This window comes from Lycium ferocissimum, unplaced genomic scaffold (assembly GCF_029784015.1).
Source record: "Lycium ferocissimum isolate CSIRO_LF1 unplaced genomic scaffold, AGI_CSIRO_Lferr_CH_V1 ctg594, whole genome shotgun sequence".
Classification (NCBI taxonomy): domain Eukaryota; kingdom Viridiplantae; phylum Streptophyta; class Magnoliopsida; order Solanales; family Solanaceae; genus Lycium; species Lycium ferocissimum.
Window position 1 is genome coordinate 164,462 of NW_026726172.1, and position 144,179 is coordinate 308,640.

At 33.6% G+C, this 144,179-nt stretch overlaps 11 protein-coding genes, 3 long non-coding RNA genes, 1 other non-coding gene and 1 pseudogene across 17 annotated transcripts in view; 8 read left to right on the top strand and 8 right to left on the bottom strand.

Moving 5' to 3' along the window:
* LOC132045072 (jasmonate-induced oxygenase 1-like) overlaps positions 1 to 1,051 on the top strand; it is a 2,426-nt gene extending 1,375 nt beyond the window's left edge. Inside the window, exons 2-3 of the mRNA XM_059435589.1 lie at positions 1 to 313; positions 592 to 1,051. The exon at positions 1 to 313 is cut by the window's left edge and continues 9 nt beyond it. Of these exons, the coding sequence (XP_059291572.1) occupies positions 1 to 313; positions 592 to 861 (583 nt within the window). The 3' untranslated portion in view covers positions 862 to 1,051. The remainder of the gene's footprint in view (positions 314 to 591) is intronic.
* Positions 1,052 to 22,676: 21,625 nt separating this feature from the next.
* Positions 22,677 to 29,321, bottom strand: LOC132045066 (cytochrome P450 CYP72A219-like). Its single transcript, XM_059435585.1, has 5 exons — positions 28,998 to 29,321; positions 28,071 to 28,291; positions 26,066 to 26,310; positions 25,103 to 25,487; positions 22,677 to 23,267 (listed from the first exon to the last, which is right to left on the bottom strand). The coding sequence occupies exons 1-5, from the start codon at positions 29,287 to 29,289 to the stop codon at positions 22,830 to 22,832; spliced, it is 1,581 nt and encodes a 526-aa protein (XP_059291568.1). The 5' UTR covers positions 29,290 to 29,321; the 3' UTR covers positions 22,677 to 22,829.
* A 1,499-nt stretch (positions 29,322 to 30,820) lies between these two features.
* On the bottom strand, positions 30,821 to 40,973 carry LOC132045074 (probable sugar phosphate/phosphate translocator At1g06470). 3 transcript variants are annotated; one of them, XM_059435594.1, is made up of 12 exons: positions 39,849 to 40,973; positions 38,832 to 39,001; positions 38,102 to 38,187; positions 37,690 to 37,739; positions 36,988 to 37,055; positions 35,511 to 35,611; positions 35,371 to 35,383; positions 34,058 to 34,242; positions 33,802 to 33,888; positions 32,572 to 32,666; positions 31,856 to 32,010; positions 30,821 to 31,383 (listed from the first exon to the last, which is right to left on the bottom strand). In XM_059435594.1, exons 1-11 carry the CDS (start codon positions 40,403 to 40,405, stop codon positions 31,893 to 31,895), a joined length of 1,530 nt encoding a protein of 509 aa, XP_059291577.1. In that variant the 5' UTR covers positions 40,406 to 40,973; the 3' UTR covers positions 30,821 to 31,383; positions 31,856 to 31,892. The 3 variants fall into 3 exon arrangements, with proteins under 3 accessions (XP_059291577.1, XP_059291575.1, XP_059291576.1); XM_059435592.1 differs by having other exon boundaries at positions 30,823 to 31,415; positions 39,849 to 40,972; XM_059435593.1 differs by lacking the exon at positions 30,821 to 31,383 and having other exon boundaries at positions 31,421 to 32,010.
* LOC132045080 (U6 spliceosomal RNA) lies at positions 31,562 to 31,662 on the top strand. The gene has a single exon (XR_009412345.1). It is a non-coding gene; the product is annotated as a U6 spliceosomal RNA (small nuclear RNA).
* Positions 40,974 to 55,709: 14,736 nt separating the features above from the next.
* LOC132045079 (citrate synthase, glyoxysomal-like) lies at positions 55,710 to 65,602 on the bottom strand. The gene is made up of 13 exons (XM_059435598.1): positions 65,360 to 65,602; positions 63,624 to 63,804; positions 62,006 to 62,091; positions 61,055 to 61,159; positions 59,234 to 59,296; positions 58,963 to 59,072; positions 58,574 to 58,693; positions 58,428 to 58,503; positions 58,221 to 58,294; positions 58,006 to 58,126; positions 56,591 to 56,688; positions 56,391 to 56,514; positions 55,710 to 56,017 (listed from the first exon to the last, which is right to left on the bottom strand). The coding sequence occupies exons 1-13, from the start codon at positions 65,600 to 65,602 to the stop codon at positions 55,886 to 55,888; spliced, it is 1,533 nt and encodes a 510-aa protein (XP_059291581.1). The 3' UTR covers positions 55,710 to 55,885.
* A 4,171-nt stretch (positions 65,603 to 69,773) lies between these two features.
* On the top strand, positions 69,774 to 72,168 carry LOC132045062 (uncharacterized). The gene is made up of 3 exons (XR_009412343.1): positions 69,774 to 70,051; positions 70,869 to 71,401; positions 71,474 to 72,168. It is a non-coding gene; the product is annotated as an uncharacterized LOC132045062 (long non-coding RNA).
* A 1,441-nt stretch (positions 72,169 to 73,609) lies between these two features.
* On the bottom strand, positions 73,610 to 76,344 carry LOC132045060 (protodermal factor 1-like). Its single transcript, XM_059435579.1, has 4 exons — positions 76,088 to 76,344; positions 75,185 to 75,625; positions 74,532 to 75,018; positions 73,610 to 74,188 (listed from the first exon to the last, which is right to left on the bottom strand). Exons 1-4 carry the CDS (start codon positions 76,248 to 76,250, stop codon positions 73,858 to 73,860), a joined length of 1,422 nt encoding a protein of 473 aa, XP_059291562.1. The 5' UTR covers positions 76,251 to 76,344; the 3' UTR covers positions 73,610 to 73,857.
* On the top strand, positions 74,593 to 75,261 carry LOC132045061 (uncharacterized). Its single transcript, XR_009412342.1, has 3 exons — positions 74,593 to 74,685; positions 74,728 to 75,082; positions 75,125 to 75,261. It is a non-coding gene; the product is annotated as an uncharacterized LOC132045061 (long non-coding RNA).
* Positions 76,345 to 83,538: 7,194 nt separating the features above from the next.
* On the bottom strand, positions 83,539 to 87,873 carry LOC132045063 (phosphatidylglycerophosphate phosphatase 1, chloroplastic/mitochondrial-like). The gene is made up of 6 exons (XM_059435581.1): positions 87,294 to 87,873; positions 86,553 to 86,924; positions 85,700 to 85,777; positions 85,148 to 85,221; positions 84,956 to 85,063; positions 83,539 to 83,945 (listed from the first exon to the last, which is right to left on the bottom strand). Exons 1-6 carry the CDS (start codon positions 87,580 to 87,582, stop codon positions 83,832 to 83,834), a joined length of 1,035 nt encoding a protein of 344 aa, XP_059291564.1. The 5' UTR covers positions 87,583 to 87,873; the 3' UTR covers positions 83,539 to 83,831.
* A 3,620-nt stretch (positions 87,874 to 91,493) lies between these two features.
* LOC132045075 (xyloglucan endotransglucosylase protein 1-like) lies at positions 91,494 to 93,024 on the bottom strand. Its single transcript, XM_059435595.1, has 3 exons — positions 92,695 to 93,024; positions 92,399 to 92,592; positions 91,494 to 92,132 (listed from the first exon to the last, which is right to left on the bottom strand). Exons 1-3 carry the CDS (start codon positions 92,965 to 92,967, stop codon positions 91,739 to 91,741), a joined length of 861 nt encoding a protein of 286 aa, XP_059291578.1. The 5' UTR covers positions 92,968 to 93,024; the 3' UTR covers positions 91,494 to 91,738.
* A 5,123-nt stretch (positions 93,025 to 98,147) lies between these two features.
* On the bottom strand, positions 98,148 to 99,601 carry LOC132045073 (xyloglucan endotransglucosylase protein 1-like). Its single transcript, XM_059435591.1, has 3 exons — positions 99,262 to 99,601; positions 98,979 to 99,172; positions 98,148 to 98,708 (listed from the first exon to the last, which is right to left on the bottom strand). The coding sequence occupies exons 1-3, from the start codon at positions 99,532 to 99,534 to the stop codon at positions 98,315 to 98,317; spliced, it is 861 nt and encodes a 286-aa protein (XP_059291574.1). The 5' UTR covers positions 99,535 to 99,601; the 3' UTR covers positions 98,148 to 98,314.
* An 8,997-nt stretch (positions 99,602 to 108,598) lies between these two features.
* On the top strand, positions 108,599 to 110,033 carry LOC132045056 (xyloglucan endotransglucosylase protein 1-like; annotated as a pseudogene).
* A 5,337-nt stretch (positions 110,034 to 115,370) lies between these two features.
* On the top strand, positions 115,371 to 117,198 carry LOC132045069 (xyloglucan endotransglucosylase protein 1-like). The gene is made up of 3 exons (XM_059435587.1): positions 115,371 to 115,697; positions 115,802 to 115,995; positions 116,553 to 117,198. Exons 1-3 carry the CDS (start codon positions 115,425 to 115,427, stop codon positions 116,953 to 116,955), a joined length of 870 nt encoding a protein of 289 aa, XP_059291570.1. The 5' UTR covers positions 115,371 to 115,424; the 3' UTR covers positions 116,956 to 117,198.
* Positions 117,199 to 117,394: 196 nt separating this feature from the next.
* Positions 117,395 to 119,771, bottom strand: LOC132045070 (uncharacterized). Its single transcript, XR_009412344.1, has 2 exons — positions 119,421 to 119,771; positions 117,395 to 117,712 (listed from the first exon to the last, which is right to left on the bottom strand). It is a non-coding gene; the product is annotated as an uncharacterized LOC132045070 (long non-coding RNA).
* Positions 119,772 to 126,380: 6,609 nt separating this feature from the next.
* Positions 126,381 to 129,006, top strand: LOC132045067 (pentatricopeptide repeat-containing protein At2g42920, chloroplastic). The gene has a single exon (XM_059435586.1). It carries the CDS (start codon positions 126,468 to 126,470, stop codon positions 128,046 to 128,048), a length of 1,581 nt encoding a protein of 526 aa, XP_059291569.1. The 5' UTR covers positions 126,381 to 126,467; the 3' UTR covers positions 128,049 to 129,006.
* An 11,612-nt stretch (positions 129,007 to 140,618) lies between these two features.
* Positions 140,619 to 142,084, top strand: LOC132045077 (uncharacterized). Its single transcript, XM_059435597.1, has 2 exons — positions 140,619 to 140,839; positions 141,256 to 142,084. The coding sequence occupies exon 2, from the start codon at positions 141,264 to 141,266 to the stop codon at positions 141,864 to 141,866; it is 603 nt and encodes a 200-aa protein (XP_059291580.1). The 5' UTR covers positions 140,619 to 140,839; positions 141,256 to 141,263; the 3' UTR covers positions 141,867 to 142,084.
* The last annotated feature ends 2,095 nt before the right edge of the window (positions 142,085 to 144,179 follow it).

Consider the following 144,179-nt stretch of genomic DNA (forward strand, 5'->3'; position numbering starts at 1 on the left):
GGGAGATTTATTCAATCAATTCGCGAAGATCGGAGCAATTTTAGAGAGCATCCTTAGTGAATCATTGGGGCTGCCTCCAAGCACTCTCCAGGAATTTAACAATGACAGAAATTCAGATGTGTTGACAGCTCTGTATTATTTACCAGCAACAGAGAAGGAAAAAATGGGAATAAATTCACATAGAGATGTTGGATGTATAACATTTGTGTTACAGGATGAAGTTGGAGGGCTTGAAGTTCAAAGAGATGATAAATGGATCCCAGTAACACCAAAAGAGGGTGCACTTGTTGTCAACGTCGGTATTATTCTTCAGGTAAAAAAAAGAAAAAAAATTGTTTATCTTTTTGGCAGTGTTATATAAGTAAATAAATATTTACATTACTGAAGTGTGGTGGGGTGGATGCAATCTTTCAGCTCTTAACTAGATGTTTCGAGTTCGAAATATGAAATTGAGAAATCCGGGCTTCCCCTTAAATGAGCTTTACGAGGCACAAGTCTGAACTAGTCGGACCATTAAGTTCAGAATATCAAATGGTTAAACAATAAAAATATCTTTTTCGTATGACGTTTATTTTTTATTTTTTGTTGAAGGTACTGACAAATGACAAGTACAAAAGTCCAAATCATAGGGTGGTGAGACCAACTGGAACATCAAGAAATTCATTTTCATTCTTCTATAATGTATCAGGGGATAAATGGGTTGAACCCCTTCCCCATTTCACTAAGAAAATTGCTGAGAAACCCAAGTATAAGGGATTCATTTATAGCGATTATTTGCAAAAGCGCAAGGAAAATAAGCTTAAACGTGCTTCTGGACTTGAAGACGATCTCGGCCTATCTCATTTTTCACTCACTGTGTAGAGAATCAGTAAATGAATCTCTTATCAATCATCGTTCTCTTCATTTTTCTATGATTTTAAACTTTCTAAATTTGTGCACATTTTTCTAGTCTCCGTTAATGAACTTTATCTCGTGCAGAAACATTTGCAACTTTGCTCGAATGTATTTTCATTTTCCTATGATGGACCATGCAAACATCATTTAAAGGCAATTCCTTTTTCTATTTTTGTTTTCTTTACTTTTCTACTATATTAGAAGAGTGGGTTTGGTCCTCAACCACCCACTCTTCTAATATAGTTATTAATTAAAATAATTTTTAAAAAGAATAATTTAAAGTGGGGTCCACGTGAAGAAGTAGGAAACAATTACAAAAAAAAGGACATTTAAATAATGATAATAAGTTCAGAAAATGATAAAGATACGCTTAGAGAAAATTTAAAGAAGAGAAATTCAGAAAAAAAAAAAATAACGATTTAAATTGAACACAAAAACCGCCAAAGAAGTCATAAAACCAAAAGATTTAGAACTTATACCTTTGGGTAAGGATAAAAATGCACTAATTTTAGGCATATGCGTCTCACACAAATAATGAGGAATAACATCAAGAAGACGAAATATAAACGGTCAAGAAACGTATACACATATTTTCTTAAAATGATGAAGTTGGTCTACATTTAAAAATTTAAGACTAAAACAGATGCTAACACATGATAGCGTTTTTCAGTGTTGTTTAGTAGAAAGAGATGATGGCATGAAACTCGGTAGGAGAAGGTATATTTCAAATCTTTCAATTGGAGAACCAAACCAGGAAAGTCATATATGGGTGAATCGCACTAAGTAAAATAATTTATTGATATTTTCAATTAATTAGATTATAATACTTTCTATAATAAAAATTCCATAATTATATTACTACAAGGTACTCTCTTTGTCCTAATTTATGTGACATAGTTTGACTAGGCACGAAGTTTAAAAAAGAAATGAAAGATCTTTGAAACTTGTGGTGTAAAACAAGTTATAGATATTTATGTGGATTTAAATCATTTTATTAAAGGTAAAAGGGGAAGTTTCAAGTTAAATGATTTCTAAACATAAAAATATATCATTCTTTTTTAGACAGTCTAAAAAGAAAAGTGTGATACTATTTTTGTGTTGGCCCGTGCTAGCACGGGCTTTCATTATCTAATTTTTATCTAAGGCAAAAGCATTTTTCGTTCTTTTATTATCCAAAACAATATATGCAAACTAATACTCCAAGTAAACACGAATAAAAAAAATAAAAAAAAAAAAAAACCTCCAGGTCAAGAAAGTTATGGGTTTAAGTCACCAAGGAGCAAAAAGGGGAGCTTCTAAGGGAGCCTGGGGAAAGAACGCGTGTGACCCCCTCAAACCAAAATAATTACTTTCGTACCCCAGAAAAAATTAAAACTATTTACCCCAGATGCCCCCAAGTTATGATACCAACATGCTATATAAATATACTGAGTTGGTATCATCGAAGACTGCTTCAATCCTTTTCTTAGTCCTCCATGATACCATCATGATATATAAATATATTGAGATAGTATTATGAATGATCATGTTCAATCATTCAAAAAGACACACTTTTCTCGAAAAGAACAGCCGTGATACCATCATCTTATATACATATATTGTGATGGTATATAAGATGATGGTATCATGGAGGACTACTCATTCCTTCAATGAGACACTCCTCGGGATCATGGTACCATCGTGATATATAAATATACTGAGATGGTATCATGGAGAACTGCTTCAGTCCTTCTTGTAGTGCTCTATGATACCATCATGATATATAAATATACTGCGATGATATCATGGAGTAAAAGGTTTGAACGAGGGGGCACGTCGGGTAATTAGTTTGGGCTGGGCTGGGAAAAAACGAAAATAATTTGGGAGGGGGCATGGGCGGGTAATTAGTTTAGGTTGGACGGGCAATTAGTGATGTTTTCCCTAAAAAAAAATGAACTAAGAAGCAAGACGTAATAAAATGTTGGGCCAAAATCGTTCAACCTTTTTATGGACAGATTTCAAGTTGATCAACATCAACAACCCAAGAGGGGGGAGAAAAGTCCAGGTCCACGACATCCATTTCTTGGATGAACGAGACTGGTAGAATCAACATATATATATATATATATATAAGGTGGGCTCCATACTAAGAACACCAAGCAATATAAAAAAAGGGCAAAAAAGTGGGCCCCACCATCTCCAAACTCATGTAAAAAAAAGAAAGATGGACCCCATATTTAAAAAAAAAAGCAATATAAAAAATCAAAAATAAAAAGTGGATCTCATATTTAAAATAAAATAAAAAAACGTGCTCTCTATATTAAAAAATCATAACCCCATTAAGTCAATAATGGTGGATTTATTGCCACATGCGCATCAACCCATTAGTGGGAGCAAATGAAATTATTGTACAGCAAAAAACATGGACCCCATATTATTGCTTTTCTTCAAAAGGTTAAGTAGCCAAACCATACAATTTCCTTTCTTTTCTTATATTAGCCTGAGATCTAATTTAGATATTTGACTATTGTATTTGCTATTCCGCCATGTCATTTATTTGTTATGTTTACTAAAATAAATATACTTAAAATATTTATGTTTTAAAATAAGATAGAATTTAATTAATTTTTCATTTTTATTTATTCTTACTCTAATAAATATGAAAAGAGATTAATGTCATAAAAGAAAAAATAATATTAAATAATGAATAAGGTAAATTAGTCAAATTATAATTCTAATTAACGTTTTCTTAAAAAGCAAAAGACAACATGACAAGTAAAATGAGCTAAACCAAGAATATTTACCAAAAATTAAAAATAGTAGTTAACACCAAGCAATATATTAAAAAAAAAAAAAAAGGCAAAAAAGTGGGCCCACCATCTCCAAACTTATGTAAAATAAGAAAAAAGATGGACACCATATTAAAAAAAAAAAAAGCAATGTCAAAAACAAAAACAAAAAAAGTGCACCCTATGTTAAAAAATCATACCCCCATTAAGTCAATAATGGTGATTCATTGTCACATGCGTATCAACCCATTAGTGGGAGAAAATGAAATTATTGTACAACAAAAAACATGGACCCCATATTATTACTTTTCTTCAAAAGGTTAAGTAGTCAAACCATACAATTTTTTATTTTTTTTTATATTAGCCTGAGATCTAATCTAGATATTTAACTGTTGTATTTGCTATTCTGCCATGTCATTTATTTGTTATGTTTACTAAAATAAATATACTTAAAATATTTATGTTTTAAAGTAAGATAGAATTTAATTACTTTTTCATTTTTATTTATTCTTACTCTAATAGATATGAAAAGAGATTAATGTCGTAAAAGAAAAATAATATTAAATGGAGATCAAATAATGAATAAGATAAATTAGTCAAATTATAATTCTAATTAACGTTTCCTTAAAAAAACGTACAAAAGACAATATGACAAGTAAAATGATCTAAACCAAGAATATTTACCAAAAATTAAAAAATAGTAGTTCTTCGTTTAAATAGAAAATCAAATTTCTACTTTGTTTCGTTTTAAACATGTAAAATTAATTTAATAATTTGAATTAGAATTATCCAAATCAAAATTTTGATAAAAAAATAATAATTATTGTTTAGATCCAATCTACATACATTAATAATAGAATATTTTACACCTTTAAAGGCAAAAAAAAAAAAAAAAGTGAACCCTACCATCTCCAAACTCAAATTAAAAAAAAGTGGACCCCATATTAAAAAAAACAATGTCAAAAAAAAAAAACGTGCACCCCATATTAAAAATCATAATCTCATTAAGTCAATAATAGTGGATTCATTGTCACATGTGTATCAACCCATTCGTGAGAGCAAATAAAATTATTATACAGCAAAAAACATGGACTCCATAGTATTTCTTTTCTTCAAAAGGTTAAGTAGTCAAATTATACAATTTCTTTTCTTTTCTTATATTAGCTTGAAATCTAATCTAGAAATTTAACTATTGTATTTGCTATTCCGCATATCGTTTATTTGTTATATTTACTAAAATAAATATACTTAAAATATTTATATTTTAAAATAAGATAGAATTTAATTACCTTTTCTTTTTTATTCTTACTCTAATAAATGTGAAAAGAGATTAATGTCGTAAAAGAAAAAATAATATTAAATGGAGATCAAATAATGAATAAGGTAAATTAGTCAAATTATAATTCTAATTGACATTTCCTTAAAAAATCGTGCAAAAGACAACATGACAAGTAAAATGAGCTAAACCAAGAATATTTACCAAAAATTAAAAAATAGTAGTTCTTCGTTTAAATAGAAAATTAAATTTCTACTTTGTTTTGTTAAACATGTAAAATTAATTTAATAATTTGAATTAGAATTATCCAAATCAAAATTTGATTAAAAAAAAAAATTATTGTTTACGTCCAATCTATATATATTAACAATATAATATCTTACACCTTTAAATTAATCGAATTAAAATTGAAAGTATCAACTGATGCTTAAATACTGCTATTGTTTATCTCAAAGAGGGAAAAATAGTTTCCTTTTAAACAAGTCTTCTCTTTTAAAAAGTTATTAATAAATTTTTGCAAACTTTGTATTCGTAGCAAACACTAATATAATAAAGTTTTGGATACGGAGCACAAACTACAATGTTCTATTAATCGTGTTTTGAACATAGTATATATGTGTGTGTGTGTGTGTGCGCGCGCGCGCGCGCGCATAAAAATAGTACAAACTTATGTATGTTTATTAGCAATATATATATATATATATATATATATATATATATATATATATTATCACTACCCAAACACAACTACATACACTATAATCCAAAGTATTGGGCCCATGCACAGCATGGGCCGTCTAGTATATATATACATACATATATATTTTGAATCCCCTTGCAAAAAATTATGGTTCCACTACTCAATATAGTATTCACTGTCCAAAGAAAGAATGACTAAGGATCTTATGCTAAGATGGTTAGTTATATGTGAAAGTCATCAATCGGGCTTCATTCAGCTAGATATAGGACAATGTTGCAAAACCGGTTTGTAGCCCAAACTCTAGCCCATTGAATTTCAGGCCTAAACATTGCAGGCCCATTTATGTCACTATTAGTTTTGACAGGCCCGTTATTTCTATTCGGTTTTTCTGTAGAAATACCACTCATGTGGCAAAAAGTGCACTCTTTGGCTCATTGTCCTGAAACTTAGCTTGTAAAATTTGAAATTTCAAGATAGTGGCTATTCATTAATTATAGGGGATGAAACATGAATATTTATGAATTTTTTTACAGATTGAAAAGTTAAAACGATTTTCAAACAACAGCTAAAAATTGAAGAGTGCAAACCTCTTTAACCCTCAACATTCTTTTTGAGAATGACATAAGTATTGATTACTACCGTCAAGTTTTACATTACTATTTGTCTGAATCATGGAAACCAGAGAAAGATTTACAAGATTGACCAAGGTGTTGGTCAATGAAGATGTGTTGTTTAGGTACCTCATTTTCTTTTCCTGTTGAATCCTTATCGTCCAATCCACCAACGTTCATAGGTCATTGTTTCAATTGTTACTACGAATTAGGTCAAAAAATACAATCCTTTAATTTTCTATCAACCTCGCCCGGCAAGGATAAGGTTCAATTGAAAAAAGTGTGCATCTAGCACAAGCATAAAGTCAAAACTTTGACTCCAGGTATGAAGACTGAAAAATGATTATAACCGGAAAGAAAATCCGCATTCGGTGTTTTCACCAATCCAATAAATACATAATACATATCTTCACATACACTTTTATCATTAAACTATAGTTAATTTATTACGTTACCAATGTAAATTAGTATAATTTGATGCAATTAAACACAATGTGGGTAAGTTTTTACCCGATTTTGCTTTATATATAACCTTCTTTGGACAGCAATGAGAGGTTGTATCATTCCCGAAAAAAATATTACCATTTTATACAATTTTAAATGTCTCATTTTACCTTCATGAGTGTGAAGTTACTGAGAATCAGTAACTGATTGAAGTTAATATGAATGAACTTGAAGAAGAAGAAGAAAGCAGTAGGGAAATTTCTGATATATTTTCATTACTTTCAAATGTACATGATCGTGTGCTATATATACAATTGATCTAGCTTCATAATGTAGTGACAGCTAAGACTAACAAACTAAGTAACTAACCGCCTCATCATAATTACAATTAGAAGACTAATTAACTTCCTACTCAACTAACTAATCGAGCCTAATGACTAATGCCACTGCTGTTGGTATATCAGTGGTGTATACCACGGCATATCAAGGCACATCAACACACTTGCTGAGTTCCTTCACACCTCTCCTCAAGCTAGGTGCTATGAAGATGTTCTTCATACCGAGCTTGGACATAAGTTGGACTTATGCCTTACTCTGCCTAAGGCAAAAAAATAAAAATAAAAATATTTTGCTGGAATTTTACAAACCTCTGCCTTAAGACCTAACGTTGGGCCTAATTTTGAGTAAAAGTTTCCTTAAGGCCAACTTCTGCCTCAAGGCATAAGTTGGGGTGACTTATGCCTTAAAGGCATAAGTTGGAACCCAACTTAAGGCATAAGTTAGGTGCGAATCCCAACTTCTTCCCTAGACATCCCAATTTATGCATTGCGATTTTTTTTTTTTTAACTGAGCCTGGATTCGAACCCAGGACCTCTGGGTGTCAAGCGAAGGGCAAATATTAAAGACCACCCCAAAAGAAGGACAATCCGCGCAAAAATATGTTAAATTTTTTATTTTCATTTGAAACCGTGCACCGGTCTCTTCAGGCAGATCCAAATACACCCCAAAATAGCTTTTCCTAAAGAAATCCTCCAACCCCTGCTTTTTAAGAATTAGCCTAAACATATCAAAGTTCTTACCCATGCCTGATTTGACCGTAAGATCAACTGTCAAATCATTATTTTCATTCAACGGCATCCTCACGACATACTTGTCAATACTGAAAACCTTGACAACCTCAGCAATGGAAGGTCTGTTATGATCTATGTCCAATCTACTAGAAGATTCTGCAATTAAATTGGCATTCACACTATTTCTCTTCTTTGTTCTTAATTCAGCTATGAACGTCGACAAGTGAACTGTATTTTCGGAAGCAACATCCTTTTCATCATCTTCATCCAATCCATCTACTCCATCGCCAGTTTCTTGACTTCTAATTCTTCTTCACTTTGTTCATTTGTATCTCTCGCTTCTTGGCTCGTACTTCCTCTCTTTACGAGGATTGATTGTCGGTTGTTGTCTCTTTCCTCTATATTTGCTGATCCAACTATAGATTTTGCTAAATCAGCAAGATTCTCTAATGATGATTGCACTCTAGCTTTTTTATTATCTCTATGACCCTCAGTTGATTTCTCAACTTTTCTTTTGACTGGAGACATTTTATCTACACACAGGAGAAAAAAAAACTTCAACTGATTAGTGCATCATTCAAAGTAAACAGATAATAAGAAGTGCAGCATTTGATCAAACAAAATACAACAAGTAACAGAACTACCCAAAGAATCGAAGAATTTGTTGCAACAAATGATGTAACTGTTGCAACAAGTGAATAGGTTGTTGCAACAGATTCTTCAGTTGTTGAATAAGTGATTAAGATGCTATATATCTTCTACAAATAGAACCAAAAAACTGAAGCTAAGTCCAACAGATTTGTAGTTGTTGCAACATATTGTATATTTGTTGCAACAAGTGTATAACTTGTTGCAACAACTATAAATCTATTGGACATCTTCTACAAACAGAACCAAAAAACTGAAGCTAAATCCAACAGATTTGTAGTTGTTGCAACATATTGTATACTTGTTGCAACAAGTGTATAACTTGTTGCAACAACTATAAATCTGTTAGACATCTTCTACAAACAGAACCAAAAAACTGAAGCTAAATCCAACAGATTTGTAGTTGTTGCAACATATTGTATACTTGTTGTAACAAGTGTATAACTTGTTGCAACAACTATAAATCTGTTGGACATCTTCTACAAACGAACCAAAAAAGCTCAAGGTAAGTCAACAGATTTGTAGTTGTTGCAACATATTGTATACTTGTTGCAACAAGTGTATAACTTGTTGTAACAACTAAAAATCTGTTGGATATCTTCTACAAACAGAACCAAAAAACTGATATGTCCAACAGATTTGTAGTTGTTGCCACATATTGTATACTTGTTGCAACAAGTGTATAACTTGTTGCAACAATTAAAAATCTGTTAGGTATCTTCTACAAACAAAACCAAAAAACTAAAGCTATGTCCAATAGATTTGTAGTTGTTGCAACATATTATCTACTTGTTGGCACAAGTGTAGAAATTGTTGCAACAACTAAAAATCTGTTGGATATAGCTTCTATAAACAAAACCAGATAAATACTAGGACAAGAACAAAAAAAACATCTATTGGATATCTACTCCTAAACCCTGAACCATACCAGGATAACAACAGAAAAAATCATTTATTTCACTACAAACACACAACAACAACAACAATAACAACAACAACAACAACAACAACAACAACAACAACAGCAATAACAGCAATAACAACAACAAGATGGATTTTATCCAAGCTTTTCTTAAACACTTAACCAAACCAAAACAACAAGCATCTACTTCCAAGACAACAGCTAAATCGTCTACTACAGATACACAATCATACAAGTTAAACAAAATACACCAAATGTATGTGCAATAATTGTTTATCCTTTCTTTTACTAAACCATACCATAACAGGACAACACCAACACCAACATCAACATCAACATCAACACCAACACCAACACCAACACCAACACCAACACCAACACCAACACCAACACTAACACCAACACCAACAACAGTATTTCACTACAAAATACAATAAATAGAGGTTTTTAAAGCAAGCAGCCTCAGCAAATGTCTGCAACTGTCAAACAAGTCTTTGAAGTTGCCGCAAAGAACTACTAAATCCGTTCGAAAAAAGTCAACAAGATTACAAGCCATTTTTTCGAAATCTTAAGGAGAACAAGAACAAAAACATCACAAAAAACCATAATTTGAGAACAATGTACGCTATTTACAAACGCAAAAACCCTAACAAGTCAAACAAATACCCCAAATAAGGGTTTCTCGAACAAGGAACAACAAAATAAACAACATTGAAGACAAACCCATGTTCTTCTTCTTCTTCTTCTTCTTCTTCTTCTTCTTCTTCTTCTTCTTCTTCTTCTTCTTCTTACTTTTTCTACAACTAAAATCATCAATTTCTACCAAATAACTTTTGGAACAAGTGAAACAAAAACTTTACCTTGATATTAAAGAAGAAGCAGCAGCAGCGGCACCTATAGACGAGGGTGAAGAAGAAGATGATAAGAAAAGAGGAGAGATGAGAGACGTCCAAGTGAAGGAGATTAACCTGTTTGCTTGGGAGTTTTGATTTTGAAATATGGAAAAAGTGCGAGGGAGTTGTGGGGAGGGAACGGTTTGGGATGTTTTGAATAATGGGTGGGTGTTTTAGTATAATGGGTTGGTGTTTTGGGTTTTTTTGTAGTTTGTAAAAGATTAAGAAGGTTTAAAAATTACATTTTGGACCCCAATCTTCTTAATCTCAAATTTAATTGGGTTTTGATGTGGGGTGGGCCCCACACGTCACCTTTAGTAATTTGGAGACTTTTTAGTCACCTTCAGTTAATTCTCCGAGATATCTTGGGTTCCCTCTGGAGACTTTTTAGTCACCTTCAGTTAATTCTCCGAGATATCTTGGGTTCCCTCTTTCACCTAAGTGGAGCAAATTGGATTGTCACCAGTTGTGCCTGAAAATTACAGGAAAGATCAAAGCTGTCTCTGTGAGGCACCTATCTTATGCTGGCAAACTTCACGTTATTAACTTTGCTCTGTTTTCCTTACATAACTTTTGGGGTGCTGCTTTCATCTTGGCCCAAAGTGTATTGAAGGATGTAGATAAAAAGTGTAGGGATTTCTTATGGGGGTGTAGTGAAGAAACTAAGAAGGTGGCATTGGTGGCTTGGGATAGAGTGTGTACTCCCGAGAAAAATGGAGGACTTAATATAAGAAGTTGTAGGAAATGGAATTTAGCATCTGTTGGCAAACTGATTTGGCTTCTAGTCACTAATAAAGAGAGCTTATGAGTAAAATGGGTACATGGGTTTATATGAACCTGGGTGAGGATTTTTGAGGTCATGAAGCAACCAATGATGCAAGCTGGTACTGTAGATAGTTAAATAAAGTGAAATTGGGGATGCAACAAATGGTATAGTAATGGGAGGTATATGCTAACTGTTAGTGGCAAGTATTCTGTCACCAAGAGCTACGTTACCATGATTGAAATGGGGACTACCTTGGATGATCATGATCTGGTGTGGAGCAAAATGTTGCAGCCTAGGCATAGGTTCATCCTATGGCTAGCTAATTAGAGGAAGTTGTTGACTAAGGATAGGATGCTGGGTATGGGAATTGAATGTGCTACAGCTGAGTGTGTTCTCTGTGATCAGGAAGTAATAGAGGATGCTCAGCATTTGTTTCCATGAGCTCAAGCAGTCGGGAGAGAACTCAATCAATGGGTGAGATTGCAGATACCTCTAGTTGAATCAAAAATGCATCTTGAGATATATCAAGCAACATCACTGGAGTAAGATGAAGAAGGAAACACTGGCTGCTGTCCATGGGGCTATGATTTATTATACTTGGCAGGCTCGGAATTGGAGAATATTTAGAGATCTTACTGTAAATACAAGTTTTGTAGTGAAGGAGATACATTTTAAAGTGAAGGAAAGGATAGGCAAGTTTATAGGATCAAAATAGGCTAGTAAATGTATAGCTTTCCTTGAGGCTCTTTACAGTTAGAATTGTTTGAGGCTTGATACTTTTGATCAAGTGCTCCTTTGCTTGTTTTTGAGTTGCTAGGCGGTTGTGGTAATAATATTGTACAGTTTATTACCAAAAAAAAAAAAAACTGTCAAAAATTGAAGCCCAAAACCGACTAAATATATATATATATATATATATATATATATATATATATATATATATATATATATATATATATATATATATCCTTTGGCTTTGTTATGAAAACCGATGAAAACACGACGGACTAGGGGTCGTTGCTTTTTGACTCGTCAGTGTTGAGAAACCAACGGACCCGATGAAGTGTTTTTTAATTTTTTTTCGCCTGTTTGGAATAAAAAAAAAAATGACGGACTTCGAAATATTTTTTATTAAACATTATATATTAATAAAAAAATATTTTAGAAAATATAAAAATTGAGTCCGTCGGTTTTAAAAACATATTTATCAACATTTCATATTGATAAATGATAAATATAAAAAACCGACGCATTAGAACAGATTCACGTTGAATAAGACTTTAAGTTACCTTTTTTAATTTCTTTTTGCTTTTGCCTTTTCTTTTCATTGTGTCCGTATTTTTTAAAACTAGTTCAAGCATGTCCGTGCTAAGCTTAAATTCAGTTATGGTACAATTTTTTCACATTTTTCTATTGCATAATTAATTTGTGACAGTAGCAAGTTAATCATATATTGTCGATAAGTTCTTAGAAGAATCAAAGTATTTTAGTCACATAATCTTTAAAAAATAATTTTTTCTATTAAGAAGCAAGTTTGAAAGGGAATTAGCAAATAGTAAAGAGTCATACACGTGATTCGATAGTCTACAAACTAAAATGATTTATAGCATGTAAATACTTATAACTCGGCGAAGATTATAAATTGGGAACATTTGATATTTTATGAATTGTGCGCATATAATTTGAACAAGTTAATGTTGTTAGATACTACATAGCTCATCAACTATAAACCAACTCAATTTCCCATATCATGCAAAATTATGTATCGGAGGAAACTCGAACTTAATATCATATTATTAGTTTCTAATATTAATATTATTTTTTATGTAAAAACATATTCGACGCTTATTACCCCAATCATCGCAAATGGAATAAAAATTATGATGTGATATCGTGATGACACTTTTAAATTTACTTCCTTTTCACTTGGTTGTCTTAGTTTGACTTGGTACAAAAGTTTATTTAAAAAAAAATTAAATTTTGTGATCTTAAACTAGAACTATTTAATCTTATGGTCTTAAACATGTCATATTAAAAGAAAAGAAAGGTCATATGAGATGTTGAAATTTACAAGGAGTTGCTAAATTAGGAAAGAGATATCTTTTTAAATCGGGCTAAAAAGAAAAGTAAGACAAATAAATTAAAACATAGAAAATAATGATTTTCAAAAGGTATTAAGATTTAAATAAATATACAATTACGATTTAATTAAACTAATAAAAAAAACTCATAAAAATTATCATGTGATATTTGTTAGCAAAAGCTCAAGAAATAAGCATCATATGTTAGATATCTCCACCTGCCAAGTAGGTGATAAAACTTCAGTGCATGATGATCAAAAGTTGGACAACACAAAAAGACTTAATTAAAATGACATATTTGACCCTATGAGGATGACCAAAAGTCCATATCAGCGTCTATATATAGTAGTAACTAGATGATGAAAGCCCGTGCTAGCACGGGCCCAACACAAAAAATAGTACCATATTTTTTTCATTTTTTTGCACGGAGTGCCCTTCTTTTGGGCTGGTCTTTATATTTTGCCCCTCATTTATGTCTTCTTTAATTTTTTTACCCGCACCGTTTAATGAAAGTTTTTTGACGAAATTACCCTTACCCCATTAAAACTCTTTCTATTTCGTCATTTGCTCTTTTCTTTTCTTTTTTTTTTGCTTCTTTCTCCTTTTTTTGTATCTATCTCATCCGTTCTAAAACTTAGGTACGAATTTGGATCTTTTGCTCGTTTCAATATTTGTTTTTATGTTAAATTGTTGTTTGTTGAATTGATATCTTTGTCTTCGTCATTTTTTATATTTAATTGATCCTTTTTTATTTAAAATTATAGTGTTTTGTTATAGTGTCTCTACGATTTTTTCAACTTTAGTTTCGTTCCCCATGTATATATATTTTGATTTTTTGAATATCGTATTATGAATGTCGTAATATATTTTAGCTGATTTTGATATGCGTTTTGGTTTTCTCTTTGTTGAATCTTTGAAGTTTTGCCTGTGAACAGCTTTTTATGTTGTTACTGCTGTTTTTGTTTAATAATCGATTTTTGAAGAATGTTTTTGTCGAGGCAACATATGCCGGGTCCCGTAAGAGTTTATGATTTTTGAATCAAGTTAGTTATCTCGGCTCCGGCATAAAGTTATGCTTGTTCGACATAACTTCATGAATTAAGTTAATTTATGTGTGTCTTGATTTTTTGGTATTGTCTTGTTAATAATTTTGATTTTTATGCAATCTTATGTGTTATTGGTGTTGTTTTGTTAATAATATTTTGTTTTGGTTATGAAAATGAAAGTTTGCCTCTCACATACTTTGTAATTTTGTAAAGTGAACTTCGCCCCTCCCGCAGACTTGTCTAATTCTTAACACTTGTGTATTTTTTTATTTTCTTTATGAAAATGAAAGTTGCCTCTAACAAAGATACTTTGTTCTTTTGTAAAGTGAACTTCCGCCTCCTCCGCATACTTTTCTAGTTCTTAACACTTGCGTAAATTTTTGTTTTGCTCATAAAAATGAAAGTTTGCCTCTAACAAAGATACTTTGTTCTTTTCTAATGTAAACTCGCCTCCTCCAAGATACTTGTCTAATTCTTAACACTTGTGTATTTTTTATTTATTTTACTTATGAAAATGAAAGTTGCCTCTAAAGATACTTTGTTCTTTTGTAAAGTAAACTTCGCCTCCTCCGGCATATTTTTCTAGTTCTTAACACTTGCGTAAATTTTTGTTTTGCTCATAAAAATGAAAGTTTGCCTCTAACAAAGATACTTTGTTCTTTTCTAATGTAAACTTCGCTCCTCCAAGATACTTGTCTAATTCTTAACACTTGTGTATTTTTTTATTTTACTTATGAAAATGAAAGTTGCCTCTAACAAAGATACTTTGTTCTTTTGTAAAGTAAACTTCTCCCCTCCTCCGGCATATTTTTCTAGTTCTTAACACTTGCATAAATTTTTGTTTTGCTCATAAAAATGAAAGTTTGCCTCTAACAAAGATACTTTGTTCTTTTCTAATGTAAACACGCTCCTCCGCATACTTGTCTAAATCTTAACACTTGTGTATTTTTTTTTATTTTACTTATGAAAATGAAAGTTGCCTTTAATAGCATACTTTGTTCTTTTGTAAAGTAAACTTCTCGCCTCCTCCCGCATACTTTTCTAGTTCTTAACACTTGCGTAAATTTTTGTTTTGCTCATAAAAATGAAAGTTTGCCTCTAACAAGCAATTTTTGTTCTTTTCTAATGTAAACTTCTCGCTCTCCTCGGCATACTTGTCTAATTCTTAACACTTGTGTATTTTTTTTATTTTACTTATGAAAATGAAAGTTGCCTCTAACAAAGATACTTTGTTCTTTTGTAAAGTAAACTTCTCGCTCCTCCGGCATATTTTTCTAGTTCTTAACACTTGCATAAATTTTTGTTTTGCTCATAAAAATGAAAGTTTGCCTCTAACAAAGATACTTTGTTCTTTTCTAATGTAAACTTCGCTCCTCCAAGCATACTTGTCTAAATCTTAACACTTGTGTATTTTTTTTTTATTTTACTTATGAAAATGAAAGTTGCCTTTAATAGCATACTTTGTTCTTTTGTAAAGTAAACTTCTCGCCTCCTCCGGCATACTTTTCTAGTTCTTAACACTTGCGTAAATTTTTGTTTTGCTCATAAAAATGAAAGTTTGCCTCAATGACTTTGTTCTTTTCTAATGTAAACTTCGCCTCCTCCGCATACTTGTCTAATTCTTAACACTTGTGTATTTTTTTTATTTTACTTATGAAAATGAAAGTTGCCTCTTAACAAAGATACTTTGTTTCCGTTGTAAAGTAAACTTCTCTCCTCCCGGCATACTTTTCTAGTTCTTAACACTTGCGTAAATTTTTGTTTTGCTCATAAAAATGAAAGTTTGCCTCTAACAAAGATACTTTGTTCTTTTCTAATGTAAACTTCGCTCCTCCGCATACTTGTCTAATTCTTAACACTTGCGTATTTTTTTTATTTTACTTATGAAAATGAAAGTTGCCTCTAACAAAGATACTTTGTTCTTTTGTAAAGTAAACTTTTGCCTCCTCCGCATACTTGTTTAACTTTGCCTCGATTATTTTTTGTTAACCGAAGTTACTATAATTTCAAGTCTAAGTCATTGAGCATTGTATACTAATCAAATGGAATGTATAAACTAATCAAAATCGTAACAAAGCAATAAATTTGATCAATTCTATGTTGTTGAGTAAAATTATGATTCGCAATGTGAATCTCAACCGCATATCGCTTGTTTAGTTCATAGAAGATGATTTGTTGTTATTTTCAAATATTAACAAATCTAAACTTAATAAAGCATCAAATTAAGTTGAATTACATTCAATTGAAACGCTATATCTTATGTATTTTATCTTTTTCGATGTTGTAGCAAAGAAATCAACGGAGATTTCTCCGGTGAAATGTTGGAACGATGGAACGATTGAAAGGTTTGTTGTTGAAATGATGGATAGGTTTAATTGGATGTTTGGGGTTCGTTGTATATGTAGACTTTCGCATTTTTATATGTTAAGCTGGAAAGTAGTAAAGTCTTTTTCTTATTATCTTTTAGCTTAAAAGGCAAATATTAAAGACCACGCATTACGGGGGCAAAAATTAAAGACCAACGCATTTGAAGGGCATTCGCGCTAATCGCTTCCTTTTTTTTTTAGTCTGTCTAAAAGAGAATGATATATTTTTATGTTTAGAAATTATTTAACTTCAAACTTTCCCTTTTACCTTTAATGAAATGATTTAAATCCACACAAATATCTATAACTTATTTGAGACCACAAGTTCCAAAGGTGTTTTTCCTTTCTTTTTTAAACTTCGTGCCTAGTCAAACTATGTCATATAAGTTAGGACAGAGAGAGTACCTTTTAGTAATATAATTATGAAATTTTTATTATAAAAAGTATTATAATTCAATTAACTGAAAATATTAATAAATTATTTTATTTAGTCCGCTTCTCTCATATATGACTTTTCTGGTTTGGTTCTCCAATTGAAAGATTTGAAATACGTCTTTTCCTACCGAGTTTCATGCCATCATCCATTTCTACTCAACAACACTGAAAAGCGTTTTCATGTGTCAGCATCTCGCCGTAGTCTATATTTTTAAATAGACTAACTTCATCATTTTAAGAAAATATATGTATATGCTTTGACCGTTTATATTTCGCCTTTCGATGTTATTCCTCATTATTTGTAAGACGTACGTGTCTAAACTTATACCCAAAGGTATAAGTTTTAAATCTTTTGTTTTATGACTTCTTTAGTTTATGTGTTCAATTTAAATTATTATTTTTTCCCGAATTTCTCTTCTTTAAATTTTCTCTAAGCGTACCTTTACCATTTTCTGAACTTATTATCATTATTTAAATGTCCTTTTTTTTTTGTTGCAATTTTCTCCTACTTATTCACGTGGACCTCACCTTATTATTTTTTTTTTTTTTGGCAATTGTCTTCTACATCTTCACGTGGGCCCCACTTTTTTTTTTTTTTTTTTTTTGCAATTGTCTCCTAATTTTTCACGTAGACCCCACCTTAATTTTCTCCTAATTTTTCACGTGGACCCCACCTTAATTTTCTCCTACTTCTTCACGTGGACCCCACCGTATTTTTTTTTGTGGCAATTGTCTTCTACATCTTCACGTGGGCCCCACCTTTTTTTTGCAATTGTCTCCTAATTCTTCACGTGGACCCCACCTTAATTTTTTTAATCTCTACTAATATAGAAGAGTGGGCCCCACCTTAAATTTTTTTTTTTTAATTTCTACTATCATAGAAGAGTGAGCCCCACCTTAATTATTTATATGAGACGTATGTGTGTAAACTTATATCCGAAGGTATAAGTTTTAAATGTTTTGGTTTTATGACTTCTTTAGCGGTTTTTGTGTTCAAATTTAAATCGTTATTTTTTTTCCTGAATTTCTCTTCTTTAAATTTTCTCAAAGTGTACCTTTACCATTTTCTGAACTTATTATCATTATTTAAATGTCTTTTTTTTGTTGCAATTGTCTCGTATTTCTTCACGTGAAACCCACCTTATTTTTATTTATTTTTTTGCAATTGTCTCCTAATTCGTCACGTGAGCCCCCACCTAATTTTTCCCCCACCTTATTTTTTTTTTCTACTATTATAAAAGAGTGGACCCTTCATTTTTTATTTTTTTTAAATTTCTACTATATAGATACATGAGTTTCTATATAGGAAGTGGGTCCCTTGGGGTGGACGACGATCCTATATAGAAACTCATTGTTTTTTAATTTTCTACTATTATAGAAGAGTGAGTCCCACTTTAATTTTATTTTATTTTATAATTTACTATACTATTATAGAGGACCGTTTATATTTCGTCTTCTTGATGTTATTCCTCATTATTTGTATGAGATGTATGTGTGTAAACTTATACCCGAAGGTATAAGTTTTAAATGTTTTGGTTTTATGACTTCTTTAGAGGTTTTTGTGTTCAAATTTAAATCGTTATTTTTTTTTCCTGAATTTCTCTTCTTTAAATTTTCTCAAAGTGTACCTTTACCATTTTCTGAACTATTATCATTATTTAAATGTCCTATTTTTTTTTTGTTGCAATTGGCTCGTACTTCTTCACGTGGAACTCACCTTATTATTTTTTTTTTGCAATTGTCTCTTAATTCGTCACGTGAGCCCCACCTTATTTTTTTTTTACTATTATAGAAGAGTGGGCCCTTCATTTTTTTTATTATAGAAGAGTGGGCCCTTAATTATTATTTTTTTAAAAATTTCTACTATATAGATACATGAGTTTCTATATAGGAAGTGGATCCCTTGGGGTGGACGACGATCCTATATAGAAACTCATGTTTCTATATAGTAGAAAAGTAACGTAACCCTTATAGGGCTTACTCCAAAAATTATCATTTTCTTTTGCGTGTGAAGTCGACTCAGTTTCATTGATTGATGATGGGTCCCAAGAGCAAACCTCGTTCTTCATTGAAAAATGAGTTCTAAAATTCATTACGACTGTTATGTGATATGTGACCTCGTGTGTAACCCAAACAATCACCAACTCATTAATGTCATTCGTTAATAGTTGAATTTAAAAATATCACTGCCCATCCGTTGTTATTATTTTGGATCATATAACTAACAGAACTCTATTACTATCATGTTTTGGCACATTGCATTATCTAAATCCTTCATTTTACGAGTGGCATATATGATTCTTCGTTAAGTTCAATGGCATATTTGAACTTTTTCCCAATTCCTATATAAATCTCCATCTTTACTAATTTTATGTAGGGAAAAGGGTATGCCCCTCTATTTTGAAAAAAAAATAATTAAAAATATCCTCCGAACTTATTTTGGGTCAAAAATACCCCTCTCATCCTTAAAGTTTTCAAATATACCCCTGTCTTAAAGAAAATTATCTCCTAAAATAACCCGAAATCATTTTTTAAACCCGCTCCATAATTTATGTAACAAGCTTATAAGGACAAGTTTGTCCTTTATACTAATAATTAACATTATTATTTTACGTAAAACTCTACTCTTCTATTCAATTGGATTATAAATCTAATTTTATTTTATATTATTCACAATTTTCACGTACTTTATGGCTCTTTAAATTTAAAAAACACATAAAATTTGTTTAAGAAAAAAAAGAGATGGGTTTAAAAGAGAGTACACTAATGAGGGGTAGATGGGTATGAAAAATACATAGGAGTGTGACATATTGAGCCTTCTCGCAACCACCATTAACATCCCAAATTTCACTCATATGTAACTTTCCATAACCATCTACATATCATTAATGTACTCTCTTTTAAATCTGTCTCTTTTTTTCTTCTTAAATAAATTCTATGTGTTTTTAAATTTTTTTGAAAAAGTCATAAAGTACGTAAAAATTGTGAATGATGTAGAATAAAGTTAGATTCATAAGCCTATTAACTAAGAGAGTATAGTTTTTCCATGTAAATTAATAATGTTATTAGTATAAGGGACAAACTCGTCATTATAAGTTTGTTACATAAAATTAGAAAAGATGGAGATTTATATAGGAATTGGAAAAATGCTTAATTATGCCACTGAACTTAACGAAGGCTCATATATGTCACTCGTAAAAGAAGGGTTTAGATAGTGTCACGTGGCAAAATTTGATAGTAGGTGGTTATGTTAGTGAGTAATGACGTATATGACGGTGACATTTTTTACCCCAATTATTAGCGAGTGACATGAATGAACCTTTTCTGATAGTTCGATGACATATTTGAGCACTTTATATTAATACCAACAATTAGGGGTGTTCATGGTTCGGTTTGGGTCGGTTATTGGTTAAAACCATAACCAAACCAATTTAGTCGGTTTTTAAATGTCTAAAATCATAACCAAACCAAGTAAAATAATAACCACCGGCTTGGTTAGTCGGTTTGGTTCGGTTTTTCAATTTATGACTAGCCGTGATAATTAAAATATTCTCTCTACATTCTTCAAATTTCTTATGAAGCTCTTTTTCCTCACTTTACCAATGCGAACTTTACGATATTGAGGGAAAGACATGTCGATGGCAATGTAAAAATGAAAAGAGATAGTAGGATTTTTACTTTTTACCCTTATGCTTACGACTTATTAGAGTTGGGCTTGATTGTGGACTTGGACATATTCTTTTAAGACGTGGGCCTTAAAAATAATAGACCAAAATTAAATTAATAATTAAAAGGTATAAAATATCTTTAATTATTTATGAAAAGTTAATATTATACATATAAATAATTATAAATTTTATGTATATAATTATCCGGTTATTTATTCGATTATTTTTTACTATAACCATAACCAAACCAAATATTATCGGTTCAAATTTAAAACCAAAACCAAACCAAACCAAACCAAATGTCGGTTTTTTTATTCGGTTTGATTAAATTTTCTGGTTTGGTTTTGGTTTTAACCAAAACTGGAACAGCCCTACCAACAATAATAAGCTTTAATAAGTTTTCCAAGGATAAACGATAACCAATTTGGAGTATAGATTCGACTTCATCATCAAATTTCAATTACCGGTGAATTCTACTTTTCTAATCTTCTTTCTCCTTTTTCAACCAGTAAATCGTGTTTGTTGATTTTTCGAAGGCCGTTCACATTTGGTATGACTAGTACAGCATAGAAAATTCCATTGAACTGGAATATTACTATTCTAGAATTTTATAGAAAAATTAAAAATGATCTAAAATATTAAAATTATGCAAGAGAATTTTAAATGAAAAATATAGAAGGAATGTAAACAAGGCGTTTCTAGAAAATTAGTTTTTCAGACACTATGCATATGGTTAAATAGAAATTCTATTCTTGGGATACAACTTATTCAAGAAATCAAAGTTGCATTTTCTGATATCTTATACTACAAGAACTCAACCTAATAGAAAGAATTAGTAAAAGAAAAACTGACAACGTAATTTTTGAAGAAAGATGAATTGGTCGAGTGGTTAAAAGAACGACTCTTGCTTTTTAAAGACAACTCATGTTAGATTAATTTCCAAAGAGAAATTTGAGTAAGTAACGGACTCCTCTTGAAAAGACACCAACTTGTATGTATGTTCAGATGGGACTGGAGGGGCTCGGAGGTGCTTCGACACCACTGAAACTCATTTTGCAATTGAAGAATTTCTGGTCAATGTCTTGTTTTTCTTAAAGGTCGTCGAATTGGGTTTTGATTACCCTGTTAGTTCTCTGTCTCGTCATTTCCGACATGTAGGAACTGGTCTTGTCAAATTCCAACTTGTATTGTAGCACGTTTGAGGATGAACGTCTTTCTAAGTGGTGGATAATGAACGTCTTTCTAAGTGGTGGATAATGCGATGACCGATCGTTTTTAGTTTCAGAAGCCCGAATCATGTTTTGAAACTGTTGGTAGCTCGAAATAGCTATATTTGAGACTTGTCAAAATTTGATTAGATTCCGAGGTGGTTATATTTTTACAGCTCCAATGTAGACCATTTCTTTGTCATTCTATTTTTCAGATTACCATATCACACTTGGGAGCCGTTTGGACATGATTTGAAGTCATGAGATGTAATCATGTTTGGACATGCAATTTAGATTTCTTAAGTTGTATTTTTTTTTATAGACATAAAAACCCCACAAGTTGTGAAAACTATAAAAACTAACCCAATTCTTAGACAATCTTACCAAATGAGCAAGTCATAGTTCATAACAAAATTAATACGGTACTAAAAGGCCTTTCTAAAAAATACAACATCAATTGATCAAACTTTAGTTCAATAAAAAAAAAATTAACATGAATAGTAATGTAACTACTCTTTAATATAATCCTCCCACATGGTATAAACATAAATAATGGTTGGTAGAAGTTAATGAGGTTGGTAAATGGTTGTTGGGAGTAATTGTTAAAAATATCTACCAACTTATGGGTCTTTCTTTACAAAATATAAACTTATGGGTTAAGTTTTACATCTGAATTTTTTGAAATCTTAAATCATGCTTTTTTGGATGATTTGAGATTTTATCTCATGAGATGAAATCGCATGTCCAAACCCTGATTTCATCTCATGACTTGAAATTATGACATGAAATCGCATGTCCAAACGCCTACTTGATATGAATGGTATAAAATCCGACTAGGATTTAAATTAAACAGTTAAAAACGATGACAAGAGAAGCCCTATAGGAAAGATACAAGGTTTATTCATGACGAAAAAAAAGCCATTCAATTATAGACAGCAATGTTCTTAGATAGCATATTATTCTCACAGGAGTCACCAAAACTACAGGGCCTCAGCTCATTTTGACCCATTCAAGTTCAGTCCAACCCGTCCATTTAACACTCCTGGTACAACCTATACAATTTCAGGGGAGCACCATACTTTGGTTTTAAAGTTATCATAGAGTGCGGAGCATGTGTATAAGATGGAGATAACTCAAAATAGAAGCGTTGTAGAACCATAGCTATTGCCATTTTTGCTTCCAAAATCGCGAAATTTTGTCCAATGCATATTCGGGGTCCGGCACCAAATGGAAAATATGTCATTTGGCCCTTCGTTGCTTTCAACACCCCTTCACTAAATCTCTCTGGATTGAACTCCTTTGCGTCTTCGCCCCAAATTTCCTTGTCATGATGCAATAAGATTGTCGGTATAAAGAGCAATGCTCCCTTGGGTAAGTCAAGTTCTCCTAATTTAGTTTCTTCATTTGTCCTTCGAGTACGAGTTGATATGGGTGGATATAGTCTTAATGACTCGTACAAAATCATCGTCACCTGAGAGAATATATTGCAGAATATTGTGATCAGAAGTTAGGAATGGCAAAATTAGTTCATGAAAATATAATCCGTCCAATCTGCCCAAGTTTGGGTGTGTCAAATGACCAGTCTATTTAAGTATGAAACTACCTAAAGGGCTATAGTTTAGGGATTTTTAATGTATTTTCCCTTATAGAACTGATTCAATAAAGCCACTTTTATTTGTTTTATAACAACAAAATCACTCATATTTTAGGGAAAAGGACACAAATGGCCGCTGGGCCATAAATAATCTCATGCGCTGGCCCATCTATTCTCAAATCCAAAAATTAGCCCATAAACTATTCCCATCTGGTAGCCAAATCCGTAGCAAGCCTTTTGAAGTCGCCACAAAAGATTAAAAAAAGTCGCCACTAAAGGCTGGGTGGTCCAACAGCCCCATCGCTTTTTTTTTTTTTTTTTTAAAGTCAGACTTTTTGTGGCGACTTTTAGGGCTGCTACAGAAAAACCAGGCTTTTTAGTGGCAATTTAAAAAGTCGCCACTAAAGGTTAAATATCCCAAAACATGTATAATATGTGTATATTTAATAAGAAATATCCCAAAAAACTTTGAGGCGATTTTTGTATAAAAATATGTATCAATACCTATCTATAATGTATAGAAACAGTATAAAATATGAATCACTAAGGTATGTATCATTTTTGTATATAATATGTATCATTTGTGTATATAATGTGTATTATAAAATAGAAAATTGTATCATTTTTTGTATATAATATGTATCATTTTTGTATAGAAAGTATATATAATTCCAGCATGTGTATATAAACTATATCAGTCTTTTATAGAAAGTGCATCATACGTATAAAAAATGTATCATAGAAACCGTATCATTGTGGTATATAATATGTATCACTATTGTATATGTTAAAAATAAATATCATATCATTATTGTATAATATGTGTATAATAAATGTATAATTAACGTATAATTTATGTATAATAAATGTAAGATTAATTCCAGCATATGTATATAAAATGTATAATTCTTGTATATAAAGTGTATATATAATTCCAACATATGTATATATGCTGTAGCAGCCCTTTAGTGGCGACTTAGTCGCCACAAAAAGTCTTTTTTTTTTTTTTTTTTTTTTAAGCGCCTGGGCTGTTGGGCCGGTCAGCCTTAGCATTATTTTGGGCCGAACGGACACCTAGTGGAATTAAGCCCAAACAGTGGTTAAATGTGGGATTAGTTTTGCTGAGTGGACACACAGTGTCCTTTTCCCCATATTTTATTCATTAGCCTACAAAATAACTCCTGCATGAAAAACATTAGTTATATACTCCGTCTGAAGCTAATAGATGTTGCGAATGTAGGCATAAGGTACATACTAGTTTAAACATAAAAATGTACCACTAGTTTTTAGTATTGCCATTTTCAATTTATCTTACTAACAACTGAAATGGTCTTGTGTTCGTGGAAGGGTAGCTAAAATAATGCATCTAAACAATTAAAACATTCTGGTATAACTTTGTCATTTACATTTTCTTGGTCTTTAGCACTAGTTAACTTTAAATATCGTAACATGGTTAAGACAATAAATTCTAAAGGTACTTTTTGGTATCTGCCAAATAACTTTCAATCTTTCTTTCTTAAATTTCTTCTCTGATCAAATAGCGTGATATAAATTGAACCAAAGTACAAACTATTTAATAAGCAGGAGGGTAACTTGCAAAGGTACTTTTAGTACGTGTGAACGTCTATCTTTCCCTCTTAAACTTTGTTTCTAGTCAAACACGTATCATATAAAATGAAACAGACGGAGTAACAAGCAGGAAGGTAACTTACAATTTTCAGGCGATATAATTCATCAAAAGTTGGTTTATTTTTTCCAAATGCTTGAAAAACTTCCTCCCTAGCACGTTCTTGCCACTCTGGATTTCTCCCTAACAAAATCATTGTCCACACAAGCAACACTGCTGTGGTCTCTTGACCAGCAAAATAGAATAATTTGCACTCTTCAATTACTTCAGGAATACTCATTCCAAATTTTTTGTTACCATGTTCTTCAACTTCTTTAGAATTTGACTCCAATAATGTACCCAATAGGTCATCATTGAGGGGCTTTCCAGCTTCTTTTGCTTTTAGTCTATTGTCAATTAGTCGTGTAATTGTTTCTCGAACTTCCTTTTCACATTCTTTCATTCTTTTATTCATTTTAGTTGGCAAATATCTGCAAATTAAAGGAAAAGTTAGTGAAAAAGGTAATCATTGGAGTACTTTGGCTTAGAAAAATAGATGATTCAGAGTGATTCCAAGAAGCCTATATAGTTACAGGAGACGGCTGTGACAAACATTTTAGATGTTAAGATATAATCAAGAAAAATGTAATCACTGGAGACATAAGTATACTAATAAAATGTAATCATGACCGTTAATCATTATCGAAAAGAACTTTCACTGTTCGGCCCAGGCAAAGGATCCGGGCACAACATGAGAATGTGTATGGAGACAAAAGTATACTAATAAAAGTGTTTTCTTAAACAGTTTCAGCAGTTGGATTATGGTTATACATACTCAAGGGTGAAGCTAAGGGGGCACAAGAGGTTTTATCCGAACTCATTCATAGAAAAATTACACTATATATCAGGTTAAAAATTACTTTTTATGTATAGATATAATATACATTAAATCCTATTAGCTTTTTCGTATGTATATTTATTATAGTTTAAGTCCCTCGGTGAAAATCCTGACTCTATCGGTGATCACAAAATTCAATAGTGACAACAGCAAACTTAAACTTAAATTTACCTGGATCCCGGGAAATAAACTGAATTGAAGAAATTCATCAAATACTCAGCTTGTTCTTCTTGAAGTTCAAATATTCTTCTTCCTTCTTCGTAGCTACTACCAAAGGCAGTGCGAGAAATCACATCACTAGTCATTCTTTGAATATGAGGCCAAACATCCAATTCATTTGATCCTTTTACTGGGATAATCTCCTCCCATTTGTTTAGCATTTCACTACAGCTCAAGTAAAAAGCTGGCAGCATATGCTATGGAAAAAAAGAGAAATTAGTATACTTCAAATTAATAATAACAATTATTCAATGATTATAAATTCTATTAACTAGTATTTCAAAATAATTTCCTTTACAATTTATTAATTACTCCCTCTGTCCCAAAAAGATTGTCCTCATTTCCTTTTTAAACTTTTGTCTCCAAAAAAGATTGTCCCTTTCTATATTTAGAAATAATTTAACTTTATGAGATGATTTAAAGCTACACAAATATCTAAGATTTGTTTTGGACCACACATTTCAAAAGTCTTCCTTTATTTCTTAAACTTTGTGCCAAGTCAAAAGAGGATAATCTTTTTGGGAAGGAGGGAGTACTTATTAATTATTTAGGGGAAAAGGGCCAAATATACCCCTGAACTTTGCGAAAATGTCTAGATATACCCTCCGTTTAAAGTTTGGCTCATATACGCCCCTGCCGTCCAACTTTTAGCACATATATACCCTTGTGGCTGTTATTTTGCTTCCAGTTATTTTGCTTCAATGAACTGGGACCGTAACTCGACTGGAAATACCTTGAGTTTAACCAGAGAAGAAAATGGATGACTTTTTTTTTATTAATTTTGACGGTGTCAATGGAGGTTTCAGGTCGTGATGGAGAATAGGCGTCAATGGTGGTACATTTATAGGCCGAAACATTTTGCGGTGATGTGGTGAAGGAGCGGAAACTTGTGATTCACCCGGCGATGTCGGGTTATTTGTGGATGGGGTATTGGAAGAAGGAGCGGGGTTTTGGGGGGGGGTGGGATGGTGTTTATATCATAAATGGGAGGGTTTAAAAATTTAAATGCCATGTGGAAAATAAAATGCCAATGTGGCAATTTCGGATTTTAAAAAATATAAATATTAAGGGTTGGGAAAATCCAGCAATGCAACTAACGGCCACAAAGGCATATATATGTCTTTAAAAAGTTGGACGGCGGGTGCGTATATCTTATTAAACTTTAAAAAGAGGGTATATCTAGACATTTTCACAAAGTTCAAGGGTATATTTGGCCTTTTTCCCATTATTTAGTTAAACCTTAGCTTTTTATGAGTTGCAACAAGAATTAGATATATGAATTTATATTAATTAACAGAGAGATAAAATGTTTAGAATTAGAAATTCATGCAACATTTGGAGTAGAAAGTTTCTAAGAAAATGGATTGAAAAAAATTATTTATATGCTATAAAAAGATTAATACTTAGGTTTTGTTTGATTACAAGAATAAGGGATAACAGTTATTCTAGTATAAAATGTGGATTATTTTATTTCGCGTCTGGTTGATCTTGTATTAACAATCCCGAGATTACTTATACCACAATGATGCATGGTATTATTTTTATGCCACATTCAATATGAGATAATAATTACGGGATTACTAATCCCAAGATAAAATAATAAGATGACAAATATGCCCCTCTCTAGAGCTCTTCCCTCGACTTTGTTCAAGATAAAATGATAACATGACAAATATGTCCTTCTCTAAACCTCTTCTTCCCTCAACGTTGTTGAAGAAAGCCAAGGTAAAATTAAAAATAAAATTTAAACCAAGTCTATCTATTGTAAAGACAAACACATGTTTTATACATATTGCACATCATATATTTTATACATGGTCTTATATAAATCAAACATCCACTAATAAAAATATAGTTACATTATTATTAATTTAGTATAACTTGTTTACGAACCAAATGACCCTCATAGAATAAGCAAGGAAAATAAGCTAAAGTGATACAATGCAGGATTTAATACCTTTAACTTCTCCATATGAAAGGCAGGATTTAATATCTTTCTGTGCTTTGTCCATTTTTGCTCCTCAAGGGATACAATGCCTCGAGTCAACAGCCTGGTCAACGGATTTGGGCTATGAGGCTTCTGATAAATATAATTTTTAGAAAATATCTCCTTTATTAATTCTGGTTCTGTTATTAATATTTTCGGATCTGGTCCTTGCCAAAGAAAACATCTTTTACCTGCATAATTCAGAATCTTTGAGTCAATTAAAACTTACACCTTGTTCTCGAATGGTTTCAATAAAATGGATTTGTTTCAAACTATTTAAAGTCTTAGAGAACTACTAAAGTTATTTATAAACCTTTTCCAAATATATTCGTACTATTTCAATTTCTGACGTGTTAATAAAGTAAAACTTTTGAGGAAAATAAAGATTAATTTTGATAAATACTTTTATTTTTAAGGTTACAAAATAGTGATTTCTCTGTCCCACTTTATATGACATTTTTTGCTTTTCGAGAGTCGGTCAAAAAAATATTTGACCGTGATTTATTCGTATGCACTTTACATAGTTTAAATTGTTAATTATTGTGATCTTATAGTACCTTTTAAGTAGTTTCTATATATGTAAATTATTTTACAAAGAACTTAAAGATTGTATGTTCGAATTCATAGTCAAAATAAAGAAGTTTGACTCTCGAAATTCAAACTGTGTCACATAAATTGGGACAGTGAGATCAGAGTATCGATTTTACGAGGTATACAAGCACCTTACATAAAAGATAGGTAATCTAAACGGTAAGTAATACATAAAATTCAACTATGTCGTTTGAAAAGTGTGTCGCATAAGTTGAGACAAGTAACTCGGTACTCCATCTCTCTCTATGAACAAAGGTACTCATGAAATTAAGTACTGCAAAAGCAACAATATATCTGGATGCTTACCATATTTTTTTATGACTTCAAGATAGTAAGGAATGATTCTTGGGGCTACATCATCTGATAGATTGATGAGCTTGGAATTGGCATCCTTGAGACTTTTAGACACTTCTTTAATGTCTCCATAAAATATCCTGTAAGAATTTCCCTTGAGGCCTTGTTTTCTGAGGCACTTCTCCAGTTTCTTTGGGCTAATCCATATCCACTTCAATACTTTCCATGCTTTATATACCAAGATGATGACAAAAAGTGCTGCAATTATGCTTTGAGCAGTTCCCATTGCAGTAGAAATATTCATCGTTTTCTTAACTACTCCTAAAGGTCTAATAGATTTATAATATAACAAAAAAAAAAAAAAAAAAAAAAAAAAAAGATGTAGCCGTCTTGATGGACTGACGTCCAGAATTGAGCAGAATAAAATATGGGACAATGTGACTTTTCTTAATATTTTATTTTTGTCCTTTGTATAGATTCTTAAATGGTACTGATGTAATCTCTTACGCACATTTCATGTACAATCATGCCGTGTGAGAAATATTTTAAGGCTTACATTTGTTAAATATATGTTCCGTCCGGTTTTATGCGATGATGCTTAACCGGATATAAAGTTTAATAATAATAATTAAAAAAAAAAAAAAACTTTTCTCATATCTCAAAATATTGGTCGAACTTGTGATAGATTTTAAATACAGAATGACATTTTTGTGACTATAAGAGTATGTTGGTAAAGGTAAGTTGAAGAATTTTCAAATATAAAAATATATCAAACAAATCAAAATTAAAAAGAGTAAGATAGAGAGATCACTGCCAAATAAAAATGCATCCATGCGGTATCTACATCAAAACATAAAATTTGCCATGGTTAAGTCAATGGTTTAATGATAAGGGTATACGTGAAGATATGTATCATTTATTTATTGGTTTAGTTCTCTAAACGCCGAATGCGGATAATTTTTTTTACTATATATTAGTAGAATTGTGTTTTCAGTAATCATGTATTTTAGTTCTTTCTTACTTTGAGGAATTGATCATGTGACACACACATGTTGGTATGTATATACAAAAACAAGTAACATCACATAGAACTAGTGTCGCAATCTTTTTAGCGTTGCTCATATTTCTAAAAAAAACTTATCTGTTGACTATGTCATTCCATATGTCACTATGCACCAAATTTTTAATATTCCAATATACTTTTCAAATTTGCCAGATCTTCTGACTTTTCACTTTGGATCCTGATTAGTTTGTCATTTTATGTGTTTTCACAAACATAAATATCTTTATAGTTACATAAATATCTTTATAATAAACTATAGTTTTGAGTTTCTGTTAACATGGAAAATTTAAAGATGGCCTCCTCTAGAGCCCTACTATATGCCCCCAATGTGTCAGTGTCACGACCCAAATTTATAAGCCGCGGCGGGCACCTTAACTACCACCCATTAGGCGAACCGTTTCCAATTATCATCTTAGCACAAGCTCATTATCCAAAATAATAACACAATAGATGTCTTAAATACGGCATAGAGTTTATATAAAACTATAATCCACAATAATATAATCAAAGGAACATCTAAATTGTACTCAGAGTACAAAGGATCAAGGAATGTAATCCAAAAATTGGCCAAAACGAATTTATATTGTCACATTTGCAATTGGTATGTAATACACTACCTTAAACTGCCTTAGGAATCACTTCTTATTGATGACATAAGAGAACCCACTCACATTGGCTTCTTTAAGTTCAATTTTACTAAGTTGATATGCTATTAGAGATTGATTTATACAAAGTTCAATTTACAATCCAAAATTAAACTTAAGTTAGCATTGACATATGAACCCTCAGCATTCAGTACACTCATTTTAGCTAAGACTATTTTTACTTTGACAATCAACCTGCAACAACCCTCCTCCTTTCTAAACGTTTAGAACCAATCATGCTTTGTCAGTTGTCACATAGGCGGAATTAAAGAATTCAATCAATATGGTTGTACTATTTGACCATAAAACCTCTAAAATCCAATTTTGGAGAAAATTAAAAAAACCAACTATCTGTTAAGACTCATCTCTTGATGTCTATTAACACCTTCATTACAAGAATTAAATGTAGAATGCAGAAAAATCAGATGAATATTGTAGAGAAAGTATCTGTTTAACAAAAAATGAGGCTCTCCAGATTATGATAACACTGATTAACCTTATAACCTGCTCTGATTGAAGAACAAAAGTTTCCGTCTTTCACCATCAATCGCATCATCACTTTCCAGCATGAGAGTTCAGTCCAAAAAATGACGCGTCTGTGGATGCTACCACTTTAGTCCTATTTGAGGCCTTCATAATACAAATATGCCACCTGCTCCTCTTTTTGTAAAGATACTGATAGCCTCCATTTCTATATTTAGTGATTTCAAGAGTTCACCAGACCTATAAAGAAGAAAGTAGTTCACTAAATGCAAAGTTGAGGTATGAGGATTCAATATGTTTCTCACCGTCGATCTCTCTTTTTCTTCGTATATTGGAAAATAAATAGATGTTTTTAATATCTTCTATTAACAACATATCATTAAGTCGTCCCTTCGGGACATCTGATAAAATTGGAACGATAAGAGAAGATTAGCATGGCCCCTGCGTAAGGATGACACGCACAGATCGAGAAATGGTCCAAATTTTTTTTAACATGTCTTAAGTCTACTAGGAGAAAAAAACTCAATTTCCCGTCTTCCCAGATTAACAAATCTTCCTCAGGTCTATGATGATATTCATTTGCTCGAAAATCTACAGATTTGCTCGAAAATCTACAGATTTGCTCCTCCTCCCTATGCTTATGCAGAAGGCCGTAAGAGCAATGGTAGTTAGAAGCTTACTATGTTCGTAAACGCAGATAAATTCCACACGGAAACTTCAAGGACCATGATCTTGATCTTCCATTTCTTCAAGTATAACATACTTAGCAGCTGCATTTCCTAATGGTGATCCAATTTCATCTTCACATGCGCTACCTTTCTGTAATTTATCGTACCTGAGGAACGAAAGTAGAAAACATTTTTAATACATACCATTAAACCATCCCAGCAGTTTAAAATTCTACCATAGCTTCATATGACTACCAAAGTCCTATTTGCGACTTAAAATGGGGCGATATCAACAATTTTAATCGAACTGAGCTTAATTAAACATATTTTCAATGTGCTTTCTTTTAAAGATGACCTCACGACAAATATCAATTTTAGAAGCTAGCACAAACACCGGATACATTCTATTGAGATGAGCTTGTACAAGAAAAACAAATAACACCCAAATAATATGCACAAGTGAAGATATAGTCCTTTTGATTACAGATTAAAGTGGTAGAATTGTCAACGGCCTTCTTAAAGTTCATTAAGGTTGAAACTGGCAGAAATGCAAGTCACTTTCACTGGCAGACAAAAAGGGTACTCTATACGGAGTTTACAACAAAATACACATAATCTGTTTGATAGTTTAAGAAAGGACTAGAAATTAATCTAATTTTGACATCAGCACAGAACCAGTAATCATGAAAATAACTTCTTCCTAAAACATAAAGGATTCAGTCACTTACTTGTACCAGTTAAACAAACTGACACCAAACATTATCGTCATGAGACCGAACCCTTTCATCCAGGTAAAGTCGTCGTGAAAATAAAATACAGCAACCTGAACAGGCAGCAAACATAATTACAAGCTATTTCAGAAATTGTAGAAACCATATAAATTTTACAAATGTCAAAATCTATTCAAGATTGAAGCAACCCACGTCCTATCTCAGTCTATAGTGTTCGAATAGTACAATCTACTTGAGGCAAGGAAGCTTCACTAAATGAGGTCAACCAGTAGTAAACAGGGCTCAAAATGTGTAGAATTGCATTGAAATCACTTTCATTGCTATGTATACATGATTCACTTGATGGCTGTGATCACAGTGAGGTCCCACTTATAGTCTGTACACCTCCAAAAGATTCTTTAATCAGTATTAACACCTTCAAATTCACTTAAAAGGACAGTCAATAGGCAAAGGCGGAGCTAGAATTTTGAGTTTATAGGTTCTGAATTCTAAAAAGGTAGCTTATTGGATTCCAAATACATTGTTTATTTAAATAATTTTTCAACACAAATACAAGATTTTATGCAAAGTTACTGGATTCTGTCGAACCCGTAGCTTCCACTCTAGCTCTGCCTGGTCAATAAGACAAGCTTAGTCTGTTAGTGGTCTCATTTGTGTGTTGCAAGCAACAGATGCTAAACTTCCTCTCTTGTTGGGATAATCTCAATATAGCTAAGCTTGAAATTTATAATATTTCCTTTTCTAACATATGATATCCATACTCCAAACGAGCATTGTTGATATGGCTAAGCTTGAAATTTATAATATTTCCTTTTCTAACATATGATATCCATACTCCAAACAAGCATTGTTGTAGATCACTATCCATCCTACCCCCAGGCCCCAAGGGCCAGCAGTCAGTGCTACAGAAGAAGTTCAGGATTGCAATTATAAATTACAACCTGCAATTCTTTCTGGCTATAGAAATTCTAACAAAACTATTGCGATTGGCAGTCAGTTCTGAGGTAAACAAGTATTCATCATCTCAATTCTGATATAATAACATCTCAAAATATAGTGCAAGAACCATTGGTCAAGCAATAAAGAGATCCTTCTATAACAAAAATATCAGCATTCTAGAATAATACGGAAGTTCCACCATCAGTACGTTACTTGTATTCTTATTTTTCTAAGGTTATTCAGTTACATTAATTCTACTCTGAAAATGACATGGGTTATAGTTCATACCAAGATTGTGACCGCCTCCTTTACAACTCCCGCTATTGTCACAGTTACTGCACTTGTGATAGACACAAGAATATATTCCGTCAACACCTGCAGTAAACCAACATTTCCAAGTTCTTTAAGAATTGACAATCGCTTCTAAATGAACTAGCTTATTAGAAGGCTTCGTTTTCTCCAGGAAAAGAAAAGGGGACAAACAAAACAACCAGTACGAGACGGGAATTCAACAAATGACACTAGTGCTTAGACACATACGTACCATAAAAAACGCCAAAGTTCCACCAAAAAGCATCAGCAAACAACTTCGAGCTATATGCCACGAGCTATCAAAGTAATTGGTGTGTCCGAATTTGTGCCATGGATCAAAAATAAGGGACAGAAAAGCAGTTGAAATAGCCATTACTGGAGTAACATAGCTCATTAGGGTGAGTGGATTTTTTAAACCTGGAATAACCAAAGCATGCATGTCATAGACAATTTATTCAGAAACTGTGTAGCGAATACTGAATTAACGACTTTCGATACATTAAGTTCAATGGATCTCCATTTCATAAGCAAATATGATTTCATCAGAAAAAACAGCTAATGGATTAAATCAACTAATTTAGGGAATTGTGTAGTATGGCATTTAAGAGATTAGATAAAATGAAAACCTAGAGCACAAATTGTCCTTTTCTAGAATTCACCTTAATGTGGATGATAAGATCAAGTGATTGTTATATACAGGGGCGGATCTACAAGTCTGCCGATGGGTTCGGCAGAACCCAGTAGCTTTGGTCCAGGATCTGTTTTGTGTTTAAAAATCCACTTAATATGTATAAACAGTTTATCCAGAACCCGGTAAGTTGCTTCTTCTAGAATCCAGTAAATAAACTCAAAATCCTAACTCTGCCTGTGGTTGTATACATTCCACAGAAAGATGTAGATGCGGCATCAACAGACCTCTTACATGAGTTGGGAATTCATCTGAAGATCTATTGGTGGGAGATCTATAGGAGTGGGCATATTGGAGTTTGTAATACTTACTTGACTGGAAACTGGTTTTGTACTTCCCTCCAGATGCAAAGGCACATCAGGTTATTCATTATGTAGACATCTATTATATATTTGTTGGTTTTATAGAAAAGAAAACTGATTCACTAGATTTTCCAAATTTAGATTGAGTAACACTAGGACTAATAAAAAGCATATCAAACAAGATGACCAATATTCAATCTTTGACAAGCTAATACAAACTGGATCGAACAACATTGTTTTTCCAATTAGATTAGCAAAACAAGATCAGATTTGGAAGGGGGCTTGGAGCAATGGTAAAGTTGTCTCTGTGTGACCTACAGGTCACAGGTTCGAGCCGTGGAATCAGCTGCCTACATCACACACCCTTGAGGTGTGACCCTTCCCTGGATCTTGTGTGAATGCGGGAAGCTTCGTGCACCGGACTGCCCTTTTAAAACAAGATCAAAATTTGATGTAATCTAAGTAGTGGTGCAGTCGCTGCCACTCATATTGATGATGATGATAACAACATTCTTAGAATGTCTGAAATTTACAAGGGTTGTTGATAGTCCTTACCATAGGCTTCTTTCTTTATGCCAGTTTTATGTAGCAAGACCAGTTGGACATGGGAGAACAAACACAAAAATACACAAAGTCAGCGCACATACTATTGAGATATCACTGATAACAATGCAACGAGTGTCCCAAAATCCTACCTGCAGAAGAATCTGAGTCATACTCCAGCGAAACCCAGACATAACTGCAGCAAGCATAACAAACACAAATCCCCAAAACTCAAATTCTGTCTCCTTTGCAACTGCATTATCAAACGATAAAGGTCAGACTTGTCTACCAAACAGATTTAATTTAACAGACAACACAAATATGGCGATAGAGTTAGCAAAAACATCCATTAAGAAGATTACCTAAAGTCGATCCAAATTGTCAATGATAGTTGTGAAAAGAACAACACAACTGAACTCAGCCTTATGCAATCAGTTGAGGTCAGCTACAACTACTCTTTTATCTAGATGTAGATATAACTTTTAGAGCCCCATATTGGATGAGATTGTCGGCTGTTATCTCCTTATATAGTTTTGGGCAATCATCATCTCATGAGCTAACTTTTGCTATTGTGTTTGACCCAAGGTCCATTTAATCAGACATGGTTTGACCGATTTCTATTCTTGCTTTACCCAATGTGGACCCCACGTTATGTTGTCCAGGCTCCAAATGTCTAGGCCTGGACTTGCAGGGCGCAAGGAGTTGTTAGAGTCGCACATTCGTTGAGAAAATGGGCTATTGTCTCCTTATATGGTCTTGGGAATCATCACCATGTGAGCTATCTTTTGGTTGATTTAGACCCGAAGGTCCATTATCTTAACAATATCTATGCAATGCTCATAGTTAAAACCATAACTTACTACACCTCTAAAAATAACCTCGTTTGATCACATTTGCCATGGTTTTGTCAACTCTTTGTATTAATGACTATAGTATTGTTCCTTTCATTAGGCTGCAAAAGTGAGGCATTCGAAAAAGAATGAGAATTGTTTAATCCATTTCTTCCTCATTATCTTCTTTTAGTTGGTACTCTAATCACTTCCCTCATCAGTTTCCGTTCATTTATTTAAATTTCTTAGTCCTTTCTTCTTAAACCAAGTATCCATCTTAACTTTCTCATGCCAGCTACTATTTTTATATCAACATGCTTTCGACTACCCTTCTGTACCATGGAAAGAAAGAAAAAGAAAAAAATGAGTCTAGGCAAACAGATAATAAGCATGATTAATAGTTTTCTTTAGTCTCAAAAGCCCCAGGATACTCTTCTTAAGACAAAGCAACAATTTACACCAAAAATGTGATCATTATTGACTTAAAGCCTGAAAGTGTCTTTTCAACAACACAGTTCACGGGAGAAACAAAGTATCTTTTAACCCGTCTTAATCGTATCTAAACAGAAAAGGCTATTCAATCTCTAAGAAGATAAAGAATCAAAATGGCCATCACAAAAATAGAAACGAGAAATATTGTACTGAAAAGTAAACATTTTTACCAGTGCACAAGTGAAGGTTATTTATGTGATTTAAGAATCACAGATGAAGATGAAAATTGTGAATACTTTTGCATATAAGAGACTACATAATACAAAAAACACCCAGACAACTAAATGCAAGTAAGTGTGCAAAATACCTGTTAATAGTATCCCAACAGAAATGACCAAAATTATCACCAGCAGCTTTACACTTGGAGACTCCAACCTTTAACAAAATAGTTGAGGTTAAAAGCAAGGGGCATCGGGTAAAATATATGCAAATCAGATAAGATCCCAGTCAAATATATCATATTCATCAAAGATAGACACTTTCAGGATTTTAGTCCATAATGATCACATTTTATTCAGTCGAATGTGAAAAGTGGGGAATAAGGACAGGTAAGCAAAGAGGAAAGAATTATTTCGTTATGAAGTAAAACAACAAAGGAGATAATTGGTATATTGAGTTTCGATTTTTCTTCATTCTTCTAATTTCTTGCATCCATGATAATTGAGACAAGTAATATCTACCCAAAAACAAAAAATTTATATGAATATGATCCGTAAGGAAATGAGTGGTAAATGGAAAGCGATTAAATTTTCCTCATTTCAACATTTCAAATCACCACAGGATATTGTTCCTCTGTCAGTTTGAGACCTGTGAAAGAATTGATAACTCATTGTACCTATACGACAAAAGGTTTAGCAAAATAATGCAGAGTCTTCATATGCCAAAAAACCAATAATTGTGCGCATTGAGGAATAATATTGTTGGATATACATCTATCAGACAATTTAAAAAATCAATCAATAAAAGAAGCACCATAAAACAAAAGGAGATCAGTGATTAAAAGTAGTACCTGAAAGCAAATGCGAAGAATAGGAGAAAGATGGGAGATGCAGATTTACACTGTAATGACATAGATTGCCATTAGGAGCCTAGAATTTGTATCAGAGGGAAGGAAAAGAGAAAACAAAGTAAGAAAATGTATTATTATAATCGGTAATAGACGATCATTATTCCAATCGGTAGTAGACGATTATTTCACCGGCCCTTGATGCCTTTGACAATCACAATTAATTTAGTGGCAGAGTGCTGTAACTGTCAGTAGTGATTATTAAAATTTCAAGGTACGTACAATGAATGTTATGTTGTGAGTTTCACTAGCATGCTTTCTGAGAGCTCAATTTTTTGAAGATATTTGCAGTTCATCAGTATTGACAGAAAATGTCTGATAAAAGCAAATTAATTAAGGAGAAAGAGTTACTCACCATAGTGGCAAATGTGACAGAGATGAAAACAAGGGATGCATTGCTAAGGTTGACATCCATTGCCGTTGTGAGAGCTGTCGGTACAACTGCATAAGGCAAAGGCCATCTATAGTATTAGTTGTTAGAGAGTGACCAAGGTTAGAAATAAAAGACATAAGAGACTATATGTCTTGAACTCATGGAGAATGAAAACTGAGCTTCAAGTAGATGTGCTAACTTGAACAAACATAAAGATTCTAGTACATGCAGAAACTGTCTCATATTGTTCACAGAAATCACTTCATTAGAAACCATTGTCGATATATCAGTTATCAGCTAATAAGTGTAACATATGGCTAACCAAGTCACAAGCTGCGGCAAGCCAATTAGCGTTTAGCATATGAAATTGTAAACTCATAAGAGGCACACACTAGACACAAAGAGAAGCATAGAAGGATCAATCGAGCCCATTAATAACTCCTACTCTCGTCTTTGTTACGTTTTGTAAATAATCCTACTGCAAAAGTGGATAAACAAATTACACATATATCCTGCTCTATAATATCCATACGCCTTTCAAAATACTATCAACTTTCTACTCTACTCTGCTCTCCTCTTTTTCCTCTCTTCCAAACTTGTTTTACAGGTTTTCAATGTCGGAAAAGTCATTGCCCATAATATGAGACACTTCTTCAACAAATCATGCAGTAATATACTTGAAAGAAAAAGTCATTAATAGTCATAAATGTACCTTTCAAAGAATAGTCTCTCCAAGACATCATTACTGTAGGTTGAAATCTTTGAGACCAGAACCCAGTAATGGCCTTGGACAAAACTGCTTGCATGGTAAAGTGGACAGTGTTCATAAGTAAAGGAGCAGGGAACTTCCCGAGATGATCCCCGAGAAGAGTTTTATTGTACCTATTCCACATGTCAATACATGAGAAGAACAAAGACATACTTAAAGCTTCAACAAACAACAACAATTACGTCCAGTCTCAAACAAGCTGGGATCGGCTATATGAATCCTCATTGATCATGTTCTCCATTTCGATTCATCTCAGGCCAACATTTTACAACATAAAAAAAATTGAAAAGCACTAGAAGTTCTCTATATTTCCTACTGGCATAAGAATCTCTACTATATAGGGCTAAAAGACTCCTAGAAAGCCCTTTGACCTAATGTAAACATATAAACATGACTAAAGTATTTCGGAAGCTTCAATACACAAATGCAACAACAACTACTACTACGCCTCAATCTTAAACAAGTTTGGTCGGCTATATGAATCCTCACTGACCATGTTCCCCGTTTAAATTCACCTCAGGCTAACATTCTACAAAATTAATATTAAAAGTGAAAAGTACAAAAAGTTGATATTTCCTATCGGCATCAGAATCTCTAATAGGCTAAAAGACTCCAAGAAAGCATGGGGCCTAAAGTAAACGTATAATCAAGACTAAAATACTTCTGAAGCTCCAATAAACAATAACTACGGCTCAGTCTCAAACAAGCTGAGATCCGCTATATGAATCCTCATTGATCATGTTCCCCATTTAAATTCATCTCAGGCCAACACTTCACAAAATAAAAATGAAACGTACTAGAAGTTCTCTATATTTCCCACTGGCTTAAGAATCTCTAATATATAGGGCTAAACAACTCCTAGAAAGCATAGGACCTAAAGTAAACTTACAACCATGACTACAAAAATTTCAATACACATCAACGAAAAAAGACAAGAATGCAACGAAATGCAATACTTACAATGTCAAGAACAAGCTGACACTGTACCATACAAGGATGAAGAATAATGTCTTCAACACATCAACTTCAGAAATAGCACCATTCTTTGAAACTGCCTGTGGTGAGTCATGGTAGTCCAAGAAAGCTGAACGACCATCATCATCGTCGCTATCATCCTTCTCATCATCATCGACAGATCCTCGATGACTCGATGAACCATTCTCCACGTCAAATGGAACATACCTATCTTCTCCACTAGCAAAATCACCACCACCGCCCCTCATCATCCTGTGCTTAAAGTTACTACTATGTTGGTTTGTCTCTGTGCCTATAGATACATTTATTTCTTTCCCCTTTGGCAATTCGAAATCGAAATCATCTGCATTAAGATTATGTCTATTGACTATTTGAGATGAATGAAGGGTGCCATTTTCATCAAACCAACCAGAAAAAGAAGGGTCCCTATGACAACTTGAACCTGAATCTTTGGAGGTCCATAATAAGTTGTCACTTTTAGTACTACCCTCCTCTATATTATCTTTACTTAAATCACTTTCTACCATCTCATTTGTTTGCATATAGAGTCATATAGGCAGGGCTAGAATTCTTGAAATATCACATGAAAGTTTTAAAATTCTAATAGCCTAAGGGATTTGAATTCTTGAAATTTGTAAAATTGTATAAAAGGGGTTGTGTTAAATAATTTGAGACTTATCAAAATGGAAAAATTGGAATTGTTTTAAATATAGAGTGAAATGAAGGGAGAACTTCACATTGAATTTTAAAGAAGAAATCATTCTGGGCTTAGAGATTCACAGAATCCCACAGAAGTTTAATCGATCCCAAAAAATATATATATATATATAAATAAAAATAAAAATAAAAGATCAATAGGGATCAAACATCATGCATGTCAAAGAATGCAATTAAAACAAAGGATTAAGAATAAAGATGAAAGATGAAAGATGAAGACATGCAAAGCTGATCAGAATCAGAAAGTGAAGCTTGTGATTTGATCCGTTAATTTCCGTTAGGTGGGCCCGTCGTGGGGGCGGGGGGGGGGGGTGGGGGTAGTCTTCTCTTGGAAATTCTTCTTTTTAATTTGCATTAATGGTGTTCTTGTAATGAACTAATTAGAAATTATATGGAGTCATATGATGGGAAATATGTTCCATATTAGAGTAATTTGCATAAATGTGTGCACTTTTTTTATAATTTGCACCTATCCTCTATTTTCAAGTGAGTTAAAAAAAACGGAAAAGGTTCAAAAAGGTCCTTAACCAATCAGAAATGGCTCAAAAGTGTCTTCCTTTCACCTATTGAATAAAAAAGCCCTTAATATTTTTTTTAGGTTCAAAATTTCCCTCTCAGTTAATAGAAATATGACATGAAAATTAATTAAACAAGTGGCTTTTTTATTGGTCCACATAAAGTTCGACCCAACTAAAACTGACCCGACCAAACCCAACACCAAACCCGTTTCTAGTAAATCAAACCCAGCTTTTGTATCTTTTACACATCTCGTATATTTTCTTGTTCCTCTCAGAAGAAGCGAAGCAGAACGCAGACAAACAAAAAAAATGTAGTATTATAAAAGAATAGAAGGGGAGAAAGGGGATCATAGTAACATAGTTAGTTGACTACCTGAACTTTCACCTTGTTGGTAGGGTTCGCTTTTTTCACCTTGTAATCCCCTCTCCAATTGTCCCTTCCCCTCCTCCCTATATAATAATAAAAAAAAGAGTTTTTAAACAAAAACAAAAAAAGATAGAAAAAAAAAGAGAAAAAATAGGGATTTTCCACCAAATTCATCAAGGTAATGACTCTAATCTTTTATATAAGTTTATCACGTGATTATGAATAAATTTTCATGGTGAAAATATAGAGAAATTATGAGGCATTAAGAAAGTTTAGCCCTAGAGTTCTTCAACTAAAATCATTGATTTGAAAGGGCAAATGTTTTCAAAATTTGATTTTGATTAATGTTACACGATTGACTCGCTGAGAAGAACCCTCTAGTGTTCATTGTTTCGGAATTCTGACCCGTTGACTAGAGTTTATTTTTTTGGGTCAACCCTTTGACTGCAAATTTGACTTGTGTTAAAAATTTAAGAAAACATCCACCTAAGAATTTTTTATCATTTAAACCCATTTTTGTGTAGTTTGAGGTGATCAGGAGACGTGTGAAAAAAATTTGAATTTACTGGAAAGGGTGCTTGAGTTGTGAGTTCGAGGAAAGTGAGACTTTAAAGCTTTGGTGCTTGCTTTTCAAACCTGTTTTAAAAATATATTTTGTCTGTCTGGTCCATGTGCTGAGACAGGCGTGTGCTTGGCAGAATCGATGTTCTTTGAGGCCAGCCGCATATATTTTATTTTCAAGTACGCTAAAACTCTCTTTATAAATTGATTCGTGGTGAGATACAATTGTGAACCATTAGGATAAGACATTATGTATGCTTCTTGATTTCACTGGGGATTGTGTATGCTTCTCATGGCATTGTGTATGCTTCTTGACATCATTGGGGCATTGTGTATGCTTCTGTAACACTCCGTAAATTCTGATTAGGAGTGAATATGTTAAATGAGTGTTACCGTGACATTTTAGTTATATGAAGTCCCATCGGGATGAGTTTGGGTGGAATTAGTTGTTTTGGAATCAAGACGGATAGTGAGGTGCAAAAGATTTAATAGAAAAGACTAAATTTTCAATAAGTCTGTCTTCCAGCCTGATTTATTAAAAATTCGTTTAGAATTTGAGAAAACTCAAAACATGAAGGTTGTAGCCCTTTGAAATGCCCGTTGATATATGGTGGAAGTCAAATGAACGTCTGTACAAAAAGTTATGACTATTTTACTGAAGGGTAGCATAGCAGTCCGTTGGACACGCATCTGCAACGCAGAACACGAAATGCGACTCAGATGGCATTCTGCGACGCATTTCCCAATGCATCTGGGCTAAATTTTTCCATCCTAAAGTTTCCAACATTCTGTTTCGATGTGTGTTTAGCATCTGCGACCGCAGAATGCGATCTGCCGCACAAACACCAAAGCAGACGTGCCCGAGACTCATTAAAAGTCGCGTTTTCCAAATTTTTATTCCATTTTTCAGTTCTTTTCAGTTTTCCAAGCCCTAGCACGACTTTTATCTCTTCTCCTCATCTTCCCACATCAAGGTAAGTCTCTCCCATGTATTCCCAAGTAAATCTCAACACTTATCTATGGCTTCTTAACAAGATTCTACGCTACAATCATAGAGTTTTCAAGAAAATCCTTATCAAGATTTCAAGTTCAGACTTTTGGGTTTCTTCTTCAAAAGTTCAGACCCTTTTCTCAAGTTTTGGAGAGATTAAGGTATGTGAGGCTACCTCTCTATGTGTGGGAATGTTATTGATCTTCCCCATGCCTCGTTCTTCATGATTACTACGAATTACATCAGAAATATGAATTTTGCCCTAGTTCATGAAAAGGTCAGAACTTCTATCTTTTGAGAATATAGTTTCATAATTCGTTCATGATTGTCATTCCTAATGTTGTGAACTCAGTACGTAATCAGTATAGACTCATACTTGCTATCCCATGAGTCTCAATAATGAAAACTCAGAATGTTTATGAACAATTAATGCTTTAAACTTCATAATCAGTTCATGAATACATGTCTCAGCATAGTCATGTTTAGTATTCCAGTGTTATGCATTACACTATGATTCTCAGTTCCTTAATAATAATTGTTGAATATTGAACACTTGTATCTTTGCCCGAGGGCATAGTCTTATGTATACGTATACTTGGCTGAGGCCATCGATTGACACACTTACTTAGACAAGGCCACAGATTTGTGCACTTATATTGGGCCGAGGCCCCAGCTATTATTAACTCAGTTAAAACAGGTGATTTCATGTTTATAACATGGAGTACCAATTACTTTACTGCTGTTTTTCAGTTCAGCTATCAGTATGTTCAGTTTCAGTTCCAGTGTATTATCTGTTTATTGATTTGGGCTGCCATGTCCCGGGCACCCCATAGCTGTTTACTCTTTCAACTAGTTTTACATACCAGTACAATTTAAATGTACTGACGTCCCTTTTGCTCGGGACCTGCATTTCAAGATGCAAGTAACGAATTACAGGACGACGGATCTGCTCGCTAGCAGTCTCGTATCAGCTGTTGGTGAGCCCCAGTTCTTTTAGGGTGTTATCTTATTTATAATCTTTTAAGAATTTTAGACAGCCATGTATGCCAGGGGTCTTGTCTCGGTAAACAATCAGTATTTCATTTTTCTTTAGAGGCTTCATAGACTAGAGTTGCAGACAGTCAGTATTTAGCAGGCTTTTGTGTTAGCCATGTTTGGCTACATTCTTATACTTCAGACTTATTCCGCATTTAGGATTTATCAGTTAAACATTTCAGTATCTCAGTTTCTTCATATGTTATATTCCGCATCAGTGTATACCTCATGTTGATTCAGCCAACTAGTTGGTTCGCTTGGTCACATGTAGTCAGGCACCGAGTGCCGTGTTACGCCCTTGGCCATGGTTCGAGGCGTGACAAAGCTTGGTATCAGAGCACTAGGTTCGAGTGTCCTAGGGAGTCTATGAAGCCATGTCTAGGGGGGTCAATTTTACGTGTGTGTGCGCGCCACACATGTAAACAGTTAACCACCAAGACATTCAGGATTATCTCATTTTTTTCATACTCTAGATCGTGTAGTTAGAGCAGTACTTTCAGGAATTCTTCTAACTTCTGCAAATTACATATTTCAAAAAATTCTTGCAAAAAGGAAGTACACCAAGAGAACTTCAGCCACCAGCCAAAGGGCCAATATTGATGATACCTCAGAAGTGAACCCTCAGACTCAGAGAGCTGCATCGGGTTCAGCACCCCCACCTACTGAAAGGCCTGCGGAGGTCCGTACTCTAGTTTCGCCGCCCAATTCCACTGACATGGATGTTAGAAGAGCTATCCAGTAGCTCACCCAAATTGTTATTGCACAAGCACAACGTCAGGGACCGGCTCTAAAGGGTGGTGCTTATAGGGGATCGTCCAGTTCAAGGACCCAGGAGTTTCTACATATGAAGTCTCAGGTGTTCACAGGGTCCAACAAAGCAAAGGATCCTCAAAATTTTCTTGATAGGGTTCACAAGATCTTTCGTGTTATGCATATTATTGAGGTAGAGACAGTAGAGTTGGCAGCTTATCAGTTGCAGGATGTAGCTCATATTTGGTATGAGTCGTGGGAACAGTCCCGAGGGGAAAGTGTGTCTTCTGCGACTTGGGATGAATTTGCAGATGCTTTTATTGACCATTTCCACCCGCAAGAGGTCAGAGAGGCAAATGCCTTTGAATTTGAGAGGCTCGGGTAGAATAACATGAGTGTCAACGATTGCTACCTCAAGTTTGTTTCGTTGGCTAAGTATGCTCCGCATATGGTCGCCAATATGAGGGACAAAGTTAGGCGGTTTGTGTTGGGTCTTATACCCAAATTGTATGGTGATGCTAATATTGCTACTCAGAATAGAGACATGACTATTACTAAGATAGTTGCTTTTGTGCAAGGTAATGGGGATAGAATGAAGGAAGAAGAGGCGTTGTAGAAAGAGAAAGACAGGGAATTTAATAAAAGAGCTAAGTCTACAGGAAATTTCAATCAGGGCGGATCTCAGGGAGGTGGAAGTAGTCGGTTCTTCAAGAATAGGTCATCAGGACCTGCTCCCTCTACAGCCAGTGCCCCAGTCCAGAGGTCCAAGTTTAATCAGAAGAACCAAAATTTTAGAGCAGCAGGATCGCTGTCACAGGCCAGTGTGGGCTACCAATGTCCTACACACCCTACTTGCAACAAGTGTGGAAGGAGGCACCCAGGGGCGTGTCGTTCGAGCACGGATGGTTGCTATGGGTCCGGTCAGCAGGGCCACTTTCTTAGGGATTGTCCATCAACAAGGCAAAATACTGGAGGTGATGTATCTAGGTCCACAAATTCAGCAACTCCTAGCAATTCTCAAGCCCAAGCAGGGTGTGGCGCAGCAAGGTCAGGTAATACGGGCGAAGGTCAGAACCGCTTGTATGCTCTAGCCGGTCTTCAGGATACAGAGGCTCGTGCAGATGTTGTCACAGGTATGCTAACAGTTTTCGTCTTTGATGCTTACGCTCTCATAGATCCCGTATCCACCCTATCTTATGTAACCCCATTCATTGCTAAGAGATTAGGGATAGAACCAGAAAAGTTGCATCTACCATTTGAAGTGTCCATCCTAGTTGGAAAGTCAACTATAGCTAGACGTGTGTTATAGGGGTTGTCCAGTTAGAGTCTATCAACGCAGTACTGTAGCAGACTTAGTAGAATTGGAAATGGTAGACTTCGATGTAATCATGGTCATGGATTAGTTAGCGTCAAATTTTGCCACAGTGGGTTGTAGAACTAAAATAACAAGTTTCGAGTTTCCTAGTAAACCAGTTTTAGAATGGAAGGGTGATGTAGTAGTGCCCAGGGGTATGTTTATTTCCCATCTAAAAACCCAAAAGATGATCTCTAAGGAGTATATCTATCATTTAGTCTAAGGTAGGGATACATACGCTCAGGTCCCTACTCGCCAGTCCATGTTTGTTAATGAGTTTCCACTACTCTTTCCTGAAGATCTTCCCGGAGTCCCTCCAGATAGGGAGATTGACTTTGGAATTGATTTACTTCCTGGCACTAAGCCAACATCTATTCTGCCATATAGAACAGCTCCAGCAGAGTTGAAAGAATTAAAAGCTCAGTTGAAAGATCTTCTTAACAAGGGATTTATTAGACCAAGTGTCTCACTTTGGGGCGCATCGGTCTTGTTTGTCCGAAAGAAAAATGGATCCTTACGTATGTGCATTGATTACCGTCAGTTGAACAAAGTTACCATCAAGAACAAGTGTCATCTACCCACAATAGATGAATTATTTGATCAACTTCAGGGTGCCCAGTGTTATTCCAAGATTGACCTCAGATCATGGTACCATCAGTTAAAGGTATAGGAAGTTGATATTCCGAAGACCGCTTTCAGGACTCGTTAAGGGCATTTTGAATTTATGGTGATATCGTTTGGGTTGACGAATGCACCAGCAGCTTTCATGGACCTTATGAACAGGGTTTTCAATCCTTATCTTGACTTGATTGTCATTGTTATTATTGATGACATTTTGGTTTTTTCCCGTAGTGAGGCTGAACATGCAGAACATCTCAGAATAGTGTTGCAGACACTTCAGGATCGCAAGCTTTATGCAAAATTTTCAAAGTGTGAATTCTGGCTGAAATCAGTAGCATTTCTATGCTATGTTATTTTAGGGGAAGGCGTGAAAATGGATTTTTAGAAAATGAAAGCAGTGAAGAATTGTCCTAGACCCACCTTAGCATCTGAAATAAGGAGTTTTCTAGGTCTAACGGGCTATTATAGGCATTTTCAGAGGGTTTTTCCTCTATCTCGGCTCCGTTGACTAAATTGACTCAGAAGAAAGTCAAGTTTCAACGGTCCGATGCTTGTGAGTGAAGTTTCGAAAAATTGAAGAAGAGGTTAACTTCTGGTCGTCAATTTTGACACTCCTAGAGGAAACCGAAGGGTTTATAGTGTATTGCGATGCTTTAAGATTTTGGTCTTGGGTGTGTTCTAATGCAGCACGGTTAGGTAGTAACTTATGCATCCAGATAACTTAAGATTCATGAAAAGAATTATCTGACTCATGACTTGGAGTTGGTAATGTGGTTTTCGCGTTAAAGATTTGGCGTCACTACTTGTATGGTGTTCACGTTGATATTTTCACGGACCCGAAGAGCCTTCAATACATTTTCAAGCAAAGGTAGTTGAACATCAGACAGAGGAGGTGGCTCGAATTGCTAAAGGATTATGACGTAGATATCCTCTATCACCTAGGAAAGGTGAATATTGTAGCCGATGCTCTTAGTCGGCGTTCTATAGGAAGTTTATCTCACGTTGAGACATACAAGAGGACTTTGGTGAAAGAAGTACACCGCTTAGCTAACCTAGGAGTTCAACTTTTGCACTCCGAGGATGGTGGAATTATTGTTCAAAACAGGGCTTATTCCTCTTTAGTAGCCGAAGTAAAGAAGAAACTGTTTAATGATCCCTATTTATTGCAGCTGAAAGAAGGGATTCACAAACATAAGACGACGGCTTTTAAACAAGGGGGAGATGATGGTACCGTAAGGTACAGAGGCGGATTATGTGTTCTAGACGTAGATGGGCTCAGAAAGCGATCATGACAGAAGCCCACAATTCCAGTTACTCTATTCATCCAGGTTCTAAAAAGATGTATTATGACCTCAAGGACATTTATTGGTGGAACGACATGAAGAAGAACGTAGCAGACTTCGTGGCCAAGTGTTTGATTTGTCAGCAGGTGAAAGCCGAGCACCAGAGGCCTGGTGGCTTGGCTCGGAACATAGAAATTCTCGTTTGAAAATGGGAGATGGTAAATATAGATTTCATAACAGGTTTACCTCGCTTATCTCGAAAGCAGGATTTATTGGGTGATTGTAGACCGACTTACCAAGTCATCGCATTTCTTGCCTGTAAAGACCACAGATTCAGCAGAAGATTATGCCAAGTTGTACATTTAGGAGATCATCCGATTGCATAGGAGTCCGTTGTCCATCATTTCAGATCGTGGTACTCAGTTTACAGCGAACTTTTAGAAATCCTTTCAAAAAGGATTAGGCACAAGAGTAAGCCTCAACACAGTTTTTCATCCTCGGACAGATGGCCAGGCAGAGCGCACTACTTAGACTCTTGAGGACATGTGTCCTTGATTTTAAAGGTAACTAAGATGATCACTTACCTCTCATTGAGTTTTCCTATGATAACAGCTATCACTCTAGCATCAAGATGGCACCGTATAAAGCTCTGTATGGGAGAAGATGTAGGTCGCTAATTGGTTGGTTCGAAGTCAGTGAAGCAGAGTTGTCAGGACCAGACTTGGTCTACCAAGCTATTACGAAAGTCAAATTGATTCAGGAGCCGTTGAAGACGGCTCAAAGTCATCAAAAGTCCTGCTCAGAGACTTGGAGTTTTAAATTGATGATTGGGTGTTTTTGAAAGTTTCGCCTATGAAAGGCGTTATGAGATGTGGGAAAATGGAAAGCTTAGTCCCCGTTATATTGGGCAATACAGAATCCTACGAAGGATCAGGCAAGTGGCTTATGAGTTAGAGTTGTCACAACAGTTGGCTGTTGTACACCCAGTGTTTCATGTATCTATGTTGAAGAAGTTCATAGGGGACCCGTCTCTTGTTGTCCCTACAGAGATAACAGGGGTTAAAGATAGCCTATCTTACGAAGAAATTCCAGTGGCTATTCTTGATCGTCAAGTTCGCAAGTTGAGAACTAAAAAAATTGCTTCAGTGAAGGTGCTTTAAAAAAATCAGAAAGTTAAAGAGGCTACGTGGGAAGCCGAAGAGGACATGAAGTCTAAGTACCCGCATCTCTTTGAAGAGCAAGCAGAAAATGTTGAAGGTAACCAAACTTTTCATTCAGAACTCAAGCTATAATCCCCATGTTTCCAGTATTCAATTAGTTCAGTAGTCATTCAGTTCAGTATTTATTCAGTTCAGCATTCATTCAGTTCAGTATTCATGTATTCATGTCAGTTTAGTGTTCACATGTTCCCATCAGTCACATTTATGATCCAGAGTTATCCATAGTTACAACCAGAACAATCATTCGAGGACGAATGATCCCAAGGGGGAGATAATATAACACTCCATAAATTCGAATTAGGTGTGAATGTGTTAAATGAATGCTATCGTGACATTTTAGCCATATGAAGTTTCATCGAGATGAGTTTGGGTGGGCATAGTTGTTTTGGAATCAACGTGAAATGCGACGCAGATGGCATTCTGCGACGCATTTCCCAACGCATTTGGGCCAAACTTTTCCGTCCCCAAGTTGCTAACATTTTGTTTCAATTTGCATTAGCATCTGCAACTGCAGAATGTAATCTACGGCCCACACGCAAACGCAGACGCGCCCGAGAATCATTAAAAGTCGCATTTTTCCAAATTTTTATTCCATTTTTCAATTCTCCAAGCCCTAACATGAATTTTCTCTCCTCTCCTCATCTTCCCACATCAAGGTAAGTCTTCCCTTGTATTCCTAAGTAATTCTAACACTTATCTATGGATTCTTAACAAGATTCTACGCAACAATCATAGGGTTTTCAGGAAAACCCTTATTAAGATTTCAAGTTCAGACTTTTGAGTTTCTTCTTCAAAAGTTCATACTCTTTTCTCAAGTTTTAGAGTGATTAAGGTATGTAAGGCTAACTCTCTACGTGTGAGATTTTTATTGATCTTCCCCATGCCTCGTTCTTCATGATTACTACGAATTACATCAGAGATATGGATTTTGCCTTAGTTCATGAAAAGTTCAGAACTTCTATCTTTTGAGAATATAGTTTCATAATTTGTTCACGATTGTCATTTACGAATGTCGTGAGCTCAGTGAGTAATCATTATAGACTTCTGCTTGCTATCCCATGAGTCTCGGTCATGAAAACTTAGAATGCTTATGAACAATTAATGCTTTAAACTTCATAATCAGTTCATGAATACATGTCTCAGCATAGTAATGTTCAGTATTCCAGTGTTATGCATTACAATATGATTCTCAGTTCCTTAATAATAATTGTTGAATACTGAATACCTGTATCTTTGAATGAGCTCACAGTCTTATGTATACGTATACTTGGCCGAGGCCATCGACTGACACACTTACTTGGTCTATGCCACAGATTTGTGCACTTATATTGGGTCGAGGCCCCACATATTATTAACTCAGTTAAAAATAGGTGATTTCATGTTCGGTAATTGAGGAGTACCTATTGCTGCATCGCTCTTGTTCAGTTCAGTTATCAGTATGTTCAGTTTCAGTTTTAGTATATTATTTGTTTATTGATTTGGGCTGCCCTTTCCCGAGCATCCCACAGCTATTTACTCTTTCAGCTAGTTTTACATACCAATACAATTGAAATGTACTGACGTCCCTTTTGCCCGGGGCCTGCATTTCACAATGCAGGTAACAAATTACTGGATGCCGGATCTGCTCTCTAGGATTCTTGTATCATTTGCTTTGTGAGCCCAGTTCTTTCGGGGTGTTATCTTATTTATAGTCTTTTCAGCATTTTAGACAGTCAAGTATGGAGGGCGGGGGGAAGGGGGGGGGGGGGTTCTTGTCCCGGTAAACAGTTAGTATTTCATTTTTCTTTCGAGGCTTCATAGACTAGAGCTGCAGACAGTCAATATTTAGCAGGCTTTTGTGTTAGCCATGTTTGGCTACATTCTTATACTTCAGACTAATTCCGCATTTATGATTTATCAGTTAGAAATTTCAGTATCTCAATTTGTTCATATGTTACATTCCGTATCAGTTTATACCTCATGTTGATTCAGTCAGCCAGTTGGTTCGCTCGGTCACTTATAGTCAGGCACCGAGTGCCGTGTAACGCCCATGTCATGGTTCGGGGCATGACAGCTTCACGGGGCATTGTGTATGCTTCTAGACATATTTGACGCATCGTGTATCTTTGTCGCGGACTCGTTGATGTATTGATTAATTTTGTTCACTACAGTTTACGACCAGTCCTTAGTGTAGATTGTGTGGAGATATATAAAATTCTTGCTAAATATTTGTTTGGATCTTATCAGATATTATATTATGAAATAATTCATGTGCATATTATTTTTGTGCTATTTTCTAACACTTGTTTCAGAGGTATTTAAAGTGGCAGATCGAGGATCATATATTTACAAGTTCCAAAGTTGGTCTTATGATATAGCTTTTAATTTGCATATTTTCTTTTTGCCTTTCAACTACATATTGCATTGGAACTATCTCTTGTAGAACAAATCCTAAAAATAAAAAACTTGGGTGTTCTGGCCTTCTTTAATGACTTGGGAAGAAAACTGAAGGTTTCAACGTAAAATCTTGTTAATACTAGTGGTATGAAGTTGTAATTAACCCAAAATACTCATAAAAACTCACTTGACAACAAAAGCCCCAACTCAAAATCCTCCCAAAATTTTCTCTCTCTGAAGTTGTAAACTAAAGCAAAAGTAATCCTCTAATTATCTATTTATGTTATAAATTTATTGAGACTTAAGGATTACAATTGGAGTGGTAATTTCAAATGCATAGAAAAAACTTGTTATTAATTAGCTACAAAACTTATTGTTGCTTATCATTACGTTATGATAAATTATTATAGCTTATAAGCCAAATATTTTCGTGGTTATTATACAGTAGTCTTTTTGCTACAATATTTTATTTTGAAAAATTTAACGCTATGACGAAAATGTTGTATTGCCACATTAATTTTAAATATGTGGCAAAAAATTATGATTTTTTATTATAGCAATAAATTTGTAGCTATTTAGGTAATTATTTTCACAATACTTATTAAGAAACTATAGCTAAAATAAGGAATTAGCTTCGCTGATTTAATTTTGAGGCTAACCTATTTTTTTTTTTTTTTTTTTTTGATATTGTAAATAAACATGGAATTTTGATTTCCGTGGCTATTGCTAAGTACTAGCCAGCTTCTACGTATTCACTTATTCATACATAGGTGATAATTCCTGATTGTATATGCATAAAGTTATAATAAGGTGATAGAAGAACAATAAAAATCACACATCTCAATGGCAGAATTTCACATTGAATTTAAAAATAAAGAATCCCCATTTTGTGCTCAAGATTTGCAGAACCCTAAACAAGGTTTTATTCATCCAACAGAAAAAAAAAGATGTATAGAAATAAAACGCCATGCATGTTGAGGAATGCAATTAAACAAAAAAGGATTAGAAGTTTATCTCAAGGGCCAAATATTCTCCACAAGATTTAGCAAAACACTAATCCGACTCTTCAAAAGGAACTCTTGGTCATAAATTTTATGTATTTCACCTCTTCTCCATTCTTTCGTTCCAATGTCGTATAAGAACATGAGTGAAATCCCAGTGTCTGGAATTAATAGAATCTCTCCTTCGGGATTATTGGTGGTAAGTAAAGAGCAAAGAGATATTGCGTCTACTAACTGTCGTGATAGCTCAATCGTATGCTTCACCCATATCTCAGTTTCACTAACACCATTCAGAACGTATAAAACAATCTTGTGATCGCATCCAACCTTCGAACCATCAAGAAGTGCAACTTATCCCTTTATTTCTAAGATTCTTGGTGTATATTCTAAGGGCTTAATTGGCCATATCCCCTCAGGGAACGGAATCATTCTAATGAACTTCTCATCTCCCACGTTGAATGCACCTATGTCACATCTTAATTTATTTACGAAATAAATGACCCCGTGGATATGAACATAATTATACTTTGTAGGATGAAAATTGGGGCAACCGGAAATCTCTCTCCACGAATTGTCCATCCCAATGGTGAAAATCGAGTATAGTGATTCAAATTTCCTAGTTTCTTCATGACAAACCATGAGTGCCTTGAATATTTTATGTTTCTTGGTGATGGGATAAAAACCAAAGGAGCAACAAGTCATTGAGGCCAGAGGCGGAGCCAGGATTCGAAGTTTGTGGGTTCGGGTTCTAATTCTTTAAAGTTACAAGGTTCTCAATTAATAATTTGTACGCATTTGACAAAAAATTTAATACAAATATATGATTCGGACAAAAGCTACTGGGTTCGGCCGAACCCACGTCCAAAGGGCTAGCTCCGCCCCTGATTGAGGCGTAAATTCCCGTAGGTTGTTGATGAGGAAGAAAGACATATTGTTTTGTGAAAGAATTGCAAATAGCAACTTTTCCAACATTGTTCCATACACAAACTAGGCCATTGATAGATTGCATAAAGCAAAAATCGCGGAAACATGGCTGATTCAAGTACTGGATTGGACAAGCTAAGTCTCGATGTTCTTCTCTCTGGCCTAAATTATATATGACATTATTGGGAGTTAAAGCTAGGCGATTTACGAGGCATTGAGCCACAGAATTTTTTTCATGTGCTTCAATGAATAACGGTTCTGATATAAGGGAGCAAAAGGATTTAGAAAGGCACCTAAAACGCAATAGAGAATGGGCCGGAACTTTTTTAAGAATTTCAATGACGATTTCATGTGGGATGCATGAACCACCCATGTCTACTTATTTTTGACAGACGACCATAGAGTTGAGTGGAAAGTGAGCAAATAATGAAATACTTATATATTATATATGTGGAATTAAGGCGTCTATGAGTTGAACTCTTTTTTGCCCAACAATAACGGGCTTGGCGTTTAGATATTCTTTTGGATTTACGCTATTGCCTTTTTTCTCGGCAGCCAGCAGGCTATGTAGTGTTCAATATCTTCACGCAATACACTGATTGAGTTGGCCTTACCATACAAATATTACTACTATATGGCAACTAATTTAGTTTAATATTACTTTAATTGCCATCACACAGATGGATATCACTAACATAGATATTTTACAAGTCTATTTATAGATCTTATTCTTCTACTTTAAGCTCAAAAACTATATATAAATTCCACCTACAATATTGTTTGTGGCACCCTTTAGAAATTTTAGAATTTAACATCATTATGAATAATTTATTGAATTCTAATATGATGACCTTGCTATTCAAAGTAGTGCCTTTAGCATAACTAATAAAATCAATGAATATAATTGTGTGTTGTTTATTAATTTGAGCAAATCGACCGTCATGTTTGTTCTTTCTTCTTGGAATGTTTTGCAGAAAAAATGCACCGGCCTATTTGATGTTGAATTTCAGCAATAAATATCGAAATACCCAATACGATAAAGCAAAATAAAAAAGGAAAACATTTGCAAACAAATGATTAGCTTTGTCAATAGACAGTTGCTTTGTAATGCATAATTTCTTTTCCCATCATATAACGTCGCTTACTCACTATTAATAAATAATGGTTTCTTTATTCATTTGAGGTTGAAAATCATGTCAGCATTTCTTGAACACTCAAATATATTTTTATAATAGTTGGCTAGTGAACATTGATTTAATTCAGAAAAAAATGATTGAAATTAATCCAACAGATGATGAAGTTCTAATTCTCAAAAGTATTCAATGAAATTAAAAAAAGAGAAGAACGTTTATATCATGAATTTCTTTGGAAATAAAAAGAAATTCTTCTTTAACTTTCAAATATTTTTATATTATAATTTAGTTTTTAGGAGTTTCTCATAAAATGTCAAACTACTCCTTCAATAACTTAATGTCACAAAGAGCGGAAAAAAAATAAAAAGTAATTAAAAATTTAATTTTATTATTAGTATTGAGCCCGAGCTTAGCACGGGCCAAGTGACACTAGTTTAGATAATACTTACGCACACCGCGTGTTCACACTAAACCAATGTCATGATTAATTAATGTATATATTCACTTCATTAAATCACTTAATTTTGATAAATTGCATTGATTTGGGTAAACACCCGGTGTGGTTAAGTTTTTACCTTACTTACCCACATTGGGTGTTTAAGCCAAACCAAAGCAATTTACTATTGTTAAGTGATTTAATGAAGTGAATATATATACATTAATTAATCATGGTTAAGTGTCAATTGTATATATTCAAACACGTCTCCCAGTATGGGTAAGTTTTTCGTTTTTCACACCGGGTGTATGCCAAATCAATGGATGTATCACAATATATACAACTATCATTTACCATAATTAGTTAATGTATATATTCACTTCATCAAATCACTTAACCATGATAAATTGCATTGATTTGGTATAAACATTCGATGTGGGTGAGTATTTACCGTAAGTTTTTACCATATTTCTTGCGTTTTTGCCCTTCAAGGCTTCAACTACATATTTGATGGAAGATGCTAAACGAAGACTAGTAATACCTAATTTGTGCTGAATAATTTCCTTGTGAAGACTAAAACCTTATTAAATCGATTTAAAATCATCCGAATACGTCAGCTTTGTGTATATGAGAATCTTAGCCATGTCCAAGACAAGTTCACTCCTCATGGAGATAAACATTACTACTATATAATTTATTATTCTGAAACATAAAACAAGTGAACCTTGAAGAAGCCTAGGCCCCTGAACCAGCCAACCGTCGTTTGGTGGCATTGGAGACAGACACTTGACCAAGCTTGTCTGCTTCCGTATATGGTGATCGCTCTTTGAGAGGCATATAGTGACGCTTCCATACACCGGTATACACCTGAAGGAGAAACACATCACAATTCAATTACTTGGCACAGTTAGAAAGGGGGAAGAAGTTATAGGACTACAGAACTCGTGAGGAACTAATCAATTATAAAAGCAGTCCAGCAAACTAGCCAAAACTCATTTAGTTCCTAAACAAACCTTCCACCTAAAACTCATTAGCTTCTAAATGAGCACACCTTTATATCTTCTAAGATGCTGAGACAGTCGAGCATAAAGAGGAAAGACCCAAAGACTCAAAAAGATTTTGGATTGGCACAAGCAAGTACTAAGCAGTTACCATAAAATGTAATTGGTAATAAACAAAGTCTGATTAGTACGAAATCTAATTGTACCAAGATCGAAAAGCAAGATACTAGTGATTTTACCTGTGCGGGTCTCATAATCTTGGTATCAGGATCATCCAGGGATTCTTTCCAATGAGACAAGTAACCAGCCATCCTAGGAATTGCAAATAAGACGGGAAAGAATTCCGTTGGAAATCCCATTGCCCTAATACATAAATAAGTATTACTCATTAGACATATCATACGTAATAATGAAAAGATTCATCTTAGTTTATGCTTACCTGTAAATTAAACCAGAGTAGAAATCAACATTCGGATACAGCTTCCTTTTTACAAAGTACTCATCTGAGAGTGCAGCTTTTTCAAGAGCAACAGCAACCTGAAAATAGTATGAGCCTATGAGAAACTGTGGGAACCATAGGGAGTGTTGGATCATTGAGCGAAAGCGGTCCATGTCCCAACATCTTATTTATATGAGGATTTATAGACGTACAGATTTAACCAGCCAGCCAGGACGAGAGATACAATAAATTTTGGTGGCCTCAACAACTGCTTTTCTACTTTGTCTTACTACCAGTATTTAACTTGTAGCCAATCTCTTCTGGGAAGGAATTTTTCTCAATTTTGATATATAAATGTCATATTCAGAGAAACGAGATTCTATCACCCCTTCCACATAGTAACGAGTGCTTACAGGCACACTAAATGTCATCGTAGGATAAAGATGTGCTCAAATATCCGACATTGAGAAACTAAAGGAGATCTTTAGTCAAATCTACAGTGAAGAATCCAAGGGGAATAATTTTTTTGAATTAGCGGTAGAATTACCGTGCCAATGATAGCTAACATTAAATATCTGATTTTTCCTAATTTGAAATTGCCGGAAGAAGAAAGAACAAAGACTTCCCATGGAAGCATAAATAGTGGGGAAGGATGGTTTCTGATAACCTAGGGGAAGGAAGTTTGATGAACTTCTGAACAACAAACAAAAAGTGGTGCTACTTTCAAATAACGAGGAACCAAGAATAATGGATTTTAATGGACTTGTTTAAAGGTAACTGCAGAAGAACGAAGCTGGTGTATTATAGCTCAAGTTCACTTTAATAGCTTTTTGTGAAACTGAATATGAAAAAAAAAATACATCTGAGGGTAAAACCTTATTGAAGACTAAAAGCCAAAACCACCTGAGTATGCGGTGCACATACTTCTCGTAGTATAAATGCAACTGGGAGAAGTTAGCTTCGTCAACTTGCTTCTTCTAGCCACACTGTTGAGATAATTGTGCTTCTTTTCAAAAAGAATTGAAATCTTTTTCCAAAATAACTTTTTCAATTTCTTCAAAACTTTTTCAGCCAGACACCATTTGCGAAAATTTTCACTTTTTGCAAAGCATTTCCAAAATTGCTTCCATTGTTTGAGGGAAAAACTTCTCTAGTGGTGTTTGGTTGGAAAAGACCAAAAAATCAACTTTTTTTAAACAAACTCCACCGTATTAGTTTTAGCACCAACTTCAATGTTTTAGGCTCTTCTGAAATTCAAGAAAAGCTGAAGTCCATGGGATAGCTTAAACATGGATGCCAAATATCCTGTTACTTCTAGAATGCTGGACAAAATTATTTAAATTATGGAATGGATCATTTGGAAACACCAGCTAAACCAAGAAAAATATATCCTTTTAGCAGCAGTGAGACGTTACCTCAATTAAAGGATCCCGACCAACAATAGAAAATACTTCATCGGCAAGCGTCTTGATGACTTTAGCTCTGGGATCATAATTTTTGTAGACACGGTGCCCAAAACCAGACATCTTTCGTTTCCTGAAGGGATAGAGGTAAAAGAAAACTCAAAATGGTTAAAAATGAATCAGACAATCCTTGACGTTACAACAATAATTAGCAGAAAATCAAGCACCTATTCTTTACACCCTGAAGGAACTCTGGAATATTTTCAACACTTCCAATCTCACTGAGCATCTTCAGCACAGCCTGTAAACCATGTAATAACATCATAGTCAAGCATAATATAACACCAAACAATGTTATCTGAGAGACATAAAGATAGAGCATCATACAAAAAGTGGGCCATACATACTCATTACTTGCTATAGCAACATTTTACCTCATTTGCACCCCCATGGAGTGGACCATACAAAGCTCCCACTGCTCCTGCTATAGCTGTGTATACATCAACCCCACTGCACACAGCCATTGGTGTATAAGTCAAGTAAATCTTAGTGCTATTGTCTCTGCAAAAAAGATACCTACCTTGAAGCAAGATGACGTGCCGCAGCTGTAGAGCAATTCATCTCATGTTCTGCATGTAATATGAAAAGAATATCGAGCACACGAGCAAGTCGAGGATTGGGTTTGTAAGACCTATTACCTCTGCAAGTTAAGGAAAAGAAGCTTTTAATTTGCTGGCTATGAAGAATTGAAGCTGAATGTGATGCAAATGCAACAAGATTCACAATAGTGCACACACATGTGGATTTTAATGATAAGCCACAATATTTACAATGATGCCATGGCTAATAAGAACCAGGATCGCTACTTCTATCCAATTTAGGAATCATCTAGAACTCCGTTGTTAAGTGGGACATAAACAAAATAAAGCAGAGCAGAACAATAAAGCAAAGTAGAGAAATAGAACATACAATGAATCTAGCATGTACAAGAAGTTCTCCGCATAAGAGAGATTGTTGGATGGAAGGACAGGTGGCCTTCCAGCCATTCTTAAGTAAGCAGCTGTAGCAATTGTAGGTGCCTGCAAATACAACGAATAAATGCTTATTACCACTGGGTACCATCACACTCATTTTGATAATGATCACAAAGCCCATACATCAAACTTCAGCACAATATCATAGTCCAAAACTGTTAGAAGTTTAGGCAATCAAAGAAAAGGTTGAAGGAAAGGAAAATCACCTTGCCAAGGATCCGAACTATTTGTTTATCTCTCACTTGTTTAGACTTGTATATATCCTGTCCCTGCATGAACAAAAGATGCAAATGATCAGAATCATGAAAAATAAAATGTTACAATCCAAAAGCTTGATGCCCAATAATCATTAAAGTCGGTCAAACAAGGGGAACATTGAACAAGAGTTATCCTTGCTCTGCTGCAGAAGGTTAATCAATCTGTTCTCTCTCGACCCTTAGTTGAGAATCTTGTCTACTTAATGACCCAAATACACAGTTAAGAAGGGCCTTTAACAGTATTTCTTTGAGATGGACCACTGAGCAGGGCAACAACAATAACATATCCAGTGGAGTCTGGGGAAGGCAGCATGTACGCACTTACCACTACCTTTGTAGAGTATAGAGGTTGAAGAAAAGAAAAAGAATTTGATGCATGATATCAAGAAAAATATGACAACAAAAAATCAAGATTAAAAGCTAATGGTGCAACAAATAGTAACACACATTGAAGAAATTAAACTACATGATTACTACTAATGAGAACACACGGCAACCTACTAACCTTCTGCCCTAATCCTTGACCTCCACACCTTCCTATCTGGGGTGATGTCCTAAGTAAGTTGAAGCTGTGCCATGTCCTATCTAATCACCCCCCACCCCACCCCCCGTGGATTCTTCTTCGGTCTACCTCTATCTCTCCTGACTCCTGCTATAGCCAACCTCTCACACCTCCTTACGGGCGCCTCCACACACCTTTTCACATGCCCCAACCATCTCAATCTCGCTTCCCTCATCTTGTCTACCACGGGTGCCACTTCCAACTTGCCCCGTATAATTCCGTTGCTAATCATATCCCTCCTAGTATGCCCACACATCCATCTGAGCATCCTCATCTCCGCTACACTCATCTTCTGAACACGGGCGTTCTTGACTGGCCAACGCTCTGCCCCATACAACAAAGTCGGGCTAACCAAAGTGGTCTTCTTTAACTTACAAAAGGAAGCTAAGCAGTGATCCAAAAGAGGGGAAGGGCAAGGAAAGATATTTAATTGTTCAACTTTGTGTAATAGATACTTGTCCCTCCCCATACAGATTGCCTTAAGATTTTCATTTGAACTATTTGAGTTATCCAACTTGAGCTATGAGAGTACAAATAGTTTCTTTTCCATTTTTCAGAAAGAAGAAGAAAAACGAGTTAGGATGTGCTTCCAGATAAAGGTGAACAACACTAGTAGCTCTAACAGATACCCACCCTCTTGCTAACTACAAAGGACTTTCAGGTAGGGACAACAAAGAGCAATTTAAACTACGGTATGGAATTTGAACAGAAAAGATCCCCCAAAAGAGAACAATGGACCGAAGATAGAACACACTTCTTCAGAAAATATATGAAAACAAAATTGTTTAATTTTTCAAACATTTCAAGGTGGCAATAATATCGTCCATTGGAACCTTTATTCAACTTTCAGTAGCATAATAAGAAGCTAACTTGCAAGTTATTATTCACATCATTTTCTAATCTCAGAGAGAAACCTAGACAAATCTTTCAAACAGAATCATCATTGAAAACCTACACTGAACTCTCTGAATAGTGAGAAGCTAGTAATCTTATCGGTGGAACACAATCATGAGAAAGCAGTATCCCTTAATGGAAAAAGAAGCTAGGTTTATTTCAGGGAATCAAAATAAGATCAAGGGACATCTGAAGCAACGATACATAGGTAAAACGTTGAAACTTTGACTACAGAAGATATATCGCTCCTGTGTTGCGTCATTGCAAAAAGGGAGAGAACTACAAAAGTTGGAAAATTTGAAAATGTTACTTACTCTCAGAGCTGGATTTGCATCAGGATGAAAGACAGATAGAGCACTCATTGCACTGACAAGAACCCCCATTGGATGAGCATCATGGGGCATTGACTGTATGATATCCTGCAACACCAAATTGCAATTGTTTCAGAAATTCCGGAACTACAACAAAGCAGGAACTCAACACATTGCACAATTGTTTAAACGACATAGAGTACAGCCGTAAATGACCACAATTAAACAATTGGCATCGTTATATACCAAGAAGCATACAGCACGATAACATAAATAGTGATGATGTGACAATTTAGTAGGAGAAGTTCTTCCTCCCCTTACACTTCTATTATCCTTCTACTAGTGAAGTATATTAAAAGCTAAGAGGATTATTGCAGTTCCTTGGAAGAATTTGCCTGGGTAATAGTATGGAGTGTTCTTAGTAGTTGTGCAAAATTGTGGATTCTAGTAATTAGGAAACTTCCCTTATATTATGTAGGCTAAAGTTTATTTATAGTAGCCGATGCTCCTAGCTGAGGATCTTTCTTGTACATTGTTTACAACCAATAATACAAACTTCTTTTCTCTTCTCTCTTTTTATATGGTATCAGCATCTCCTCCTCCTCGATAAAGATTGCAGTAGTTACTACCTACAAGGCAAAGGCTTCCTTCTTCTCTTTAGTGTACTCTTCTTGTCTTTTCAGAGACCAATTTGGCCAATGTGATGAGCAACCAAACATTTATGACACGTCTAATGCCCATGGTGTTTCAGAGGTTTCATATTCCAAGACCATGAACTTCTTGAGAGAGGAAAAACACATGCAGCCAATGCCAAATAAGTAGGCACCATAGGTTCATCATTTAAGTAAAAGTCAAAGTTTTTCCACTTTCCTAAATCATGGGAAGCATTTGCGAGTGACAACTTTGAATAAAAAATAACTGAAGCTTTCGTAGAAAACTAAAATATGAACTCACCAAGAGTCCTTGTGGAACTGCTGAATGTTGAGCAACTGTGAACTCCCAATCTGCCAACTGGTTCTCAGATGGTAAATTACCATACACTGAAAATTCAATTAACACAAATGAAAAGATAAACCAGCAGAGAAGTTAGATGTATGGAGCAACATATTTTCCATTTTATTCCTTTTGAGAGGGGGAAGTGCGCAAGTATATTTCTCGGAATGAATAAAGTTTAACTTTATTATGGCGAACAAAACTACCCCAACAAAACAGAAAATAGAAGAAATCTGCAGTTTTTCCTCAACATGGATTGATGAAAGCAGTTCAACATGAATGAAAGCAAAAAGTCCCTGTACGGGGATAAGTTGGTAAACTTCACAAAGCGGGTGATAAGGAAGGAAGCAAGTAGAAAAAGACAATTTGTGGACCGACGTTTTGTTTTCTTCTTCTTTTTTTGTTTTTGATAAGTAGGATTAATATGTGTTGCTTCTAATTAAAGGCCACAGAAAGAAGAGTCTAAGGTATGGACTAGTAGTAGAATATCGAGTACTATAGTGTTTAGCGTGACATAAACAATATAACTAAGTAAATTATGCAAGACATGCTTTATGGTTCATAACCAAAATGTTTTATCTTGACCAGGCAGGATTAGTATGCTACCATGGCACAAGGCCCTTGGTGGGCCCATGTTGAGAATATAATTAAGTAAATAAAAGTGTGCTCTCACTAATAGCTTAAGCATTTAGATGAGATGGTCACACACCTCAACATGGTATCAAAGTCAGGCTAATCCCAATCATTGTTTATCCGATGTGGGCCCCCAGCTTATATTGTTCAACTCAGATATCTGGTCCTGGGCGTGAATGGGTGTTGAGTCCTATATCGGCTCACTAGGGATGGGAGGTCTCTTTATATAGTCTTGGGCAATCCTCACCTCATGAGCTAGCTTTTGTAGTTGAGTTAGGCCCAAGGTCCATTTCTTTAACAATCCACGCAAGACAACCAGGGATGGGAGGCCTATATCGGCTCACTAGGGATGGGAGGTCTCTTTATACAGTCTTGGGCAATCCTCACCTCATGAGCTAGCTTTTGTAGTTGAGTTAGGCCCAAGGTCCATTTCTTTAACAACCCACGCAAGACAACCAGCGGGCAAACTCCCCAGACTAAGGAGGTGTATCAGAACTGCCTAGTAATTTCTCAGTTAATAGCTCTACAAAAATTCTACAGCATTGCTGCTTCTTCCAACTTCTACAATAGAATTCCACATTTATAAATTTGTTTTTCTGTAACAGCAATAAGCTCCCAAGATAATCCACTTCATGTTGATTCCTTAAGTTCTATCCATTAATGTGCACATTTGGTCTTAATTCTATTCAACTACTACAGTTTTGAGGAAAAATCTGTTGTCACTATTTGTCATTGAATATCAGAAAAGACCTTCAGCATTATTACTAATTTTTGGACCTTGCTTAATCCTTTTTTTTTTTTTTTGGATAAATAGTTAAGCTACTTCTAGGACAAATTTCAAGAGATTGTGGACTCCACATAGAAATCACTCTAGACACCATAAAGATGATTCTGCTAGCATAGTAGAAATTTAAATATATACAAAACTATCATGAGAAACACTTACGCAAAAGATATGCCGTTTCCAAGAAGGAACTTCCCTCGGCCAGCTCTTCAATAGGGTAACCTCGATATCTGAGGATCCCGGCATCACCATCTATATAACAAATTGATGACCTAACAGGTGCCGTGTTGAGATAGCCTGGATCATAAATCTTGAGACCCTTATCATTCTGACCTGTTGTTATCTGCAAAACGATTTTATCAGAAGATATGAAACAACGGTACCGGTGTAATGAAGCAGCATAGATGATTAAAAAAACCACACAAAATACATCCACTGAGCAAGTGTGCCCCGATCTTAAAGATTTTCTATTTTGTGCAATTCGCTCGCAATCGGTCTACAGCATCCCTGACTCGAGAAACAATTACATACTATTCGGTTGTGCATATGCCTCTAGACAGGGGTAGGTACAGCATAAAGCGATTGCCTCGCCCTCTAACTGGATATATATGTCATAAGAAAATTAGAGACACGTATGTATATTAAATTGTGCACGCACCAATTTAACTTCTAGATCTGTCTCAACCTATAGGTAAGACTACATACCATTAAACTGCCAATGAAAAGCATAAGCGAGTTTTAATTTACAAAAAATGCAATATTACTAGAGCTAGCATAGTCAATAACAGCTACTAAGTTTTTTTTTTTTTTTAAAAGGGATAAAATTAGTCGTTATCATAAACAGAAGTCAAAATTCAAGCGGAACAATAACATCCTAATATTAGGAAAATGAATATTCCTAGAGCTAGCACAGTCAATAACAGCTACTGAGTTAAAAAAAAATTACCCCCTCCGTCCCAATTATTTGTCCCAAAAAGAATATCTCTTTCTATATTTAGTAAGTTGACAATTCAAACATCCTACATGACAAGCTTAACACCACAAGATTCAAAGGATATTTTAATACATTACACATATCTTTAATTTAGGAACATAAGATTCAAAAATCTCTTTTTATTCCTTAAACTCCGTGCCTAGTCAAACAAATATGGGCTAAACTGGGTAACAAAGTCAAATATGGGGTAAAGCGCGTAAATATTTTCTCCCGGTAGACATAGAGATTAATTTTCCCTAAAAAAAGGGATAGAAAATCGCCATTATCCTAAACAGAGATCAAAATATAAGCGGAACAATAAAAACAGAAGATTAGGAATTTGATGAATAGTCATAAGGAAAGAGATCAAAAGTGCACATTCAACTAATTGAAGGATAAATGTGCTATCACAAGGATCAAAATTATACTCCCTTCGTCCCAATTTATATGACACTCTTTCCTATTTGGTCAGTCCTAAAATGAATGTTAAATTTCTATATTTAAAAACAATATAACTTTAAAATTCCCCTTTTACCCTTAACGAGTTGATTTACAATCACATAAATATCTGAGCCTTGTTTTGGACCTAATCAAATAGTATCACATAAATTGAGACGGAAAAAATAGTGTATAAAAGGTGTTTATACACAAATATGGGCTAAACTGGATAACAAACTCAAAATATGGGCTACTGCAGCATAAATATTTTCTCTTAGTAGACATATACTCACTCCATCTCAATTTATGTGAACCTATTTTCTTTTTAATCCATAAATAATCTCTATTTACTTTTATGCAATAATTTATATTACAGCACAAGTTCAAAAGTTCTCTTTCTTCTTAAACTCCGTGTCCAGTTAAATTGGTCGATCAAAATTGAAACAGAAGGATTAAATCAGAAGATTGGAAATTCGATGATTATTACCTTTTTGAAGTCGGTGGCTTTTATAGTACCGTCTTCAGTAACCTGAACCGGATATTTCTTACCGGTTCGTTCATCGATGATCGTCAACGCGCCTTTTAGATTAGACGGTGGCGCGTCGGTTGAAATCGCGGATACGATGGAAGTTTCTAGAAGTTTGGAGGAATCGGGGAGATTTAGTGAAGCTGCGAGATGAGCTGAAAGTACAGCTAATCTCCCTCGAGCAACTGAATTTCCCTTCTCCATTTGTTAACTCTTTTTTTTGTGTTGTGTTTGATGATTGGAAATGTATTGATCTCGTGTTGGTGGTATGTATATATGTGTGTGTTTGATGGAGAAAAGGTGGTATATATACTATGTGTGTGTGTGTGAGTGTTGTGTGAATTTATTGATCTTGGTTTTACAAATTTTGCTGAGGAGTTTTTAGTACTTTTTTTTGGGCAATGTGTCAAAAAACTTATGGAATTTCATTGAATTACTAACTTTATCCAAATATTTTTTTTATATACACAGGATATTCTTCATTTTTTCATATTGATTTATCATGATCGGTTTTTTAAAATATCATGTCTTATTCGTTTTTATTTTTTTTTTTTTATATTGCTTTGTACTATTTGTCTTTGTGATGAGGTTTTACGTGAAACAGTTTTAACCATCTCTCAAATTAAGAGTGAGGTATAAGTATGATCTCGATTTCTGGAATGTTATTGCGAGAGAGATCTTGAAAAAAAAGTTGAGTGTTAGAGAACAAACTTAGGTATCTATTTTACCCTTTTTAGAGAGAGAATTATTTTTAATTTATTTTCTAATATTAAATCTAACAATAAAGGGTGTTTATTATTTTATTTATTAATTTTTTTAAATGTGTCAAAAAAAGTAAACATATATGGTGGCAGTTTATCCAAATTTGATAAATTTTTGAATAGTTAAAGGACTAAAACCGGAATGGTCAACGATTCATTATAGTTGGAAATTTTGACATCAATTTCTTACTTTTTTATTTTAAAAAAATATTTCACTTTATTAATTTCGGGGACTATTAATATACATGGCCTTTTCTCGTGTTTGATGATTGGAAATGTATTGATGCCGTGTTGGTGGTATATATACTATATGTGTGTGTGGGTGTTTTGTGTGAATTTATTGATCTTGGTTTTACAAATTGGAAATTCTTTGAGGAGTTTGTGGTGAATTACTGGGAAAATGGTCCGGTCTGGCGATTATTTCTTTTCTTTTTTGGGCAATGTGTCAGGGTTGATTTTTGGAATTTCATTGAATTACTAACTTTATCCAAATATTCGGATTTCTTTTTACACAAGGATATTCTTCTTTTTCATATTGATTTATCATGATTTTATAGTATTCTATCATGTCTTATTCGTTTTTGTTATTTTTTTTTATTATATTGCTTTGTACTATTTGTCTTTGTGATGAGGATATACCTGAAACAATTTTTCATCTCTCAAATTAGGAGTAAGGTATGCGTATGATTTACTCTCTTCCATATCCCATCGAACATAATGAAATTTATTTGAGTTAAATTATGTTATTGTTGTTGTAAAAGTTTAGGACTCAAAGGATATTTCAAAGCAAACTAATTCATGTGAAGTGTAAACTAATAGGTCCACTTTTGCTTGTCAAATCAAGAAGTAATTATTATTTTGTATCTATTTTACCCTTTTTATTATTGCTTTAATTATTTTTAATTTATTTTTTAATATTAAATGACGTATAACAATAAAGGGTGATATAATAATATTATTATTTTATTTATTAATTTTTTTTAAATGTGTCAAATCAAACCTAACAAGTAAACATATATGGTGGCAGTTTATCAAAATATAAAAAGAATTATAATTCACATTAAGATAGGAATTAGTAGTACAGTACTTACAGATAGATCTCAACACATTACCTTATCTTCATACGTGGTCAACGATTCATTGGCAAATAGTTTGTGGAAATTTTGACATCAATTTCTTACTTTTTTATTTTAAAAAAATATTTTACTTTATTAATTTAACAAAAGTACTTCACAAATTACGATAATATACATTTAAAGAAGTATATAACCAAAGAAACATTATTTGGTTTAAAATATTTATAACACCATATAAAATGAGATACTCCATCCGTTTACTTTTACTTGTCCACTATAGATTTTGCACACACTTTAAGAAATAATAAATGAAGTACATAATTTACCATGGTAGCCGCATCAATTGGTGCATATTTTCAATAAATTTAAAAATGACTTGAGATGAGTAATTAGTACTATAGGTAAACACGGAAAAAAAATTATCTATATATTTTGATATATAAATATATATATATAAAGTAAAAATGTATTTTTATAATACTGGACACATAAAAGTAAAGGGACGGAGTAGATATTATGATCAGACATAAATACATACATAATTATCATTACCCGATATTTAGAATTTAGAGGAGTCAAAAATTGTAATAATCAATGAATGCTATAATCTGAAGTCAAAAAGTCAAACCAACATCAAATTGAGATTGCTTTTGCAAGAAAAAGAAAAGAGTCAATTCCAGCTTAAATTTACAAGTTAAATAGACGAACATAGTGCACTTTAATCATATTTAAGTACTTTTATATGTAGTCGACTTGCGTTTATTATCTCATATATATATATATACTGTTAATCTAATTAATTAGTTCTTTTACACTAATACAACGTATTAATCTATTTAATTAATTGCACTGCAAAATCTATTTAATTAATATCTTTATAACTCATTATGTAGTCGACTTGCGTTTATTATCATATACTAATACAACGTGTTAATCTATTAATTAATACCTTTATAACTCATTCTTTGCACTGCAAAATCTATTTAATTAATACCTTTTAACTCATTATGTAGTCGACTTGCGTTTATTATCATATACTAATACAACGTGCTAATCTAATTAATTACTCCCTCCGTCCCATAATAAGTGTCACCTTAGCAGAAAATACGCATATTAAGAAATTAATAATGCAATGTGAAGTTTATCAAATTACCCTTATATAATAAAAATAAATTACTTTTAACTCTTGATTAAAGCAAATTGAACATGCGAATCATAAACTCAAAACTTTTACTATAATATCCGATTTTGATTAGTTTTACTCTAATACAACGTGTTAATCTATTTAATTAATACCTTTATAACTCATTCTTTGCACTGCAAAATCTATTTAATTAATACCTTTATAACTCATTATGTAGCCGACTTGCGTTTATGATCATATACTAATACACTGTTAATCTAATTAATTAGTTCTTTTACACTAATACAACGTGTTAATCCATTTAATCAACAAAAAGGCCAACTTTTTATATGACATTTTACTGTTTTTTCTTTATTTCCTTTCTCAAAATCGTTCTTGTTCAAAATTTTTGGGGTAGTTTTACCCTTTTCGTTAGGCACACGAAATAAAATACACAATATTTTTAGAAGAAAAAGAATATTAAAAAAACACAGGCAGTGACGTAACGCAAGCGTTTTACAGCAATTTGTCTTGGGATGCACAAAACAATCAACGTTTTCGTGGATATCATATCTTATTCTTTCTCCTAATTCCACTCACCTTTCCAAAGATGGCATTTAACGGCGTTATCACAATTTTTTTGTTTCTTTTTTTCTTTTATTATATTTTGACTTCTTTTTTGTTTCTTTTTGTGCTATTTCTCTTAGTGGACCTTTTGAGGCCCATCAACCTTTAATTGCCACTCTCAGGTTTTTCTTTCAAAGAACCGTCTACATTATCTGTCCGCGCAAAATGCAAATCATAGTCTTATGTTCTATTTATTTGACAATAAGAGTAGCATTTTCTCTTATATGGCTTATGATCAAATTGATATTTTTTTAAATGCATAATACATCGAGGGCCCCTTAAATTTGTCAGTAAATTTTATAAGACACTCTAACTAATCTTTTATAGACACAAAAAGAGGAGACAAAAAAAAGAAAAGAAACAGCATGATAAAGTATTCTATCACATTTTTATTCAAATTTTGAATTTTCTTTTTTGCACGTGCTCTGAAGTGTATATTAGTTAGTTAAGTGTAACTATATAAAATATGTTATCTCATTTAATTATACATATCAGCCTAAAATGAAATATACATGAAGTTTTACGGCTTGTTGAGATTAATGTGTATAATTAAGAAATGTGACGTATTTTAAGTGATTAACATATCTACGTAATACGCCGGAGAACAAGTGCTAAAGGTTTTTCTTTCAAAATTTTAACCAAAAGTGTCTATTAGAAATATCTTATCAGGTATTAAAATTTTTTTTAACTCAAAAGTGAAATGGTTCAATCAAATGTCTAAACGAAATTTACTCGCAAATTTAAATGGTTATCCATAATTAAGCTTCATAAAAACACATTAACAATTATTTTCATCATGTTTATGCCTTAAGGACCAAATGGAACTTAAGTCCATACATTAAGAACCATTAATTTCGATTACTCTCTCTACGCATAAATGATATTCAGAAATTATGTGAAGTTCTCAATGCCATGCTAATTTCACGAAGTATTTCACTTAATAGTTCGGGGCAGACCCAGTTTTGACCCGGGTACTCGGGTCAAGAACGGATTTACATACAAAAATAGAGAAGAGGGAATTACAGGAAGAAGATTTGTGCTCCTCGTTATTGTGATGCATAAGGTGGTAGTACCGTGTGCATCTGAGGTGGTACATGACCATTATGGCTACCTAGAATTTATCTATTTGTCACTTTTGTCCTACGAAGTTTTTAAGTTCAAGTTTTAATGCAGAACTTCTGACCACTTGTTAGATTTTGCAATTAGGTCCTTGTTAGATTTAGTTGTCCTTATACTACAAAATAGATGTATAATTTTACTTGTCTAGTTTGAAAAATCGAGAGATAATTTATCATTTTATATTTTACCTAGTAAGTACCAATTATATCCAATTCATTTTCCAATAAGTGAGATGAATTATAATAATTAGGGGTAAAATTAGCACTTTATTTATTGGTTCTTAAAGTGTGTGCTAAGTCAAACATGCATGGACGTAGGGAGTAATATATTTTATCTTTTATTTATATTTTGTATTCTATTGGTCTTATGAGATAGGGTTAAACGAAGGGACATGAGGATTATTTGTATAGCCAATTCTTACTTGTTTCGATATAGGTGCTCCTAACTTGTTTAGGTTTGAGGCTTAATTGTTGTCGTTCTTGTATTTGTGAGTTACATTTAGTTAAGTCCAAGTGATATATCTTTACATGGTATCAGAGTCAGGTCCATCTTTGTTTGGGCTTCCCATACACACTCTAGTTGGGCATGATCGTGAAGGGGGTGTTAGAGTGGGTTAGAGTCAGGGGCGGAGCTAGGTGAAAAATTACATTTTATATATAAGGTATTAAGGTTAATTTTATTTTTATTTTTATGTATATATAGTAGATGTTGAACCCCCTTGGCTTCTTCGTTTATTTACTTCTTCATATGTTTGAACCTCCTAGGTGGAAATTCTGGCTCAGTCCTTTGGATAGAGTCCCAGATCGGTTGGGGAATGGACCGGTGGTCTGCTTATATGGACTTAGCAATCTTCTGCTCATGAGCTAGCTTTTTTGGAGTGGAGTTAGACTCAAGTGTCATGTCTTTACAATATTTTGTATACTATTGGCATGAGATAGAGTTTATCCTTTGATGCTGGTGTAAAGGTTTGTTAGAGGTAATCTAGCTGAATTTAGTTGTAACCGTACTCTATACGGTCCAAGCACTCTCCATTTGAAGGTTTAATGAATGAAAAACCTAAATTTGTCTCTACTTTTTCTCTCATCTTGTGCTCATTTCTCATCTCATCTCTGTTTCCCAATGCTTTGCTTCATTTTGTAATTGCTTTGATTGAGTTAAAGTGCGATAAGTTTGTATCAGAGCCCTTCGATCCAGAGCACCTGTGTGATGGCTAAAAATCAGAGAATGAAGAACCTGGAAGAAAGTTAAGAAGATATGAGTCTCAACTGCAAAATTTTGAAATGTGTCTGCTATGAAGGTACTAATTAGCCACTTCATAAGACTCTTTCAACAATGTTATTAGCAGAACTGGAAATGTAAATGTATGCAGACTGCTATGAGTTCTCAGCGTTGTGATTGCTCAGAAATTCAGCCCAGTAGATCTTCTTGAAGCTAATCCACATTACTCTCGCCACAACCAAACTGCTCTCCTGTTTCTGTAAGTTTCTCTTCCCAACCTACTGTGTGAAATCCTGCTATAAACTACAGTTTCAGCAAATTACTTAGATTTGGCACGTGAACAAGAATTTTGTTTTCATTCATGATATGATGAACTAATGGATGCTCAATTTCTACCCTGTTTGCTTAATGTTAACTTCATAGTTTGTAAATCATAAGAGAAAAATTTTCTCCGAGCTTTTAGAATGAGATAATGTTTGATGCAGCCCGCGTGAACTAATTCTCGTGTATCAATTGCACAACAGGAAAGTGGCAGCTTTAATATCGCCAGTTTACTCGATTGCAGGGTCAATATAAAATGCTATGGTCAGATTTCAGGACCAAGAATGTTGCATCTCATCTTTTATTTTGTAGTCAGGGAACTTTTTATCTCAATCCAGTTACCAAGTTAGAGGAAGTGCTAACTACAGAACGTGAAGTTTTCTAAAACCAGGAAGTTTTGTTTGGTTTATCCTTTTGTGTCAACAGGGATTAATATCCTAAAACCTGTACTAACTTATCAGATGAATAATAAATTGCCATTTGCTCTTTTGCTTTCATCCTTTTCACATTAGATTTATTGTTCTCTTGAGCTTGTATTTACTTCTCTGTACGTTGCATGTATTAATTTTCACTCTATTGGCGGTTCTAGCCCTTAACAATGTGTGTGACGGCACACTCTTTGGCCTCAAATCATAAGTATTATATATGTGAGAACAGAACTTTAATAAATTGCAGTCCCTCCAAGACGATGACTTGAAATTTTATAGTGTATGTTTCCTTCAAAATTCAGTTACAACGATACAAATTAATGTAAGCCTAAGAACTAGTGTTTTGTTACCTATCAAAAAAAAAAAAAAGTGTTCTTGTTAACCAATCAGCTATGGCCTATGGGCATACATAAATCTATGCTGGGAAAAATTTCTACCTAATGATTTGCTTTTGATGTTTAGCCGACCGTACAGAATCTTCATGTAATCAAATTTCATCTACTTAAACATACATCACCATCCTAAGTGTTTTTTTCTTTCATATCATTTGTCTTGGAGATTTCTCTTAATTTGGAGGGAGAGGAGGGGGGGGGGGGGGGGGAGATGTGTAGCGTAGGCAAGATAAACAATCCACCTTTTCGAGGTCATCTTCGGCAACCAACCGAGCCGGCCTCCCCGCTGTCCCCACTCCCCCCCGCCTGCAGAACGGGCAAATAAAAATTTTCACTTCGAATTTTGGACCTCAACATCCTGCTGCTCATGGAATTTCCGGATCAGTGTCCTATCTCTGTCTTCAACACTTTAAAACGAGCTAGAGTGAGGAGGCTACCTAACATACTGGTGACTACCCTGGTTGTGATTTTTTCCTTGGGTAGGCCATCCATGAGTGACAGAACACATCGAGCAAGCTCGCCTCCTTTTTGATCATTAGTCATATAGTACTGGGAAATATACCCGAGTTATTATTATTTGATAAGGTAAAAATAAAAGAAAAAATGGAAGTTGGTATTAAGAGCCGAATATTTATTAATAGTACTCGAGTAATTGTTAACAGTCTGTACTTTTAATTAACTCTATACAGTCTAGGTGGTTGATGGAGATATTTATTCACTCTCATTTTATTACCCAAAGATCTAGACAAAATAGCTGGATAAAATAAGTTGAGAATCATAGTAAGACTTTGGGCCTGTTATTTTGAATACACTGATAATACAGAGAGATGCACCAGCTTTTAGAATGTAGCATTGAAGATATTGTAGATATGGAAATGTGTACTTAAGATGACTTTGCACTAGCTATACCTTATGAACCTAATGCATCAAGAAGATTGTCAAACATTTAACATAGTGTATTAAGCACTAGTCTCATCTGTTCACTGGAATAACTATATATCTCACCTTTTACTGTGTATAGTGTGGTCAGAGACTGAAGGCTACATCTCATAGATGCAGAATCCAAGATTTTAAGTAGCTTAGAAGCATTCTTACTGGCCAACTTTGATAAAGCATAAGTTCTTCTTTTTGAAGGAGAAAAAGAAATGTCAAATTGGAACGTGGAATTCACCCATGCAAATATAGCCTACATCAACAAAGTCAGGTCTGACTTATAACTGATTAAACAGAAAGTTGGTATCCTAATAGCCTCTTAATAATGTTGTAACATACAAAAGCATAGAGAGAAAAAAAACATTACTAGTATTCAATCTTAAGTAAACACACAGCTGATGACACTATGAAACTCTAAATTGATAAATCGACATTTTTGAAAAGAAATCACGACTTATTTCTCAAGCTCTGGGCTTGACCCGCCCCTCATTGGCCAACTTGAACAGCTGTGCCTGAGCTGCTGCTGACTTGTCTGAACTGAGTGCTGAAATAAAACTATCCCTGACTTGGTTGGTAGTGTAGGGGAACCTCCTGCTCACCATGGAGTTCAATAAAGAAGCTGTCCCTTCCCTGTAGAGATCCCCAAAGCTATCGGTACGAGAGTTGGAAAGTGCTTGCAGCAAGTTCATGTTTGAACCAAACCCTGGAACACTAGCCACGCCAAATGAATTGCTCACACTTCCCAACCAGCCAAACAAGCCATATATCAGCGTCGGGTGAGTCCTCCAGTAACTGCAGTTCATAACAATTTATGTTAGGAGATGTCATGATTCATTCTAGTATTCCTCTGTTTCTTTTCCATTTTATATGACATGTTTTCTTCAATGGGTTTTGGTTGTCTTGTCTAATCTGCACAATCTTTTTGATATTTTCTCTTAGTTTATTCTAAAAAGAATCACACATTTGTATATTTGAAAACTCTAAAGTTTTAAACTTTCTACCCTTAATGACATATTTAAGACCACAAATTCTCGGAGTACTTTAGATATACTATGTCAAACTTTCGTAGACTCTTTGCTTAATAAAATACTACTATGTAAAATGAAACGGAAAGAATAATTTTCATTTCACTTACTTGCATGTAAAAGGTGGTGAGTTGGGGTCAATTGGAAAGACACCCGGAGCACTTGGAGTGCCTGGATCAATGGTAGGTGTAGTGGGGGTAGTAGGTGTAGGAGAAGGATAGTAACTACCCCCTGGAGTGCTTGGAGTTCCGGGGTCAATGGTAGGTGTAGGTGGTGTTTCAATGGTAGGTGTAGTGGGGGTAGTAGGTGTAGGTGGTGTTTCAATGGTAGGTGTAGTGGGGGTAGTAGGTGTAGGGGAAGGATAGTAGCCACCCCCTGGAGTACTTGGAGTGCCAGGGTCGACTGTAGGAGTAGGTGGTGTTTCAATGGTAGGGGTGGAAGGGGTAGTAGGTGTGGGGGAAGGATTGTAACCACCCCCTGGAGTGCTTGGAGTGCCAGGGTCAGCGGTAGGAGTAGGTGGTGTTTCAATGGTAGGTGTGGAGGGGGTGGTTGGTGTAGAAGGGGTAGTAGGTGTGGGGGAAGGATAGTAACCACCCCCTGGAGTACTTGGAGTGCCAGGGTCAGCGGTAGGTTTCAATGGTAGGTGGTGTTTCAATGGTAGGTGTGGGGGGGTGGTTGGTGCACTCAGCGGTAGGAGGGGTAGGTGTGGAGGGGGTGGTTGGTGCACTGGGGGTACTAGGTGTGGGGGAAGGATTGTAACCACCACCTGGAGTGCTTGGAGTGCCAGGGTCAACAGTAGGAGTAGGTGGTGTTTCAATGGTAGGTGTGGGAGGGGTGGATGGTGTACTAGGTGTTGAAGTACTTGGAGGGGAAGGATAGTAGCCACCACCCCCTGGAGTGCTTGGAGTGCCAGGGTCAGGAGTTGTAGGTGGTGTGGAGGGGGTGGTTGGTGTTGGTATACTGGGGGTACTAGGTGTTGGTGTACTTGGAGGGCTACCATGATGATGAGTTGGAGGAGAGGGATTATAACCACCTCCTGAAGGAGGGGATGGGGTAGGGTTATGGTGATGCCCTCCACTAGGGGGCTCCGGGTTATCACAGTTCCCAGATGGTGGTTTTCCTCCATGGCTACCGCTTCCATGCGAAGGTGTTCCATGACCATGACCATGACCTCCTGAACCATGAGATGGAGGTGTGTGTAAATCTGTCAATCATAAAATATGCTACTGTGAGTGTAAATTGGTATAAATAAAGTAAAAAAAAGTTGACAGTATCAGCATATTTTAACTTGTTATAACAAGTAACTAGTCTTATTTTCATGTTACGTATCTGTAATTGAAGTCTTTCCAAATAATCTGTGAATAAATGCTCATGTCTCCAAATTAGGGAAGTCTTGGGAAAATATGTTGGTTTAGCAAACATATACTAGTATGGACATATGTGTTTTTTTCTTAGTTTGCTCTGTTTCCTTTTTATTATAGTTTCTGTTATTTCCAGCAAAATCAGCCCACATTAGGCTCATAAAATAGTTAAAGAAAAGCATGTTAGCTTTTAGCAAGACCTTTAAGTAGCTAGTGACAAGAACACTATGAAAAAACAACATATGTCATGGCATTTCTCTAATTATAACAGCATGTCACTAAGGGTAAAAGATGTGATAAGAGACCTGTACTCGGGGGAGTTCCGGTATGATCAGGAGGAGAATAATAGGTTTTTTGTTCATCAAAAGAAGCTCTAGACATGACCGGAACTACCAAATTCTGCACGAGCAATGCAGAAACAGCAGCCCATAGAATTAGTGAATTCTGCTTAATTCTCTCCTTCCCCATCTTTGTTTGCTTCAAAGGAGAAAATGTCTGAGAGAAACAAGAGTGGATAAAGAGAGAGCTGGTAAGAGTTCAGTGAATATGTGAAGTGAAAAAAGAAAGGAGCTGCATATTATAAAGGGTAATGAGACAGAGATAGAAGTAAATATAAGCAGGTGAAAGAGTATGTGGTTAGTTGTGTATGCTGCAGGTGCATTTAAGGTGTCATTTAAATCTCGGTGTCCTGTAATTATATGGAGAGAGTGATCCTCCATTGCTGTGTACATGTCCAAGTAAGTCTTTTACCCTGACAAATTCAAAATATGTTCCATGCCTTCCAGTTATGCAACTATGGAAAATCAAATTGACACTCACTGGCTAGCAACAACTCTCTTTGGATACATTGCATGTAATATTTAATGGTATATTGATGATATATGCCCATGTTAGACACACTACTTATGCGTGCGACTACTGAAACATTTTAACGTGACACAAGTTAGGGTTTAGATAGTAGCCGATCCAATCATGGGTTCACGAGCACTTGGGCAGGGCCGGATGCAGTGCTTCAGAACCTGGCTCATCCGAACACAATAAGTTCGACGCAAAGTGTAGATTTTTATGTCAAAGCTCACAAAAGTTTCAACAAAATATTTATATTTGAATACATAATTTTAAAAGTACAACAAGTTCAGTGTTAAGAACGTGAGTTCGACAAAACTCAGTAAGCTTGGGTCGAATTCTATATATATCTTCAAAAAACAAGTATTAAGTAGAATTAAATATTCATTTTAACACTTACTCTCTCAATAAGGAATCCACAAATTTTAAATTCTGGATCATTAAGTTATGTTATGGAAAGATAATGTGATCCTGCCTCTTTCCTCTTTGCTTCCATGTGGTGGGGAGCTGGGAAGTGTTCAACTTATTTCCTGGTTAGACTTTGTATGACTGGATTCTTTAGGCTTGGGGTGCTGCAGATACACATGTCCAGTTTTATCAGGTTTTCGCTTACTCTATAAGCAGTGGCAAAGCCACCTTTGTCCAAGGGTCGTCATTTATACTATGTATATATACTATATGTGTCGTGTTTTTTCTTCTTTATATTTTAATTTCCCTAAATGAAAATTATGGCTCCGCCACTGTCGAGCTAGTCTACAAAATGACCGATTGAGAAATGGCCAAAGAAGGACACGGTGTTAGCATAATCATTTTGTTACACTTGTCAATTATCCAATGCAAATGGAACACAGAAAGAATGGGGATTTTGTTGAAAAAGGAAATAAGTAGAAGGAGCTGGTTCCCAGGTAAAAGTTGGTTCTTACAAATTCAGTGCCACTTCCTCCATCATTGCTTTATTTTCTTTTTGTGTTTTTTCTCTTGTTAGAAGATATGAAAGACCCTCCTTTAGACCTTTCAAAAGTTCTTAATCTTATTATATGTAAAAAAAAGGGGATAAAATCACAATGATAATGGCAAGTCAAAAGATGCCTCTTTCTAATTTGGTTTCAGTGTTAAAATAGTGCGCACTAATTAACAGTTGGATTTAGGTAGTAGCGTACATGGAATTTTATATAAGCGCTATTGACTTATTGTCACAATTCGACTTGTATATGAGTTGGAATTTGGAGTAGTAGCTAGTCTTATAGAAGTTCTAAAACTTATTATTTTTTTTCCTTTGAATAACCTCTTTTTTTTTTCTTTTTTTTTTAATTTTTTTTATAGCTTGTTGTCCAGAATGATGTTTATTTTGGATTATGCTGAACTGGTGTCAATCTATTTTATATGTGCACATTATTCTTTTCAAAATATTATCTATCTATATATTTAGTTAATATTTTCGGTTACTGTGAACGAAAGCATGTCACAAAATGCTCTAAGAAAATCGATACCAAGTTTATCAAAACAGCCACTCTCAATGGAGGTTTTCATATATGTCCCTACATGTGTTGTTTAATGTTGCAATTAAGATTCTTGAAATCAGTTGTAATTCTAAATTAAGGTTGTTAGAGCTGTTAATGGATACTTTAAACTGTCCTTGTACTGCTACCGACAGTCGATATATTTATATCTCATTTAGTAAATGCTTTTAATTGAATCTGGAAAAAGAGAACACTCGACGGGTCGTCCTGACATTCCAGCTATTTGATTTTCAAACTCGTACAGGTTTAATTTAATACTACTATACATCGACGGTAAAAGTCTTACACGTTTGATAATATAATTTAATATTTTAAAAAAGGTTATCCAATTTATGTTGAGAAAGTGGAGCTTTGGAGCGGTGGTAAAGTTGTCTCCGTGTGATTGTTCATGGGATCGAGCCGTGGAAACAGTCACTAATGCTTGTATTAGCATCACACCCCGTGGAGTGTGGCACTTCCGAGAACCTGCTAACGCGGGATGCTTTGTGCTCCAAACCCAATTTATATTGAGTCGGCATCATGGTTGTTAAAAATAGTTTTCTGTTATTGCAAGCAGTTTTTGGGGAATTTTCAAATATATTATATTATATACAGTTTAGTAGAATTTTTTGCCCTCACATAGTTATATTTTTCAGTTTAGAGCCACATAGTCAAATTTTTTTGTAACAGTGTCTGTACAATCTTACTATATATTATTCTACAGTATTTATACATTATATGAGTAATATATCTATCTTGCATAAAAATGTATATACCATGTATAAAAGTGTATAACACACCTCTAGCTATATAGATGAAACTTTTTCTGTGATTTTCAGTTGTAATCCTTGTTCAAAACCAATTCAGATTCCCACTAAATCCTTAAACTATTTCCGACAAGTCTAAACAACTTTCACTACAGATTTCTCACCGAAAATAGATTTGAAATTCAAATTCACTCTTCAAGCTTCAATTAATGGTGGATTAACTTTGTAATTTGATTTTTACCACCAAAATCTTATAATAAAATCATTACTCTTAACCATGATTAGAGCTCCAAATACAACAACAAATCGAATGTGTCAACTAATAATCAAGTCCCGCTAAGGGTTATATATAAAACATGATTCATTTTGTAATAAGCTTGGAGAGAGTAAAAAATTCCTTTAATCTAATATCATAAAAATGTTAATACTAGTTCAAATGTGGAGCGAGAATACAAAGTTTATGGTTTGGAATTTTAATCATTCTAAGTTACTTCATTTGTTTTTCATTAATTATTTATACATGAGGAATTTCTTAAGACAAATATAAAATTAAACCAAACTTATTAAATATGATTGAATCTGTAATTCGTATTGTAGCTTCGTCCCTTTATTTGTACATATAGAATTTGAACTCGTAATGAAAAATAAGTACCCCCATAAAGGTGGCACTGGGAAAGCATGGCATGAACAGTACATAGCTTAATAATGGCCCTGCCAGATGTACAGCTTGGTGAAGAAGCACATTGTGGATTACAGTAGAGTAGTAAATGAGAAAGCAAAAGTAATTGTCCCTCTCTTTGTGCTTTAAATTTCTCTCTGTAGCCACCTTGACTATTGGCTTCTGAATCTGAATTTAGAAGAAAGTTGGCTTCCTACTTTCCTTCATTGGTGGTTGAAATACCAGCTTGGCTTAAACTACATATTTATCTATGTTACCATTTTTTTAGGGCTCGTTTGGCCATAAAAATTGTGAGTCTTTCAAAAAAGTAGTTTTTGTTTTCAAAGTGAAAAAAATGATACGTATTAGAAATTTGGAGTTGTGTTTGGTCATAATTTGAAAAAAGAGTATTGTCTCTCTTTGTGAATGGTTTGGTAGTGAAAAAAGTGAAAACAACTTTTTGGTGTTTTTCAACTACAAGTTGAATCCGGAATTTTTCAAAATTTTGTGGCCAAACATGATTTCCAAAAAAAAACTAAAAATATTCATGGTCTGATTTAGTAATTTCTTTTACATTTAGTACTTTATCAGGTTCATAATAAGTGATTTTTAAGATTTTGATTACTTATTAAAAAATTATTTAATAACATGAACTAAAAGGAATATATGACTATATTACCCTAATTACTCATGAGAAAATATAAATATCGAAAAAAAAATTGTCCAAATAATTTATTAAACAAGGATATATTTGGAAAATAAGAACTAATATGTTTTTTTTTTTTTTTTTTTTTTTTTTGTGTTTGTTTGTTTTAAATCACTTATTTTAGACCAAATCTCAAAGGTTAAACAATCAGATATTGTGGATCGAAGGAAATACCATGTTTTTCAATTATAATACTTTCATTTTATTTTTAAGATACTCCCTCCCTCGTAAGGATGATATGACATACTTAAAACGACAAGATTTGAAGAGTATTTTGGCATGATAAACACACCTTCATAAAATTGGAAAGTGGAGTATTTTTATATTTTAAATTTCGTACCTTATCAAATGAAGACACATAAATGAAACGAAGGGAGTAGGAGTGTTGTAGCATAAGCGGTAAGGATGTACATGGAGGATCTCTACTCATCAAATACTTTATTAGTACTAAATGCAGGGAGATAAAATCTTTATTATTCTATATGAATGAAAGGTGAAGAATTAGTCGCGTAAGTTGATCTAAACACCATAATTAATAAACGTTCTTAAAGAAAAGAAAGGAAAAAAAAATGCAGACCATCATTAATATAAGGAGGCCCCATTTCCGTCGGCATAATTGTCCATAGAAATCAACCACAAGTGGTAGGTTTGTCATATTGGTGATATATTTAATGATTTACATTTACCTTCCTCTTGTAGTACGTGGAGCATCATTATTATGAACGCCTAACAGGTCTTTTTTGAAAATTTTTATAGTACCAATTTGACATTGGAGTCCCCATTTTGGTGAATTTAACAAATTTTCAGTAGTTGATAGTTTGGAATAATTAGTCCTAATAAAAAATTTCGCATAAGATAATACAATTTGGTCAGTACATAAGAAAAGATAATCACCGCATAGGCATAATACATAAATATGCTCTCAAACTTGACTTCAGCTGACAAGTATGTACTCCAATTTTGAATGTGCACAAGTAGGCACCTCAACTTGTCTCCACTTTGTCAGTTGAATACTCCAACTTACAAAATGATCATCTAGACACCTCAAAAATTTATATGTCACGTCAGCATTTGTTTTACGTATTCAACTTTATACAAGTTGAGGTGCCTACTTGTGCACACCCAAAGTTGGAGGGCATACTTGCCAGTTGAGGCCAAATTTGAGGGCTTTTTATGTATTATGCCAAAACTAATGCAATGTTTGGTTGAAAGTATTAAATAAAGAATCACACAAAGTTATGTAGAAATTTATGTATTATTTTCTAGGGATAAAACATGAAACAAAAATGCATTTTTTAGCAATGCGTGAGTTAACTTATTTAAAGACAAAAATAATCTTTTTAATTCAAGTAAGTAACATAATAATACTTTCATTATTAATCTCTGTATAAACAGTCCATATACTATAATTGTCGTGTAATTAATACGTGAAATAAACCATCCTTTAGTGTTTAATTACATATGAAAGACCAAAAGAAAATGAAAATCCCCTAGCATATCCTGTCGAGTTCTAATCATTGCACTAAAATCATTACCCAAGTTGGAGGCTTAGAGCTACAAAAAGAAATTAATAGTAATGTCATTGATTGTCATGAAAGCGCATATAATAGATTAATTTATATCATATGTCTACTAGCTAGTATTGTGAATTCCATGACTAAAAAGGGCAAAGGTCAAGCTGGTGCACCATTATAGTAGTAAGATTAAACTTAAATGCACTATATAAATGTTAATACGAAGTAGGGAACGTGTTAGATGGATGGGTTTGGAGACCTCAGACATGTTGTTTGGTCAAAAATATGATGTTTTCTAGCCAAAATTTGTAATTTTTGTCTTGTATTACTAATTACGCCCCTAAATTGATTTACTATACATTTTGTACCATATCAGCAAATAAAAGGATAATTTGGTGGGTAATTGGCAAAAGGAGACAAGTTAAGGAGAGGATAATTATGCATTTCTCCTTTAGTACCATACACTACTCGTTTTAGGGAAAAACCATAAATTGGCTAGGTGGTTGCACGGAAAAATTATTTACACAAATTGATACTTCATGAGCCACTTAATATCCCCTAATCATATTTGAAGTATATTTGATATCATCCTGTGAAGTATAAAACCACTTTCGTGTTATGGGGTGCTAGATACGAGCCTGTCACGTCAGCACCACATAAAAAATATACTAGTAATTTTATTTTTTTCACTACTTTTCTTTTCCATTCCCACCACCAAGCTTCCATAACTACATAAAATTATTATCACCAAATCCACCAATGTCATTTCTCCAATTATCGCCAAATTCACCACCATTAATTTCATCAACCACCACCAATTTCGCCAAAATTAACCCATAAAAGTCTAATCTAATTTTGATACTCCAAGACCCCGTTTCAAATTTCAAAGCTTGGGTGCTTTTCAATGGAGGAATTTTTTTAAAAAAGAATTGGTATATTAAAAATTAATTTTACGTATAATAATTAAGAAAAAGTTGGCCATGAAGAAAAAAGGATGGGGTGTGAAGATGGAGAAGAAAAAGTGGGAAGCATAAAGATGAATGGGGAAAATTCAAAACTTTAATAATACGCGCCTCTTTTTTATTCATTTTGCTACATCAAATTTTGGCATGGTATCAAATTCACTTCGAACATGACTAGGGAGATATTAAGTCGTCCGTAAAATATAAATATGTAAGTAACTTTCTTTGTGTAACTACAGGGAAAACTTATGTGTTTTACCCTACTTTTTTGGCAACGACATTATAACAAAATTGAATAAATTAAAGTTGAGATCATCAGCCAACTGAACTTGTTGAGAAACATGGATGTCACAATGATACCATTAAGCTCATTATCTTTTCACATTCCAGCACAACCTGCCAATGGCAAGGAGTAAGATTCTTGTACACTTCATTAGGACATGATTCAGTCAAGCAAATTGCCTAAATATGCATTTTGGCCCGGGTGGATTCATGATTTGAACTTAGTTTGGAATGCCACTGAACACTACTAGGTCATTTGCACTTTTGACCCTATTTTGTGTTGGTCTTAATTTTTGTCCTTCAAATGGGGCTGGTCTTTAATTTTTGCCCTTCAAAATCGAATTCATGCCTAGAGGGGCATAAGTTATGCATCATAATATCCACAAGTTATGTCAGTGGCCCGCTAGGCATAAGTTCTTTTTTAAGGAACAAACATTAAAGGCCAGTCCATTTGAAGGGAACAAATTAAAGACCAGACCATTTGAAGGCCAAACCGTGCAATTAATTGAATACTACTGACAATTGAAGTTAACTAGGTTTGAAATATGATATTACTAGATTTTTTAACATATATACAGGATTAGAGCCAAAGCTACTGCCTTCGGGTGAACCCATAGCTTATACCGTACATCCACCCTGATTTTGTCTTCTGATCAGATTCCATTAGCAGACTTTTGAATTGTGTAGATGTTGTTACTCATATATCCCAGCAAAAATAACACAAGAATTTCCTGTACAATAACTAGTGGCACTAATAAAGATGGCTGTTCAACAAATATTTTTCTACCTTCAAAAAAAAAAAAAATCCCTAAAGATTATAGTAGTTCGTCCTTTACACACTCCCGGCAATCAGGAAGAAGCCTGTGACTGATTGGTTTTATCTCTTTTCTAGACCATCTGTTTAAAAGGGCCATTTCCAGCTTTCGGACCTGCAAACAGTTTGCTTCTATAATTAGAAACTTTCCACGAAAACTTAAAGCTTAAAATGCAAGGACCAAAAAGAAAGGATGTGAAGTCATTGGTCCGAATTAAGTAGAAGCAAAAGTTAACCTTTAGTTCACTGCAAAGGCGAATCCAGAATTTAAGCTCTATGGGTTCAACCTATAAGATTCATAGCACTGAACCCATTGTATTTTAAAAGTTATGCGTTCAGACCAACTATTTATTGTAATTTTCATGGAGCTAATACATAAATTTATGCTCCGCGTCGAAAGTACTGAGTTCAGATCAACCTGCAGCTAAATAGCTGTATCCACCCCTTACCAAAGTAGGTGCCAAGATGCTTTTTTAGTGTTTCCTTCTTTCAGCATACCAATTCTATTCAATGAAAGGCAGCTTGAAGCGAATGGATGATATAGAATTGATGTGTATCAAACAGGCTAATTAACAGCAAGATGCTAAAACCGTCTTAAGCATCAGAAGATTGGCTTTGACGACAAATTTCTCTTTGCTTGAGAAATGAGAATGCTACAAGTTCATTGTAAGGAAAGTGTTGACTTACCTGAGATTTTCAAGTGTAGTACAATGAGAAATCTTCTCTACAGTCACTATAACGGGTTTAACTCAGAGATGAAATCCAGTAAAGAACAGCCATTAGTAGACAACTAAACTGGGACCAGTTAGAAGTCTTATTGATAGCTGGCTGAGTCAGAGGACAAAAAGAGAAAAAGGCTAAGAAGCCTGATCAAGGCTCAGCAGTACCAAAATCAGCTGACAACTCTCGAGTTGCTAGCTCCATGTAAACGCAACCTAAAGTTATTACCACAACGCAGGAAATTTGACTACCTATGATGCGTATCTACAACTTAATAAGGTCCGGAAATCATTTATCAAAATGGAGAAGGTCCAAAAATGAGTGGAAACATAGAAATAGGTAATTCGTTTAGAATGAATCAAAAGTTTTAGGCGCATCAGAGAAGGCAAATTAGAGAAACCTAACCTGCTTCACAATAAATGGCTCCTGTGAGAGACTTAATGGTGCTGTCAAAATAGTAAGAAAACCATTTCTGTTTCCATAAACTATATCTGTGAAAGGCCGATCACCCACCTGCAAAGACACTAAATGAGAAAAGGATGGAGAAACCTCAAAAGAACCAAAAAAGAACAAAAAAGAAAGAAGAACCACTTGTACCATAATAAGTCTCGAGGATTCGCAACCGAATTGCCTTTCAATTTCTTCAGCTGTTCCGGCTGGCTTCTTCAACCCTATATTTAAGTGTTAAAGAATCAGCATATACAAATTGCATAAGAAATTTGAGAATTATACTCCCTATCAAAGTTTATATTAAACACCTGTTTGACCCTATTCAGCTAATAATATTATTCTATACAATTTTCGAAACTTTCACGAATTCAAATTTATGTAACTCCTCATACTTTAAACTTTGATATGGTGCTTTCTCTAGTAAACCAACTTTTTAACCAATATTTTCTTCCAACGTCGGTAATATAACACGTAAAGTAAACTAACATCTTAATTTATGTTCTAGTCAAACACAGTCATACAAAAGTGGAACGTAAGTGCAGTGGCGGATCCAGAGTGCTATGTGTGGGTTCACGGGAACCAAGTAGCTTTTGCTCAAACCCTGCATATGATTAAAATATCCACTAAATATTTACAAATTGTGGATCCGCCTCTGCGCAAGTGCACCAAATAGCATAGGCATAAAGAGGAACAACTTACTGTGCCTAATGACTTTAATTCCGATGGAGCGCTCAACAATTTGAGCTTTTCTATCATCAGGGTCATATTCAGCTAGTCCTACAAATTCCCAAATCACCAAACACTCAGTTCTGCAGGGAAAAAAAAAAGACACCTTAACATTATGGGAGAATTACACATTTGACCGCTAACCAAAATAATTACAACCGCTAGCCATATGTACAAAAAATATACCCTAGTTTATGTATACAGTATGTATATTATATGCTATGTGGGACTTTCCAAACATGTTGCACACCCGTGTCAGATCCTCCAGAAATGCACTAATTCTGAAGGAGCCGACACGCACCCATCTTTGAGGAGCAACATAAACTATCTGTATATACACATTAATATACAAAAAATATACACTAGTTATGTATAAGTATGTATATCATATGCTATATTGCTAAGACTCTCCAAAAATGTTGCCGTACCCGTATTGGATCCTCCAACAATGTTTCCGTACCCGTGTCCCATTCTCCAAAAATGCACTAATTTTGGAGGATCGTACACGCACCCATCCACGTTGAGGTGTTCGAGCAACATGAATTATATGTATATATACATTAATATACAGACAATATACATTTTCCGGCTATTATTTTGGTAGGTGCCTATACAGTATAAAAAATCCCTTAAAATGCACTAATTTTGGAGGATCCGACACAAACCCATCAACACTTTTGAAGAGTCCGAATAACATAATTTATATGTATATATACATTAATATACGAAAAAAATATACATTTTTTCGGCTATTATTTTGGTGTAAAAATCCCTTAAATTTACAAGAAAAAACATGAAACCAAACACAAATTCCTAGTGACAATACCTGCAGAGTTGCTAAAAACTGCAATATTGTTGCCAAACAAAGATTTACACTGTTCCATTGATGAAGCAAGAGGAGACCACAAATTCAAAGAATAAGGAACAGTTATAGTATTATCCTTGTCGAAAACTACGCCTTCGAATCCCCTATTCTTCAGCTCAACCCAATCGATATACCTTATATCTTGCACAAACACATGTGGGATTGCTAAATGCTTGTGTTTATAGAAAATCCCTATAGAAAAAGAAATTCCCTCCATGTTAATCCTCTGCCCCAATGCAGCTTTAATTCTTGCCCACCAACTGTTCGATCGAATGCTTGAATGAGTGGTCACTGCAACCCGAGGCGGATCCAGGATTTGAAGTTTATGGGTTTCTACAGTAATCTCCAATTAATTTACAATGATAACTGGATTCACAATCAAATATTTATAAAGTTTTAATGGAATTTTTACTCCTTCTGTCGCAATTTACGTGGCACAGTTGGAATTCCGAAATTCAAACTTACAAATTTCGACAGTGAATTCGGACATAGAAGTTTAAATTTTTTTTTTTTTTTTTTTTTTTATATATATATATAAAATTACGTAAAAAGTACTATAAAAAAGACATATAAAGAAATTCCGATCAAAGACAAACTTGGTTGACTCTCGAAATTCCAACTGTGTCACATAAATTGGGACGAATGGAGTAATACATATACAGGGTACGAGCAAAAGCTATTGTGGTTCCCAGGAACCCGTACCTGAAGAGTCTGCAACTTCCTGCTCCACGTCATCTTTTCTGTTATGGGGTTTCTCATTTTCAATAGAAGAATACATTTCTTGCAAAAATATATGTTTTTGTCTATCTGTGTGAGAATTGTTGTTATGCTTTTCTTGTTCTTGGAAACAGCTGTGTGTATTACTGTGTGAAAAATGTGAGGAAAAAACAAGTGTTTTGTTGTAGTGGAAATGAAGGGAATGGTTGGAGGAAAATTTGTTAGGAATGTAATAGAAGCAAGTTTGCCATGGTGTAACTGAAGTGGACTGCATAATCAATACTCAAAATTTATTATAGAATAACGATATACCCAGTGTAATTTCACAAATGAAATGTGGAGAGGGTAGTGTGTACCCAAACCTCACGCAGAGAGGTAGAGAGACTGTTTCCGAAATACCGTCCAAGAAAAATCCCTCAAATTTATTGTTGTTTTTTTTGAGAAGTATATGTGTTCAATGTGTATAGATAAGGTAGCTTTACGAATGGAATCTCCATCTTTGTACGCCATTCTACATTTGCTTTCTTGACAAGAATATGGTCGTAGGCTCATAGCCACTCAATTGAGGGACAGAATTTTGGTTGTAGATTTGATGAGTTGCTTTTTTTTTTTTTTTTTTTTTAATTTATTTATAATTGGGCTGGGTTTGATCAAGGATGGATACTGTTGGCAGAGGTTTAGTCATTGGGCCTACAAGTATTTGCTGGGGCAAGTGCACATTAGCCATATTGGCCAATTTGCAGGATTGTCCTTCGCTGGGGATGGTCTTTAATTTGATGAGTTGCTTTTTTTTTTTTTTTTTTCTTTTAATAATTGGGCTGGGTTTGATCAAGGATGGATACTGTTTTTAGTCATTGGGCCTACAAGTATTTGCTGGGGCAAGTGCACATTAGCCATATTGGCCAATTTGTAGGATTGTCCTTCGCTGGGGATGATCTTTAATTTTTATCCCTCAAAATGGGGGTCTTTAAATTTTACCCTTCAGATAGAAATTTTGCCTTAAGGCGGCTAGATTTGCAAAAAAATTTCTGTCCATGCAAATTCTTTTTAATTTTTTTTCTTGAAATTTGAGTTCGAACCCACAACCTCGGGGTGTTAAGCGAAGGGCAAAACTTAAAGACCACCAATTCGAAGGACAAAAATTAAAGACCACCCCAAATGAAGGGCAAAAAAAAAAAAAAGACCCATATTTAGCAGGATGATTTACGCAAATAGGATTTTTTGGTGACACCATTTCAATTTTAACCTCATTTAAAATATTTATGCAAAAAAAAAATATTTTTGCCAAAATCAGGAGCAAAATCATGAGGATTCGCTAGGAGATTTGCCTTAACAACAAGTTGAGGTGATAGTCAGATTTTCTGGTCAAATCTTGGCGATCACCATTACATGTTATCTAGAAAATTCACTAACGCATTATGTTATGGTGATCACTAGGATTTGGTCATAAATTCTGACGGATCATCAGAATTTTTTCAGCATCTGTGTCGGTAATTCAAGCAATTCGTCAGGATTTGTGTCTAAAATCCTAACGAGCACCATAAGTTGTTATGTAGAAATTTCAACAACCTTGATCTAAATCAACTCCAAATGACTTCACATTCGATATTCAGTCTTCTAGTGTTAGTCCCAAAAACTTTAAATTGTTAGATTTAACTCAAACCTTCAAATATTAATAGATTCACTTTGTCTTCTTCTACAAATAAGCTCAATAAAATTATGCACATATGAAGAAAATAGAGAGAGGGTGAGGAGGAGCAGAAGAAGGAGAAGCAAGAAGGAGGAGGAGGAGGAGGAGGAGGAGGAAGAAGAGGAGGAAAAATCTCGGCAATTACATGTTTTTTTAACGGGGTCAAGAATTAAATAAGTAGCCTTAGGAAGGATACACTACATAAATTCCTTTATTTAGAACCTTCGAATACATAATAGCTAAACTTTTTAATCCGTATATCTGGAATTTTTAAAGTTTAACTACATCATAATCAACTTTAGACTCACGAGATTGAAGTTGAAAATCACTTGTTTGAAGTTTGAAACTACTTTAGATATATGGATTTGAAGTTGGGAACTGACAAGCCTAACTCTTGACCCAGTTGTATGAAGTTGGCATATTTCGTGTGCAGTTCGAACGTTAAACTTTTGGATTTGAAGTTAGACTTGACAGTATATCTAAACTTTTGGACTTGAAATCCGTATATCTAAAGTTTGAAAACTTCCATCCCAAAAGGTTGAAAGTTGAGAATTGTAAAGCTTAACTTCAAAGTCGAATTTGTGAAGTAGAGTTAAAAATACACTTATTATATATGTTATAGGCTATAGCAACATACTACTACCTTCCATAAACTTAATAAAGCGATCATAACATAATAATAATAGTAATTAATAACCTAGGGTGCATTGCATCACCAAAACTAACATAGAAATGGTTACATACCAGACTGCTTCGACTTGTCATAGTGAGCCAAGAAAAAAATAATCAACGGTTCCAATCAAAGAAAGGATCATAAATTGTCGGCTGGATCACTACCAAGAGTATTACGAATTTTTTTTTTCATATAATGATCAAATGTTAGGAGTGAGGAGAAAGATGAAAACAGTTTTGTCAGTCCATTAAAACTTATTAACACGATCAAGTTCTGCCCGTTTGGCTAAACTTGTAAGCAATTTGGCACAAAATTATAATCCCTCTAGCATAACTTGCGATACTTAATTTTCCATTTTTTTTTTTTTTTGCTTGACATAACTTGTGAAAATGTTTTGTCCCATTTGTGAAAGTTATGACCTGCAGCTCTTAATAATGATCCTATTTTTGCACAATTCATTAACATGGACAAAATATAAGCAACTTAAATGATCATATTTTTGTAAGTCATGATGGTTTGTAACTCAGTCGGTAAAATCGTAATTTACCATAAGTTAAATTTTCATACACTAACACTATAAATAATTTACCACGGTTATATCCCCCCAAAAGTCATCCTAATAACTATTTATAGTAAAGATGAGCCAGTAATCCAAAATAATATTAATTTAACAATCGATTAAACTAGATTAATAGTATAAAATCATTTCACATTGACAAGATATATAACTTACACCATGTTGATCGGAAGTTATGATAAAAATAGATAGACAAGAAATCTAGTAGTCTGCTTAATGTCTTTGACTAGATCCATGCCTGATTAATTAATTAGTTTTGGTTGTAAAATGTAATATACATGTGAAATATCACATTATATTACTGATTTATTCTGCCAATTGCATCTTAAAATTGCCTGCTTCTTTGAGATAAGATAAATTAATATAGAAAATGGGTCTTCATACTTATACTGACATCCCTTCCTCTGTTTGTCATTCAACATTAGATCCAGGAAAGAAAAAAAAAATAATCTAAAGATAGGTTCTTGTCTCCCTCAAAGATTAAAACTAGTTAAATATCATAACTAAATTCAAAGTTTTAATTCACTTACTACTTGTGTCATTGTTATAACTTATAAGTATAACACTACAAGGTAGTAGTCAATTCGTCACAACTCAATTGTTTGTCTAATTATTTTGTATTTCTAATTGATGAACGTCTAAGCTAAAATTTTCATCTATTTGTTGGTCCCTCGGGCCAAAAGTATTCTTCACCATTACTATACCAAGAGTCACACCGTTTTTATACTATAATTTCCTAAATATTTTTACTATTAAAAAAAAAAAAAAAAAACTATTGATTATGGTACATTTTGGAAAAGGGTCAAATTTTTGCCCTTGTACTCTGATGAATTAAGCAATTTTGCTCACCTTTTGATTTTTGATCTTATATTGCCCCGCTGTTAGGAAATTGTGTTATTTTTGTCCGTGGCTCCTAACAGAGCTCCAACGAATAAGGGTAATTTGGGATTTTACACCATAGTGAAAAATTGAAGGGTAAATTTAAAAGATGTTTCTCGAAAAATTTGGACACGTGGAGTTCACACATTTCATGCTGGAGTTCCATTAATGACAAGTGCAAATGCGAGACGATTTGCTAACTACAAAGGTATGAATGAACCAAAAGTCAAAATGAATGACAAAGATGTTCAATTTGAAATAGTAAAGGACAAATTAGGACGTTTTCCCTAATACTTTTGCCTACAACTCGACTTTTGACTCTTATAGTTTCTCTTTGGGAGTTGGGATAGAGTACTACTATATAGGTTCAGTTCATACTTGCATGAATTTAAGAACTCTAAATGTAGAAATTTTGCAGTTAGACAGAAATTACTCCTACACTTCATCAACTAAGAACATCAAAAGCCATACTTCATGACATAAAATTATAGCAATCATGTAGTTCCATGCCAGAGATAGACTTGATTAATACCCAATTACACCGCAACAAAATAAGTAACCAACAAAACTCTTATTGGTACAAAGAATAAAGAATTTCATACTCTCATTTCTTAAAATCTTGAGCTCTTGCATTCAGCAGAAAAACCTTGAGGAAACCTCTTAGAATCAGCACAGTAATTGTAAACCATGTGTCTGCTTTGCACCCATCTGAGCCTATTCCTTCCCTTACCATCAAGTTCATGTGTTTGCCATGGCTTAACATTATTTGTGGACTTACATGAAGAGGTGCCTGATGACATTGCACATCCATCAATATTGATGTTTCTGTAATAAGCAGTGAAAGGAGAAAGTGTCCAATCAGTCTTCACTCTGCCTCCTTGTGTTGCCCACTCATCTGCATTCCACAAACTGCAGTATACCCTCATTGCTTGGCTCTTTGGGAATGGAATTCCAATGTTTTCATGGTTGTTGTATACTCTTATGGGACTTTTATCTACTAGGAACCTGTTTATATCAAAAGAATTGGTAAGATAAAATGTAAGAATTTGGATTTTACTGTATAAGTTACAATCTTCTCATATCAATATGATAAAAAATATATATTTTGAAATATGGGTCAAAGTTTATATAGTTTTAATCTCAAAAAATGAAAAGTGCCACATAAACCTTGACTTGATTGTATAAAAATTCTTTTGATACTTCAAGTACTTAGAAGTTGAACTCTAGAAATATAAGAAGATATATATGTGGATTGATTGTGTATAACTTACACTATGCGGTGAGGGTTCCAGACAATGGAGTAAGTGTGAAATGCGGAAGTTGGATCGAACCAAAGGTGGAATTGTTGTTCTTTGTTTCCTTTTCCTTGTGTATATACATTGGTATGCACTGTGTAAGGCTGGCCAGACACATTTCCTAAGAACTCAAAATCAATCTCATCATGTCCTTCTCCTTGTGAAGATAACTGATGAAGAAGAAAGAAAAGAAAGAACAATCTATAAGCATAATGACAAATAATTAAGAATAAGGATATTAATTAGAGTTCAATTTAATAAGAGGAACTTACAAAGAAAGTTGTAACAGTGCCAGCAGAATTTCCAGGGACAAGCTTAAGTTGCATATCAAATCTTCCAAAAAGATATTCATTCTTGGATTGGAAACCGGAGCCAGAAAGTTTATCAAGAGTAAGGGCGAGGCCTCGACCACCTTCTTGTATTTTACCGCGTCCTTCGCCCCAAGTAATCTCTGCATCTCTATAAAAATTACCAGCTGAGACTAGTAATTGGATACTCATTAGTATTGAAAGAAGAAGCAATGCTGACGAAATATTAGAAGCCATTTTCAAAGATGAAATATTTCTAGGGAAGAAGAAAGAGTGTGAATGATGATGTTATTGGTTTGGTTATAGGAGTCCTTTTATAGGTGTATTTTGAAGCTTAACATAGTAGGAAGGATCTGTTTTTTTTTTTTTCATGGGAGGAATATGGGCTACTGGAGTAAGGTGTGAGCTGGAAACTTTAGTTTATACGTAATTATTGGTACTAGAATAATTATTTGCTCGTGGGGTTCTGCTTTCCCTTTTGTTTTGGATGAAAATACCCCCTTCGTCCCCTTTTAACTGTGTTTTAGGTTTTTTCGCGCCCATTAAGAAAAATACTTTTTATGTCCAATTTTAACTGTCGTTTTAGCTCAAAATGATTGTTACCTAAGCAATTCAAACTAATGTTGACAATTGTTGATACTCTTTGTATTAAGAAAGTAGTGCTTTTTAATAATGTCCAATTCTCAAAAAGCATCTAATAAATAGGGGATAACTTAGTAGTAAACTATATCTTATAATTATTGTTTTTCTTAATGGGTGTGAAAAGAACTAAAACGACAGTTAAAATGGGATGAAGGGAGTAATAAACACACAAGATATAGTTTACTAAGTTAATTCTATTTAATAAAAGTAGATTGATTTCTTCTTCTTAATTACTGTGCCTTTAAGGGTAATTGGAAACGTTTGTCAACTTTAATCTTGAATTCTTAAGAAGACATTTATTTGAAACAGTTCTTTTAGCTAAAGTGACTGTTAATTTGGAACGGAGGGAATGAGATTTAACTTTGGTTAGTGGTTACCACATCCGAACATGTCTATTATGAAATATCCATTAGGATACAGCTATTGTGAAAAACAGAAGGGCATGTGACTGAGAATTCCTTGGATTCCAGATTACTTTATGGGCTTTATTTTGTTTTTTTTACCAGTAAAATATAGTTTTTATTATTCCATTTCTTGGATATTGGAAAGAAATGGATCTGGATAGCATGGAACAGCTCACATCTAATTTTGAACTGAAACACAATTAACTAATCTTTAGAGCCTAGAGGGATAAAAATCGTTTGATAAAATATACTACTTACTAACTAGTGGAAGAAACGCACAAATTGAGAGATGACCACAGCAAAACCATAAAAAATGTGTAAATTGATATAGGAGAAGACAATTGAATGGCTAGACTATGGTGAAACTTCAAATATGGGGTTCGAGTATCGGAAATGGAGAAATTCTTAATAGGAAGAGCTTTCTCATTTAATGATTCTTACACGTCTCGAATCTGAATTAGTCGAGCCAGTAGATATTAAATACTAGATGATTAATAAAATTAAAAAAAAAAAAATCACCAATTAGGAGTGTGGTGGAATGATAAGATCCCTTCATCCTTAACGAAATGTCTCAGGTTCGAGTTCGGAAAGTGAAGAAACCCCTTATAGCTAAAGAGCGCTTCTTCCTTTATTGAGTCTTACACAATACAATGAAAATCTGACTTAATTAGGCCAATCGATACCGGATATTAGATAGTTTTATGTATCAATAAATTATGACCATTTAGCCGCACTTAATTTCTACATCCTTAAGAGATATGTATGATCACTTTAATTATTAATTGCTTTGTTTGATAATAAATACCAATGCAAGTAAATGTTCATCATTAGACTAAGGAAGCATATCTCAACCCAATTATAAGTGGCTATACCAAATATTTGAAACCAAACAATGTAATTTCCGTCTTCTGATCTGGCTTGTGTATGGTCCAATTTATCTCGACCCAATAAGTGGATTTACCAAATAACACATCCCCCTTGGCTATACCAATAACTTATTTTAATAACATATTAAGTTAAACAAATATTTATATGACATATATCAACTTAATACGACAGAGATCCAAACACTTTGTTAACATGAAAATAATTGGAGCATGCAATAGTGCATATAATTGTCACAATGATTTAGCCAGTCTTTTTCAATCATTTTAGTTCTAGGAATCTAGATGGATGCAGCGAGGTATGCGGAAGCTTTAATGGAAGTCATGTGCCAGAAATAATTAAGCAAACATCATAATTTCATTTCAACGAACGATGACTAATTCTTTCAAAATTGTTCAAGATTTGGTCAATCAACTTCTAATAATAGAGAAGTTAATTTATTGAATATTGAAATGGAACAAAATAGTGAAAATTCATATAATCGAGCCTGACTAGTTCGGAATTAGACGATACTGTTGTTCCAATCTACAAAACACGTTTGCATTTTATTGCTAAGTCTCCTAGAATTTATACCCCCTCTTTTTTTTCTTCCTTTTTTTTCTTTTTTTCTTTTTTCTGTTTGAGTCGAGATCAATTTTAGAGTTTACTAAAATCAGACATTTGATTCAAATCTTCTGTAAGTCCTACTTTCTTAAGGATTTGCCAAAACTAATTTGGTCTAAATATACATGAGACCTCTATATACTAAGGTAATTTGACAAAGTTTTCAGTTGAATAGATAAATAAGTTTCTTATCTCTCAGAATTCTTGTGGTCTAATATTTGGTTACATATGCGTAACAAGACAAGAGGGCTCAAATGATAAGCAACCCTCCATCTCCAACCTGAAAGTTGTGGGTTCGAGATTTAAATGATCATATTTTTGCAAGCCACTCATTACTAACTGCAATTTGCCATGACTTAAATTTTGGTTGAATACATCAATAACCCTTTAAATTTGTTAGTAAATTTAATTTGGACATCCAATTATGATCTGTTTCAATTGACCACCTAAAACACATGATAAAATGTTCATACTAGATATTTTCAACTCAAATTTTGGAAAAACTTCTACAAGCATTTTCAAATGTCTATTACATAGAAAAAAATTAACCAATTAAAATATATCACATCCTTTGAAATATATATATATATATATATGCCTTTGTAAGCCATAAAACTCAGGCATATTCCAATTGAGACTAATGTGAATGATAAAATGAGGTGATCGATTTTATAAGGTTAACTTATATACATAATGGATGCTTGAGAACATGATAAAAAATGCTTTCAAATTTTAAGACGAAAGTTTTTAATAGGAACACACTTTATCATTTGTACAGGTGCTCAATTGGAATAGACAGTAGTTCGAGTGTATAAATGAACATAACCGGTAAGTTTAAGGTTATCGATGAATTTAGAGCCTGTTTGGATTAGCTGAAAAAAAGTGACTTTTGAACATAAGTGCTTAAAGTACTTTTAAGTGCTGAAAGTTATTTTATAAATAAGCACTTACGTGTTTGGATAAAAGTGCTTAAAGGGTTTTTAGAAGTAAGGGTAGTATTGGAATTAACAGAAAATATCATGGATAAAAGGGTAAAGTTATTCGTCAAACCAAAATGGCTTTTAAGACAAAATAAAATAAAATTGGGGTTGAGTAACTTCTTGGTTTTGACTTATTTTAAGTACTTTTTAACTTAATTTAAGCTGTTTTCTATTTTTGCCAAACACTTAAATAAGTTAAAAATGGATTATAAGTTGGTCAAACCAACTTATAAGCGAATCCGAGCGGGCTCTTAATCTTAAATTTTCATACACAAACACTATAACTAATTTTATATTATTAGATCGCTCAAAAAGTCATCCAAATGCGTAACTATTTATATAACTGTGAACTAGTAATCCAAAAAAAAAAAAAAAAAAAAATGAAAACATAAATAACATATAACAATCAATTAACTATATTACTAGTATAAATTTTTTTTTACAGTGACAAGATATATAACATACACTAAATTGATTGGAAGGGTAATAAAAATAGATAGACAAGAAATCGAGTAGTATGATAATGTCTTTCACTAGATCCATGTCTGGTTAAGTACTTATTGGTTGTAAACTGTAATACATACGTGTGAACTACCACATTATATTACTTGATCTATTCTGCCAATATCTTAAAGTTACGTGCTTCTTTGAGATGAGATAAATTGGAATAGAAAATGGGTCTTCATTATACTGACATATTTCCTCTTTGTCATTCAATATCAGATCTAGGAAAGGAAAAAGAAAACACTTCTAAAGATAGATTATTGTCTCCCTCAGAGAATAAAAATAATGAAATCTATTATCATTAGTAGTTAATTTGTTTTTAACCACTTGTGTCATTTAGATTGTTGTTAAATATAATATAAAGTATGTTATGTTTGTGGGACTGATGTAAGGACCAGTTATTATAGCTCTAATTGTCGTTATGTAAGGACCAGTTATTATAGCTCTAATTGTCATTATAATTAATTCATAACAAAGTAGTAGTCAATTTGTCATTTCTTTGGCTTACGGCGCACAACTCAATTGTTTTACTTTGTATCCCTGACAGATGAACTTCTAAACTAAAATTTTCATCTATTTGTTGATCCCTCCATCCAAAATTATTTATCACCATTACTATTCCAAGAGTCAAAGCCAGGTAGTGATAAGATCTGCGTACACCTCACCTTTCCCAAACCCCACTTGTGAAACTATATTGAGTATGTTGTTCTTCTTGTTGTTGTAGTAGTATACAAAGAGCCAAACATTTCGTACTATATATTCCTTGAATATTTTTAGAAATATTTTTACTACAAAATACTAGTGATTTATAGTCCATTAGGAAGAAAGTAAAATATTTGTCCTTGTAATATGAGAAAATGTATTAGGAAGAAGGTGAAATTTTTGCCCTTGTAATATGAGAAAATGTGAAAATTTCCCCACCTTTTGATTTTTGATCTGATATTACCTACCGTTAGAAAGTTATCTCATTTTTATCCTTGGTCCCTAACGGCGAGTTATTTTAAATTATCGTCAAAGATGAAGGGTAAATTTGAACTTTTTTTCTCGAAGAATTTGAACACGTGGAGTCCATCCATCCATTTCATGCTGGAGTTCCGTTAATGGCAAGGGAAAATACGAAACAATTTGCTAACGACAAGGTATGAATGAACCAAAAGTCAAACCGTGGGCAAAGTTACTCAATTTAATATAGTAAAAGGCAAATTTGGATGTTTTCCCTAATACTTTGAAAGTCTAAAATAGAAAAATTCGACGTGCAAGTCTAAAATAGAATAACGCTCAAATGTACTGACAATTATGGGTTGACCTTCATAACTTTTTTATCGGGGATGGAGAACTACTATATGTCACTTTATACCTTACAAGAATTTAAGAACTCTAATAAATGTAGAGAATATGGTAGTCAGAACTCAGAAATGCTTCATGATATTAAATTATTAGTAGTAATTATGTAATTAGATAACTGAGATAGTTAAACTGGAATACCAATTACACGTCTACAAAAATAAGTAACCAACAAAACTTTTTATTGGTACAAAAGAATAAAGAATTCCATACTCTCATCTCTTAAAATCTTGAACTCTTGCATTCAGCAGAGAAACCTTGAGGAAACCTCTTAGAATCAGCACAGTAATTGTAAACCATGTGTCTGCTTTGCACCCATCTGAGCCTATTCCTTCCCTTACCATCAAGTTCATGTGTTTGCCATGGCTTAACATTATTTGTGGACTTACATGAAGAGGTGCCTGATGACATTGCACATCCATCAATATTGATGTTTCTATAATAAGCAGTGAAAGGAGAAAGTGTCCAATCAGTTTTAACTCTGCCTCCTTGTGTTGCCCACTCATCTGCATTCCATAAGCTGCAGTATACTCTCATGGCTTGGCTCTTAGGGAATGGAATTCCAATGCTTTCATGGTTGTTGTATACTCTGATGGGACTGTTATCTACTAGGAACCTGTTTATATCAAAAGAATTGGTAAGATAAAATGTAATAATTTGGATTTTACTATATAAGTTACAATTCTTCTCATATCAATATGATAAAAACTAGTATATATTTTGAAATATTGGTCAAAATTTATATAGTTTGAATCTCTAAAAATGAAAAGTGCCACATTTTAGTTGACTTAATTGTATAAAAATTATTTTGATACTTCAAGTATTTAGAAGTTGAACTCTAGAAATATAAGAAGATATATATGTGGATTGATTGTGTATAACTTACACTATGCGGTGAGGGTTCCAGACAATGGAGTAAGTGTGAAATGCGGAAGTTGGATCGAACCAAAGGTGAAACTGTTGTTCTTTGTTTCCTTCTCCTTGTGTATATACATTGGTATGGACTGTGTAAGGCTGGCCAGAGACATTTCCCAAGAACTCGAAATCGATCTCGTCATGTCCTTCTCCTTGTGAAGATAACTAATGAACAACAAAGAAAAGAAAAAACAATCCATAAGCAATATGACATATTATAAGATGTAACTTCAAATTTAATAAGAGAAACTTACAAAGAAAGTCGTGACAGTGCCAGCAGAGTTTCCAGGGACAAGCTTAAGTTGCATATCGAACCTTCCAAAAAGATATTCATTCTTGGATTGAAAACCAGAGCCAGAAAGTTTATCAAGAGTGAGGGCAAGGCCCCTACCGCCTTCTTGTATTTTACCGCGTCCTTCGCCCCAAGTAATCTCTGCATCTCTGTAGAAATTACCAGCTGAGACTAGTAATTGGATACTCAATAGTATTGAAATAAGAAGCAATGCTGCTGAAATATTAGAGGCCATTTTTCAAGTTGAAATTATTCAAGAGAAGAAGAAAGAGTATGAATGATGATGTTATTGGTTTAGTTAAATGAGTCCTTTTATAGATGGAATATGAAGTAAAGCATACTAGGAAGGATTTGTTTTTTATGAGACGAATATGGCTACTGGAGTAAGGTGTGAGCTGGAAACTTTAGTTTATTCACAATTATTGGGTACTAGAATAATTATTTGCGCGTGGGGTTCTGTTATTTTTGGATAAAAACAAGATCTAATTTTGATTACCACATCCCAACAGGTATGTTATGAAATATCCATCAGGATACAGCTATTGTGAAAAACAGAAGGGCATGTGATTGGGTGAATTCCTTGGATTCCAGAGTACTTTATGGGCTTTATTTTGTTTTTTTACCAGTAAAGTATAGCTTTTATTCTTCCATTTCTTGGATATTGGAAAGGAATGGATCTGGATAGCATGGAACAGCTCATATCTAATTTTGAATTGAAACACAATTAAGTAATTTTAGAGCCTAGAGGGATAAAATTGTTTGGTAATAGTACTAACTAGTGGAACAAAACGCACAAATCGAGACATGGCTAGGAAAAGAAACCATCCGAAAAAATTGTGTAAAAGGCTATAGGAGAAGAAAATTGATTTTTTGATACATGAATGGCTAAACTATGATGAAAACTCACGTCTCGGATTCGAGATCCGGGAATGGAGAAACTTTTGATAGGGAGCGCTCTCCCTTTAATGAATCTTACGCTATGTGAATCTAGATTAGTTGAGTCAGTGTGTACCCGATGCCATATGATTATATTAAAAAAAAAAAAAAAAAAAAAAAGACTTCCACCAATTATTCAGAGATCTCGAGTTCAAGCTTTGAGAATGAAGAAACCTCTGATAGAGTGATAGAGTGCGCTTTCCCTTTTAATGAGCCTTATGTGATAAAAATCTAGTTAAATTGGACCAGCAAGTACCAGACACCAGATGGTTATAATGTATATAGACTATGGTGAAAATGTACCGGCGCTTAATGTTTATAGCATACTAAGGAATGCAAGATATTTGTCTTAATCCACCCCATATGTATGATTAGTAAATATTCACCACTAGACTATGGAAGCACATCTCAACCCAATTTGTGGCTATACTTGTCTTGTGATCTGGCTTGTTTATGGTCCAATTATCTCAAAACAATAAGTGCCTATAACAAATAACAGATATCCCTTTTGTTGGCTATACCAAATAATAGATCTTACTAATAACATATTAAGTTAAACATATTATAACTTAATACAACATATCTCAACCTAATATGACAGAGGTCCAACCACTTTGAAACATGAAATAATTGGAGCTAGCATAAAATAATGCCTATTGTTGTAACAATGGTTCTTTTCAATCATTCAAGTTCTAGGAAATCGAGAGAAAAAAATTGTTGGGAGCTTCATAATTCTCGCTCAAACATCCACATGGATGCAGCGAGGTGTGTTTTTTTTTTTTTTATCCATTATCATATTATTTCAGTGGAAGTCCTGTGCCAAAAATAATTAACCAAACACATAATTACATTTCAACGAACAATGACTAATTTCTTCAAAATTGTTCAAGATTTGGTCAATAAGCTTCTAATAGTATAGAATTTAAATTATTGAATATTGGAATGGAACAAATTTAAGCTAAGCGAAATAAATAGTGAGAATTCGTATAATCAATCCCTACTAATTTGAAATTTGACAATATTATTAGTGATACATTTGCATTTTATTGCTAGTGTGCTGGAATTTACTCCCACTCTTTTTTCCTTTTCCCTTTTTTGAGTTGAGATCAATAATTTGGAGTATAATCTTACTAATTTAATTGACAAGACACTAGTGTTGATTCCAATCTAGATCTCACTAAAAACAAGTAAATTTTTTTAACCCCTTAACATTTTTGGTTTGACGAATATATCTTAATAACCTAATTCACCTTTTGAAAGGGACAATTTACTCCCTCGATCTTAAATCAATGGCTAATAATGAATTGCATCGTCGCATGTAATTTTTAAATGTCAAAAATGGCCTTCAATTATGGAAGCATATCTCAACCCAATAACTGGCTATACCAAATATTTGACACCAAACGAACGTAATTCTCGTCTTGTGTTCTGACTTGTTTATGGTCCAGTTATCTCAACCAGATAACATATCCCTTTTCTTTTGGCTATACCAAATAGCATATCTTAATAACATATTAAGTAAAACATATCTTAATTTAGGAATGACATATCTCAATTTAATATGACAAAGGTCCAAACACACTTTGAAACATTATAATAATTGGAGCATAAACTAGTGCATATTATTGTAACAATGGTTTAGCCAGTCTTTTTCAATCATTTTAATTCTAGGAATCTAATTGTTGGCAGCTTCATGATTCCCACACATCAACATGGATGATGCAGCTTCAGTGGAAGTCATGTGCCAAAAATAATTAACCAAAAAACATCATAATTTCATTTCAACGAACAATGACTTTTTTTATTTCATAACGAACAATGACTACTTCTTTCAAAATTGTTTAAGATTTGGTCAATCAACTTCTAATACTAGTAGAGAACTTAAAATGCTGAATATTGGAAGGGAACAATTTTAGATTAAGCGAAATAAATAGTGAAAATTCATATAATCGATCCGTGAACTAGTTTGAAATTTGACAATATTATTGTTGTTGTCCAATCTAACAAAACACGTTTGCATTTTATTGCTTAATCTGCTGGAATTTATACTCCTCTTTTTATTTTTCCTTTTCTGAGTCGAGATCAATATAGAATCTTACTAAAATAAGACACACTTGATTCCAAATTTCCAATTACTTTCTTAAGGATTTGCCAAAATTAATTTGGTCTAAATATACAGTAAACCTCTATATATAGGTAATCTGACAAAGTTTTCCATTGAATTGATAAATAAGTTTCTTATCGCACTCAGGATTCTCGTGGTGTAGCATTCGCTATTTACAACAAAATTTGTTAATACTTTTTTTTTTTTCTTCATATTCATCTTTACTTCTCTAATTGGTTAGTGAAGACGTGAAGTGTTAATTAAGTGATACATTTAAGAGAAGAAAGAAGTATAATAGCTAATAATTTTATGACGAGAGAAAATTTAAATAATTAAGCCAATACAAGATGGTCAATTATTTTTTTGGCACATGACTTCTGACTAAGCTTTTGTTTAATTACATAGCAGCAAGCATCTCGAGAGTTAAGATAATTATGAAGCTAATAATTAATTAGCATCCTACAAATAATGAAATTAAAAAACTGGCTATCACATTTAGTTCGTCATATACTACTTATGCTCCGTTATTTTCAGGTCTAAATTATAGTGTTTGGACCCCTGTCGTATTCAGCACTGTCATGAATTATTTTGTACTAAATGTTTGGTATAGCCATTATTATTAGTTGAGATGCTTCCATAATTTCTTCTGCACAGTGAGTTTAATTTTACTTGTAGGAGCTTAAAAGTATTTACATAATTATGTCATTTTTAAAAACTAACTACGAATAAGTAATTACACTAAGCATGTTGATAACACGTAAAAGAGGTGGATGGTATGTTTGAGCCAGTTATATTACACTAAAATTTATTTAGTACTGTGAATGGATGTATAATTTATAGTTTATAATTTTTAATATATATACTTTTATGACTAGAGAAAATTTCATTTTCTATGTTAAATAATTGCCAAACAAATGGTCAAATTATATTTACATAATTTTCTTCTGTTTAATTATGAGAATCAATAACCTGCAGAATATAGTAATAGTGAGCTAATAAACTTAATCGGAATATATTAATTAAAAAAATTATATTGTCCATAGATATAATTTGATTCCTTTAGTGTTTGGACCCCTGTCGAAGCACTGTCATGAATTATTTTGTACTAAATGTTTCTTGCCATATTATTTTACTTCCACATAAAGCTAAATATACAACGCATTTTTAATTAATAAAAACTAATAAAATAATTACACTAACAATTGATTATGGAGTATATTGAGCCAGTTATATTACACTAAAATTTATTTAGTACTGTGAACGGATGTATAATTTATAATTTTTAATATATATACTTTTCCCACTAAGCATTCATTTTCTATGTTCTGAATGTAAAAAATCATCAAACTATATTATACATAATTTTCTATGACCAATATGAGAATCAATAACCTGCAAATATAGTAATAGTGAGGAAAACTTAATCGGAATATATTAAGAAAAAATTATATTGTCCATAGATATAATTTGATTCCTTTAACACTTTGGGAAGTGGCGGCTTCTCCCTCTTGCCATCTTGCTCTTTATATAAAGCTAAATATACAACGCATTTTTAATTAATAAGAGTAATAAAATAAGTTAGACTTAATTGATTATTTATATTGAGACCAGATATACAAATATTTATAGGCACTATAGTCTAGTTGTAATTGTTTAGTCTATTTAGGATACAATTATAATTTTGGTAAATATAGAATTTGTAGTCATATTAGAATAGGGTTACCTTATTAGACTAGGGCAAAGGAGAAAGAATTGTCCCATTATTCTGGTCTCTCACAAATTCTCGTCCCTGCTTCGATTTTAACGGAGTAAAATATAGTCGTTAAAGTCTAAAATATCAAGTAGGATGGCGAAGTAAAAAGGCCGTTTTGTGACTCAGAAGACATTGGAATCAAGACTAGTTTTCAGTAAGATATTAAAATTGATCTTGATCGAGAAAAAAAAAAAGTTAATTAGTAAAAGTCATTACCGAATAAGCCCCAAATGTTAAAGCCAATCAATAGGTTGTTCGATCAAACTCCCGGTAAACTAAGTAACATCTTTTTTTCTAAAAAAAATACTACTTTTAGAGAGTTGAAATGCTCGACATACACCAAACTTTTGATAAAATAAAATTATATAGTGTAGTAGCAAAGTTGTTTTTCTACGACGGCAGGAAGCGTAAAGTTTGTAGATTTTCTTTGGAAGCTAAAGCATAAGTAGAAAATTACCACTCAGTTTAACATATCTGTCACCAATGAGGAGATTTCCCAACGACCTTATTCACGATTTAAAACTCATAAATATTTGAAATTATATAAGTATCTAATTAAATAATGATTTAATATCATAATTGTTAAATGAATTTTATCCACCTTTTATCTTCTTGAGAAATTGGCCAAAAACAAACTATTTTATTGACAAAAGTCTCTTTATTTTAGGGGAAATGTCCAAAGATGCCATTGAACTCTGTAAAATGCTTCAACTTTGTCATTCGTCAATAATTAGGGTAAAATATGCCCATGGGCCATGACCTTACAATATTGGTCTAAATAGACTCTGATTTACTAACGGCAAAAGCTTCGACATTTTTCACAAGGGAAAAAGGTCAAATTTGCCCCTAAATTATGCGAAATAGCCTAAATTTGCCCCTGAACATGAAATGCTACTTTACGAAAATACTTCTTGTGAAACTCCATTTTAAAAAGAAATACTTTCAAAAAGAGAATGATATAGGGTACCTACTTAAGACTCTTTATTACAAAATATATAGATAGTTTTTCTTATTTACAATAAATAATGATATTTTACGAAACATGACGGATTTTCATATAGTTTTCATTTTTTTATTTTTTTCGAATATATATATATATATATATATATATATATATATATATATATATATATATATATATATATATATATATATATTTTAAAAAAATATTTATTTTTTAAAATAAAATTATTTTTTTAAAAAAATTATTTATTTTTTGCTCAAAGGCTTAAAATATTACCTCAAATTTTTGTGTATGAAAGTTGTATGAAATGTGTATGTGTGAGCGAAATTTTTAATATAATTTTCGTACACAAAATTGTGAGCAAAAAATTTAAGCCTATTGTATGAAAGTTGTTACAATGTTGTTGTAGTTGTATTAATTTTTCAGAAACCTAATATGAACTTTATATACGAAAAATGTGAATGAAATTTTAAGTCTTGAGCGAGATATATAGATTTCATACCATTCTCGTACAAAAAATTTTGAGCGTAATGTTTAAGCCTTGATTGAGATATACACATTTCATACACAAAATTTGAGCGAACTTTTTAAGCCTTAAGCAAGATATACACATTTCATTCACAAAAATTTGAGCGATTATTTTAAGTCTTGAATGTTGTATCAAAGTTGTATACAATGTTGTTATAGTTGTATTAATTTGATAGAAATCTAACATTATACACAAAAATGTGAGCGAAATTTTAAGCCTTGAGCGAGATACAAATTTCATATTATTTTCATACACACAATTTTGAGCGGATTTTTTAAGCCTTGAACGAGATATACACATTTTGTACATTTTTCACATCGTTTTCATACACTAAATTTTGAGCGAACTTTTTAAGTCTTGTGCGAAATATACACATTTCATGCAACTTTCAGACATAAATTTTTGAGCGAAAAAAATAAAAAACAAATAATTTTAAAACAAAATGTAAATTTTTTAAAAAATTTAAAAATATTTTGAAAGAATTTTTTTTTAAAAATAAATTAAAAGCGTGTTTTGTATAGGATTTGTACTGCTATATTTTGTAAATAGAAAACTATCGTCACGTTTCATAATTTTTTAAAAACATGTTTTGTATAGGATTTGTAATACTATATTTTGTAAATAGAAAACTATCGTCACATTTCATATATATATATATATATATATATATATATATATATATATATATATATATATATATATATATATATATATACACTTTACCCTTTCAAAAAAGCATAGTTTGGTAGCAAGATCAAAACGGGCCCCAAAACAGGCTTTTGTTGATGCGACTAAATGTTTGAATAATTAAGGTCGTGAAAGTATCGGTCATTCCAGGTTTGAATGAAATTATGATATTTTACTGGTTTGAATGAAATTATGATGTTTGGTCAATTATTTACGGCACATGACTTCAAATGAAGCTTCCGTTCCCCTCGCAGCAGCAATCTTGAGAGTTGAGACAATTATATACGTACCAATTATTAGGTAGACAATATAAAGGGAAAACAACACTAATTACCCATTGGACTGAAATTAATTACCCGTCTATGTCTCCACTCAAATTATTTTTGTTTCTGCCCAGCTCCATTATTTTTGTTTCTGCCCAGCTCAACCCAAAGTATTTACCCGATGTACCTCCTCACTCAAAATCCTTCCTCCGTGATACCATCGCATTATATTTAAATATTATGATGGTATCATGGAAGACTAAGAGAAGGATTGAAACAATCTTTTGTGATGCCATATCAATAAATTTATATACCACGATAGTATCATGGATGACTGAGGAATGTCTCATTGAAGAACTGAAGCAGTCCTCCCTGATACCACTACAGTATATGTATATAAGATGATGGTATCATAGAGGACTAAGAGAAGGACTGAAACAGTCTTTCATATATATATATATATATATATATATACTATGTTAGTATCATAATTTTGGGGGCATTTTGAATAAATAATTTTGACTTTTTCTGAGGGTACAAAAGTAATGGAGGCAGGGCGGGTAAATATTTTACCTCCAATGGGCATGCTCCTTGTTTACAATTTTAAATCTAGTTAGTCATGCACTTACAAATGCTTTCCTATTTTCATGTTTGGAAGCGTCTCTATCTCTTTCATTTCAAGCACCGTCATGACTCGTGAATTATTTGCCTCCAAGATGTTTGGTGTAGCCACTTAATAATTGAGTTGAGATGCTTCCATAAGCTTTGCATGGCCTGATCGATGATCAATAAATTTACTTATCATGTCTAACTTTTTTTTAATAACCAAGAAATCCGGCACACAGTTCGAAACTCGGTGGATAATGGATCTGCTACTTTATTCTTTCTCCACTTAAATACGAGGTATTCGTCTGTGACATGATTCAAACACGTAACATGTACTTAACCCACACATCACAAGTTGCGCTCTTACCACTAGATCAAAACCTTGAAAGCATTATAATCTTGTTTAGCCTTTCCACACCATGTATTTATACAGTTGTTTATCTCTTGTCATCTCTCCCTTTTTTTAAGTGAATATTGGACCACTCAGGTATTTATCCTGAGCGGCTTTTTTATTAACAATAAAAGAACCTCAAAAAGAATAAGTATAAGTGAGGGGGCTAGACCTTACCTTACCACTCTCAATGAGGTCAAACACCTATACTACTAGCAGCAAACATGTAAGAAATAAGAACTTGAAAGAACCAAATACTCTATGATCATCACAGTGCTTATAGCACACTTTGTGATGATTTTACAAATGAGGATACTAATAAAATGATTAAAGAAACAAGAAAAACAGTAGAGCGATTCTTTGTACTTACGACAAATCCTAAAATCTGTAGTCTTGTATCAGTTTGGTTCTTCTCCTTTTATCCTTCTTCCAACCCGTTCAAGAGTTCTTGAAAATACATTAATTCTTCTTAGATCTGGTGGACATTGTTGATATATATAGTTGAACCTTGACACCTTTTGCTTTGCTCCTCTCATTGGTAATTGCCTTGGAAACACTTCCTTAGACACTTTATCATCCCAACGATGCTTTCTACCACGAGTCTTTGTTTTTGTTTTTGTTAGTTCCACTTCTTCGTTGCTAGGAGAGATATCTCCATCTATATATGCATGTAATCATAATAACTAGTACTATTAAACAAGTATAGTAAAAGGTTTTTTCATCCCACCAGTATAGCTACAAAATAACATTAAGTAATTTGGCTTAAACCAAACGGATAAACTCTCGCAGAGTCGCAGTCACGTGCTCTTCTGTGCTTGCAATAGCTGTATCCTAATGGCAATTAATGGTAATGAAGACTAGTTCTCATTTTCATCTAAAAAACAGAACCCCACACGCTCCATTATTTTTGTTGTCAGTGATTTTGAATAAACTAAGGTTTCCAGCTCACACCTTACTCCAGTAGCCCATACTCCTCTCATAAAAAAACAGATCTTTCTACTATGTTTAGCTTCAAAATACACCTATAAAAAGGCTCCCTAAAACATCACAAGTCAAACACTCCCTTTTCTCTCAAACAACTTCAGCTTGGAAAATGGCTTCTAAATTTTCATCAGCATTGCTTCTTCTTTCAATACTAATGAATATCCAATTACTAGCCTCAGCTGGTAATTTCTACAGAGATGCAGAGGTTACTTGGGGCGAAGGACGCGGTAAAATACAAGAAGGTGGTAGAGGCCTCGCCCTTACTCTTGACAAACTTTCTGGCTCAGGTTTTCAGTCCAAGAATGAATATCTTTTTGGAAGGTTCGATATGCAGCTCAAACTTGTCCCCGGAAATTCCGCTGGCACTGTCACCACTTTTTTCGTAAGTTGCTCTTATTAAATTTGACTCTAATTAATATCTTAATTAATTCTTATATGTCATCTTGCTTATGATGGATTGATCTCTCTTTTTTGTTTTATCAGTTATCTTCACAAGGAGAAGGACACGATGAGATCGATTTCGAGTTCTTGGGCAATGTCTCTGGCCAGCCTTACACAGTCCATACAAACGTATATACACAAGGAAAAGGGAACAAAGAATAGCAATTCCACCTTTGGTTCGACCCGACTTCTGCATTTCACACTTACTCCATTGTCTGGAACCCTCACCGCATAGTGTAAGTTACACTTTCACTTCAAATATATATCTTCTTATATTTCTAGAGATCAACTTCTAAAACATTCGAAGTGTCAAAAGATCTTTTATACAATCAGGTCAACTAAATGATAACTACAGGTAACTAACTGTACATAATATGTGAAAATGGTTACGTAGAAAATAGTACAGATCAACAGCCTGCTATAACATAGAGCATTAAATTATACTGATAGTATCAAAAAATGTTGCAGTTATCTGTGTATATAAGTTAAATTCAAATTCTTGTAGTTCCATTAGTGTACATTTTATCTTATCAATTCTTTTGATATAAACAGGTTCCTAGTAGATAACAGTCCCATCAGAGTATACAACAACCATGAAAGCATTGGAATTCCATTCCCAAAGAGCCAAGCAATGAAAGTATACTGCAGTTTATGGAATGCAGATGAGTGGGCAACACAAGGAGGCAGAGTGAAAACAGATTGGACACTTTCTCCTTTCACTGCTTATTACAGAAATATCAATATTGATGGATGTGCAATGTCATCAGGCACCTCTTCATGTAAGTCCACAAATAATGTTAAGCCATGGCAAACACATGAACTTGATGGTAAAGGAAGGAATAGGCTAAGATGGGTGCAGAGCAGACACATGGTCTACAATTACTGTGCTGATTCAAAGAGATTTCCTCAAGGATTTTCTGCTGAGTGCAAGAGTTCAAGATTTTAAGAGATGAGATTATGAAATTCTTTATTCTTTTGTTCCAATAAAAGTTCTGTTGGTTACTTAGTTGCTATGTAATTGGTATTCTAAGTTTATATCTGTTATGGAATTACATGGTTGCTATAATTTTATGTCATGAAGCATGACTTTTAATGTTCTTACTTGATGAGGGGTGTGTTTGTTGTGAAGGAAAATGCTTTTTTTTTTTTTTTGGAAAATTGTTTTTGAAAAATAAGTGAGTTTCTTACTCATTTTCTGGCATTTGATACATAAGTAAAAATTATTATCCCAAAAACATTTATATATAATTTAGAAAAACATTATGGTGATGGAATGGGATGAGTAGTGAAGTTTGGAAGTAGCAGAGTGGGGGTGGGGAGCAGACAATAGGCTTGAAATGTCACTTATGAAACTTGTTTCGCTACTCCTACTAAGGAGGTCATTTTAAGGAACTATTTCCTAGAAAAAATGTTTTCCAAATTATTTTGACCAACCAAACTTGATAAAGTTTCATACAAACACACGTCTAACCAGTGTAGGTGTAATTTGAATATTTATAACCATGCGAAATTTCTACATTTAGAGTTCTAAATTCTTGTAAGGTATGATAAGGTGAATATTTATAAATAGTACTCCATCTCAAAAAAGAAATTATGAGGGTCAAACGTCAAGTTGTAGACAAAACTATTGAGAAAACGTTCAAATTTATCCTTTTATTATCTTAATTGAACAACTTTGCCATTCGTTGAACTTTTGGTTCATTCATATAGACTTTTAGTGTTAGCAAATCGTTTTGTATTTACGCTTGTCATTAGCGGAACTTCAGCATGAAATGAGGGACTGCAAGTGTCCAAATTCTTCGGGAAAAAAAAAGGGTGCAACTTTTGATTATAGTATAAAAAATTAATCTCACATATTGGAGCTCCATTAGAGGTCAAGGACAAAAATAAGACGTTGTCCTAACGGCAAGGTAATATTAGATTAAAATCTAAAGGTGGAAAAAATTGCTGAATTTCGCATAGTGGACGAATTTGTCCTTTTTCTCAAATGTACTATAAATCACTAGTAGCTTTTATAGTAAAACTATTTTAGGAAATTCTAGTACGAACACTGTTTGACCCTACGTATAGTAATGGTGACAAATAATTTTAGACTGAGGGACCAACAAATAGATGAAATTTTTCAGTTTAGATGTTTATCAATTAGAGATACAATTGTAAGACATACAATTGAGCAGTGCACCCATATGCCAAAGAAATGACAAATTGACTAGTACTAGTACTTTATATTTTATTTTAATTACTATCAAGATGACACAAAAAGTAAAAGAAAATTAAACTTTTGAATTTAATTAATTTTATTCTTTGAGGAGACAAGAACCTATATTTAGAAGATTTTCCCCCTTTCCTAGATCTGATATTGAATGACAAAGAGGACGGATGTCAGTATAAGTGACAAAGAGGACTAATAGGGATCTGATATTGTATTAATTTATCTTATCTCAAAAAGAAGAAGGCAACTTTAAGATGCAATTGGCAGAATAGATCAGTATTATAATTTGATATTTCACATATATAGGAGTAGTACATTTTACAACCAATAAGTTAACCAGACATGGATCTAGTCTAGTCAATAAGACGCTAGACTACTCCCTCCGTTCATTTTTACTTGTTCACTTTAGACTTTTTATATTGTTTAATAAATAATAAATGAAGTACATAATTTATCAATGTACATATATTAATTGATGCATAATTTTATGGATTTGAAAAATAATTTGAAGTGAGTAATTAATACAATGGGTAAAGCAGGAAAAAACAAATTGTCTTCTCTTGATATGCTAAAAGTGACAAGTAAAAGTGAAAATTTATTTTTAAAATCTTTGAATAAGTAAAAGTGAACGGAGGGAGTACTAGATTTCTTGTCCATCTATTTTTATCATAACTTCCCATCAACATATCTTGTCAGTATAAATTTTTTTTTTTTTACTCTTAATCTAGTTTAATCGATTGTTATATGTTATTTATTTTGTTTTTCTTAGATGACTTTTTGAGGGATCTAATAGTATAATAAAATTGTTTACAGTGTTTGTTTATGAAAAATTAACTCATGACAAATTACCGTTAGTATTGGCCTATTGGGTGACTTGCAAAAATATGATCATTTAAGCCGTTATTTAGATTTTGTCCTTGGTTTAATGAGTTGTGTAAACCAGGATCATTAAGAAATGTGGGACATAACTTTGAAATGAGTGTCAAAACATTTTCACAAGTTATATCGAGCCGAAAAATGAAAAATTATGCAATCATAAGTATGGGATGAACCCTAGAATCAGGTGATTCTTGAATTGAAAGAACAAATGAAGAAGATGATGAATGTGAATGGAAACTGAGCTTGAATACTATTCTTGATAGCCTCGTGAGATTAATGATCATCTAGTATTGATTTGGTAATTAGTGTGACATGTGAAAGATAGGAAGATTTGGATAGAAAAGAAACTTATAACCACTTTATGAATTTGAATTGATCAGTTGAACTAGGTTTCCTCGAGTATGAATTATTGGACATCCATTACAAGTTTGTAGATTGAGTTGAATTGGATTCTCGCCGAGCTTTGTTGAGATTGTCATGACAAGGCGAAAGCGAGGTAAGTTAAGTTGTACCTTCCACTAAGGATATTTTTTGCTAAAAGTGCATGAAGTAAGGTCAAGAAAATGTTTCAAATGCTTGTATAATTTCATATGAGCAAACGAGCTACACATTCCATGTTTGAGTTAGTTGCGGAGTCTGTCGCGTTTTGCACCTGTAAACGTATATCTTCTTTTGTGATTTGCACCTTATTCTATTTTTTATTTTATTTTATGATTTGTACCCTAACTTCTTTATTTTCTTGCAAAATAAGTAAACCCCTCTTTTTTTAAAAAAAAAAAAAAATCATATGGGCAAAATTGAAATACAAATAATAATAAAAAGAAATGCCACAAAATTAAAAGAGGAGCTCAATAAATTACGTATTGTCTAAACAAATACGTTGAAACAAATGATAGCACCGTGAAGAGATTAGATGACGAAGTTGGACTAACGTTTCATGTGCAACCTGATTTTAAAGATATTCAATTATTTTCAAGTTATTATTAAAGTGATGTTTTTTCCAAAATATATGCATGATATATCTATGGGCTAAATAAATCTAACACTTGACGACTTATGAAGTTTCTATGAGATTAAATATGAGATTTGCGTTAAAATTTCATGTTTCTATATTTAACTTGATTTCAATAACATGAAATTGTTTTCAAGTTGATGATGAGATTTGCATGTTAATTATGTTTAAAATTCTCATGGGCTAAATATGCCAACCTCTTGATGTTTAAAGGACCTAAAATTGGTCAAATAATGATATTAAATGTTTTTAGGAGAACCTTAATACCGAGAGGGCATTCATTTTCAAAAGTTGAAATATTTGAAAAGGGGATAGTAATAGAGAACTAGAAGCGGACCTAGAAGTTTGGTTACATATTCACGTGAAATCAACAACTTTTTTCTTCAGTTTATTATGTATATATATTGACAAATCTACCAAATATTTGAATTTGCATCCAGTTATTATTGTAGTATTAACTTTGAGATCATTATAGGAATTCATAAATTTCAAATCCCGGATCTGTCATTGAACCACTGGAACAATAGGTAAGAGGTAAAATTTATTAGCATTCTCAGTTTACATCAAAATTTATTATTACTTTTTCCAAATTCATCTTTATTTCTTTATAGTTTAGTTAATGAAGTATTAATTAAATGAGACGTTCAAGAGAAGAATGAAGTATAATCAACAAATTAGATACATTTATGATAGAGAAAATTTGAATAATTAAAAGGCGATACGAGATTGATCAATGTTCGTTCGGATGAAATTATGTTTTGGTTAATTATTTTCTTGGCACATGACTTCTGACTAAGCTTATGTTCTCATCCCAGCAAGCATCTCGAGAGTTTATAATTATGGATCTAGAAATTAATTAGCATCCTAGAAATAATGAAAATACTGCCCACCACATTGTCATATATATATATATATATATATGCACTATGCACTACTTAATGCTTATGCTCCATTATTTTCATGATTCATTTGGTGAGTAAGTGTTTGGACTCCTTTTCGTATTGAACACCGCCATGAATTATTTTGTACCAAATGTTTGGTATAGCCATTTATTGTTGGTTGAGATGCTTCCATAATTTCTTTTGCACCGTGAGTTTAAGTTTTACGTGTAAAATTTTAATTTACACTAAGCATGTTGATAACATGTAAAAGAGAGGAATCCTATGTTTGGGCTAGCTAGTTAAATTACACATTTACACTAGAATCTATTTGCAGTGTAAGTGGATATTTTACTTATGGATAACGACGCTTCCCTTAGTTATCAGTAAATTCTGATTTTAATCCTTGTGATATTTGATTAAATATATTTAATTAACTTTCCCTTTGCTTGTGAATATTCACAAATATACCTGAAGTATTAAGTAATACTATTTGTAAAGTAAGTCTTTACGTATTATTTTTCATAATTTGCCACTCATATATAAACTTTTTCTTAGAAAGATTGGTCAATTGATAAAATTGCCTCTTACATGATTTCATCAAACATAAAATGCTACTTTCACTAAGTATTTCTTGATGAGACATCGGTCATTGAAATAATGATGTTTAGTCAATTATTTATGGCACATGACTTCAGTTGAAGCTACCGCTCTATCCATTATTTACAATTTTATATCTATACAGTTTGTTAGGCACTACTAATTATGCTGCAAGTCTCAAGTTTTGAAGAGTCTGGATCTCTTTTATTTCATACACCGCCGTGAATTATTTGGTTCCATATGTTTGGTATAGCTAATTATTTGATTGAGATGCTTCTATAAGCATGCCATGGACCACCAAAGATGGTGGTGGATTCTCCATCCTTAATCACGTTGTCGGGTTCGAGCCCTGAAAATGGAGTCGCCTTTGATAGGAAGTGTTTTACCCTCCAAAGCAAGACGCCCTGACACGAAATTAGTTGGATCGCAAAGACGGTATTCTTGGCATAGACTGATGATTAAATGTACTTATGTTTAGCCTTTTTACACCATATTTAACTATAGTACATATCTCCTCTCATTCTTGCTCAAAATGACTAGTAACAAGTAGTAGAGTTTTTTCATCCCAACAGTATTGGTAAATCAATAACAAAACAAAATTTGGCTAAAAGAGAACCAAGAAATTAAACTCACGTAATCACATGCCCTTCTGTGTTTAGCAATAGCTGTATCCTAATGGCAATTAATGGTAATGAAGACTAGATCTAATTTTCATCTAAAAAGCAGAACCCCACACGCTCCAATGATTTTGAATAAACTAAGGTTTCCAGCTCACATCCCTTGCCATATTGGTTCAAAATACACCTATAAAAGGGCTCCTTAACCAAATTAATAGCATCATCATTCACACTCTTCCTTCTTCTCTTGAGCAATTTCAGCTTGAAAAATGACTTCTAAGTTTTCATCAGCATTGCTTCTTCTTTCAATACTACTGAGTATCCAGTTACTAGTCTCAGCTGGTAATTTCTATAGAGATGCAGAGATTACTTGGGGCGAAGGACGGGGTAAAATACAAGAAGGTGGTAGAGGCCTCGCCCTCACTCTTGATAAACTTTCAGGCTCTGGTTTCCAATCCAAGAATGAGTTCCTTTTTGGAAGGTTCGATATGCAACTTAAGCTTGTCCCTGGAAACTCAGCTGGCACTGTCACCACTTTCTTTGTAAGTTTCTCTTATTAAATTGAATCCTAATTATATCCTAATTCCTAATATTATGTCATTATGCTCATGGATTAACGTTCTTTCTTTTCTTTGTTGTCCATCAGTTATCTTCACAAGGAGAAGGACATGATGAGATCGATTTCGAGTTCTTGGGCAATGTCTCTGGTCAGCCTTACACAGTCCATACCAATGTGTATACACAAGGAAAAGGAAACAAAGAACAACAATTCCACCTTTGGTTCGACCCAACTGCTGCCTTTCACACTTACACCATTGTATGGAACCCTCACCGCATAGTGTAAGTTAAACAAATCAATTCAAATATTTATCTTCTTAGTGTTATAGTATGAAGTAGCAGTCAGCCTTTTGGAAAGAATTGCTTCAACCGAGAATTGATCCCTCGCTTCTCATATGGGGCGCACAAAACTTACTGCCTCGGAACCAAAGCGCCCATCAGACCTTTTTGTTTATGGGTGCTCAACGATTCATTATAGCAGTTTTACAATATTTTCTGTCTCAATATACACAATTTGCGTCAGGGTTGATGGGTGCTCAAGCACCCGGCACCTACAACGTGGATCCCGCCCCTGCGTCTTCCTATATTTCTAGAGTTCAACTTCTAAACACTTGAAGTGTCAAAAGTATTTTTCATACATTATCAGGTCAACTAAAAGATAACTACAGGTAACTATTGTTCATAAGAAGTGAAACTAGTTACCTGGAATATAATACAGATCAACGACCTGCTATAGTAGATTAAATTACACCAGCTTATCAGCATATATAAGTTAATCCAAATTTTAGTATTTCTATTAATTTTACGTATTATCTTACCAACTCTTTTGATATAACCAGGTTCTTAGTAGACAACAGTCCCATTAGAGTATACAACAACCATGAAAGCATTGGAATTCCATTCCCAAAGAACCAAGCAATGAAAGTATACTGCAGCTTGTGGAATGCAGATGAGTGGGCAACCCAAGGAGGCAGAGTTAAGACAGATTGGACATTAGCTCCTTTCACTGCCTATTACAGAAACATCAATATAGACGGTTGTGCAGTGTCATCCGGCACCTCTTCATGTAAGTCCATTGGTTCAGCAAACAACGCAAAGCCATGGCAAACACATGAACTCAATGCTATGGGCAGGAATAGGCTCCGATGGGTGCAAAGCAGACACATGGTTTACAACTACTGTGCTGATTCTAAGAGGTTTCCTCAAGGCTTTTCTGAAGAGTGCAAGCGTTCAAGGTTTTAATGAGATGAGATCTCTTAATCCAGTATCCGAGGTTCATGCATAAAATGCTAGTTTCTGGGATTGGTTGCTGAAGTTTAAACAAGACAAGTGTGAAATTTTTTATTCGTTGTACCAATAAAAGTTTTGTTGGTTCTTGACTTTGTTGCTGAATTATATTATTCATCTCTGTAATAGAAAGTGTATGGTTACTTTCTTTTGTTAATAAAGTTATGTGATATGATAAAGCATGATCTTTGATGTCCTTACTCAGTGTATATGAGTATTTTTATAGAAATTGGTAGTTTTCAACATTTATAATACATAGATAGATGAATTTTAGTTTAAAAATCATAAATTAGGAAGATACAAAAAGTCTAAATTACATCAATGAAATCAACGAAAAAACTAACCTCGAGTGTATTCAGACGTTATCCTTTCCAGTGATCATAAACCTGCAAGCTAATTGGCAGTGATTCTGGATTGAAATTTGGAATCCAGAAGAATTGATAGGTAAATATCTTCAAATACAAAACTCAGTAGCTTTAATATTCAAAAAGAAATCCATGCACTATGGATCCAACTACATGTATTTGTCAAAATGATACAAAGAATGATATGCTTATGCTGCGCGGACCGATGGCTTCATTCCCAACGTAAGTAACAATGTACTTATGAGTTCACATACTTCAGGACAGCATGATAGCAAGCTCGACTAGGTTTACAAAATGAAAATTTTAAAACCGTTAAAGCAAGCGTTACTCCCACTTCTCCATCTCGCCTGTAGGAGACATAACAAGAGAGTCCGTTATGATCTTTTTGAGAGAGATGCAAGGAGCAAGGTTGATAATATGGATGAAAATCTGTCTCTAGAAATTTCATTAATAAGGCTTTAAATGGCCAAATAAACAAAATAGTACACTCTTCCTATTAAAGTTTCAGACTCTTACTACAAATAAGAAATTGAATATTCTAGTAAATCAAATATTAGATTCCTCCTAAACAACTAATTATTCTAGAAAATTGTAGCAGTAACAGATGCAACATCCACAGAGTAAAAAACCACAAGAAGAAACCACCACTGGTCCAGGCACCAATGTATTTAACAATTGAAAAGGATTATTTCATTCCAAAATACACAAATAAATAGATAATGCACCCATAAAGGACTGTTATCGCCATCATTTTCAGAAATTCCAAAAACCATCAGGGGTTGAAGCGTTACACGCTTGTTTCAATTTGCACCTAAAGGTAGAGGTAAGGTCTGTGTACATCCTACCCTCCCCAGACCCCACTTGTGGGAGTACACTGGGTATGTTGTTGTTGTTGCCTGCTGGCCTCCTCCTGGCTCCCACACCCCATCCAGGTTATTCCCACCAATAGCTAATTTTATCTTACAAGATGTTTAAAATAACAGATTGCATTTTTTTCGGCTTTTAGGTTCTATTGAAGGCCTGCAGGTACTCAGCAAGTTTTTCCAGCCTGTCCAAAAAAAATTCCACAACACGAACGAAAACAACTTCCTGTATACTCCCTCTAACCCAAGTTATTGATGCACCTTCTTTTTAAGTCTGTATCACTTCTTACGTTTATATATATAGACCCAATTTAACTTTAGACTTTATATTGACCTTTAATGAGATGAATTATAACCAAACAAATAACTATGACTTATTTTATACCACAAGATTCAAAAGTCCTTCTTTCTTTTTTAAACTCGGGACCCGGTTAAAATCCATCACATAAATCAGAACGGAGGGAGTATTAGTTATGCTTTGAAGATAACCTGCAAACAATCAGATACATGTGATGCCTATTTGTTCAAGTCCAACTCCTAAAACCAAAGGAGAAGTTCATTATGCCTCAAAAGTCCAACTCCTAAAACAAAGAATTAACACTGAATTATCTTCAACAAAAAAGAATTAACACTGAATTACACAAATATGTCAAACATTCCTACAACTGATCTGACTTCCACATGCTCCTCTTTTCATCAAACCACGAAGAGAGACTCCTTAAATTTCCCATTTAGAAAAAAGTTTCAAGAAAATTAGCAAAATTAACCGCAAAACAAAACATATTTCAACCCGCAATGGGTCTGACCTCATTTTACAAGAAATGTTCAAATATAAATACTCCCTCCATCCAAAATTAGTTATCATATTTAGCTTCTCGAGAGTCAACTTGACTCATTTTTTTAAGCTAAATTAAACTATATCAACTCAATATTTTGCAATTAAAATTTAGATATTCAACAACTACACAAAAAATACTGCAACTTGCAATATTTCTCATGTCAATATGACGAAAAACTCAGTTCAGAATGCTGCGTCAAAATTCACATAATTTTAACTCTCGAAAAGCAAAATATCACAACTAATTTGGAACAGATGGGAGTAACAAATAAGAAAAGTTTCCTGAATATATCCATTTTCAAGCTTAAGAAACAATTCAAAGCAAAATAAATAGATAAATAAATAGTGAATTACCTTTGGGAGAGAAAAAACCACCTTCCCAAAGAATGTTGTGGCAATGCCATGGCCATGAACTTTGGTTGTTCCAAAATCTAATTTGGTAAAGGGTCTTCAAAGGGACTGAGAGACAGTGAAAAAAAGTACAATTTTCTTACATTGGACAGTTCCATTTTATTTGTCTTTCTTTTGTTTCCTCTTTAGAGACAAGTTTCAAAATTACACCTCTCTCTCTCTTTTTTTTTTTTTTGGCTGAGGTTCCTTGTGGGGTTTAGAAGGGGTTTTTTGAGATGCACGAAGTACGAGGAACAGGGAAGTAAGGGTCCCAAGTACAGATGAATAAGTTGAAGCGGCTAACACTTCGGCGCTTCCGCTTTCACAAATATCTTGATCTTAAATTATTTATCGCTTTTTTATTTTACACGTTTTTTAAAATTTAATTAGAAAGGTTATTTGATTAACTTTATTTTTATTTATATATAACTTATAATTTCTCTCCATTAAATGTTTACTCTATTGATGTGTAATCTCCATTAATAACAAAATTCTACTAAGGATACAATGGAAAAAAATAATTAATTGTACCTTAAACTTTTAAAACGATAAATAATTTGAGACGATTGTTTTTAATAATCACAACAAAAAATATGAGATGGGGGGAAGTACAAGTGAATATAATCTCATAAAAATGTTAACATCTTACCCCTCTGTTTCACTTTACTTGTCTCAATTTGGTTTAGCAAGAATTTTTAAAAAGTAAAAAAAAAAATGTAATTTTAATTATATATATATATATATATATATATATACCCCGTGGAATCCGAATTTTGTGTTCTAAAATTATCATATGAAATATTAAAATTAAATATGAAAAATAAATTTAAAAAGTAAGACACATAAATTGAAACAAAAGGAATACTTATTATAATCTTTATTTAATTTTGTAACAATCTTGTTAGTCAATAAGAACAAATCTAATTATTAAGCCATTTTTATGATGACAATCACATTTTTTGAATTGAAATATTAATAGCTTTTTGACGAATGGAACAGAATGAACATCTATAATTCATATATATCCTTGTTTTGAATTATGATAAATGATTGCAGCAGCAACAATCCTGCTTTTGAGTGATACAACATCAACAGTTTAGGAAAAAACTATTAACAGGAGGGCAGTAAGATATGGATTCTGTTATTTCATAGAATTTGTTTTATTATTTGAAAACAATTGTCAACAAAACTCCTGCAGCTTAAGAGGAGCACTAACAGCACTATATACATCAATCTACAATCAATTAACATTAAAAAAAGTAGAAGAAAAAACTAGTAATTAAGCCCAACATAACCAATGAGGCATGAGCCATCAAAATTGTAAAAATCCAAAACTTGGTCAGACAAAAATTAAACTCAACTTGTTGAAACTTGAAACAAACTCTTGCTTTATAGTTTTCTTCCATATCGAAGATAGCACAAAATTGTGGCTGCAACTACGCTTACAGTACCAACAATAACACTTTTAGTAGTCAAATTTTCCAACTTCTTGTCCAATTTTGCAACTTTACTAATCATTTCTCGTAACCTTTGTTGCAATTCATCTTTTACACTTTCCCACTCTTCATTATTTATCATCAAAACACCCTGTAATTCCTCAACTTGCCTTGTTAGACCCCTAATTTCACTTTCCTTCACTTCTACTTCAACTCGTCGATCATTTTCTCTTTTCTCCAATTTCTCAATTTCCATCAGTAACACATTCTTTTCACTCTCGATCGTACTCAATTTCGTACTCATCTCATTTTCGCTATTCTTTAAGTCCTCCATAATAGCCTTAAGTCGCGATAGCTCTGAATTCGACTCCTTGAGATTGTTCAGAGCAGTTAAAAGATCATTCTGCATTCGAGAAAATTCATCCATTCTTTTATTTGAAAAAGGTTCGATAATAGTATTCAATTAATAAAGAAACTGAAAGTAATAGTTGAAAATTTGAGAAATTGTAAGTTCAATAACCCACAAAATAGTAAGTTTAAAATGTGAATTGATTTTGTTTTGATTTTCGTTGGTAGTTATATTTTTCTTTGGTGACTGTTGTAAGAATAAGAATAACCGATAGTTAAAAGTAATAATGAATGAAAGGAAAAGTTCTCTCTTGTAATTTTTTTAATACTTTATCTACAATGTTTGTTTTGAGTTAGTTTTAAAAGTAATCTTCAATTGTGGCATGACTTGATTGAAGAAACGAACTAAGTTCCACGTCTCATTTGGACATGTACTAAGCGTTCTTCAAAACGGATAGTCTAATTGCCGTCAAACACATTTTCAATCTCTCTTTATGTAATTTTTCCCACTAAGTTACTTTATCTACAATGGTTGTTTTGATTTTCATCTAGTTTTTGGAGTCTGGTACCTATATTGGGATCCGACTAATTCAGATTTCTATTGGAAAGTCCACTTTGAGGGATAAAGTGCGTCTATGCCCACATTGAGACTTGACTAATCCGGATTCACATTGAAAAGTCCTACTTTGAGGAATAAACCGCTCTCTAACAAAAGCGACTTTATTCCTAGAGTTCCAACAAAAGAACTCTAGTTAAACATGAATAATTACTTACTATCTTACCATAAACTTTGGTGATACTTTACCCATCGTTTAATTAAGTTACATTATATCTTATTCTAAATTGTGAATTAAGTCTATTTATTGTACAAATGGGTAATCCTTTTATGAGTTTGTTGTAAAATCATATCGAGCCTATTTTTCATAATTGTGATGTCAATATTGCATGCAGTAAGTGTGTATTTAAGTTCCACCATCTCTTTTTTCTATACTCATGTTAAATATTATATTCGTCCTTAGAAAAAAATCACCTAAGATTTAAATTATCTATAGAAATAAACATATTTCTATGTTGGTTTCATTCGATTTTTCCTTGTTCAAACTAAAATCAGACCAAATCAAACCAAATATATACATATTGAGTTTTAAAGTCGGGTTGATTTGATTTTCTGTTTAATTTGATTTTTCGGTATTTTTTGAATATCCCTAGTTGGGAAGTGGCAAATTATGGCGCTAATTAATTCAATTAGATTAATTGCTTCTCTGTTAGCAAAATAAGGGCAATATAGTCTATTCTTTTGTGACAGCAAGGATAGTTCTAAGCGGAACTATTAACAATTTTTTATTACGATGATGTTCTTACGAAGTTATTGAGTGAAAACCACCATAATGATGATTGCTAAGTTCGGAGTACGAGAATTAAAATACTTAATTTTTAATATAAATTCGGGTAATGATTCTTCGAACTAAGAACTAGCACTAAGAATATTAAAAGTTCTGCTTCAGAGAGATATAACATCAACAGTTTAGGCAATAAAAACTACTAAGAAAAAAGCAACAAGATACGAATTCGATTAATCAACAGAATACAAAACTACATATCCATTAATTCAATGATTAAGCACAGCTACACCAACAGACCTTGTTTTCTTATTTGAAGGAAAACAATTATCAACAAAATTCCTGCACACTAAAGAAAGAGTACTAACAACAAAATGTACATATATCAATCTAAGTAAACCTAAGTAGTAATAACGCCCAACATAACCAAAGAGCAATCAAAATTGTAAAATACAAAAACTTGATCAGACAAAAAACTCAACTTAATGAGATGTTAAAAAAAATCCCTTAAGTTACGTTTTTCTTCCATCTCGATGATAACACAAGACACCAATAGTAATTGCAACAACTACGGATGTAGCCACCATTGGCCACTCTACGTTTACACCAAATAATTGATGTATATTTTCCTCAACAAGCCTTTGGGAAATCACGTTTTCCTGAATCTCCAATTTTTCCTCCAATTCAGAGACTTTAGTTAGCATTTCTTTAACCCTCTTGGACAACTCGTCCTTCAACATATAAATCATGTCCTTCTCCTTTTGCCACTCGTTGTCTTTTATCACATCGTCGTCTAGTTCCTCAAGCTTTTGCTTCAGGCCCCAAATTTCTCTCTCCTTTAGTTCTAATATAACTCTTTGATGATTTCCAGTTGCTTCTAACTTCTCAATTTTCATTAGTAACGAATGCATTTCGCGCTCCAATGAGGCTATCTTCTGATTCAGATCAAACTCCACATCCTCATCTGCCATATTTAACCTGAAAATGGTTGGACAAAATTCGACTCAATCTGTTAATTGAGTAACTGAAAGTAGTCGTTAGGAATTGAAAAAAAAAAAAAAAAAAGAATTAACTACTACTAATTAGAAATTTATTTCCAAGAAATGAAACGCAAAGAAACTAGAGCAATGATGAAAGTTATTACTACAATGCAAGTTCTTTAACTTGTCACAGGACAGTTCAATAACCAAGATATCCTAATTCAAATTCAAAAGCAGTGTACAAACTGGAAATTAGCCTCTGTCATTTAATCTATGCGAAACAATAAAAATACAACTATATTTTCTTTTGAGCCACACACAAACATAAAGTTTTTTTTTTTTTCAAACTCCTTAAAATTATGAAGGGGAAACAAGAAAGAAAATGAAATGAAAAAGAAGTAAAAAAAGAAACCTTTATTGATGACCCTTGACGAGAGAAATGAGGAATGTGAATTAAATTTGGTTTTGAATTATGTTGGAAGTTAGTTATTTTTGTCTGGTGAATGCTGAGGAATTAATGAATATCGAATGAAAGGAAACGATGTGTCTACTATTTTTGGATAATAACTGGCGGGCTTAACTGTCCCTAAAAGGTCGCAACGGTATAGCCCAATTGCCCCTTAAACGCCGCTTTAGCTTTTTCTTTATTTTTCCCAATTTTGTTCAAAGAAAAAAGAAAGAACCTTTGATTAGAGAAAAAATTATAATTTTGAATTTGGTGTATTTGACGTTATATTTTTAATTAAGAATTCACGTGTATGCATATGTTGAATTAGACCAAACACGCACCGCCGTCTTATTTGAGTTTCAAATCTTAATTTAATTCATCATTTAAGGGCTAAAAAGATGTCATTCCTCGCTGGTGTCATCGTTGAGAGGGGGAACGGGAAACTCTAAGAAGAGAATTCTGGGCATAAAAAAAATAAAAAATAAAAATTGAAGAGCTTAAGAATGATGCTAATAATTTTGTTTTTTTATAAGCTTAGAACTTTATGGAAAGAATTAGGGCAAGCTTACAAAGATGAGGAAGCTTATTGGAAACAAAAATCTAGAGCTTTATGGCTTCAAGAAGGGTATAAGAATACTTCTTTCTTCCAGATGAAAATTATTCAGAGACGCAAATGTAATAGCATCAAAGGGTTTGCTTGGGTGGAAATTGGGTGTCGGAAAAAGTTGACATTAGTAGAAAAGTAGAAAAATTTTATGCAAATTTATTCACTACTTCTAGACCAACAAATCTTGATCCCATTTTGAATATTATTCCTCCCTTGGTTGACGATTTGATAAACCAAAGTCTCATTAGTGAGGTGTCTGATGAGGAAGTGAAAAATGCAGTTTTCGACATGCATCCCTTAAAGGCTTCGGGAATAGATGGAATGGAATGACTTCCTTCTTTTTTCAAAATTATTAGAATATCCTATCCACTGATATTATTGCTGCCGATAAAAGATTTTTTCATTCAGGATATTTTTTACCTTCTTGGAATCAAACTCTCATTACTTTAATCCCGAAAGTGAAGAATCCTAGTATTATTAGTCAGTTTAGACCTATTAGCTTATGTTTTAAGATATATAAAATAATCACTAAGATTATTATAGCCAGAATGAAGCAATATTTGCCTAGTATTATTTTTTCTAATCAATCTGCCTTTGTAGGTAGTAGGCAAATTGTTGATAATATAGTCTTAGCACACGAGTGTATCCATATGTTAAAAAATAAGAGGAGAAGAAATAATAAGTATATGGCTTTGAAGTTGGACATGGCAGAAGCTTATTATAGAGTGGAGTGGATATATTTCCAAAAGTTGTTTTTGCAAATCGGCTTTCATAATATTTTTGTTAGTTGGATTATGCTGTATCACTACTCCTACTTACAGATTTAATCTAAATGGTGAATTGCTGGGTTTGTTAAGCCGAGTAGAGGTTTAAGACAAGGTGACCCTTTGTCACCATACCTGTTTATATTATGTGTTGAAGGATTTACTAGACTTTTGAACCAAGCTGAGGGTCGAAGCGAGATACAGGGAATGGTGCTTAGCATAGAGTAGAGTAGCCGTTGATGGCTGCATCAGCAGTTTCAACCATGTTTTGGATTTCATAATTTTGATGGCTCATTCGTTATGTTGTTATTACTACTTAAAAGTTCTGTTGGTGTAACATTCTAGAATGAAACTTTGCATGTTAAACAATACTTTTACATCTTTACACTGACAAAAAACATGAAACCCACATGGCTATGAACCCCACGTAGACGGATTCTTTACCCACCACATTAAATAGCCATTTTCGACTTTAAATAAGAACTAACCTTGATGAGCTATTCTTTTAATCCTTCAAAAACGAGTTGGAAAGTCTCAGTTGTTTGCTTGAAATCGCTGGAAGAAGAGGAGAGGAGATGGGTGAGATTAGGGCTTTTTAATCGTACAATGAAAGAGGGGGAGGGAAATAGGAATTGGATCTGGGTGGGTGGGGTGAACGGGTCGGGTTTTGGTTTATAATAGGATTTATTTTGAGCTGGTTTTATTAAATGACGTGGACCAATAATTTGATGTCACGTGTTATATTTGGTATTTTAAAACCACCGTTAATGAAAAATGGCATGGATGAGCTATTTTGGTAACGGCGATGACGTAAATGATACAAACTATTAACGAGTGACATAAATGAGCCATTTCAGATAGTTCGATGACATATTTGAGCATTTTCCTTAAATTAAATAGGTGGACTCATCCTTAATGTCTTTTAATTTCTTAGTGAAATTGAGAACCAATAGAGGCCCTACATACCTTATCTTTTATGCCAGATGGGAGCTGTTTACTCAAAACTAAAAAACCAAACAAATTGCTCTGTTTCAACTTTCAACCAACACATTCTTTGATAAATTTTCCACTTCTTTAGACATCAAGAGATGCCACTATATGTTTGCTCATCCAATCCCTCATCAACTTCCATTTCAAAGTTCATATCAGACCAACCATATCTTCATATGTTAGAAACCAAATGTAGCACCATGACAGACCTCAAAAAGATTCATGCCCAACTCATTAAAACTGGTCTAATTAAGGACAAAATAGCATCTAGCCGTGTCCTTGCATTTTCAGCCAAGTCCTCTATTGGTGACATCAACTATGCTAACTTAGTTTTCACTCACACGGAAGATCCAAATCTTTTCACTTGGAACACTATCATTAGAGGTTTCTCAGAGAGCTCAACTCCACTATATGCAATTCATCTGTTCATTCAAATGTTGAACAACACTTCAGAAATTCAACCACATGTGCTTACTTATCCTTCTGTTTTTAAGGCGTACGCTCGATGTGGTCTTGCGAAAGATGGAGCTCAACTTCATGGGAGAATCATTAAACTAGGCCTTGAATTTGACACATTCATAAGAAATACGTTGTTACATATGTATGCAAATTGTGGATTTTTGGTTGAAGCAAGGAAATTGTTTGATGAGGATGAAGTTGAGGACGTTGTTGCTTGGAATTCTATGATCATGGGCCTAGCTAAATCGGGAGAATTCGATGATTCTTGGAGGTTGTTTAGTAAAATGGAAACTAGAAATGATGTGTCTTGGAACAGTATGATAAGTGGATTTGTTAGAAATGGGAAGTGGAGTGAAGCGTTGGACCTTTTTAGCACTATGCAAGAGGAAAATATTAAGCCTAGTGAATTCACCTTGGTAAGCCTATTGAATGCTTGTGGACACCTAGGAGCACTTGAACAAGGGAATTGGATTTATATGTATGTTAAAAAGAACAATGTTAAATTAAATGTCATTGTTGTTACTGCAATCATAGACATGTATTGCAAGTGTGCAAATGTTGAAATGGCGTGGCAAGTTTTTGTCAGTGTCTCAAATAAAGGGTTGTCTTCTTGGAACTCCATGATTTTGGGCTTAGCTACTAATGGTTTTGAGGATGAAGCGATTAAGCTATTCTCAAGGCTACAGCGCACGAATCTCAAACCAGATTCAGTGAGTTTCATCGGTGTACTAACTGCGTGCAATCACTCCGGATTGGTAGACAAAGCTAAAGACTACTTCCAATTGATGAAAAAAGAATATGGTATCAAACCATCAATCAAGCACTATGGTTGTATGGTCGATATTTTGGGACGAGCAGGACAACTTCACGAAGCAGAAGAGGTTATAAGAAGCATGGAAATAGAACCTGATGCTGTTATATGGGGTTCTTTGTTATCTGCTTGTAAGACTCACGGGAACATGGCGTTGGCAAGACGGTCAGCTGAGAATTTGCTTGTGCTTGATCCGAATGAAAGCAGTGGTTATGTATTGATGGCGAATATGTATGCAGCCTCGGGGAAATTTGAAGAAGCGATGGATGAGAGGATATCAATGAAGGAGAAAGAGATAGAGAAAGAACCGGGATGTAGTTCAGTAGAAGTTAATGGAGAAGTTCATGAGTTTGCTTCTGGTAGGAAGTTAGATTCTGAGTTCCATGATATATATTCTTTGATATACTAGACACACTTAAGAATTTATTGTCTTTTTAGAGACCAGTGTACACAATCACTTCATTTGCCACTCCACCCTTTATGAATGTCAGCAGACTTTAGAAGAACATAGTCAAACAAACCTGCACTCTTTTGGCAGTATATCTAGCAGATTAAGACTACAATATCATATATTTCATGTCAATCTAAAAACTTGTGTTAACTATTAACCCAGTTGAACATAATTAACATGAATAAGGATCTGTTGAGAAATAGGATTAGGTGAATGTACCAAAAGACCAATGGATTTATCATTGATCAACCGTCTCCTACTCTGCAATCATTCTTATTGGCGGGTTCACCGTATTACCGGTGGATATCATCATTTATGCACATACTTTCCAGCAGACCGGATTTTGGGTCACATCTCACACCACAAAATCACTCTCTACCCTAAAACACCCACTATTTCCACCATTAATGCCACTCCTTAGAACCTCCATAACACGACCACAGTTTCGCCTTAGTACCACCACTTTTAATCACCGGAAAAACAGAAGCTCTAACAACCGAAAACAGAGCCGACGGCGGCGCACCACCACCATCTCAGCTAAACTAGCCATTGAACCACAGTAAATCATTGGTAGAAGAAGGAACATGAGGAAGATAAAGGAAAGAAAGAAAAAGAAATTAAAAAAATAGAATATTAAATCAAAACAATTTTTAAAAGAGTTTAAGTTTTGTGCATGTACCAATGGTAATATTGACCTACTATAGTAGGTTACTAACTTTTTACTGCAATAATTTTTTTGCTTCTCTAAATACAAACTCCAGCTTTTTGTTTTTCCTCTCTCATCAACCCTACAGAATATCCGTCTTCCTCGTTCTCTCAAACCAGAGTTATCTAATCACCCTCTATGTTTTCTATCATTGGCTTTTTGTTCCCCATGTGTATTAGTCCACCCAAAATATCAATGTGCTTTGTTATATATATCCGGTTTGAACCGGGGCCAAAAATGCAAAAGGTTTCTGTTAAAAAATTGGAACCGGCTGGTTTTCGGTTAAAAAACTGGAACCGGCCACGGAGTTCGGTTTAACCGATTAAAAATCCGAAACCGGAACTGTCCGGTTCAAACAGTCCAAAACCCCCTTTTTTTTTTGGTTTTTTGTATAGTATATATATATATATATTATAGTATTTATTAGTCTATTGTAGGTATATTTACATATGTTATATAAGTTTACACGTAAAGTTTATATATTCTTTTCAAACAAAAATATACATGTGTATATATATATAAGTATATTCTTACTATATTTTAGGTATATATATCATAACTATAAGCATATATATATATATATATATATATATATATATATATATATATATATATATATATATATATATATATATATATATATATATATGTGTGTGTGTGTGTGTGTGTGTGTTATACTACATAACTTATATGCTTAAGTTATACTACATATACCTAAAATATAGTAAGAATATACTTAGGTTATATAACTTAAACATATTATATATATATATATATATATATATATATATATATATATATATATATATATATATATATATATATATATATATATATATATATATAATATGTTTAAGTTATATGTATACTATATATTATAAGTATATTCTTAGTATATTTTAGTTATTTTTCAAGTATATAACTTTCTAGTTTTTAATTTAAGTAGATGTATATTATAAGTATATTTTAGGTATATTCCTAACTTAATATAAGTAAAAATATGAACACAAGTAAATAGAAGAAAGCTCAATGAGCCATATATTTTATTCATTATTGGATAACATTTATTTGCAAGTTGTAGTTTTTTTTTAACTTGCAAATAATACATGAGTTGTAAAGAAATAGTAGAATAATAAAATCACCAATTCTCAATCATTTCGTTAATTTCCCCCATATCATATTCGGTCATGGAGATATCTTCAAAGTCTTCTATTTGGTCCGGTCCACTTGCTATCAAATCTTCAATTTCTTCCTCTTCGCCTTCCTCCGCTTCTAAGTTTTGGTTGCGTGGCTTCGATCTAATCCAATCGCGAATGCACACTAGTACTTGCAAGCTAAATTTGATAATGAGTGTCTATGGTCTCCAATTTGTTGTCTTCCTTGGCTAAATGCTCTCTCCGAAGCCACGGTTGATACTTGAACCGTAAGGATATCTCGAGCCATTCTTGAGAGTATCGGATGACTTGCCTTGTACTTCTTCCACCATGCTAAGACGTCCAATTCATCTAGTTCCTTGATATCCACATTTGGCTGCATCAAATAAAAGTTATATTCATCAAAGTTTACACTACAAGAAAGAGTTGGCTGTGAATGTAAAACTTTTAAATGCTACAAACCCAATAAGCCCTTTTTGCTACTTTGAGAAGTAGTAGGGCGTGGAGCAACGGGTGTAGCACGTCTTCCAAATTAGAATAATGAGTAAAAACTTTTCTAAACTCGTCATCAATAGCGAGTTTTTTTCCCATTAAAGATGGTTGAACTCCCTCTTCAATTTCTAAAAATGTATAAATTTAACCAACTAATGCTTTAGTATAAGACACTTTTAAACAAGGATTTAATATATATATATAAATAAAGTTGGGATGGGAAAAAATACTTCTTAAATATGATTATCATATAAAAAATAGCCGCTTGATAACCGGGTTTATATTTATACTCTTATAAAACTCTAGCTATTTCCGCTAAGTAGGCTAAAATTCCAGTTACCGTGGGATAGAATTGTTTAGAAAAAGCAAGAGTTGCATTATAAAATTTTTCTAAGAGTTCAACACATTCCTTAACATCTTCCCAATGTGTAAAATTTAACCAATCATCACTATTAATATTATATTTGTTGTGAACTTGTTGTATGGAAATCCTATACTCATATGCTTGTTGTAGCATAATGTAAGTATAGTTCCACCTAAAATTTCTACTTGCATTTTCCTAGGTCTAAGGCTATTTTCCACACAAGCATTCTTAAAATCTCTAAGTCTTCCCCTATTAGAATTACAAAAAGAAACGTTATCTCTAACTTTTTGAATAGAAGGTCAAAACACACAAGACCATCTTTAACAATTAAGTTTAAAATGTGACAACTACATCTCACGTGAAAAATATTTTTTAGCGGAGGGTTTAATTCTCTTTTTAAAAGACCAATCGCCTTTGTATTATTAGAAGCATTATCTAAAGCAATACAAAGTGTTTTTCTATAAATGTTAAAAAATCTCATAATAGTAGACATTGAATTAGCTAAAAATTTTCCATCGTGACGACCTTTTCCTTCATCATATAAAAAAGCTATAATTATTTTTTGCATAACCCAATTGTCATCAACCCAATGACATGTAATAGCAAAAAAAATCTAACTTGTTAAGACTAAGACCCAAATCAGTGGTAAGAGAAATATTACAATTTAAAGAATTAAATACATGGTGCAAATAAAATCTATATTTTTTATACAAATCTATAACATCCGCTCTACAAGTACTTCTAGGAATACCCTCAAATAACGGATTATAACAACGTTGAATGTAAGTAACAAACCCCAAACCCAAAGGAAAGGAAAATGGTAAACAATCATAAGCTACCATTCTAGCTATTTCTACACGCTCTTTTTTCTTGTCATACTTAAAAATTTTACCGGTTCGTGGGTCTATCGTCATTTGAATACCCCCACATTTGAACCCGTTTGCTCTCCCCAAACATCCATATGTTTCTTTCTCGTATGACCATTTAGTGTACCCGTTCCATCATCCTTACTAGTTTCTTGCCAAAAGCAAATACTTGTATAGGGTACATTTAGTCGTTTGGCTTTCCCTATCCTTAGTCATAAATTTCCAAATTTTAGCGGTTGGCTTACGAGTTCTAGGCCGTTTGTCTTGTGTATGTGATTGTGCAGGACATGTATCTCCTATGAGATTTTCGGGGGCTTGTGTTTCATCATCATCATCATCATCAATTTCATTAAAAGTGTCGGTAAAATGTTGTTGCATTGCCTCATGACCTAAAAGTGGATTATTTCCACCAACATCAATACCTAAATTAGATGTTTCTTCCACAAATGTTTCCTCATTAAGCCCTTCCCTAACAATACCACTACTACCTACCCAGACCACGTCTAAATCTCTTGCCATTATTAAATAGAATTAATTTAAATCACACTCAAATAAATCACAAGAAAATAAATTGCAACAAATTAAATTGCTAGAATTAAATTGCGAAAAATAAAGATAGAGTTGGAACGAATATACCAAATTGCCGGACTAATTTCCAACAAAGTAAATGCGACTAGAATTGCAAATCCACCAAAGCTACTTCGGATTGTTGCAAAATCACTAACTCTCCCAACAATATTACAATTGCAAAATTAATAATTGAAACTATAATAAGACTTTATAATATTTATGTGAGAGAAATTTAAAGTGGCTAATTGTTGCAAAGTAACTATAATTGAGAGATTGAGATTTGAGAGAAAGAGAAATAATTAGTGGATTAAAATGGAAATGAAGAGGGGTTTATATAGGGGTGGGGGATGGGTTAAAGTGTTAAAAAAAAAGTTTGGGGGGTTGGTGTGGGGGGGGGGGGGGCAAAAAATAGGTTTATGGCGCTTTTGCAAATGGACTGGTCCAACGGTCCAAAGTGAGGAACAAAGCCCAGCCCCAACGGCTCTATTTAATTTTTTTTTTTTAATTTCACTGGTTTAACCGGTTCCGGTTTCAAAAAAATCAAAACCGGACCGGTATGTAATATACGGGATTCCGGTTTTACCGATCCGGTTACCTGTTTGAACCGGTTAAACCGGACCGGTTGACGGGTTTAGTTATATATCCAGTTTCTAGCAAAAATGCAAAAAAATTACATGACTTAATAGTGTGATTTAAGTTGATTTCTTTTTCCAAGTTCTCTAATGTTTTCAATCTTCATAATTTATAAGGCCTTTTGAATTAGATACTGAAGTTAAGTAACAGAATGGATCTTTTCAAACAAAAAATGGACCTATAACCAAGAGGATTTTGAACTTAATTATATTTCCATGAGCTAAAGACAAAATCTTCATCAGTGATTATTGATGATGATATTGAGAATTTGGCATGAAAAGTGAAAACGTCAAAAGTAGTAAATAAATTTTGATTACAAGTAAACTTAGAAATATTTTAGTTAAAGTATCAATAGGATTCTACTTGCCTTTAATTTCTTTCAAATACTAAAGAAAGTTACTGTGGTAAATCATCTTTGAGATTACCTGATGGTGTAGAACAATTAGTATACTGACAGTGCACCAAACTTAAACTCTTTTTAAAAATAAAAGTTAATTGAATTTTACACGTGTTAGATGCGTGCGCTTCACCAACACATATGTGGGTGTGGCTTTTTAAGGGTGAGTATATTCCACTTTTAAAATGCCCAGAGGGTTAATAGGACCCCCGCAAAGATAAGGTGTGTAGTTGGGATTTCGGTCAAACGTTGGGGGCTCATTTGGCCATTTTCTCAACTTTATGTTCAATCCACTAAATGTGGTTTTATGGGTTATAGTATTTCGCAGAAATGTTTCATTTGTTGTGATCCATGTTCCAACAAATTTCGTGTTTCTAGAAATATTAGTTTTTTTTTTTTTTTAAGAATCATTGTGTCTTTCATACTCATGTTGAGTCATCTTCTATTACTCCTCTTCTTCCTACCTTTTTGTTTCTCCTTTTATGATTTAGTTTGGGTTTTTTTTGGTTAATTGGTTTGGTTTGGATTGAGAATTTTAAAATTTTGGTTTTTTTGTCTGGATTAGAATTTCAAAAAGTAAAAATAAAAGAACCGAAAAAACCAAATTATATATATTAAATATAATATTTTTATTTAACGTATGAGGATGTTAGAATTGGGTATTTCAACACTTTCTGTATTCCTTATACCTCGTATATATCAGTTTTTGTGTTCTTAAATGCCACATATCTCTTTGCATTAGGCATAACACTGATGAAACTATCATAAAAAGTTACAAATACAAATTTTATACGTGTGGTGTTTATTTTGAAAATTAATATTTGTAGGAGTTAACCTAATTTGAGTTATAGGATTACAGTTTAAACTTTAGATTTTTGTTTTTAATTTTATGTTTGGATTACTTTCGAGTATTGTGTTTTTAAAGATTTATTTTATATGATATAACCAAAATAAATAAACCGAAGATTCAAACGGAAAAAAGCAGAACTGAAAAGAGGAAAACCGAATCAAACTTAATTTAGTTTGGATTGGATTGCATTTTTTCAAAATCGAAACCGAATAGGGAAAAACTGAATGCAAACCCCTACTTTCTATAACCGAATTTATTACATTTATGTCATCTCGTCTTAAATGTCTAATTGGCGTGTTAGTGGCACGTCAGTGCCAAAATATTCTCAAAAATAAATTATAACACATTCTTTATTCTTTTATTAATAGTCATTATCACCTTTATGACTAACAAACCCTAATTATTTGTTTTTGTAACGTATATTTGATTAGCCATTAATCCTTCTAATTACTACAGCAACAACAAATTTTCTGGAGCTTTGATATTCCATTGTCACCACTTGAATTATCTTTCAATAGCCTTCAATAAAATTGAATGGCTTTTATATTTGTTATCACAGTTGAACGTTTGGTAACAACAACCAGAAGGTTATCATCTATCTATCTCTTCACTTATCTATTCTGATTTTGTTTTCACTTTGAAGAGGTGAAACAAGTGACATTTTTGTCACGACCCAATCAGAGGGTCATGACGGGCACCCAGAGCTAACCTCTCAAGCACCTCTTCTCATACATCCTCATAATCATATCTAGGTGGACCACAAAGATAACTCGCAACTATCATAATCTGTAAGATCATGAGTCTAAAAGATAAATGCATAACTATATAATCATCCTCAACTAAGCCCATATGCACAAGCCGACAAGGCTGCCAAAAATGATACACAAAAAATATGAACCGATGAGGTTATAGAACATCTAACTATATACATCTGTCTACGAGCCTCAACATAGAGTGCATGAAATCATAAAGACGAGACAGGACCCCGCCATGCCCAAATATGTACACAAAAGAATAATAACACTAGACAAAGCTGGACTTGAAGCAAGTGGAGCGCTCTCCGAGAAATCTCGATGAAGCACCTATGGATCGATCCGTCTCCTATCTCTTCGCCTACGGCATGAACGCAAGTGTCCCCAAGCAAAAGGACGTCAGTACGAATAATGTACTGAGTATGTAAGACATGAATAACAACATAATAAAGATATGGAATACATCTGATGCCTCTTAAGGCGGACGTCAAGCATGCTTAGCTTTTTAAAAAAGACATTTTTCATACATACATACATACATATATGATACATGTATATATATATATATATATATATATATATATATATATATATATATATATATAAATGGAGCCCAATCCATATATCATATCATCCCGTGTCCGGGCATCCCACGTCCGGCGTAACATCATAACCATAATAAAGATATGGCCCATGCCGGTGGTGTGCACATCCACTACATATATGATACCTGGCCGACTATACGCGGTGTGAGAAAATACATACATACATATATATATATATATATATATATATATATATATAAAGCATGCATGAGAGCTCAAATAAAAGCTATGACTCTATCGGAGTGACGTAAGGTCGGTAAACCTCCGATTATCATTATGGAGCTATCATCATGAACATATCTCACCTTGAAGGAACAAAATCATAAGATGAGATCAACATCAATGACTAACATCAATAATCATGAAACAAGCTTAATAATATCACGAGAACATCAAGAACTATAAGCTTTTGTATCTTTAGAAATGGAATCATCATCATCATCATTATCATCATCATCACAGGGAACTTTTATCAACAATACCATAGGAACCTTGAGAATTATGAGTTTCTAGCAATTTTAGGAAATAGGACATTATAGATATCATGTATGGGTTCACAACAAGGGAATCATGCCTTTAGAAAGAAAGGGTTAGCTTAACATACCTCGTCGTCTCCTTAACTACTCAACGCCTATCCTCCCGAGCTCGTAAATCTACATTTAAGATGATTCGCACTTCGGGTAAGTCATTGAAACACTTATGTGGTCAAACTAAATTAATAAATGAGCTAACGAAAATTGGGCAGCATTTCCCCTTATATCTTCTATTTCCTCCAACTCAAAACAACTCCCAAAACCACAATAAAAACATCAACAATTCCATAATCAAAAGATTACATTCCAATCCCAAACTTCTTTTCATGAACAATCCATAACAACAACTTCAATACAACCCCTTATACACTTGTATACCACACTTTCTCAACATCATTGTTACCCCTCGTAACAAGATTATACCATAACATGCTAACAATTATAGTTCAAGCTAATTTGCAACTCAAAATATCATCAATTCATATTTGAACTTTTCCCCATAACTCTTTTCACTTTCTAAGGCTTGCTAAACCTTCAAATCAACTTAACATAAGAGATAAGACGAAAAACATACCTTGTATTTGAAGAATTTCAACTCACACACTTTGCTCCAAGACTTAATCCCCACAACTCCAAGTGAAAGCAAGAACATCCAACTTCCATAAATTAACTTAGGTTTTCAAGGTTGATCTTCTCTTGATTTGATTTGGAATGATTTGGAGTGTTTATGGATGTTAAGGGAAGCTTAGAGAGAGATTAGGGATTTATTTTTGGGTGAAAATAAGGCCCAAGTCATGGGAAATAATTTTATAGGAAGTCTCCACCAACTTCCAAGTTTCTGGAAATATCCGGGCAAAGTTCGGGTTACTGTTCATCTAATACTTCAATTACGGATTACTGTTCATCCCGTACATTGGAGGTAAAAAAAATTTCAAATTTTTTAACTTTCTGGAAATTTCAGGTAAAGTACGTCCAAAATGTACGGGACGTACATTTTTGTACGGGCCGTACTTCATCCCGTACTTCACATAAATGCGATCTGTCAGTTGCATTGGAAAGAAGACTCGCCGAACATCAATTTTCATAGGTTATGGATTCCGTAACTCCTCAGATCCTAGGAGATATGCCTCTTTGAAGTTGGACCAAAAATCCTGTCCAAAATTCTGCCAAGTTTTTCCAATTTTTCAACAAACCTAATTTCTTCGATTCGCTTGATCCCGAAACCTTTAAATACTTGTCTAACACTTATTAAAAGTCTTCCTTAACCTTATAGGGGTATCATAGCCTCTCTGGACTCACGTCAGTTTGCTTACGACGACACAGAAATTTACGAGGTGTAACAATTTTCTTCTTCTCATTTTCAATTGTGCTGAGTTTTCTTTCTTATTGAATCTTTGTTTGTTTCTGTGCTCCTATTTTCTACTTAATCTATCTTTGACACTACTCGAGCTTTCCCTACAATTTTTGTGATCATTTTTGATAAGATTTCCAACACTTAGACAAAAATATACTAAAGCTCCCAAATAAATAGAAAATCTTTTTCGCACTCCAATGACACTATCTATTCGTGAAGATCAAAGTACTCGTCGTCTATCTTCTGGTTCAGATAAAGATGCTCCCCGTTCTCATCCAATGAGGCTATTTACTGGTTCAGATCAAGCTCTCCGTTCTCATCCACCATAGTTTAACCTGAAAATGGTTGGACAATTTCGACTCAATATGTTAATAATTAATTAAGATTGAGTCGAAATTGTCCAACCATTTTCAGACTATGGAGCATGAGAACGAAGAGTTTGATCTGAACCAGACGATAGCCTCAATTGGATGAGAACGAGGAGTACGTTGATCTGAACCAGAAGATAGACGGGGAGTACTTTGATCTGAACCAGAAGATAACCTCATTGAAGCGCAAAAAACATTTGCTATTGAGGCGAGGGGAAATCATCAACGAGTTGAATTAGAACTAAAGAAGCCTTTGGTGGCTGCATCAGCTGTTTCAACCATGTTTTGGATTTTTATAATTTTGATGGAATGGGTTATTACTACTTAAGCTCTTTCGGTGTAACTGCTTAAGAGAGCATTTTTATTGAACTCTAAATCATTGGATGGGTATGTAGCTAGTGTTGTGTTCTGTCGATTAATTGAATTCATATATCTGACTGCCTTTTTTGTTAGTAATTTTGGACTCTATGGTTGCTTCATATTATTAGATGACATTTTACTTGTCGAAAAAGAGAAAAAGAACTTGTAAGTTCGAAATATTGGTATTTTATGTTAGAGTCCAGTCCTTTGCTCAGAGATGTTTTCATTGATAAAGGGTTTATATAAATTCTCAATCCAGGAATAGTGTCTGGCTTTTGGCGTTTTCCTAATTTTCATTCCTTTTAAATCTTCAAAGTTTGTTAAACGAGAATATGTCTCCGTGGCTATAGCCACTTTGCCTATTGGATCATAGATGTACTGCATCTCTGCTTCTATTCCATTTTGTTGGCTATTCAAATAGTCGATTTAGTGGATGGATTTATTCCTGATCATAAAATCCCCTAACTATTGCTTCAGCAAATAATGCAAGATTGAAGCTACTACTGCAGCGGTCTAAAGCAGCATAGAGGTTGCAGTAAAACTTAGTTTTTCAATTAAGTTTGCTCCTTTGCTTTAGTTGAGTTAGTAGGCGTTTGGACATGTGGTTTGAAATCATAGTTTGAAACAAACCAGCGTTTGGACATGTATTTTATCTCATGGTTTCAAACCATAGTTTGAAACCCCAAATCATCCAAAAAGTCATGATTTGGGGTTTCAAATCATGGTTACAAAAAATTTAAATATAAAACTTGACCCATAAGTTTATATATTATAAAAAAAGACCCATAAGTTGGTAAATATTTTTAACAATTACTCCCACCAATCATTTACCAACCTCATTAATTTCCACCAACCTTTATTTATGTCTACAATGTAGGAGGATTATATTAAAGAGTAATTACATTACTATTCATGTTAAATTTTCATTTTTATTAAACTAAAGTTTGATCAATTGATGTTGTATTTTTTAGAAAGGCCTTCTAGTAGCGTATTAATGAACTATGACTTACTCATTTAGTAAGATTGTATAAGAATTGTGAATGTTTTGAGAGTTTTCATAACTTGTGAGGTTTTTATGTCTATAAGAGAAAATACAACTTAAGATATCCAAATTACATGTCCAAACATGGCTTCAAATCATGGTTTGAAACCATGTCCAAACGGCTCCTTAGTTGTTAATGTATCCAAGATTATAATCTTTATGAAACTTGATGTATTCCTTTCTGTGAAATGATGTAAGATTTCACCTTACCTCAAAAAGAAATGTACCTTCAGCAAAATGCAAAAAATAAGTAGTGCAATTATTGTCGATGTTAAAGTTACAAATGCCCCGTGATATTGACTATGTTCCTCTTAGTTCTGCTGACATTCATAAATAATCTTGAACCCTAGGATATCTCCAGATCCTAGTGACAAATAAAGAAACTAACTAATATAGTGATTGTACAAAGTACAATGGTCTCTAAAAAGACAACAAAGTTCCTAAATTTGTTTAGTGCATCAAAGAAAATATATCATGGAGCTCAGAATCTAACTTCCGATCAGAAGCAAACTCATGAACTTCTCCATTAACTAATTCTACTGTACTACATCCTCGTTCTTTCTCTATCTGTTTCTCGCCTTCGTTGAAGTAGTCTTTAGCTTTATCTACCAATATGTGGCGTAAGCAGGATTTTTGTCCAAGCAATGCCGGCTTGGCTGCTTATTATCATGTTTCGGCATGTAAATGAGTTTGGATTATAAGGGACTGTGGTTCTTTAAAAGTTTTACTTCCTATCTCAGAGTAGAGACTTATTTTGAATTATTTTCTAACAATGTGGCGTCTTTATTCGCACCCTTTCTTTTGACCAGAAAAAGAAAAGGAAAAAAGGTAAAAAAGAAGAAGAAGAGTGTATGACACTATTAATCTTTGGATTGAGTTAGTAGTTTACTTTTCAATTGATATAAACCCTTTATTAGTGGAAAGATCTCTTAGCAAAGGAATGGATTCTAACATAAAACTTACAAGTTCTTTTTCTCTTTTTTGATAAGTAAAATGTCATTTAATTAAATGAAGCAACCATAGGGTCGAAATTACAGAACTGCAACGTATGTAAATTATGGTTTTGGCGTACTTCAAATTTACAACTATTTTTTTTTTTTTGGGGAATCCCGAAAAGGAAACCCGCAACCACTACCTTTCGGGTAGGCACTGAATAACCCGTTTACTGTGCAATAGCTCGCAAACAACACAGGAGATGTAAATCACACTTGGCAAGCCCGTTGTAACGAGCTTTGACTGATAAGACTGCTGATGAGGAGAATCGATCCCAGGTTTCCCATGTGGGAAACCACTCATCCAACCAACTCAGCCATCCCTTGTGGATAACAGTTCCAAGTTATTTTCCCATTAAATTAAGCCGCTCCATAAATATCCTGGTTAAGGTTCAGTGAAAAGTTTGAAATATTCTTCTTTTATTGAAAAAAAAGAAGAATCAATTAAACCGTTTTTTTCATGGCAGTTGGTCTTTACCGGTATTTTGAAAAGAAAAAAAAGAGTGTAAGGGTGCAACCTTTTATGACAGTTGAATGCCGCCAGTTCCAATAGACACATCGTTTCTTTAATCCCACAATTTGAAATTAAGTACTAAATCAGATCATTTTCTTTCATTCTTTATTCAGTTTATTCCTAAGCATCACCAAAGAAATAAAACCAAATTCAATTTACATTCTTCATTTCGCTCGATTCCCTCTTGAAAATACAAGGTTTCTTTCTTGTTTATTTTTCATTGCATTTTTGTTTCACCTCATAATTTTACGGAGTAGAAAATCTCTGTGTTGTGTGGGCAAAGAACTTTTTTTTTTTTGTTTGTTTCACATAGTTTGAGTGTCTGCAAGGCTAGTATGATTCTAGTTTGTACAATGCAACGAGTCAAAGAACTTTCAGTTGTTACAATTTTCATCATTGCGTTTCATTTCTTGGTAAACGAACTTAATTGCTCCCTCTGTTTATGATTCAGAGTACTTGGATCAAATTATCTCATTTTCTGTGTGATTCTGACATAGAATTTTCAAGTTTTTTTTTTTTTTAAAACTAAAATTTACATATTTAGAAACAACTACTACTTTCAGTTTCTTAATTTATTAACTGATTGAGTCGAATATTGTCCAACCATTTTCAGGTTAAACTATGGCTGATGTGAACGGAGAGCTTGATCTAAACAAGAAGATAGCCTCATCAGATAAGAACGGAGAGCTTGATCTGAACGAGAAGATACCCTCATTGGATGAGCACGAAAAGCTTTATCTGAACGAGAATACAGCCTCATCGTCGGATGAGAACGAAGAGCTTGATCTGAACGAGAAGATACCCTTATTGGATGAGAACGAAGAGCTTGATCTGAACGAGAAGATAGCCTCATCGGATGAGAACGGTGAGTACCTTGATCTTAACCAGAAGGTAGACGAGGAGTACTTTGATCTGTACGAGAAGATACACTCATTGGAGCGTGAAAAAGAATTTCTACTCAGGAAAGTTGAGGAGTTAGAGGCGAGCGGAAATCATCAAAGAGTTGAATTACAAGCGAAGGAAAGGGAAATTGGGGGCTTAAAGAGGACGATTGAGGAACAAGATGGCGCTTTGTTTACATCCAGTGAGTTGGCGAAGAGGGCTAGAGAAGAAATGCTAACTAAAATCTCCGAATTGGAGAACAAATTGGAGATTCAGGAAAACGAAAGGCTTAGTGATTTGAACGAAAAAGTTGATGAGTCTTCTGGTGTAAACGAAGAGTAGCCGTTGGTGGCTGCAATAACTATCAACGTCTTGAGCTATCTTCGAGATGGAAGAAAACGATAAAGTTCTGTTGGTTATGTTATTACTACTTAAAGTTCTGTTGGTTATGTTTTTACTACTTAATGTTCTGTTGGTTATGTATGTTGTTATTACTACTAAAAGTTTTGTTGGTGTAACTGCTTAAGAGAGCATTATTGAACTCTAAATTATTGAATGGGTATGTAGTGTTGTATTCTGTCGATTATATAAATTCATTTATCTTACAACTGCCTCTTCTGTTAGTAATTTGGACTTGCTTCATATTAGTAAACTAGTTCTGGATACGTGCGTTACACGTGTAATCCTTGTTAATTAGTACAAATATTTTAAAACTATATAAATAATTTTAATAAGCGTGTGATGAGTTATAGGAACACATACACATACATATCAAAAAGTTGTTGGTTGTATAGAATTTCAATTATATGTTTTCGGAAGACGCCTAGTAGATAATTGTCAATTTCATGGCATATGCCTGCAAAAATACTAGTTATTTGTGTTATATTTATTAAATAGTCACTGACATCAAAAAACTGAATTGATGTTTATAAAATATAATTGCACGTAAATATACCTTTTGTCTAATTCAAACTTTTGAGTCCTTTCATATGTAAAACTTGATATAAAAATATTACTGTTGAATTGTATAAATATAACTCTAATACGAAATATAACATGACAATCGCATGTAAAATGTTGGTAGTCTGATATTTAGTTTTTTATTTATTTATGTAATTGTAAAAACCATAAAAGAACTTGACAAACAAAAACACATACCTAGATGCATAGAAGGGTCATATGATTGAATCAGGGAAAGGAAAAATCCCCAAACTCGATCATGAGTGAAACAACTGCTACACCAAGTCTCTCAATTTGCAAGCTTATTTTCATTCTCTCTCTCTCTCTCTCTCTCTCTCTCTCTTTAAAGGTGAAGAGAGAAATCCTAAATTGATAATGTATATTTAATAATTCTATGTTGCATTTTTCAATGCATACTTAAATTGATAACTGGGGTTGGAAATCGAAAGAGTTGGTATGGACTTGCTGAGTAGATGGAAACCATGGGAATACTGGGTGCAATGTGCATGAAGAGATTTAAACAAATTAATAGGAAACAAAAAGACTTCATCTAAAAGAGATAAATAGTAGTACTAATAATTACTAACAAAGACATAAATGGAGTATGAAACCGAAATTGAGAATTGAAAAGGTCGGGTTGAACTTGGTGGATAGATGAAACAGACGGCCTAAGTTTAATGTGTCATAAAAAGAGATCTAAATAATTAAAATATTAAATATGATAACAAAGAGACTCTAGAAAAGAGATCAACGGTGATAACTAAGAAACAAATAAATAGAGTATTTTTAACTTTTTGCCAATTATTTAAGTGGAAAATAACGGAAAAAAGTTTTAAAACTTCAGGTGAGGTTCCACATTCCCTTCTTTATAACCAGAATTATTGCATCTCTACACGTTCACAATGGTGGTAAATATGTATCCAGTTGTGGATCTCCTTCTTTCAAGATAACCTGCATAGTCAGAATCCACATAACCAAGAATTGAAATACCTCCCCCACCTTTTCGAAAGGTCAGACCAACATCAGAAGCTCCCTTGAGATATTTCAATATCCACTTGATAGCTTACCAATGCCTCTTTCCTAGGTTGGACATGTATCTGCTTACCACACTTACAGGTTGAGCAATATCTGGACGTGTGCATACCATAGCATACATAACGCTACCAACTGCCCTAGCATAAGGAACCTTTGACATATGCTCCACCTCATCCTCGGACTGAGGCATTTGTAACTCTGAAAGCTTAAAATGAGGAGCTAACGGTGTACTTACGTGTGCTTGCAAGTATGCATATTGAATATCTCAAGAACCCTTTCGATGTACCACTTCTGAGAAGGATGTACAACACCGTCTTCTCTTGAAATCTTCATACCAGGGATTTTATTTGCGGCTCACAAATCCGTCATGTCAAATTCCTTACTCAACAGTTTCTTCAAAGCATTTATCTCTGTAATGTTGTTAGTAGCAATAAACATATCATCAACATACAACAGTAAATAAATCATTGAGTTACCAGACATCTTCTTCTGATACACACAGCTATCAAATGCACTTCTTGAGAATTCATGTGTAGTCATGAATGCATCAAACCTCTTGTACTATTGTCTAGGGGATTGCTTCAAACCATACAAAGATTTCTTTAGTTGGCATACACGATCTTCTTTTCCGTCAGCTAGAAAACCTTCAGGCTGATCCAT

Bases quoted from the DNA above. Each gene is read 5' to 3' on its own strand.
- LOC132045066 (XM_059435585.1), bottom strand. From the start codon at position 29,289: ATGAATATTTCTACTGCAATGGGAACTGCTCAAAGCATAATTGCAGCA. The intron at 28,292-28,997 runs GTAAGCATCCAG...TGAATTATGCAG, and splicing joins TGAAGTCATAAAAAAATATG to GTAAAAGATGTTTTCTTTGG. The intron at 25,488-26,065 runs GTAAATTTAAGT...TTTAATTTGCAG, and splicing joins GTTTATTTCCCGGGATCCAG to ATATTTGCCAACTAAAATGA.
- LOC132045074 (XM_059435594.1), bottom strand. From the start codon at position 40,405: ATGCAAACAAATGAGATGGTAGAAAGTGATTTAAGTAAAGATAATATA. The intron at 35,612-36,987 runs GTATTTTGCACA...TTGATAATGCAG, and splicing joins TGTTGGGATACTATTAACAG to TTGCAAAGGAGACAGAATTT. The intron at 32,667-33,801 runs GTATGAACTATA...CTGCCTGTTCAG, and splicing joins AGGAGGCGGTCACAATCTTG to GTTGCTGTATTTTATTTTCA.
- LOC132045079 (XM_059435598.1), bottom strand. From the start codon at position 65,602: ATGGAGAAGGGAAATTCAGTTGCTCGAGGGAGATTAGCTGTACTTTCA. The intron at 58,504-58,573 runs GTAGGTATCTTT...GGCTGTGTGCAG, and splicing joins GCACGTCATCTTGCTTCAAG to TGGGGTTGATGTATACACAG. The intron at 56,689-58,005 runs GTAACGTCTCAC...TACTATTTTCAG, and splicing joins GTCGGGATCCTTTAATTGAG to GTTGCTGTTGCTCTTGAAAA.
- LOC132045060 (XM_059435579.1), bottom strand. From the start codon at position 76,250: ATGGGGAAGGAGAGAATTAAGCAGAATTCACTAATTCTATGGGCTGCT. The intron at 75,019-75,184 runs GTGGTTACAATC...CAAGTACTCCAG, and splicing joins CACTCCAAGCACTCCAGGTG to GGGGTGGTTACTATCCTTCC. The intron at 74,189-74,531 runs GTAAGTGAAATG...TATGAACTGCAG, and splicing joins TCACCACCTTTTACATGCAA to TTACTGGAGGACTCACCCGA.
- LOC132045063 (XM_059435581.1), bottom strand. From the start codon at position 87,582: ATGCAGTCCACTTCAGTTACACCATGGCAAACTTGCTTCTATTACATT. The intron at 85,222-85,699 runs GTAAGTTGTTCC...ACTTAAATATAG, and splicing joins AATTAAAGTCATTAGGCACA to GGTTGAAGAAGCCAGCCGGA. The intron at 83,946-84,955 runs GTTAGGTTTCTC...AACTGTTTGCAG, and splicing joins AGCCATTTATTGTGAAGCAG to GTCCGAAAGCTGGAAATGGC.
- LOC132045075 (XM_059435595.1), bottom strand. From the start codon at position 92,967: ATGGCTTCTAATATTTCGTCAGCATTGCTTCTTCTTTCAATACTAATG. The intron at 92,593-92,694 runs GTAAGTTCCTCT...CTTCTTCATCAG, and splicing joins GCACTGTTACAACTTTCTTT to TTATCTTCACAAGGAGAAGG. The intron at 92,133-92,398 runs GTAAGTTATACA...TGATATAAACAG, and splicing joins TGGAACCCTCACCGCATAGT to GTTCCTAGTAGATAAAAGTC.
- LOC132045073 (XM_059435591.1), bottom strand. From the start codon at position 99,534: ATGGCCTCTAATATTTCAGCAGCATTGCTTCTTATTTCAATACTATTG. The intron at 99,173-99,261 runs GTAAGTTTCTCT...GTTGTTCATTAG, and splicing joins GCACTGTCACGACTTTCTTT to TTATCTTCACAAGGAGAAGG. The intron at 98,709-98,978 runs GTAAGTTATACA...TGATATAAACAG, and splicing joins TGGAACCCTCACCGCATAGT to GTTCCTAGTAGATAACAGTC.
- LOC132045069 (XM_059435587.1), top strand. From the start codon at position 115,425: ATGACTTCTAAGTTTTCATCAGCATTGCTTCTTCTTTCAATACTACTG. The intron at 115,698-115,801 runs GTAAGTTTCTCT...GTTGTCCATCAG, and splicing joins GCACTGTCACCACTTTCTTT to TTATCTTCACAAGGAGAAGG. The intron at 115,996-116,552 runs GTAAGTTAAACA...TGATATAACCAG, and splicing joins TGGAACCCTCACCGCATAGT to GTTCTTAGTAGACAACAGTC.
- LOC132045067 (XM_059435586.1), top strand. From the start codon at position 126,468: ATGCCACTATATGTTTGCTCATCCAATCCCTCATCAACTTCCATTTCA.
- LOC132045077 (XM_059435597.1), top strand. From the start codon at position 141,264: ATGGCTGATGTGAACGGAGAGCTTGATCTAAACAAGAAGATAGCCTCA.